This window comes from Stegodyphus dumicola, chromosome 11, assembly GCF_044657685.1.
Source record: "Stegodyphus dumicola isolate Sdum_Otavi_A_Nest chromosome 11, ASM4465768v1".
NCBI classification, from domain to species: domain Eukaryota; kingdom Metazoa; phylum Arthropoda; class Arachnida; order Araneae; family Eresidae; genus Stegodyphus; species Stegodyphus dumicola.
In genome coordinates, this window is record NC_140778.1 from 157653445 (window position 1) to 157797623 (window position 144179).

Sequence of the window (144179 nt, forward strand, 5' to 3'; positions counted from 1 at the left end):
CAAACAACTTAGCGTTTCTTGCATCCGGAAACCCTGGAGCTCTTATAGGAATTTTCTCTCCCTTGTCCATCAACTTGTACAAGTATTTCCACATTTCTTACGGCATTAATAACACGTTCTCTTCTCAATTTTCTATCTCTCGTCTCGTCAGAACATTTGGCGACGTATTCCTCCGTCGCAGAGCTCCTGCTAGAAACAACTTATTCATGCAGTTGTTGGGCATGGACGATCCGATTCCGAGAAAAGCGAAGGGGATGGGGTGATTACACTTTAAGTGCAAAAGGGGGAGGTTTCCCTTTTGCACCTTGCGCCAAGGTCAAAGTTGATAAGCACCGTGGGTTGTTTTAAGAGCAATGGGGGAGGGGGGATGAACTTTTCGGACAAAAAGAAGTTTCTTAAAATGGTTCATGTAAAATATGTACTTTTGGAATTTTTCAACTTTACTTAAATACTTTTGCAATTTTTCAACTTTCGATTCTGTTTATATAAAATTCGCGAAATTTTAGACTCGTGAAATCCCCGATATATTCATTTTCGCGAAAATAAGGGCCTTTACAGTAATTCTCAAATCTTGTGGCTTCTTTCCACAAATGGGCATTTCCTCATGATTGTTAAATTATTTCAAAAGTCGTGTGAAAAGTCTCTTACCGTGAACTACATTTAGCGGATGAAATAGTGCTCGTAGCCGTTTTTTAAAGCACTCTCCGTTATATGGCCATGGAACTTTTGAACATTTTCTCAGCATCGTTGCTTTGGATAAGCAAAATGGAACATCTCGACGTTCTTAGCTGCTGCAGATATGAGAAGGAAAGCGCAAAAGTCCCCTATTCTACCTTACTCGCCGTTTCAAGAGAGGGAAATGCTACCAATATAATCAATACCGATGTAACACATGTAACTAAATTACCCAACAAAGCACTGCTGAGCTGTCACAATGGGCACATGACATGAATAATTCTGGCTTAGGGTCTCCATCGAAATGTCAGTAGTGGAGGGGAAGGGCGAAAATGGTATGAACATTTTCCACAGTCTTCTTCCACTGAAGTATGTGGCATCTATGGACAAGATGCTGTTTATCAGACAAGAAGATCTGAGGTGGTCAAGAGCTCTAGTCAGCCAATCCGGGTGTTTGCAGCATAAGGTAATTCAACGGTGGAGCTTGATCTACAGGAAGCTGGAGTTCTTCATGGCTGCCTGAGTGGTGTAGGTTATGTTATCTCAAATGATGTATTTTTCATATGACATGTGCAGAACTTTGAGATACTTTCTTCGAGTTTTCCATCTTTTCAGAAATACACAAACATTACATGATATACAGCAAAAGCACAACGAAAATATTAACTATAAAAATATATATACAACATATATAAAACATTTGCTTTCCTTGACAAAGTACTTAATCTACCAAAAGCAGTGCAGATAAGGCGATCTGGAATTTCTACATCATAACATTTCTTCGCCTAGTAGATGGCCTACAAAGAGCTGAGGAGTTCGTTTTCCAATATTTCATTTCAAAAAATTAATGAACAGTTCACAACTTTTTCAAAGAAATTTTCTTTGAGAGTTCAAATATGCTCACAAATCTATATCATTTTAAGTTCTTTATGCAATATTTCTGTACTTACAACATAATGAGCATTGGTAAAGATTCCAAGCACTCGATTTTGTAGAACATGATTTGTGTTTAAATTCCTTAGTATAGCAGTTGAGCAAACATAAGTAATAACAGATCAGATAACGGATATATAAATGTGCCTTGTGTATTTTAAACTAAGGCTAGAATTTAGCATTTTAAACTAGAGCCAATAAAGAAAATATTCTTAGTGCTGACCAATATGGTTTCACTGCTCAAAAATGTGCTGAGGATGCACTTCTGCGTCTTAGCAACATTGTACAGAGGGGCAAGATGAGAGGTTTGTACACTATTTTAATTTTTCTTGATATTGAAGGAGCTTTTGATAATGCATGTTGGCCTGCTATTCTTAATTTACTAAAAGAAATAAAGATACCTCAAAATGTGTTTAATGTTGTTTCTGATTTGCTGAAAGACAGGACGTTCGAGCTTTCTTTGGGTGGCACCTCAAGTGTTCGTCGACTTCAAAGAGGATGTCCACAAGGTTCTGTTTCCGGTCCCAAGCTTTGGATTATTATTATGAATGATCTCTTACAGAAACTTTCTGATCTCTTCAGTTGTGAAGTCATTGCCTTTGCAGATGATTTGTTGATTTGTATTCAAGGAAAAGAAATGCAAAAAGCTTTTCGTCTCGCCCAAGATGTTTTAGATTTCATTTATCATTGGTCAATATATTTTAAGTTAAACTTAAAATATATTGACCAATGATAAATGAAAGTCTTGCAAAATCCAAGACCATGTTTCTTGATAGAAAAAATACTACTTATGAAGGATATCAATTGCTTTTAAATGACAATTCCCTTGAGAGGGTGAATGAAATTAAATATCTAGGTGCTTTGTTGAACAGCAAATTTAACTGGAAAAAGCATATTTCCTACATTTCTATTAAATGTGAGAGACTTCAGCGTGGGCTGAATCGAATTGCATGTAATAGTTTTGGTGTTAAATCAAATGTTAGCGCAATTATTTATAAACAAGGCATTGTACCCTTTATTTTATATGGATGTAAAGCTTGGGGATTGTCTCTAAAAAGAAAATTAACTCTAAACGCCTGCTTCGAGTTCAAAGACGAATTTTGTTGCGAGTTATAAGCGGTTACCGAACTATTAGTTACAATGCTGTTTTCTCTCTTGCCGGATTTCCACCACTGGATTTGTTTATTTCTGACCTTTATAGATTACAAGAATAGTCTTGCAAATTATTCCAATTCTCACTTTGATCGTGTATTGTCCTTGTCTGTTCTACCACATCCTTCTGTAAGACAACCAGTACAGATTCTGGATAGTACGGACACTGATGTAAATTCATTCTCATTTGTGTTGTATACGGATGGTAGTAGGATTGATGATAAAGTTGGTTTTGCTTATGTTATTTTTGAAGATGATATTGAAATTGAGTGTCACCAATTTCGCATTATAAATGAATGTACTGTATATATTTCTGAGCTTCCGTGTATTAATTTTGCAATCAAGTGGATAATTAGCCAGAATGGACGTGGTTCCAGCTACTTAATCTGTACGGATTCACTCTCTTCCCTGGAATCTCTTAAAAATACCTCTTTATGTAATGATATTATTGTTAATATACAGCAGTCTCTCGGAGATCTAGAGAAGAGGGGTATTTCAGTGTTTTTTACATTTGTCCGTGGTCATTCGGGTAATTATGGAAATGAGAGAGCTGATTGGCTTGCTAAGAATGCAACTAAAAATGATATTAACGTTGATGTAAATATTCCAAAATCTTATTTAAAAAAAAAAAAAACATTCAAAGCTAAAATGATTGAGCGGTGGAACTGTGATTATATCTCTTCTGATAAGGGATCTGTTACAAAAACATTCTTCCCAACTATTTTTGAAAGACTGAAAAGTAAGGACTTGTTGCTCAATTTTAAAGTTACGCAATTTTTGTCTGGACATGGTAAGTTTAATGTTTATCTTGAACGATTTCAGCTGACATCTTCCAATTTGTGTAATTGCAATCTTAGCGTTCAGCAAAGTGTTTTCCACCTGCTTTTTGATTGCCCACTGCTTGATAAAGCAAGAAATCTTTTGAAATGTAGATTGAAATTCATTGGCCGCCGAAATGTTATGATTTTGTATCCTCGACTTCGGCTTACCGAGCTTTCAATGATTTTGTTGACTTTTATTTTAAACACTGTTAATGATTTCTTTATACAATTTTATACTTTTGTATTTACTTGTGTTTTTTTTCCTTGTTATGATTTCATTGTATTGTTGAAAACTGATGATATTACTTACTATTTTGCCTTTTTTACTTACGATTTGTAAGTCTCTTGTGATACTTTGTGGTGCACGAGGATTTCCTTTTCTTTGAATAATAATAATAATAATAATAAAAAAACTAGAGCCAATAGTGGATATATGCTATGAATCAGATGATTTGCTTTGCTTCACTTGCGAGCAATATGGTCCATCCAAGTGAGTATGTGGTTCAAGATGGTTCTAAATTCTTTACTTTCAGCATGGTTTCATTGAACAATTTTAATTCACAGTTGCTTTGCCATTTTGATTTTGTGTCTCCAAATTGGTAACTGTGATTTGGTTGCATTGATGCAGATTCTTCACCGTCAGCACCATTCAAGCTACAAAACTAATTTGCCCACTAGAACATTTTTAAAATGGAAAGCAGTAATTTTCATCAACTTCAAAACAATTTACTGCAATCACACCACAGGACAAAAATTACTAATAAAATCACTCAGACAAAAATTTATTATGATAATTGATAAAACAGTAATAATTTCAGCATTACTATTTAAAAAGTCTTTTATTACAACCTCATTGAAAAACAGCATTACAACACTATTGCTCTTCTGCCTGGCTTTCCGAGTTCCTTTAGGTTATACTATGATTTTAACTCAGAAGTCATAAAGGCTTGTGATGTAGCCGTTCCTCAATAGACACTAATGCCGGCTAGCTTTAAAAGGATTTATTAACAGAGCACACAGGAACGGTTACAAACAAAAGAAATATACATAAAAATGAAACATATACCAAATGGAACATTAAACATTGAGAATAACATAACATAGTAAGCTATCATCATGGCGGCTGGAGGTCGACTGACGTTTTTTCATATCGCCACGAGATGGCGTTTAAATAAAATAGTTCGGTTACAGTTCATGACATGAATAAAATAGTTCAATTACACTTAAATAGGTCTGTTACATCCTCCCCCTCTGACTTCGTAGACGTCTCGGCAAGAAGTCAGGAACTGACCTTTGTCTACTTTGTGCAGAGGGCGGAGAATCAGATGAATGGGCTCCAGTTTGACAAGCAGGAAATTTAGCGTCACCAGCACCTTGTGCAACAGGTGCAGATTCGGGTGATATTACACGTTTCGGGCGTCCTCTTTTCTTTAAGGGAGCCACTGGAGTTACACGAGCTGTGTTTTGAAACTTATTTCGATCTTGATATGGATTCAAGGCTGAAACATGATACTTGCCGAGAATTTTGTCTGGTTTATGAGGATCGGCAATATCATAAGTGGTTGGAGATCTTGTAGTCACTATCACATAAGGACCATCTCTCTTCGGCATGAATTTAGTAGTTTTCTTCAGTAGACCTTTGCTGATTGGATGGAGGGTGACCCAAACTTTATCTCCAGGAACGAATTTCGGTGTTTCTCTTCGTTTTTTGTCAGCATATCGTTTCTGCTTATCTTGATGCATTTCGACTCTTTCTCGTACCTGTTGTACATTTCTTGCAAAACGTTTCAAATATGGAGTAATTTCGGGAACAAAATTATCGTTCTTAATTACGGCTTTTATATCATGCTTTACATCATCTAAGGTTCGTAACTCTCGTGCAAATTGAAGAAAAGAAGCAGAATGTCCAGTTGAATCACATTTGGCTGTATTCAAAGCAAACATTTGGCTGTATTAATGGCAGCTTATCCTTCCATGACTGATGGTCGTTACCAACAAGTATTGCTAAACGTGGTTTCAGATCTCTATTCTTCATTTCAACTGGGTTAGATTGTGGGTGATAGACAGGAGTAAGACTTTGATCAATGTTCAAGATATAGCATAGTTGTTGCATAACAGCACTAGTAAACTGGGTACCATTATCACTTATTATTTTCCTGGGTAACCCAAATCGAAGGGCGACTTCCTCCAAAAGAATAGTGGCACATTCTCTGGCCGTGGCTTCCTTTAAAGCAAATAGTTCTGTCCACTTCGTAGCACAGTCCTGCACAATAAAAATCCATTTTTCACCAGACGGTGTTTCAGGAAGGGGACCGAAAAGATCAATTGACAAGGTTTCAAAACGTTGAGCATAGACTGGAATTTGAAGTAAGCCAGATGGCTTTTGATTAGTGGTTTCTCAATCCGAAGGGCATTCGGGTAAATTTATATGTACCAAAAGGGCAAACAAAAGCAGTCTTATTTTGATCTTCTTCAGCTACTCTCACCTGATGATAACCGGATCTTAAATCAATAGTTGACATATAAGGTGTCGGTTTTGCTTCACTCAACAAATCATCTATACGTGGCAAAGGATAAGTGTCTGGAACGGTTTGAGCATTTAGGTTACGATAATCAATGCATAACCGTACTTTTCCATTTGCCTTGGGAATCAGAACCACAGGAGAGGCATAGGGGCTTTCACATTCTTTTATGATACCTTGTTTTAGAAGGGAATCAAGTTCCTTTTTCAACAGTTCTTTCTTACTTGGGCTAATCCGATATTGAGGGACTGAAACAGGGGGGCTGTTTCTTGTGTTAATATGGTGTTCAATGAATGGAGTATCTTCTCCCCCTACTTTGAAGACAGTGTGATATTTGTTAAGCAATGCATCAGTTGCAAGCCGTTGGGCTGTAGTTAATTGTTGTCTTTCGTTTTCTCGTAGTTGGCAGTTGTTTACAACAACTGGGGTTTCTTCCAGTACTTGGGATTGATGAGGTTTCACGAAGCTATATTTTCTTCGAGGTTCATCAGAAAAGTTCCACTTATTTTCAGCGAGATTTAAAACAATTTTAGCTTTTTGAAGAAAGTCAGTTCCTAACAGAGTCGAGTTATTTTTGGCATCAGGCAACACAAGGAGCGGAGTTTTGAACGCTCTGCCTTCGAGAAGAATGATTTGTTCGGTGCGAAGTACCTCTTTTTCAGATACCAAACCATCAGCGAAAGACACCTGTAGTGTTGTCTTTTCAAATACTGCATCTTGTTTTTGCAGAATATGATAGAGGGATTCACTTGCAATTGAGTGACTAGCACCAGTGTCGGCGAAAGCTGTACCGGAAACACCACCAATACTAATTGGAAATACAGCAGTCCGAGTGGAAGATAAACAGGATCGGATTTGGATAGTGCCAAAATTTGATGAATTTGAACTCTTTGGGGGGTTACAGTCTGAACATTTAGACTTGATAAAACCAGTTTTTCCGCACCCATAGCATGTTAAAGGAGGTCGCTTTTCCTCTGTTTGTTGCTGACTACGATTTAAAAAGGTTTTATGAGTTCCCTGTATGTCACTTGTTCGATTTTCTACTTTGTGTTTGGATGGATTAGTCGGTTTGTAAGAATAGTTCCGCCTGCCAGGAAGTTCAGTTTTATAGTTCGTATTTTTAACACGTACAGCTTCATAATCATCCAATTTCTGTACTAATTCAGATGAACTCTTTATTTTTCCCCAAGTATCAATAAAATGCTCCTTAACGTCACTACTGACTCTTCTTTTAAGCTGATCCGTCAGGACCAAGTATTTCAGTGATTCAAAGTCTGTAACATCGAGACTATGAAGCCACTCTTCGAGATAATTGTTTAATTCGTAAGTAAAATCTTTCCATAAAGACCCAGGGTGTTTTTGGTGTGTAGTAAGTTTAATTCGAAATGATTCAGCATTTAATTTGAATCTTTGTAGCAGAATCTTCTTGATGTGAGAATAATCTTCTAACTTGTCTTTTGGTTCTCTTAAAATAATTTGCGAAATGTCTATAGGCAGAAGAGGTAGGAGATGAGTGATGTAATCTTTTTGTTTTATATTAACTTTCTCACATTGTCTTTCAAAAATTTGCAGATAGGTTGCAATGTCAGAAGTTCTTGTAAATTTAGGGATTAGGTGTTGAATATTTGTTCCAATAGCTGCATTTGAAGCAAAGGCGGCATAGCCAGGATTTGAGCTAGCAGCTGCCAGGTTTAATTTTAAACGTTCCAATTCTAATAAAAGTTCTTGTTCTTTTCTTTGACGTGTCTCCAGATCGTTGCTTTCACGTTGTTTTTGTTGTCTAGTTTCGATTAAAGTTTCCAGAAGATTCCTGGTAAAAGCCTCATCATAAGTGTCAGAATTGACAATAAGATCTTTAAGATCTATTACTCGCATAGTGTCGTTTACAGTGAAACCCAGTTCTGCAGCGAGAGTTTTTAAATCCTCTTTTCGCGCTTTGGCAAGGTAAGCCATAATTATATGAGAGGTCAGGGGGGAGGGAAAAGATGAAGTTGAATTTGTTGTTATTTCGATTTTATTCACAATACAGTATTTTAGAATTAATAATTCCTTTAAGTAAAATGTATATACCTCTATTAAACAGCATGTATGAATGTAAACAATGTTACTCATACATTTATATACCACTATTAAACAGTATTTATATATGTAAACAATAATACTCACAAAGTTTATTATTTCGGAGTCGTAAAAATATCATAAAATGCCCTCATAAATTCAACTTATATCAAGAAAATAACATATAATAAATTGCTCAAAAATTGTTTACTACTTAGCAACATACATAAATGTCTTACCATAAGCTTTTATATTTAAGCTGAATTCTTCGAAATCTTAATCTTAAAAAAATATTAAGCTGATTAAGCAACACACACTTAGTAACTCTTTTACTTTATTTAAATGGTCATTCGATGTTATTCATAATTATTTTCTTTCGCTTCAAGAAATATTTTCAAGACATGCATTCATTAAAGGAAAACAATCGTATTTTCTTAAAGTATTATACTATAATCATTTTCTCAAAATGTTCGTCGAAAGATAAATCAACAAGTACAATATTTTATTTCATGTAGAATAAAACATTTAATAAGGAACAACAGCACTCAAAGGAAATAAAAATAATAAAAGATTTGACGTAAACACATCATAAATCATCGCTAGTCTAAACATTTCCGCGGGGGGAAAACATCTGCTGCTGTAAATCAGAAGCGAAATTCTAATAAATTCCAATGAACAACGTCCATAAATATATTCAAACTTTAACATCAAAACATGTATTCAGTGAAACAATATTCATAAATTAATTTACTATGCGCATTAACATTTTAAAATAACAAATTACAATTCAAGAAATAACGTTTGGTTAACAGAAAGCCGTTTGCTTTCGTTTAATACTCTTAAGTAGTCTCAATAAATGGGATTTCAGTAAAGAATTTATATTTGCTTTAAGAAGCAGCTTATAATAAATAATCAGTTTAAAAGAACTTTAAACTCAGATTAAACGATAATGTAAACGAAACTTATCTTTTCCGTTGAAATTGTCCAGTTGATGATTCGATGTGCTAGCAGCACGGTATGACAATTTTAATTCCAGAATTGGTTTCCAGAATATTTGACCAGTAGTCCACACCTGAAAAGAAACTGAGCCGATCTCCAGCAACTAAAAGTTAAATTCGGGAGTAAGAGCTTGTTAAAGCCAAACAGAAATTCTAAACATTTTGTTGCGCCATTTTGGATTCAAATTTCGTTGGGCGCCGATGTGATGTAGCCGTTCCTCAATAGACACTAATGCCGGCTAGCTTTAAAAGGATTTATTAACAGAGCACACAGGAACGGTTACAAACAAAAGAAATATACATAAAAATGAAACATATACCAAATGGAACATCAAACATTGAGAATAACATAACATAGTAAGCTATCATCATGGCGGCTGGAGGTCGACTGACGTTTTTTCATATCGCCACGAGATGGCGTTTAAATAAAATAGTTCGGTTAGAGTTCATGACATGAATAAAATAGTTCAATTACACTTAAATAGGTCTGTTACAGGCTGCTATTGTTGTTCGAGCCGGATTTCTACCTACTTTTTTGAATTTAAGATTCTTGGATTATAATATGGTGACTCTTGATATTATTTTTAAAGATACTGAATATTTTCTATTTTCATACTACTTTGAGCCCTCCCGATGTATTGAATTTGATTTGCATAAAATAAGTCGGGTCTTCCAGGCTAAGGATCTTGCAAAGCTTATTTGGGGTATGGATTCCAATAGTAAGTCTGAACTGTGGTTTAGTCCTTACAGTGATGCTCGAGGAAACAAGCTTGGAGATTTTGTCAGCTCCTATAACTTATACGTGATCAATGAGGACTGCGGCCCTACCTTTTGTTCGGAACAGGGATCAAGCTATATAGATGTCACAATTATGGGAACTGATTTGCTAGCAAATGTTACCCGCTGGTGTCTCTCGGACTGTGAATCATTGTCAGATCATGCAATGATTGAATTCGACTTATCTGTTTCTGATGCTTCTTTAACCCCTTGAGGACCAGCGCGCCGGAAATAAAACTCAGTCACGGGACCGAACGCTCTGAAACGGAGCGTCACTACCGGCCCGCGCATTTTAAGCAGTTAAGCCTAAGTTTACAAAAAAATTCGTATAAAATCAGCATTTTAATAAAAAGACTCCAAATTTATAAATTATATATATACTATACTTCTATTTAATATGTATTAAAATAAAAAATATAACGTTAATACAAATGAATGAAATATGCAAAAAACTAAAATTATTACTATGCACATGAAAACAAATACTATACACAATGAAACAAAGCTGCAAATATTACAAACACAAAATAAAAAAAGAGGAAATTAAGAATAATAATATATTCTGAATAAAATCGAAATTTAAAAATTCTGCTGTGTGTGATATAGTTCAAAACAAGGATCCACACAGAGTCCAACATTGCATATTTTGCACTCATAATATGGCTAATATTACTCATCCCGCTAATCCGCTGAATGTACTCCCCATATTCTCCTAATGAAAAAAACAAAGCAATAAACAAGTCACTTGAACTCACACGTGCCCTTTCAAACACCCGTGTTTCCCTGTTTGTTTATATTAACTAGAAGAAATTCTTTCTTCCATTTCACTATTTGATTAATTCATCTATTTCGGAATCTCGCTCTGTCAAACCTCAAAAAACAAACGCAATTCTACTCCAACATTTCAACTAATAAACGTTCCATAAATTTCCACAATCTGTCAAAATATAAACACAGCGAGCAATAAATCCCAGCCCTTTAAAGAGCCGTGATTCTCACTTTGTTTACATCAATAAATATATCAAATACAGAAGCATAGAACAGAAACCAATGCCCGTTCATGAAGGTCAAATACCATATGAGTCGACCGTTGTGAAAACCGTTGCCGTTTAACGCCATCTAGTAGCATTTAAAAATTCAAATAAAACGTTCCGATTTCCGATTACGCATACGCGACGCTGGTCTCTCCATATCAGTCGGAGCTCTTCGCGTGGAAGCGACGCTGGGCTGATAAGAGTGGAATCGCTGCGTCGCGTCCACGCGACCTTGGTCACGAACGGGTTAATTGCTGTCAGTAGATTTTTGTTTAATAAAAAAAAAAAAAAAAAAAAAAAAAAAAAAAAAAAAGCAAATTCGGGATATTTCTTTGATCATTAATGGTTTGAATTCTTGCTCAAGCACTGACTCACTTAATGTGATTGTAGATTTTATAACTTCAGTTATTTTTCGGGCATGTATTAAATCTATGCCTACTAGAAGGACTGGTAAGCGAAAAGTACCTTGGTGGTCATTGGAAATTTCCATTATGAGAAAGAGAGTCAACGCTGCTAGACGGAGGTTCCAGAGGACTACTAGCAATGATACTGGTATTAAGGGACTGAAATTCATTGGCCACCGAAATGTTATGATTTTGTATCTTCGACTTCGGCCTACCGAGCTTTCAATGATTTTGTTGACTTTTATTTTAAACATTGTTAATGATTTCTTTATTCATTTTTATACTTTTGTATTTACTTGTGTTTTTTTTTAATCCTTGTTATGATTTCATTGTATTGTTGAAAACTGATGATATTACTTACTATTTGTCCTTTTTTACTTACGATTTGTAAGTCTCGTGTAATACTTTGTGGTGCACGAGGATTTCTTTTTTTTTTTTAAATAAATAAATAATAATAAAAAATAAAAAAAAAACACTATTGCTTATAACAAGACCAATTTCACTTTGACTTCCTTAAAAAAACCAAAGCATTTCACCACAGGCTTTAAATTTCAGTCCCAGCAGACTGAACTGCTTTTCTCACTTATATGCTCTATCTAAATTAAAAACATTTTGAGGTACATTGCCAATTGCAACAAGAACTACCTTAAAGAAATTTACAATTCTGCTGCAAAGCTTAAACAAATTCTTCACATCACTTCAAACCAAGAAGGTTAGAATACATGGAGATGGCGTCTCTGCTATTGCAGTACAAAGAAAGTGAAGCCAGGGGGAAGGAAATAAGCCACGCCCTGTGAGGGCAAGAAAACGATTACCTTACTTAGGCAAAGTAGGTAAAACGCCAGCTGGTTTCAAGTTCTGAGTGTGTTTTCTGATTTTTTGCGATGTGAAAGGACTAAAAGGCACTGAATTGTTACAGCGAAATAATATCTACATTTCCGACTTCATGTCCATGTAAAAGAATGTTTTAGAACGTGCATAAACAAGTAGAATAATCGAAACGTGTGTTTCAATGACCTTCAAGAAAGAGTTTGAGTATTTTCTTTGTGTAAAGTACACGAAGAAACATATATAGTTCTCAGATTTACCTTTTCATAATAATAATAAAAGTGATATTTGTAATTAAATTATATGTGATAGCAAAACGATAAGTAAACAAGGGGAGGGGGAGTGGCTAGCTCTCCATGGAAAAGAAAACAGTTTACTTTAATGTCTGATCATAATTACATTACAGGTCTTACCTTTTGTGTGTTTAACTACATTTTATTTTGTGCTCAAGTAAATATATAATCACTGGATTTGATTTTTAGTCACATTTGTTGTGTGAGTTTTAAAAATATATAATAACTGGATTTGATTTTTAGTCACATTTGTTGTGCGAGTTTTAAAATAACAACGTAAAGTTTACATATTTCTATCATTGTTTATTCAAATTAAGTTTTTTTCGAAACATAAGTAATATTTATACCATGAAAAATTTGAGAATTATATATACTTAGAATAAGTAAATTATAATCAAATAATAGTTTGAGTACATAGTTACTGTTCTGTGTACACAGTACTTTCAATGCTAGCATTCATTAATTACAGTATGCAATTACATAATGTAGAAATTATTGCAATTACATAATGTAGAAATAAAATGAAATGGCGAGAAAAGTAAAGGAAAGAGGATGTGAAGAATCTGCGATCCTTTATGACTACCGGGAACAAAATTGGGTGTGGTTAGAGCACGTCAATCTTTCTAAGCCACGACTACTTAGGGCATGCTTTCCACCTTTTTTTACTTCACTTGGACTGCGTGGAGGGCATCTCCATGAGTTCTAACCTCCTTGCTTCAAACTCAGTACATAAACAGCACAGGTACAATTGGATTATTAATAACCATGTACCACTTTTATCAGCACTTAGATATCTTGAATTAATATGTTAATTGTTGCAATTTCAAAAATCCTATTACCTCACTTCTATTAATCAAAATTTTCAACAGTCTATAAATATTCCCTAATATGTTCCGGCATTCAGTGATTACAGAAGAAAATTTTACCTCGGAAGGATATTATTTTATAGCTACATTTGATTTAAAATACCATTTTTAAGCAGGTCATAGGAATCCCAATGGGCTGAAATTTGTCTTCTACTTTTTGTAGCCTTTACCTTGTGACTAAAGAATTTGAATTCCAAAAGGAAATTAGACAAGAAAATCATATTATTTTTTTGTATATTTTAGATATCATAAAGACATTTTAGTAATTAACAATTATGAAGAAACTAAAAAAAATTATATCTACCTCTCTTATCTAATAGTTATTAAGACGAACCAACAGCAAGAGAATACTAATTACTTAGGTTTTTGTACATTTTTGACTGTGAAAAAATTAAAATTTATAAAAAAGGAGAGAATTTAATTTCAATATTACTAAACTAATTTATTTACAATCTAATTTTTCGAAAAAGAAATTTAAAATTGTATTCATATTCAGCTGCTCAGGATCAAACATGCTTGCAATGATATTAGCTTTTTTTAAAAGAAATAAAAATTTTAGTAAATCTACTATTAGAAAATGCACTTCTCAAATTAAAATTTATCAAGCACCGAAAAGAGCAGGTATTAACTACAGATTGTAGACTACATGTTAACAGTGATATGATATATTTACTCTAACCGAAAGCGGTGTAAAAGATGACCTTTTAAATGGCATTTTCTGTAAATATGTTGATAATTTGTCTATATTTTATGTAATATAGCTGTAAAATAATCTTACACCTTCCTTTTATTAACAAAGGGCCATCTATTTTCAAGACATATTAAAGATCAAATCCATTTTGTTTTTCCTTGGTTGTCTTCACCCTGTTCTTACAGCATGCTCCTTTTTTCGAAATCCGTTACACAATACAGTTTCAACTGGACCACAGTTTTCAGCCAAAATCTTATGAAACTGTACACTCTACAGAGAAAAGTTCCCAAAGACCTTTTTGTAATGAATTCAAATTCGGTCTCGACCACTTTCCTTTTTCTACAGTATCACAGATTTTTACAGAATTCCACTCACATTTCAGCTTCAGATATTTCCAACTATTTTTTACACTACCCCATGAGTTTGCAAACATAAGCACATTTTGCTCCTTTTCCTTTTTACAATTCTTAATATTTAGTATTCCAATACAAACAGGAATAATAAGTTAAAATATTCCAACAACACGAGGAATAAAAATTTCATTTTAGGTTTCTTTTCCATCACTTCTTGAATTCCTTAAATATCTTTTTAGGGAAAATAATTCCGTTATAGGGAGTTAAGATTTAGGAGTTTCTTTAATTCCCTTTCTTTTTCATAAAATTTTGTTTTTACGATTAAATGTGTGTTTACACAATTTATTAATTATAATAATGTTTTTGAATATTTTGTGTACATTTTTTCTAGGTATTCTCCTCTAGGTTTTATCTTTACATGAATTTCATTTTGTGCATACTTTTTCACTTCAATTAAGTTTATGAATTTACTTTTATTATTTCCTTTTCACTCAAAGAAAGCCAAGGATATGTCAGAGCGGTTTATGTCATTATTAGAAATATTATTTAGCACTTTTTGACAGTTTGTTACTAGCGGTTTGACTCTCATAATGGCAGGAAGAACGAAATGTGTTCGGCACTCATTAATCATCTGGGTTTACTGTTTTAAATACTTACCCCTTGAAAAGTTCTGCTTGAAATATTAAGCAGAGTGTGGTTAATAGTTGTTATTTGTTTCTCCCGTACATATTTTTTTCACGACATTCTCATTTGCCCTTTTTAGAATTTTTTTTTTAACTTTAATAGTTAACAATATACAGTACAAAGTCCGTAATCCGGACTCGTCGGGACTTCGGCGATTCTGGATCAAGGGTTTTTCCTGATTATAGATCATTAAAATCTGGTAAGATGGCATGTAGAAATTATACAATTAAAAATATGAAACCATAATTTATGAAATAAAGAGCAATTATGAAAATTTACATAATTATATTCATAATTGCTCTTTATTAGCTTAATTAAGCATTTTTTTGTAAATTATTAAAATTTACAAAAAAAAAAAAGCTTAATATTTGTTTACGTTTTTAAACATTTCTTTCAATGTAAGTTGTTTAAGTTGCTTCATTTTTTGTGCTGAACGCGCATGCGTAAAGCATACAAAAAAAAGTTTGTGGCTTTGAGGTCCGGATTACAGACTTTGTACTGTAATAATATTCCCTAATTTTCATCACTCTCGATTGCCATGTAGGATTAATACTGCAAACAATATTTCTTAGGATAGGACAATCATTTTAACAAAATTGTTTCATAATTTCTTATAATAATTACTTAAAATTAAAAAAATCATTGTGACCTTTATCTAAATTTGGAACTTAAGCACAGGAATGAATGAATTATTATTTTTTCTATTTTATAATTATTTATTTTTTCTATTTTACTTAACCCTATATAAAAAAGTTATGTTCATGATTATTTAATTCCAGTCCCCATTAAAACATTATTAACATTTTACTTTCAAGTTACTTCAAAACATCTTTCAAAATATAACTTACCAGTATGGATTCACTCTTTTAAAATAATTCTACTTTAATTAAACTTAGGAGATAATATAATCAATTAATCAATATTGTTTAGGAAATAAATTATTATTAATTTACTTTGCAGCAAATGCGCAAGTAGTAGTAACTTGTTTTCGCACTAAATGAATTTAAGATCATACAACATTATATATATATATACCTTGAGAATTCATATACTTGTATGCCACTGGTACAGTGCACTACATAAACATAATTCTAAATTTGAGTACTTACATTAACAATATACTATGTCAACACAATGATTACAACAAAAAATATATTTCAACTTATATGACAATTAAGGGAAATTCCAACAAAATATTTTTGTCATGAAATTAAAATTCTAAAATGCTAGCTTAAAATTTGATAGTACTGCTTCAGAAACTATCAAATTTATAATAAAAGATAATTCCAATAAATAATTTGAAATTAAAAGCTCCATGTCAAATTATTCAAAAATAATTACAAATAAATTATCAAACAAGACAAGAAGAAATGCTTCAAATGAATACAGTTAAAATGCATTTCATTTTCAAAGCAATTTTTTAAAATTTTAATCTTATTTGAATTTTTTACTACAGTCATATCTCAAAATAGTAATAAAAACTCTGAAGAACAAAACTGAGAAAAAACTTTATTTTCCTACATTTTACAGAAGTTATTTATTAACAAAAAATTATGTCACAAAACCTACAACCTCTGCACAAGTGCAAACAACACGGTCAAATTACAAAAATAAACCATTTCCACAAACAGTAAAGAGCTGAATTACTCAGTTATAAGTCAACATCTCCATATTTCGGTGTTCATCACAAAAGGCTTACCAAGCATTAACAGATACTAGACTTTTGCCAGTGAACTGCAGAAAATAAAATATTATATTAGGACACATTTCTTGCAATATTGTTTATGCAATAAATTTTATTTGTATGATGCTCACAGCTACTTTACTTTGTCATGTGATATAATATAGTTACTGTAATTTAGAACTGTTGTATATTCAAATGGCATGCAAACAAATTCACACAGTCAACATTTCTTAAAAACTAAAATAACTGCATGATACAGCACAATGTTTTTATAGATTCTGCAACTAAAAGAATAACAAAAATTGAATGTCGTAGGATTCAATCGAAACTCAAAGGATTTATATGATGCTATGCTTTTGTTAAGGAATATTCTTTGATATCGCCAAGAGATAGCGTTAGGAGTCCATCTATTGGCTTACTTAACCTTTCCCCTTCTGAACACGTGACTTGAAAAAATATTCTTCTTCTTGAAGGTAGAATTTCGATGCACTACGCAAGAGAATTCGATTTAGATTTTAGCTGGAACTATTCAGTTCTTGCCTTTTGAGCCTTAAATATTCGATTCAGGCATTTTAGCCTACATTGTATATATGTAAATATTAAGTTTAATTAAAATTTATGGAAAACCCTCCAGGCCATGCATCTCATTTTTGGATTATGAGTGATTCGACTTTGATCTAGAACTTTCGTTACATAATGGTGCATCGGCTCCAGAAAAGAATCTGATTAATTTGAAAATTTGTGTTTTTCGCCTTTTGGATTAGCTTTGTAAGCGAAGACTTCTCACGGTAAGTCTCCTTTGATAATTTATTAAAATGGAACTGAAGACACTAATTAAGAATCGAGCACATATACGTGCTTCTGTAAGTCAAATTATTAAAAATGTAGATGAGTATTTAAAAGAAGAAAATCAAAAAGAGTTAGAAAATTGTTTGGAATTGTTAAATAGTAAAGAAACAGAACTACATGATTTAAATGAAAAAGTACAAAATTTGATTGAAGATGAATCAAAATAAGATTCAGATATTAACACTTCTATGGAATATAACGATAAAATAATAATAGCGAAGTCTAAAATCAACCGCTATTTAAGGAAATACAATACTCAAAATATCAACACGAATTTAAATAATTCATCTACAGAAGTTGAAACCAAAAGACAGATTGAAGGCAATGTGAAATTGCCCAAACTGTTAATTCACAAATTTTCCGGAGATTATAACGATTGGATGAATTTTTGGAATTCATTCAAGGTCACTATTCATGACAATGACATACATACACTTCGATTCATGACATACACTTTCGAAGATCGAAAAATTGAATTATTTGAGAACTTATTTATGTGGAAACGCAGCATCAGCAATAGAAGGTCTCTCAATCTCAGAGGCTAATTATGACTCTGCTATAGACATTCTTAAAAATAGATTCGGTCAAAGTGACCTTATTATCAATACACACATTTCTAATCTCTTAAATTTAAATCCCGTTCAAAGTTCAAGTGAAGTGGCAAAATTGCGAAAACTTTATGATACAATTAACGTTCAAGTCAGAAGCCTTTTAGCATTCGGTGTGAAACCAGAAACATATTCCAACATGTTTATTCCAATTTTGATGAAAATTGTCCCGAAGGATATAACTTTAGAATTTCATCGTACAAATACTGAAAATCCTTCAACCTATGATTTAAACAAATTTCTAGACTTTCTCCGATTAGAAATAGAATCGCGTGAAAAGATTAATTCGTTATCCTTTTCACGCAAGTCAAAACCGGAAATGAAAGGTATTAACAGATATCCACCGACGCCGAAACATAAACAAACTGTCACCACACATGAATTTATGGCAGCCGCGTCATCAAATGGAAACTGCATTTTTTGTTTTCAAAACCATGACTCAGAGTCCTGTTTATGCCTTACAGTTAATGAGAAGAGAGATATTTTGAAAAAAACAAGCGCGTTGTTTTCTTTGCCTGGCCCCTAAAGACAAAATCTCACAGTGCCGGCAACGCCAAACTAAAGTTTGTAAAATTTGCAAAGGCAAACATTCAGAAGCCATATGTTTTAAATCCAGTTTGATAGTTAAAAATACACCGAGTGATAAAAAGGATAGTATATCAATTTCGAAAAATGATACACAAACTAAGGAACAGAAAGAAGAAATTGTTTCGGCCGTTTCACATAATGCAAATAACACAATTCTTTTACAGACTTGCAAGATAAAAGTTAAAACAGCTAAAGAAAAGGTGTTTGCCAGACTTCTCTTGGATAGTGGAAGTATGAAAAGTTTTTGTGCTCGCGAGTTAGCGGACAGGTTAAACCTCGAAGTCATAAGAAAAGAAAAATTGACTGTCTACACTTTTGGAAATACTTCTCCCATCCAAAAAAATTATGACGTAGTTAAATTAACTTTAGAACATAGAAGTTCTCCCGATTATAGAATAGAAGTTGAATTATTAGTAACTGATCATATATCAGGTACAGATATTCCACCTCCTAAATCAGAAGAAATTAAGCAAAACAGACAATTAAAAAAATTGCTGCTCACAGATTTTCCACACTGTAAAAAACCCATTGCCATTCTAATTGGTGCAGATTATTATTACAATATAGTAATGGGACACGTTAAATACTTAAGCAAAAATCTTGTTGCAGTGGAAACTATTTTCGGCTGGTGCCTACATGGACGAAAAGGTGATGATGATATCTCTTTAGCTTTCAATGTAGTTGTAGGGGAAGATTTGATTTCCAAACAAATAACAAAATTTTGGTACTTTGAAAACTCAGGACTTATTGATAAGAGGGAAAACTTCGATTCAACTGAAAATGAAGTCGTCGAATATTTCGAATCAAATATAATATATGAAAATTCTCGCTATAAAGTTAGATTGCCTTGGAAACATGACACATCAAATCTAAATAATAATAGGGAAATCGCAGAACAAAGATTTCATCGACTTAGAAAACGATTTAAAAAAGATCCTAATCTATTTTCCGAATACAGGAATGTATTAAGAGATCAGTTAAAACAAAATATTATCGAACCAGTTTCAGAAATTTCAAATGAAGAGGATGTCATGTTTTACTTGCCACATAGGGAAGTTATACGCGAGGATCGAGCTACAAGTAAATTACGTATTGTTTATGATGCATCATCGCATGCCCCAGGATCCAGGATCCATTTCTTTAAATGACTGTCTACATGTTGGGCCAAATTTATACCCTGAAATATTCGAAATATTGTTAAGATTTCGGTATAATCTAATAGCCTTCACCGCAGATATAAAACAAGCCTTTTTACAGATTTTCATACATGAAAAAGATCGAGATGCAACCAGGATTCTGTTTTCCAATTTCCCTAATGATGAAACCATTTCTCCTGACTACATAGGTTCACTAGAGTTTTATTCGGAATAAATAGTAGTCCATTTCTTTTAGCCGCTACCATTAAACATCTGAAAAAATATAATAAACTTTATCCTACAACGGTTAACTTTTTGAATGAGAACGTATATGTAGATGATGTGATTGGAAGCCAACCAACGATCAATGAAGCATTAACTATGAGTCTAGAATCGGTTCAACTATTTAAGGAAGCAAGCATGCAGCTTCACAAATGGCATAGTAACTCGAGACAATTACATGAATTGTGGGTAAAACAGGGTATCATTCCAGATAAAAATTCTGAAGATTTTAATAGAGAAAATTTCCCATTTAAAGTCTTAGGTATGGCATGGGATAATTCAAAGGACTTACTGTATTTTGATGTTCGGAACTTATTATCTTTCGCATCTAAACCAATAGAAACAAAACGATTTCTTCTACAAGTGTTGGGTTGGATATTCGATTCGATTGGAATTTTAGGACCTTTCACTGTTAGAATAAAGTGCTTAATACAGAAGATTTGGTTGTCACAAATAGATTGGGATGAAACGTTACCTGAAGATTTGTCCTCTGAATGGAGAAAGTGGTGTGAAGAGCTACCTCAAATGGCTGAATTCTCCATCTCTCGTTACCTTTTCATGCACTCGAATATTAATGTCGAAAATCTCGAACTACATTGCTTTTCAGATGCAAGTGTCAAAGCCTATGGTACAGTCACATATTTACGTTTCACGACAGAAAATAAAGAAATTAAAACGGCCTTCGTCTCTTCTAAAAATAGGGTAGCCCCATTAAAATCCCTTACTTTACCGAGGCTAGAATTAATGGGGGCATTGTTATCAGTTAAGTTAGTCAGCAATATTCTGAAAGCACTGAAATTGAGAATTCCGTGCTATTTTTGGACAGACTCAACAATTACTTATTCTTGGATTCAGAAACAACCTGAAGCCTTCAAACCCTTTGTCAGGAATCGTGTCGAAGAAATACAAAAATTGAGTTCACCTCAAGATTGGCATTATTGCCCAGGTATCGACAACCCTGCTGATCTCGTATCTCGGGGAACGAAGATTTCCAAGTTAATAAATGAAACCATTTGGATGCAAGGTCCCCAATGGCTTCAACTCCCTCACGAACTTTGGCCAAGATTAGATATTAAAGAAACAATAGATGAAAACAATTTAGAATACCGAAAGTATCCGGTGATATACATCAACTTGAATGTAGAATCGAAAAAAGTGCATATGATCTTTTCGACATATCAAAATATAGCAAATTAGAGAAGGTGTTGAGAGTCACTGCTTGCACAACACGTTTCATTAGAAAATTAAGAAAAACTAGCGACATTCAAGGAACTCTCACAGCTGAAGAGTTACAAGAAGCAGAAAATTTCTGGATAAGATCAGAGCAAAAGAAGTTTTTTGCCGAAGAATATAAATCCCTCAAAGAAGGTAATTCAGTTGGAAAAAATTCTCCTCTGTACAATTTTCTTCCTTACACTGATGAAAAGGAAATCATGAGGTTGAGAGGAAGACTGGAATTTTCTGACTTCTCACTAGATAATAAACATCCAATAATCTTACCTAAAAATTCTCGACTAACGATTCTAATTCTAAGCAAAGAACATGAGAAGATAATGCATGGAGGAATTGCTGCAACTTTAGCTAAAGTCAGATCACGCTTCTGGATTCCTAAAGGACGACAGTTAGTCAAAAAAGCATTAAAAGGTTGTATAATTTGCCAAAAATATTTAGCTAAACCAGCAGACCAGATGACAGCACCCTTACCAAAGGATAGAATCCAAGAATCGCCTCCATTTCCAGTCTGTGGAATTGATTTCGCCGGACCAGTTTACGTAAAGAATTCTAAAGACACTCGAAAATCCTATATTTTTTTGTTCGTTTGTGCAGTAACCCGAGCTGTACACTTAGAACTTGTATCAGATATGTCAACAGAATCCTTTTTACTTGCATTTCACAGATTTTTGAGCAGAAGAGGAAACTGTGTAATCATCTACTCTGACAACGCCAAGACCTTTAAGAGGACAAAGAAAGAACTTGAGAATTTTTCAAAAGTTTTTAAAGATAACAAATTCAAGAATTTCATTGCCAAAGAAAGAATCCATTGGAAATTTATAATCGAACGAGCCCCATGGTGGGGAAGGTTTTAGGGTTTTATGAGAGACTTGTTAGATCTGTTACAGAATGTTTAAGAAAAATCGTAGGAAAAGCATTGTTGACTATCGAAGAAATGTCTACACTACTTGTCGAAGTGGAGTCAGTTCTTAATTCACGACCTCTAAGTTACGTTTACAACGACAATGACGAGCCGCAACCATTGACTCCAATGCACTTCTTAAACATTGGACAAACTGATTTGAAGTATCCTTTGACCTTTGCTAGAATCATCGGTAGCGAAACGACAAGAGAAACGCTGTTAAAAAGAAAGCGTTATCAAGAATTGTTGTTAAAACAGTTGTGGTGGAAATGGAAGCAACAATATTTATTAGATCTTAGAACTGCCCATTTCTTGAAGAATCCGCAACTTCATCCAGAACTAAAAGTAGGAGATGTTGTTTTAGTCGAAGGAGATAATAAAAACAAACTCTTATGGAAACTTGGTAGAATCATAAAAATTATTCCTGGACGTGATGGTAAAGTCCGATCATTCGAATTAAAAACTGGTAATGGGACTTTAAAACGTACTGTTCAACATCTATATCCTCTTGAACTTTAGATATTTTGAACTTTAACGATTTAGTTATGCTTTTTTCCTTTTTTGGTCTATTAATGATTAAATTGAATATCGTTAGTTAAGTTTGTTCAGTTAAGTGGAAAATATTTTAAAATTTAGTTCATTTATTAGTTATAACATTTATTATTTGATACATGAAGTGTATAACCTGTATTGGAATTGAAGTGTTTGACTAATTAGTATTTTTTAATATTTTTATAGAACAGTGATTTATGTACTTGATTGTATGTATAACTGAGTTAGATGAACTCTTGTCAGAGTTCAGGTGGGGAGTGTGTTAAGGAATATTCTTTGATATCGCCAAGAGATAGCGTTAGGAGTCCATCTATTGGCTTACTTAACCTTTCCCCTTCTGAACACGTGACTTGAAAAAATATTCTTCCTCTTGAAGGTAGAATTTCGATGCACTACGCAATAGAATTCGATTAAGATTTTAGCTGGAACTATTCAGTTCTTGCCTTTTGAGCCTTAAATATTCGATTCAGGCATTTTAGCCTATATTGTATATATGTAAATATTAAGTTTAATTAAAATTTATGGAAAACCCTCCAGGCCATGCATCTCATTTTTGGATTATGATTCGACTTTGATCTAGAACTTTTGTTACAGCTTTATATGCTATGATTGTATTATGACATCATGCGTAGCCATTGTTGGGACTAAATTAGACTGTTGGCAAATTTTGTTTACTCAGAATGGTAATCCTATACATACTTTAATAACTTTATACGTCTCTCAATTGCTTAATTTGATATAAAAGGAAAAATTCTAAAATTTTAAAATGTTTTGACTAGTTGAGCTTTTCAGTTAGTTGAATATCAAATAGTCAGACTTTTACTGTATTTACTTCAAAAAAAAAAAAAAAAAAAAAAAAAAAAAAGTTTTTCTCTACAAAACAAAGTAAAAATTAATTGAGGCACTATATAACAGAGCCATGTTTGACAGAGATCTAAATAAAAGATAAATTAACTAAGAAATAATTTGATTAAACAAAATCTATCGTAAATAATATAGCATTATAACAATTAAAACAATGCAACTATGATAAAAGAATTACATAGCATTTGCAAAAAAGTTTCTAAAACATCATCTAATATGTTGCAATATGAAATCATGAAGCATGATGTCTCACATTTATAACTGTGTGAGCCATCCTGCTTTACGACTAAAATGAAAAAATAAAAAAAGGGGGAGGAAAGGAGAATTTGGAAGAATGGAATACATTTGTTTTTCCCTCAGTAATAAATTACCAATTATCATATTGAAGTCTCAAAGAAGAAAAACCATGATTATTAGTCACAGTAAATGACTTAAATGAAAGTTTAATATTAGACTGAGCTATATTTTCACATCTACCCTTCTTATTTAAAACTTGCCTCTACTCTGTTTCTAGCTTTTAAAGCAATACTACATTTTCCCTGCACTGTTCCAGAATGCTAGGGCATTGGGAAAATTTTTGTTGAAAAATGCTTTTTTCAAAACCATATCTTGAAAACCGCATTATACCGTATCACATAATATAACCTCCAAAAGTTTATACTACTGAATTTGGACATCCATTATCTGGAATGATTTAAAATCCAGACCTCAAAACCAACACCAACATTTTTCTCCTAGGCTTTACGCATGTGCATTTGATTCTCCCCTCCATACATAATAAAGCATCTGCAGACTCCTGATTCTTAAATTCACTTTGACACTAAATAAAGTACTTTGTTATTAAAGAAAACATTTTAGCATAAATTTGTACTATCAGTAATTTGGCTCCATTACTGCGTATCTGCGTTTTTGCACACATCTCAAACCGAAGCATTCCACATGGATACATCGTTGATTTGATGCCAACCTGGTGAATCATTATTTATTACACTTTCTTTTCATCACCGCATATTTATCAAAACATGACAACTTGAGTAATGACTCATGTAGTGAAGCCTAAAAAATTTTTTTATGTTAGTAATTGAAAAATAAAGGTGTATGATAACCTTTTATGTTGACATTATGTTTGGCAATGATTACAAATTTAAGTTAAATGCGCTAAAAAACGTTCACAAGGAAAACTTTAACGAAATTTTTTTTTCATATGCTAAAAATAGATTTTTTAATGATACTCACAGGCCAAAAGACTACATTTAGTGCTATTTGAATTAAGAATAACTGATTTATTACTCATATAAACACAGAACCAGTGCCAGGGCTTGTATAGCCACACTGTGTGGCAGAATTTAGGACAAAAAGAGACTGCACAAGCCGGTAAGATTTCTAGTGCCTGCCCTCAATAAGCCGTAAGTATATGTGGGAATTTATTTATTCAGGATTCAGATAAGCCTTAAGCATGTGCAAGGAATAGGCGTAAGTATAATAAATAGCTAAACTAATACAATTCAGGCTTAATTGTCTCAGTACGCGATAGGAGGAAGATAAAATTTAGCGGAACAACTTGTCTTTAGTCGGCAATCTTGTGATACATAACCAAATATGTGTAGTGAACAATAGTTGATAGCCGCCAATCTGAAGGTTTTCAGATATCGCAAATCAAAGGTGAATTTTTCTAATTAATGGATTTTGTAAAGAAATATGGAAAAGCAGTAATAAATGAAGATCATATAAAAAGAGTTTTTCATTGTGATGACAATGCTCTCAATCATTAATCAATTAACGCATGGTGAAATCTGTAGTATGGTTCCAGATCCAGAAAACACCGGTACCGATAATGAAGAAAGTAAAAGAGGTTACTGAAAACGAAAAAAATTCGGTTGACAAGTTAGTTGGAATTCTCGATACAGCAATTACAGGACTTCAGCAATGTAACTAAAGAAGAGATTATGTCTGTCTACAGAATTAAAGAGAAAGTATAAGCACAAAAAACAAAGCAACTTACATTGAAAGAAATGTTTAATAAGGAAAACATAAATATTAAGCTTTTTTTTTTTTTTTTGTAAATTTTGATACCCTTTATATCATAATATACGTCATTATTTCATAAATCATGATTTCATATTTTTAATTTTATAATTTCTACATGCCATCTAACTAGATTTAAACTGATGATTTAATATCCGGAAAAATCCGAAATCACCGAAGTCTCGACGAGTCCGGATTTCGGACTTTGAATTGTATAACTTTACTTAAATTACTTACTTTTAACTAATTTTTCAGATTGGACTGGACTAAAACATCAAAATCTTTTACTTTCAAATGCGAAAGAGTATAGTGTAATATACCATGTACTTTACATCATATTATTTAGCAGTATATTTTGCAATATAATAAAACAAAAATGTATAGTATCTAGCAAAACTGTACAATTTATATATTGGTAATGCTTCACAGTGCATAGTTTATCGATTAAACTTGACCATATTTACCACATTATAGGTTGCACTTTACCCTAAATGTTTTACCAAAATTACAGTATTGGTTATAATGATTATAATTTCCTTTAAGAATTGAGTAGGATTTTAGGCACTCAACAATTAACATTAATTACAAATTCATCCTTTTGTCTACAATATGTAATGCTGCTGCTTTTTCTGTGTAACCAGATCTATATTGTCACTCACTGGAGGGATTTTGAAACTTATCTTTTTCCAAGTATATCATTTCAGAAATTCATATCAGTTATAAAGGTGGAAATGTGTATTAATGGCACATTGGAATACTGGTAAATATTTTATGGTGGGAGTATTAACATTACATAATAGCACACTGTAATTTTATTATGAATATAAAAAATTTAAAAGAAATTCATTCAACAGAAAATAAAGTAATCTACCAATAATGTTGCACACCTTTTTTTATTCTATTGTTATACAATAAAGTGTTAGCATGCAGTATTGTTCCTAGAAATCAATTAAAAATGGTTATTTTAAACTGAGCGAATAAAACATATGGGTTGCATTTCTAAATATGGCATAATCAGTTAAGCAATAAAATTGCAATTCATGTTATTAATTATCAATAAGAAAAACAAATTCTTCAAATTATCAACAAAAAATGCAGCATCAAAAATAGTCAGTTCAGAACTAAACAATGAAACATCCTACAAAAATGAAGTTGCTCATACAGCAGATCATGCATGCAGCAGAATGATAAAATTCATGATTTTGCTTTATACGTGTGTGAATGATTTATTTAGTTGTGGATAACAAGATATTACATGACAGGTTGAAAAGCGAAGGCACCAATTCACTTTTTAATAATGGCTGAAAAAATGTTGCATAGATGATGACTGGAGAGAAAAATCACATCAGTTTTATTTTTAAACAGAAATAATTCTGTAGAAAGGCATTTCTTAACTGATACAACACTAAGGGTGCTAAATGCGACCCACAATTTTCTACACACAGTTGCATTTTTAAACAATACAGAAATGCAGCTAAGTGAAGAAATGTCTGCTATTAAGCAAGTTTAGGGAGCAAAAGAGAATATATAATAGTTGCAATAGTAAAATATAAATTTGTAAATTCTGAATAGCGATTGGGCAGGAGTTTTCGCAATGCAGAACACTGCAGATAAGTGGTGCAAAGCAAAGGGGAGGGGAAGGACTTATATTTTAAATTAGAAATTTAAGGATCTATTGTAAAACTTTTGTTAATGATTGTCATCTATTATTTTACATAAATATATGTAAGATAAAAATATATATATATAGATAAATTACAATTTAAATTAACTGTAGCCCTTAATGCATAGACTCCAACCTTCAGCAAACCTTGTCAGTAGTCAACGCGCGAACGAAATTTTTACAACTTTGAAAATGTGCGCGTAGCGTATGTTGTAATTAACCATTCATTAATTTTAAATTAATAATTAATTGTAATCAATTTTATTACATTTAAAATCCATATACATATAAAACTGAATAATTAAAAATATACCTTGTAAATTATATGCACATTTAATTAGAAATTTTCTTTTAACTCCTCAAGCATTCACTAATAAAAAGTACTTCATAGAAATCACTACTAATCATAGAAAAAATCAGAAGCTATAAATCATATCTTTATTCTGGATATGATTTCTACAGGGAAATAAAATTTAAATAACCAAGAATGATACATATAAGTATTAAACAAAATACGCATAATTTATGAATGCAAAGATTTATATGTAGCATGCTTAGCAAGCTTAAGTTCTGATTTTGAGAATGTTTTTTTATAACACAGTTCTTCATTTGCCTGCATATTTATTTTTTCAATCAAAACTGCTTCAAGAGTTTTAAGACCTAAATTTGGTCGAAATTCCGTCTGATTTTTTTTAACAATAGAAAAAATTCTTTCGCAAGCTGCATTTGAATGAGGTATTATTAAGACAGCAAGCATTACAGAAGGCAATACTTTGTATTTAATACACCCATTCATATTTTTTAATTTGGCAATTTCTCCCCATGCTATATCAATACGCAAATCTACAATTTCTTTCAAATCATCTACTTGATACATGGAAAATTCAATTTCTACTTGATTAAGACATTTTTCATCAATAATGGATGGAAAAGTATTCATCAAGTAAAGAACAGATGAAAATGAGACTTCAGTTCTCAAGTTGATGTCAGCAACTTCAGCATGTTTTAGAAATGGATCACTCAGTGGAAATTTATCAATTATATATGAACATTCAGTTACAAAAAAAGCTCGCACAGAATTGAAAAATAATTTCACTTTCATTCAACTTGGCATTTTTTAAATATAGTCTTGTTTCCGCACCAATCACTAAATTTTCATTTTCTTTTTGTTTACTATACTTCTGAAATGGAATAGACGTTAGAGTAACATCTTCATTTTCTTTAGAAATTACTGATGGTTTTACGAATCTAACAAATAAATTCATTAAAAGTTCAAAAAGTTCTCTTCTCAATTTATGTATATAAGGAGCTTGTTGTTGCAAATTAATATTTACTGTTATAAACAAAGGCAAAGTATTTTTCAAAAATAACAAGTACAATTTGGTGGTCGGTGACTGTAAAATTTTTTTAATGTTTTGCAATCTCTTTCCTTCATTCTCACTGTTATCTGGTTTATCTCCAAAAAAATTTATCACAGCATCCCACTGTTCCAAAATCCTTGTTATAGATTCTAAAAGAGACAACCATCTCGTACTGCAATATTTCAAAATTTTATGAAATTTTGCATTCTGTCCCAAAATTTGTTGAGCAACTTTGAAGCTATGCTTCCGTTTCGAACTTTTCTCCAAGTAAAAATATATATCTATTATCAACATTTCAATTTCTGAGCCAATTAATTTTTCAGTAGCTTTTTTTGCAGCTATATGCAAGAGGTGGCACGGACAACCTCGGGTGATTATACTTGGTTGATGCATTTTGATAAATGATGCTACACCTTTAAACTTTCCAATCATATTACTAGCATTATCTGAAGAAAATGATAAGCAATTTTTCCATTCTAAACCTTTGTTTTTAAAGTTTTCATTTATACAATTAAAAATACCTTCTCCTGTATTATTCGTGCATTCTAAAATAGAAATCAATGAAGTAATTATCACTCCCTTTTCTTTACTGTAGTATGTTATAACCAATGGGTACAGTTTGTTATCATTGTTATCATTACTTCCATCAGTACTTAGAGAAAATGATGTACTGCACACTGATTTTATAATATCAGCAACAGTATTTTCTGCAAGCGTTTTCACAATAGCAGCAGTTTTGGTATGACCGCAGCTAAATTTTTTTGCTATGGCAGAATCCGGAAACATTGCTTTGAAAAGCTCTTTGGAATGATCCGAAACAGAAAGTGGTAGATTATGTTCAATTAAAAAACGAACAAAATAGCATTCTGCTTTTTTAGGATCTGTTTCATCATCTTTTATTAAGAAATTTGTTATTTCTTTAGATTTTACGGTGCCAAGTTCTATATGCTTTTGAGAAAACACATGCCGTTTACAGTCATCTTTTCCGCCATGAGCAACTGAGAAGTCTTTGTTGCATACACTGCAGTGTGCGTGATTCACAGAAATTTCGGACGCTTTAATGCATGGAAATTCTGAAGAATATGAATCTTTAAACTTCTGCTTTGATAATTTTGGCTTCTTCGTTCGAGGCAGCATTATGATTAAAAATCTTTCACCTGATTCACAGTTCACAAGACACACGCTAAGCTCTCGCCGTAAACTACACAATGCAGCCGAATGCAGCCTAAACACGCATCAGCGAGGAACCTGGGAGACAGACAATTGGGTGGAACTATTGATAAGTCGTTAACGGTTGGAGTTACTGATCTACGATTGGCTAATTCTTCAAAACTAGGAACGCACTCAACACGTGATATATGATAACACGAGTATTCAGCCAATCATCGGATGAATTTGTTGGTTCCGTTTTGCGTACTGGTTCTCCTGCTCTTGTTTCTGTAAAATCTGTAGTTTTTTCCATACTTTTCGTAGTTCGTAGTTTTTCATGAATTTCCGTAGAAACTATGGAGAATCCGTAGTAGTTGGAGTCTATGTTAATGCTTAGTTTTGGGTATATTCCTATTCCAAAAATCCTATCCTAAAAATTCTAAAAGCCCCTCTCTATTCTAAAAATAGTAATAACTCTTTCTGAACTATGTTTTAAGTCTGCTAAGACTGAGTCTTATAGCAACTATATGACTTCGAAGTTTTCTCGCCATTCTGGATTTACTATGGATGCTAAATATGTGTATAGTATCACAAATCGCTTCAAAATAAGAAAAATAAAGAATACCTTTCATTTGGAAATCCCACTGTAATTGTTTCATCCTAAAAGAATTGTATAAATTAAGTTTTACTTCAGATCTGTCATTTTCATAATACATATATAAAAGGCTAAAAGGATAAACTCTCAGAAATTTTAAAATACATATGTAAATAACAAGCATATTCAATTTTGACTCAAAATATATGTGCAACACAATACATATATAATTAAGATAAAATAACACACCGAACAAGTATTAATTTAGAAATTGAACAACAAAAATCAGCATTATATTTGCAAATTTTCACAGGACTAGTTTTGATGGTTTTATCAAGATGGTTCGGTAAAACCATCGAAACTAATCCTGTGAAAATTTGCAAATTTAATGCTGATTTTTGTTGTTTGACTTCTAAATTAATACAATATACATATATTTAAGAAATGAATAAGAAAAACAAACACTAGATATTTTAAGCTACATACTTAAATACAGTATGATACTAAGCATCCACATTTAAAAGGTTATTTTAAACTTTCATAGAACACATCAGCATTTGCTTAAAATTATGGAAATGCTTAAAAAATGAACCGTGTACCTAATATAGAGCAAAAATATCTCTTACATTCGAAACTATTTGAGAATTTTCTGAAATAAAGGCATGCAAGTTCTGAACCGTAGTAATAATCACTTTATATTATTTTCCCATCATAATCTTATCCAATTCTTAGAGAAATGGTGGCAGAAGGAAAAAAAAAAAAAAAAAGAGAGAAAGAGAGAGAGAATCCCATTCTATTGTCTAGCATAAAGCACAGCATTTTAAACATGTTTAAGTACAGTTATTGTATAAAACAGAGAAGATGTGTATCTTCATGTCTTTCAAACTATCCCTGAACAATTTGACCTAAATCCATGGAAGTATTACCACTGAGGAAGTATATTTGTAGGAAACATAATAGTTGCAGTTATAAGAAACAGTGATTGTGCCACTGCATTGTTTAACCCTTTGAGGTTCGACGCATTAAAAAAAATTGTTTTTGGAAAACATAACTTTACACATAGATAATTAGCCCCTAATACACTGTTATTTCATGGAAAAAAAAAAAAAAAAAAAAAAAAAAAAAAAAAAAAAAAAAAAAACAGGTAAACCTTTAAGGTAATTTATGACGTGGTGGGATACCGCTTGCCCTACCGCACATCTACAGCAGTAAAATGGCATCTTTGCCTGAGCATAAATTCTTCTAAAATGCTCTTCTAAAGTGCTAGTTTTAGCAACCAAATGAAAATGCAAGATATAAAAAACGTTTTTGAATAATTATGTAGAAAATATTCATCAAATTTGCAAAATAGAAAATATTTTTTTCCAAAAAAATTACATAATTTTTAAAAAAATCGCTCTCTGTACAAGTTTTTAGATATTTTTTAATGATATCATAACAGATTTGAAACAGAGAAGATTTTCGCTCTAGTACTTTATTTGCTACATGTTTGAAAGGGAAGATATTTAGAAGGTCATGATGTTTATTTACATTTACCCTCTCTTTCCTCTGCTTAGGATATTTTTCTATGGTGAATCACGCTCACATATCCATTCAGTATTCAATGAGTTCATGTTACAGAGTTATATTTTCATTTCTTTTGGAAAAAATACTAAATATTTGTCAAGTTTTAACATTATTACAATTTATTAAAAAATATAAATTTGCATTATCAACATAAAATGAACATGATACAGTAAGACCCCGCTTAATGCTGTTTAATTTAGCGCTATTTCGGTTTAGCGCTCTTTTATTTCAACCCGGGGATTCTGTTGGAAAATATAGCTTATTTTTAAATTTTTTGTAATGCATCATCTCTCCTCCTTGAAATGTTTATTTAGATTAGTCTTTATTTTTAATATAACATAGTAATTACTTCTACTTCTTTTCTTGCTGCCACTGTTTGCATTGAAAACGGACTGTCTCAACCTAATTGAGATGCAAAAACGAAACAATGTTACGTCATCTGAAAAGCCGATTCGTGCCGATAGCTGATTGGTTGCCGTGAGATGACGTCATTCCTACTTCTGCCATAAGTATCTCGCGTCGCTCTGGCTCAACCCTTCTAGTTCCTGGTTTACCGGCTGGTGTGTGAGCGGTTTCCAGCCCCTTCCAAAGGATGCCTTGATTCCGGTTTACAAGATAATGGTTCCAGATTGAAGTTCTTCAGTTCCGGGGGCTGTCCTGTGAGTGACTACCGTAGGCAGCGTCCATGTTTCTTCAAGGAGGGTGGAATTAAGTGCAAACGGCGTTAGGCCGGTTTTTAAGTGGTTTCACATTAAAATTTTTCAGGTGTTTTCTTGACCATTGATTATGGACTTATGGAATGGGTAGCCTGCTTTATTTTTAGGCGGCATAGTCACTATTTAGAACTTTTTTCATTTTTTTTTTTTTTTTTTTGAAATTTGTTTGTATAGAATGCCAGTGTTTTGGAGTACAGGTAAAAATATTTGATGAATGATGATTATGTTATGTTCTGCCTAATACTCTAATATTGTTGAAATTTATTTTATGTATTTTTATTTTTTTATTATATTGTTAATAAATTGGTTAAGTTCAAAAATCTTTTATTGTCTTCAATGTCTGCACAACATAACTCAGGGAGCTTTCATTGCTACCACTGCTAAATGTTTAATATCTTTAAACTTTAAACTTTGCTTTCGCATCATTTTGGTTATGGGCCCAGTAGCTCCTGAGTTATTTTTAGTGCAGACTTTTGAAGTTTAAAGTTAATTTAGGACTTAAGAGATTGGGGGGGGGCGGTTTTTGTTAAAATTCAAATATGGCTACTGTTAGTGTCATGCATAATATTGCTAAACTTGATGCATGTAATTATTTTACATGGTCCAAAGATATGAAGTTTGTCTTGAATGAAAAAAATGCATGGCTTTTGGTCAAAGGTGTTGAGAAATGTCCTGATTTAGATGATGTTAAGGGTATTGCAAAACAAATTATTGCCGACTTTCAAAATAGAAGTCGATTGGCATTATCGTTAATTTATATGAATGTAAGCCCTGAATATAGAAACTTGATATGTGAAATTGATGACCCAGTAGTGGCATGGAATACGCTTGCCAAATATTTCCAGCCAGATTATAGGTCAAGACATATGTCCCTGTTTTCAGAGTTCTTAAATTGCAAAATCAAGCCAAATGAAAGTATTAGTTTCTTTTCTTCTAGATTAAAACGAGTAACTGAACAGTTAGCTGATATTAATCAGGCTGTAAGAGACTTATATATATGTTTCCAGTTTCTTAGGTTTCTTCCAGATAAATTTGATCAAGTAGTTCAGAATATTTTGAGGTGGCCAGATGAAAAGTTCATTTTTAAAAATGTTGAACTTGAAATTCTAGCAGAGGAAACGCGTCTTAATTTAAGAGAGATGGATAGGGAAAACTCCAATAAGACTATAGAAGTTCAAAGTACTCACTGTGAACCCAAATTTAAGCAGATTAAAGGGCTCAAGTGTTATAAATGTGGCCGTCCAGGTCATATTCAAAAATACTGTAGAATGAGAGGTAATTTTTCCAGATCACCCTCACCTGCTTCTTCTGTTTCCTCAGCTGTATCTAGTAGTAATAAAACATCTTCTAAGTGTAAGAATAAACCCAAGTTGAGTAAAAGTAATAATTCCCATGCACGGTCCCATTTTATAGCTCAAGCCAATGTTAACAATTTGGAAGAAAATGATGATAGTTGGATCTTTGATACGGCTGCATCTCATCATTTTTGTAAAAATCGTGAATTGTTTGATACTTTTTCTCCTGTGAAAAATGAGAATATGCTAGTAGCTATTGATGGGGTAACTTTTCCAATTCATGGGAAGGGTACTGTTAAAATGAAATTTGGGGATACGGTTATTTTGCTTAAAGATGTGTTATATTCACCTGAACTAAGACGAAATTTAATATCTGGACCTAGGGTGGATATCAATGGAGCAAGATTTTATGGTAAAAATGGGCAAATTAAAGTTACTGATGATGAGAATTCAACTTTGTACAAGGCTAAGTTGATAGGAAGTAACTATCATGTGTTCCCGAAAATAATCAAAAAGGGGGCAAATCTGTAAAATTTGAGGCATTCGCAGTTCAGAATAATAACAGTGAATTATGGCATGGTTGGTTTGGTCATATAAATTATGATACTATTGTCAGGACTAGTAAGAGACATTCAGTTCGAGGTCTTCCTGTGTTAAAGCACTCACCTAATTTGTTTTGTGAACATTGCCAAATCAATAAGCAAAGACGAATCTCCTATAGACCTTTAGAAGGTATTCGAGTAAAGAGACCGCTTGAAAGGGTTTTCTCTGATGTATGGGGACCTATTAACATTCCACGTAGGAATGGTGAACGTTATTTCGTTTCCTTTATTGACGAATATTCTCGTTATGTGGTAGTGTACCCCATTGTGGAGAAAAGTCAGGTGTTTGAAGTATTTGAAAGGCATATAGCACGTGCAGAAAGATCTTTGAACCTTAAGTTGAAATACTTTAGGACTGATAATGGGCGAGAATATGATAATGATCAATTCAGGTCATATTGTAATAAAAATGGTGTAAAGCACGAATTTACAGATGTCTATACTCCAGAACAGAATGGAGTTTGTGAGAGATTTAATCAAACAGCTCTAAATAATGTACGTGCAATCTTACACGATAGTGGAATGAGTTCTGAATTTTGGTCAGATGCAGTAATGTATTTTGCATATTCATTTAATAGAATTTGTCATAAGGGCCAAGATAGAACCCCATTCGAATTATACACTAAGCGGAAACCATTAGTACGTCATCTTAAGGCATTTGGAACGATTGCCTATGTGGGAATTCCAAAGGCTAAAAGAAATTCTAAACTCGATCCAAAGGCAACAAAGGGCCGATTGATTGGGTACAGTGTACGAACAAAAGGGTACAAGATTTGGTTGGAAAATGAGCAAAAGGTGGTAGAAACCCTAAATGCTACTTTTAAAGAGTCGATTGGAATGCAGAAAAGTGGCAGTGGAGCTGCACTGGGCACCCTACCTGATTTGGAATCTGAAGAAAGGGTAGAGTTCTAATCTACTGACACTCCAGTTGGCTATTTTCCTGAAATAGAGGAAAGAACCGATACCAATGTACCTTCTTCTACAATTGGCACTGACACTCAATCTACATTGAGACAGGTAACTTGGCTTCGTAAACCTGTTCCAAGGCCAGACAGCACTCGTACGGATGTGTATTATTTTGAGAGGGGGTGTAATCAAAGACTACGATCACCAAATGATGTAGAAAGGTATTGCACTGAACATAATATTCAGTATGATCCTACCTTGTTTGATTTCAAGGGAAGCAATACTTATAGTGGTGAAATCGACCCAACTGGTACTCTTTCAACGTCGTATACCCGAGATAGCTGACTAGATGTTTCAATTCCAAACACTTAAACCAGGCAATGAAATCCACAGAAAAGCTTAAATGGATAGAGGCAATGGAAGAGGAAATGGCCAACATGCAAAAGCATAAGGTATGGCATCTTGTTCCACTTCCTAAAGACAAGACTCCACTAGGTTGCAGGTGGATTTTTAACATTAAACGTGACGAATTTGGAAACATTGTTCGTTTTAAAGCTCGTTTAGTGGCTCAGGGTTATCGGCAAATTAAATACGATACCTATGATGAAACCTACTCTCCTGTAGTCAACTTTTCAGTAATAAGACTCTTCTTCTCCCTTTTAGTTGCACACCTAGGATGGGCAAATATACAATGTGACGTGAAAAGTGCCTATCTCTACGCTCCTTTATCAGAGGAAATTTACATGTCCCAACCGCAGGGTTTTGTAGAGCGAGATAAAGAAACTTTTGTGTGTCGATTAGATAGAGCCTTGTATGGTTTACATCAGAGTGGCCGATTATGGTACTACGAGTTGGATAGAACACTATGTAACCTAGGGTTCATCAAGTTTGAGTGGTGTAATTGTGTCTATCGTTTTAAAGATTTTGTCATTCTGTTGGTTTATGTTGATGATATAGTTGTGTTTGGGAAAAGTGAAGTTCAGGCCGAAAGGATATTAAAAGTCCTGAGTTCACATTTTGATTTGAAAATTTTAGGTAAAACAAGAAAGCTTCTGGGTGTGGAATTTGAATATGGGAAAAATAGTGTTTTAATTCATCAGTAATTATATATAGAAGACATAGTTAATCGATTTAAGTCTTTTAAAATACAAATTACTTCCCTTCCAATAGTTAAAGGTGTGAAATACTCAAAGTCTCAAAGTCCCAGTACACAAGAAGAAACGACTGAAATGATGAATTATCCTTATAGAAATGTTTTGGGATGTCTATCGTTTCTTTGCAATCGTACTCGTCCGGATATAGCTTATGCTGTTAATATATTTTCTCAGTTCCAAAGCAATCCTGGTAAGTTTCACTGGGAAGGATTACTTAAACTCTTAGGGTACGTTTCCAATACCAGACAGCACAAACTCAAGCTGGTATGCAAGGAACTGAAGCTCAATATATATTCAGATTCGGATTTTGCTTCAAGCAGGGATGATATGGTGTCTATTGGTGGACAACTAGCTTTGTTGGGAGAATCACCTGTATCTTGGCGTACGTTTAAAGAAAGGGGAGTGAGTTTATCTACTATGGAGGCTGAATTTATCTCAATGACTGAATCAGCAAAAGAATTAGTCTGGTTTAAAAACATTTTGGATGAATGCATTCAGTTTAAAATTGCAAGTAACTATGTTTTGAGACCAATATTGTTTGCTGATAATATGGCTGCTATATGTTTTACAAAATCACCCATTGAAAACTCGAGGACAAAACATATAGATGTGAAACTATTTTTCATTCGTGATCTATTGAACAGGGAAATTTTTGATTTAAAATATGTCCCAAGTAAAGATAATCTGGCTGATCCCATGACAAAACCGCTGACTAAGCATAATCTGGTTAAATTTTGTGGAACAATTTTCTTATGAAATTTGTTTTTGTGTGTATTTAAATTAAGAGTTTTGTTAATTTGAAAAATATGTTATAAGTCATATATGATGGATATTAGGTAAATGTAAAATTGTACAGTGTAAAATGTTGTATGAGTGACCAGGGCCCTGGGTAAATGTATTGAGCGTATGATCATATATATGACTTTGTATTGTTTTGTAACATGTTGGACTTTCTTGCTACGGTAAAATTTTTGAATAATGGGATAAGATTTTCCCAAAGAAAAATGTTCTTAAAAATTTCTGAATGAAATTGTGATATTTATTTATTTCTTATTGAATTTTTGTAAAGATACTGGCATTCGGTTTTTATTTCAGGTCGGAGATGATGATGTGGGGGGCATTTGTTGGAAAATATAGCTTATTTTTAAATTTTTTGTAATGCATCATCTCTCCTCCTTGAAATGTTTATTTAGTTTAGTCTTTATTTTTAATATAACATAGTAATTACTTCTACTTCTTTTCTTGCTGCCACTGTTTGCATTGAAAACGGACTGTCTCAACCTAATTGAGATGCAAAAACGAAACAATGTTACGTCATCTGAAAAGCCGATTCGTGCCGATAGTTGATTGGTTGCCGTGAGATGACGTCATTCCTACTTCTGCCATAAGTATCTCGCGTCGCTCTGGCTCAACCCTTCTAGTTCCTGGTTTACCGGCTGGTGTGTGAGCGGTTTCCAGCCCCTTCCAAAGGATGCCTTGATTCCGGTTTACAAGATAATGGTTCCAGATTGAAGTTCTTCAGTTCCGGGGGCTGTCCTGTGAGTGACTACCGTAGGCAGCGTCCATGTTTCTTCAAGGAGGGTGGAATTAAGTGCAAACGGCGTTAGGCCGGTTTTTAAGTGGTTTCACATTAAAATTTTTCAGGTGTTTTCTTGACCATTGATTATGGACTTATGGAATGGGTAGCCTGCTTTATTTTTAGGCGGCATAGTCACTATTTAGGACTTTTTTCATTTTTTTTTTAAATTTGTTTGTATAGAATGCCAGTGTTTTGGAGTACAGGTAAAAATATTTGATGAATGATGATTATGTTATGTTTTGCCTAATACTCTAATATTGTTGAAATTTATTTTATGTGCTTTTATTTTTTTATTATATTGTTAATAAATTGGTTAAGTTCAAAAATCTTTTATTGTCTTCAATGTCTGCACAACATAACTCAGGGAGCTTTCATTGCTACCACTGCTAAATGTTTAATAACTTTAAACTTTGCTTTAGCATCAGATTCCACGAAATCGCTCGCAGCATACGGGGATTTTTCGAAATATTATGCAGCGATAGGTTTCAAATACATATCCGAAAGAGTGTACTTGTATTTCTTGTTTGGTGCGGTATTGTACAGACATATTTTGAAGGGGTAAATGTGGAAGATGTCGAAGAAATAATTCAAGAAGCAGCGGCTAGTCTTTCTAATGATGAGCTCAAGGAATTAACTGAACAAGAAGAAAACAAAAATGTTGACAGCAGTGATTCAGAAATAGAGCAAAAAGAACTTTCGATGACGTTTGTAAAAAGGAGTTTGTCTACCATAACTGAAATAATGGATCAATTCATTGAAAATGATCCGAATTTTGACAGGAGCTCAAAAGTAAGGCGTGGTGTTAGAGATGCTCTATCCGTTTATGAAGAACTTTTAAGAGAACAACGCAAAAGAAAATGCTTTTGAAAATGCAAACAACATTAGATGCTTTTGTCACAAAAAGGCAGAACACTGAAAACGCGGAAGGCTAACTAAATATGACTGACTTAGAATTTTATTTGTTTTTTTTAAGAATATTCGTAATGTTATTTATATTTTTTTTTTATTTTTGCAAGAAATAATAATGTGGTATTAATTTGGGCTTTAAGAAATAAATGTTAGGTTTTATTTTTATTTAAAAAACATACTTTTTAAATTTAATACCTAATCAATTTCCTAGCCATCTTCCCCTAACCCCAATATTTACATATAAAGATAGCCTCGTTTAGCGCTGTTTCGCATTACGCTCTACTTTGATGGAACGTACCCCCGCGTTAAGCGGGGTCTTACTGTACTTGAATTTAAAAATATTTGAACGGTGCTGCCATCTAGTAGCAGCAATTTCTACATGCACATGGGACGTATATGTCCTACCCTTTAATTTCAACTATACTTAATTAATATAAATGAATTCAAATAATAATTTTTATTAGAAAAGGAAACTTTCACATAAAAATATTCATTCTAACACCAAAAGTTGTTGTTCAAATAGTTTAATTTGCATTAGAAATTAAGGAAAAAAAACTGCTTCAAAACGAGACCTACAAAGAATATTTATTTTACATTATTTCCATGAATGAATACTAGTGCTGCCATCTGTTATACATTTAGAGAACTAAAAGATGTAATTGTATGTATTTTAAATGGAATTTTGCAGCTTTCATCTGAAAGATAGAACCTGATAAAAAAGGTGGGATGCCTGGTTATGTCATTAACAATACATATTGTTATGTTTTTGTATTTAGTTTGCTATTTTTTTAGTAGAATTGTAATTAAATTGTTTCATTTCCCCATGCAAAGTTGTGCGCGGCTAGTTTTAAGAGAAAGCTACGCCGAAACAGTAAAAATATAGGAGCACATGCATTTAATATATAGATGTCTCGTAATTGTTTTATCCAGAACAATTGAGAAAATGGAAATTACCAGAATGTTCTTGTGCACAATTAAAAAGCTTTAAAAAGGCTTAGGAAAATATTTTAATTCAGTTGTTTACTTAGTACTGTTATTGATTGTAGCAAATTCATGGTGAGATCGGATTAGCTTTCTCTGCTTGGAATTATGTTCTATTTAAGGTTTTAGTAGTTTCAAATATAACTACTGTGAGTTATTGCGATATTGTACGAATATATGAGGAAATTTCAGCATTTTGTTTTATTTCTTGGGATAAGAATAAATTTTATTAACTTTTTATGGACTTGAGAATTCAATCCATTATGAACCCGTACATACGCAACAATATATTCTTTCTTAGAGGATTATAAGTGGACCTGCCACAAACCATGATATACCTCTGTATAGTATACAATGTTTTACCACAAGAAATTAACAGTCTGGATTATAAATTTCTGTAGGTTCAAGGTATATTCGTCACCTGTACAATATAGTGATAAATCACACTCTGGTTGGCTATTCGTAGGCACTGATAATTTGAAGCATGCAGTTGAAACGTAAATTTACATTACCGTCTAACCACACTAGCGAGAGCAGTTTGGCTGAGAGCCAAGATGGATCAGTTTAATTGAAGTGGTGTGGGTTAAGCAGGGGTATTTTTCCCTCTCGGAGGCCGTAGCAGTAGTAACAACTTTAATATTATTATTAATCTCTCGTGCATTTGAAATAGATGAATAATAAATAATGTACAGGTTACTGGCAATATTGAAACACAGGCTCAAGAGCTGCATGCAATATGTCGCGCAAAGCATGTAATTATATTTTTTTAAAATAAGTTTTTATACCTTTTCTTCTCTTGTTCATATGTCACTATTTTTTTTAGTGTCAAATAAAAGTTATTGCTGTGTTCCATCATTGGAGTCTACTTCAAATTGTTTAAGAAGTATCACAGGGTTTGGGCGAAAAGTGCGGGTATTTTTTCCTCTTGGGAGGTCGTGGGTCATTTAGTGCTTTATCTTACAATCATCGAGCATTACTGTTACTGACCTTCTTTTACTTTCAAATCTTCATTTTTACAATGAGTTCTAGTGTTCCAGAAAGCTCTAGAAATAAACCTTTTTGCAGCCATTTTAAGAAATTAGTGTATAATTTGATTAAAGTTTGCGATGAAGAATGACAATTAGGAAGACTGACCATCCCAGTTAAGCAGCCAAAAATGTAAAGGGCAAAAAAAAAGGTATGGCATGTCTAATTAAAACTAAAATAATTTTCTGCAACCTCTTCTCATTAAATTGCTTTATTTTATTTATAGATCATTTGATTATATTAATAAATGTCATTTATTAAAGAATCTTTAACAGATAAAAGTTTCATTCAGTGTTTGAAAATATTAAAAATTAACTAAGATGCATTATTTAAATTATTATTAACTTAATTGATATCTATTAAATTAATATTATCTATTAAAATATTTATAAACTGATGATGAATTGTATTAAGACAAATAGTTTACTATTACAGTTCTTTTAACGGTTTTTCTTTGAAATGTCACGATCTGATGTTTCTATGCATTTTAATTTAATTCTAAAATTTTAAAATTTCATGGTACATCATCTTAAATGTATGAAGCGCATACTAAAATTTTCTGTTGTGCAGCACTTGAAAGATAGAGCATGAAATGGAAGAAACATTTAAATCTAACCGGGCTAGTGCACTCACCCCTACATGACTGATAGATAAGCCTACTTCCGCCCTACACCGGATATTTACATAAATCTCGAATACGTGGTCGGACAGTAACAAAGATTTGAACAAATGACAAATAAAGACGAAAAACATTCATGAAGAAATTAAAGTAATCATAAATAACTGACTATCATCACTGGCAGCAGAATTCCATGAGTACAGTATCAAAAAGCTCCTTCATATGATTAATGTTCAAGCCAATAAGAATATTACGTACAAAACAGATAATTTATATGTCAATTCAGAGCATATACATTTTTTTTTTGCAAAATTTTTCTTGTATTTTTATTGCAAAGCAGAACTTACTAAAACAATAAACTTCATTTAAGTTTCTACAGAGTTTCAAACACAAAATAGCAAGTACTCTCACAAGAAGCACAAAGGAGAATACAGAAATTACCTTGTATTCTTTTGTTAAGATAGGCACTCTTAAAGAGGTAACATATGACTGTCTAAATTAGTAAAGTTAAATACTCAGTCAGACTATTAAATTTGACCTGAAGGCTGTTTAAATCAGTTATTGTCAGGCAATCTTACATTGAACTTACCTTTTTGTACCTGAAGTAAGGAAGATTCTCTGCAGCATAAAAGCTCCGAAATTTTGAAGAGATTGCAGCTCTAAAGAAAAAATAATTAATCAAATTAGTTTAAAAATACTTATTTGTACAAAATAGACAAAATGTGTAATTACTTTGACATATTGGACGGAAGGACAGAAACAAATTCAGAAGCACATGACATGTTACAGACATGCTCTTGGGGCACACAATGCATGCCGCATAGGCCTGTAAATTTAAATCTGATAAAAAATCATTTTTTGTTTAACTCTATTATAATAAATCTGTATTAGCTAGTTTTAAATGATAGCCCAAAACTAAAATATTGACTTTAGAGTCAAAATGAAACAAGCTGCACTCTTTTACTATGTCTTTCTACCCATTCCTCTTTGTAAAAGGATTGTGCATGCCAAAAAGTGTCAGCACTCAGTTTATGAAATATTTACAGAATGCAAAGCAAACGTCTCCCCCTACCTCTCCTTTAATTCCGCAAGGCCCACCAGCAGCCAAGCGGTAAAGTCGTCGAACAGTGGTAGTTCGGTCCAAGGTTTGAATCAAGCGAATGGGCTAGCTGCATGGGAGTTTTCATGGTTTGCCTCATGTGTAACGTGTATACGAGCTAGTTTCCCTTCGAAACTCCTCCACGAAGGCATTCTTTCCTTTAGGCAAATAGCCCATTAAGCTTTACCCTAATCATATAAACCAAATCAAACCAAACGTTTCATTCATTCCCTTAGGCAGATAGTCTTCGAGACTTTTCCCTAATCACATAAACCAAACCTTTCATTCCGGAAAAGAAATCCTCCTCAGGGATTGGATAGATATTGCCCTCTTGTATGCTGTGGTGCCAAAACTAAAAGGACAGACTATTTAGTGTTTACCATTGAATTCAGAGCAATTTTATGCTAATTGTGAAGTTTATGCTGTACTACATATTTAATTTAACGCTCAATTATTGTTTCTTTCATAATGCTCCACATCACAATGTATTGTTACGGATTTTGTATTTATTTAGCTATTTTTAGTAGAATTTCTAATTAAAATTTTATATTCCTGTGCAATGCAGCACGAGATTTATTTGAAGAGAAACTAAGCATTTAACATTTTAATGAATAGATATCTCGTAATTGTACTCGTTTGCTATCCAGAAAAATCGAGAAAATACGAGAATGTTCTCGTGCATGATAAAAAAACTTGTACAAGCTGGAGGAAAACATCTCAACTCAGTTGTTTACTTAGTTCTTGTTGAATGCAGGGAATTCGCGGTGAGATCGGACTAGCTTTCTCAGTGTTTGAGTTCTATTTAATGTTTTAGTTAAAATATAACTACTGTGAGATATTGGGATATTGACTATCTCTGAAGAAATTACACCATTTTGTGATATTTGTTGTGATAAGAATAACTTTTATTCAATTTTGATCAGACTAGTGCATTCAATTTATTATGAACTGGTACGCACGCAACAGTATTATTCTGCAAAATTAAAGAGAATATCTTCTTGATAAATTTGAAGCAAAATACATAATTGTCTGGTTATTAGTTATGCTAAAAATATATTTTATTTGGTTTCTTTTCAGTTGTTTTGTAGTGATAGAATAATTGCTTGGACTAAAGCTGAAATAACATAATTCAACACTTCAAATATGAAATAATTCTACAGATGGCAAGTACTGCATGGGCAGATTTTACTTAAGACAGCAACCCTTTTAAGAAGCCTTGGTATGCTTGCTAACTGGAAAGCATCAGTGTTTTAATATTTCACATAACCTGCATTGCGCGTGCACTTCAACCTCGGTAGTAATGGCAGGAAAAGGGGGTAAAAATACTTTATCAAACAGAAGTCATAAATTTCAACTCATGTATATGTGGCAGCTCCAAAAATGCGCAGAAGACAGCGAGTATCATTTTGTTCGCTTAAATGCGATTTATGTTTGCGTTTTATCTATGACAGTTATACTGTTTTTTGCTTAAAAGTGTATTACCATAATATAGTGAATATTTGATTTACGTCTGGTTAATTTTTTCCTTTTTGGGCTTCTCTGAATTTCCATAAAGCTTTGTTTTAAAGTTTTAGTAGTTAACGTTTCTCCTAAAACATTTCAAAAATGACTGAAAACGGAACAGAGAGTGTGAAACAAGATATGATTAAAAACCCATTTAGCCCTCCCCCTTTCTTTGAAGGGGAAAAAAAAGAGATAATCAAAAACAGCAGGCCTTGTTCTTCTTTAAAAAATTTATGCTGTAAGAATAATGATAAAAAATGCATGAATTTGCAAGACATTTCCAAGCTGTTCAGTACAAGGAAACTAGCTGGTTAGCAGACTATGGTGTTAACGAAAAGTTGTTCTGATGGCTTTTCTGCTGTTTTGGAGTTGATAAAACAAGGATGGATTTAGCAGTTTGAATATATTATCAATATCCATCTCTCCTTTGAAGGTCTATTGGCAAATTTCAATTAAGTTTAATAATATTGTTCAGAATTTGGCATTTAAAAAGCTAATGTTAGTTCAATTATAAATTAAATGGTTTTATTTCTCGCGCAGTGCAGCGCGTGACGAATATTAAAAGAAAGCTAAGCCGGAAAATTGAAAATACAAGAGCGCATGCATTAAATAAATAAATATCTCTTTTTGATTTCGAGAAAGTACTAGAAAATTCTAGCGCGTGATTTTTAAATCTTATAAAAGGAGGAAAACATCTCAGTTCGTAGGAGTTGCTTAGTTTGTTGTTGTTTAGAAAACTGCTCTTGTTGATTGTAGCGAATTCGCGGAAGCTTTCTTTAGCTGTTTTGAATTACGTTCTATTGGACATTTGAGTAGTTAAAAGATAACTATTGTGAGATATTGTAATACTGCATGATAATTTGAGAAAATTTAAGCATTTTTGTTGTGATAATAATAAATTTTTGTTCATTTTTCATCGGACTTGTGCATTTGTTTCATAACGAACCCGTACGCACGCAACAATATTGTTTTATATTTTATATATATGACGTCACTCTGAAATTTCTGAGACACGCACAGACGCTAAGTGGCAGGAAAAAATATTGGTTAGATTCGAAAATATGAACTATTTTAGCCTAGCTCGCGATGTTTTACTGCCCGATTGCAAACAGTTTAGAATAGAATAAATTTTAGGCAGAAGAAAAAATGGAGTGAATGCAAGAATATTATTGCGCTATGATTTTCTAAGATTTTAAAGTGGAATTAAATCTAGAAAAATGCATTCAACATTTATAATTAGTATTTGGGAATGAATTCCCATCTCGTTCTACTGTAGTCAGATGGTTTACGGAATGTCAGAGTGATTGCAATTTCCTATAAAGCTGAAGAACACACAGGAAGGCCATTGTTAGCAGCAATACCAGATAATGTGTTTGCCATATGGAAAATGTTAATTGATGATAATCGCTGCACCTACCAAATAATACAGAAGGAACATTAACATTCGGATCTGCTGCCATGCATGAAATTATTCATGAAGAAATGCATATGAAAAAAATTGTTTACTGTTGGGTTTCCCCATAACTTAATTGAATACCAAAAAGAGAAGCTAGTCAGAATCAATAAAGAAACCTTTATAGATGATGGTACCATATTATTTCTAAAATCACAAAAGTTAAGTTTTTGGAAAATTTGTCTACAGAAGAGCAGTGATGCGGGGAAGATTAATTAACTTGAACACTCCTAGAATTTCATAAGCATAACTTTAAAAACATATGTGCATCTAAAAAATTTCAGAGAGTAACCCTTGTGTGTTTATATATATACACACACACACATCCTTATAATGAGTTGATATAACTTCAATGATTTTAAAATGATGGGTAATAATTTAAATTAATTTTATGCAGATTTCACACAAAAATTCACTGTTTCCTTTGCCTTTATATCCCAATCATTTATAGTAAGCTGCAGTTATAAAAATACCGAAATACAACAATAATACTTTTTTAACCAAACAGAAGGGATATTTTATAATTAAATAAAAATTTAAATTCATTCTTGCTCTTTATTACAAATTTTTCAATGTGGTTAAATTATCTTAGCATCAAGCTTGAAGGTTTAAACAATTTTAGATTTATCTGTTACAAATGGCCCTCACAACTCAGTACATGTCAGTTAGTAAGCAGGATTTAGAAAAATAAAAGTAAGTGTAACATGTTGTATATTTGGTATGGATGATAGAGTTTACCAAATACTGTTAAAAAATAAAAATAATAAATAAATAATAAAAAAAATAAATAAAAAATAAAATTAAAAAAAAAAACATACCTTCTTGTTGGCTTCGCAAATATGAATGCGATTACCATCAGAATTATTAGAATAATGATGACACCCACTGCGATTTCAACTTTATGACCAGATAGTCCCTCATCTTTGAATGGATTTGGCTGCGAACGAGGACTTGTAGGTTTGGAATGAAGATCCTTCCTTTAAATCAAGGGGGGGGAATTAATAAAAAAAATCAAGGGGGGGAATTAATAATACAGGATTTGATTACTTTCACTATCAGGAAAATTTTCGTATTTAAAGATTCTCAAAACCTACAGATCTGATCTTTTACACTCAGCATTTAAAAGATAGTTATAATAATAAACAAATTATTTAATTTTTATAACATTACAGATACTTTCAATATACAGAAGACTCACCCAGCCCTTATGTAATCAAATGAAAGAATGATAACATACACAAATATCAATATATGCACAAAGAGAAATCCAAAAGTTTAAATGCATAAACAAATAAATTCAAATTATAGTTGTATCAGTTTGGATTAATTAAATATAGCAAAACACTACAAAAATATTGGTCTAGGAAGACATGCATCAATGCAGAACTTTCTACTGAAAGTATGAGTCAGTTGCTTCAGTTCTACTGAAAGTATGCCTGTGTTAACATGGGAAAAAACACAAACTGTGCACCACTTGGTGGATAAAACTTGCAATAAAGCTAACAATTAAAGAGCACTTTAATTTTCAGAATAAAATTTCATAAAACACATTTTTATTTTTTAGAACTACAAACTTAGAATTGCAAACACATAGACAAAGTAAGGTGTATGTTACATGCAACTAGGAGCAAATTTAAGTTTTATTAAATTCTATAAAGTGTCATAAATTAACTTTGGTTAACAAAACAAAAATATTCTTTAAAGGCAGAGATTAAAGTTTCAAAATATATTTGACACAAAATAAAAACAATAATTTTAACATACTTGAGAAAATCAGGACACACTACTATTGTTTTCCAATCAAAAATATAATCACAGTCACCCGATTCATAAACAAAAACAGGATTGCCCTAAAATATAGTAACTCAAATATATTTTTTCATGATTATGTATAAAATTTTTATAAGAACAAGGAGAAAACATAAGAAAGCATAAATCCCTTATTCCGACATGTAAGGGATGGCCAGAAGATAACACTGTATTAAAAATTGAAATATTTTTTTACTGCACCTCTTAATGCAGATGGATTTATTAATATAAAGACACTTTAAAAATTAAAAAGGATTTATTTTGTTTTGCAACATCATCATTAATTAGAATCAGGAATAAATTTGAAACACAAACAAATTATCACAATCTAAGATAACAGCATTTCGTGCATGTAAAAATTATTTCCAAATATCCACATGTGCTAAATTATAAATTACAGAAATATACAACAGATTTACAGAGCAGATATATATCTCCTTGAAAATTTACATCTACACAACGTTTTCAGTTAAAATAATGATCAGAAAAGTAAACTTAAAGTTTAACATGTATATACATAGTAATAATGCTTCGTTGAGGCACTACTGCAATAATTGAATCAGAATTAAATAGAGAATAGCATTTTATATAATTTCACACATGGAACAGGCATAATATCCAAATAAATTTTACACCTTTTAAAGCTAATGTGTGTGAACTATTCCCATAAGTAGATACATAATTAAGAAATGGCAAGAAATGCTGGTTGTTTGTTAACAGTTTCAGCAAAAGAGGGATGATGGTATCCATTGCAAAGATGATTCCCAATGTAACCCTGGGCCACTATCCACTCGAAGTGTCAAAACAAATGTATAAATAAGTAAAAAAAACTTAAAAACGTGTTCAACAGATGCAATTTATCTTTTTATCTGGCTGGATAAGCACATATCCAGAACATAACTGTCAAGCATTTAGAATATGCAAAGGAAGCAACATTGACTGTAGCAACTGATCAGCTCATCAACGTTAAACAGAAAGCCAGTTTCCCAATCAAAAATATAAATATAATCTTTAAAAGTATCCCATCCTCGACAACACTGAAACAATTTCATGGCGGTTCTGTTGGATTAAACATGCGGAGAACTAGCTGATAACCCGAAGATTATTATTATTGAAATCCCTAGGGTTTAGTATCCTCTACCTCCGCATCATAAAAATAAAATAAGTGAGCAGAATTAAGAAAGTATATATGACAGACCGTAAGGTAAGTAAATTAAAAGAAATCAAATTAACTTGAGAAAGTTTAAGGAGAAAACGTCAGCTTTTAAAAGAATATATGAAGTTTGAAGAAAGTAACAGTGATTAGAAGAATTTGATCTTGAGATGGTCTCACATCTAACACATTAACCAATGAGCTAGGGAGAGAATGGATATTTTGTAGTTTGCCTTCCTCATATTTCTGAGGGGTTCCTGTTTTAAGTTTCTTTAAAAATAAAAACCATCCAAAAGATAAAAGTGAAAAAAAAAAAGAGTTTAAGATAAGCACTTTACTGCCTTATACAGTACAAAGTCCGAAATCCGGACCTCAAAGAGCATTACCAACTTTTTGTTTTTTATTTCATTACATATTTTTTTCTGAGCTGTACGCATGCGCATTTGATTCCCCCTCCCACGCATAATAAAACATGGAGAGTCCCAATTCTTAATTTCACTTTGGCACTAATAATAATGTAGCTCGTTATTGAAGAAACAATCATTTTACCATAAATTTGTTTGATCAATATTTTGGCTTTGTAGCTGCCAATCATACATCTCAAATTGAAACATTCTACAGATACATCGTTCATTTTACACCTACTAATATTTTATACTCCTGACGCCAACTTGGCGAATCATTATTTATTATATTTTGCTTTCATCACTAGTAATTGAGAAACAGCATGGTAACCTTTTATGGTGAGACTACGCTTAGCAATGATTACAGATTTAAGTTACATGCGCTTAGAAATGTTGACAGGAAATATTTAACAAAAATTTCTTTTCATATGCTAAAAGTAGATTTTGTTAATGGTACTCATACATTTAGTGCTATTTGAATTAAGAATAACTGATTTCTTTATTCACATACACCCAGAACCAGCACCAGAGTTCATATAGCCGCACCGAGCAGCAGAATTTAGGGAAGACAAAGGGAAGTGCTTGGTAGCAGAATTTAGGACCAACAGAGACTGCATCAGGCCCTGGCCCACAATAAGCCTTAAGTATATGTTGAAATTTATTTATTCAGGACTCAGATAATTGTTAAGAATGTGCAAGAAATAGGCTAAGTATAATAAATAACTAATACAAGTCAGGCTTAAATGTCTCAGTGCATGATAAAAGCAAGATGAAATTTAGTGGAACAACTTGTCTTTAGTCGCCAATCTCAGAATACATAGCTGTGTATAGTGAATGATAGCTAAACTTTATGATGATAGCCTAGAATCTGAAGATTTTCAGATATCGCAAACGAAAGGTGAAATTTTTCATCACTAGTAATTGAGAAACAGCATGGTAACCTTTTATGCTGAGATTATGCTTAGCAATGATTACAGATTTAAGTTACATGCGCTTAGAAATGTTGACAGGAAATATTTAACAAAAATTTCTTTCCATATGCTAAAAGTAGATTTTGTTAATGGTACTCATACATTTAGTGCTATTTGAATTAAGAATAACAGATTTCTTTATTCACATACACCCAGAACCAGCACCAGAGTTCATATAGTCGCACCGAGCAGCAGAATTTAGGGAAGACAAAGGGAAGTGCTTGGTAGCAGAATTTAGGACCAACAGAGACTGCATCAGGCCATGGCCCTCAATAAGCCTTAAGTATATGTTGAAATTTATTTATTCAGGACTCAGATAATTGTTAAGCACGTGCAAGAAATAGGCTAAGTATAATAAATAACTAATACAAGTAATAATAATTTAAAGAAATGTTTAATAAAGTAAAAAAAAAAAAAAAGTAAATATTAAGCTTTTTTTTTTAAATTATGAAACTCTTTAGATGCTTAAATGTCTCAGTGCGTGATAAAAGCAAGATGAAATTTAGTGGAACAACTTGTCTTTAGTCGCCAATCTCAGAATACATAGCTGTGTATAGTGAATGATAGCTAAACTTTATGATGATAGCCTAGAATCTGAAGATTTTCAGATATCGCAAACCAAAGGTGAAATTTTCCAATTAGCAGATTTTGTAAAGAAATGTGGAGAAGTGGTAATAAATGAAGAGGCTATAAAAGAAGCTTTTCACTGTGATGACAGTGATTCTCAATCATCAATCAATCACTGGATGGCAAAATCTGTAGTATGATTCTACATCCAGAAAATACCACTACGGACAGAGTGATGAAAAGATTTCGATTGACAAGTTAGTCAGAATTCTAGATACAGCAATTGCAGGACTTCAACAATGGAACTTTGTAACTGAAAAGAAATTATATCTGTCTATAGAATTAAAGAGAAAGTATATGCACAAAAAATGAAGTAACTTAAACAACTTACATTTAAAGAAATGTTTAATAAAGTAAAATAAATAAATAAATAAATAAATAAATATTAAGTTTTTTTTTAAATTATGAAACTCTTTAGATCATAAATGCTTCATTATTTCATAAATCAGAATTTCATATTTTTAATTTTATTATTTCTTCACGTGACTTTACTAGATTTAAACTGATGATCTAATATCCGGAAAAATCCCAAACTGGTACCGCAAAAATCAAGACGAGTCCAGATCTGGGACTTTGTACTGTATCACTTAGTCCTTTAGACAAACAGAGAAATTTTCTTGAAATCGGCATATGCGAAAAGTCTTAAGCTAAAAGCAAGAGTTCCTGGAAAGACAAATCACATAAAAATAAATACATTTTGACACTAGAAGGTACGCCATACATTGAAGGCTGAAAGTATTATAAATACTGTAGAAAACTAAGTACCTGCATGTTAAAAAACTATTTCAAAGTGGAGAAAAAACTAAAAATAATAAAAATTAGATAAAACAATTTCACATGAAGATATCAACAAAAACTGAAGTTGGAGGGGAATTTCTTTTTGGCTGGTGGGGAACTCGCACATTGGCTAATCACACAGTGAGGTCTTTCTGCAGAGCTTGGAATTAATGTGTCATAGGCAGGCAGAGTTTGAAGTGCACAAACAACCTGTTCAATTTTAGGAAATAAAATTTGGTTAAGTCTTTCAGTTAAGACATCAATGGGCTTTATGTTTAGGTTCAAATGAATCACATGATTACGAATATACCATGATTACAAAAGAGTTTGTTAAAGGCCTTTAACGCACTTTGAAAGGCTTGGAGTTCCATAATGCATCTTTGTAAAGCAGACTGAACAAGCACACATAAAAACAGGTGTTATAACTGAAGTAAATAGGAGAGCATTATTTTTAATTGAAATGTTTCCCTTCGACTGAGCACATCGCGGCTCACTAGATAAGACGCTGAATTCGAAAAAAAAAGAAGGTCCTGAGTTCAAAATCCATCAAAGGTAGGTCACCTAAAACGTGTTTTTGTTTAAATTTCCTTCCTCTTAATATATCACCTTTATATTCCATTTATTGGAGAATGCTCTCCATTTTCTAGAACCTTCCACGTTTATACTGTTCCAGCTCGTTTATCAAGCGTATATAAGTAACTGATTTTTCAGTTCGAATAATAAAGTCTGGAGTTGAGACTTGAGTACTTTCCTCTTCATTTGTCTTAATGCGATCATTTTCCCTATACTATAAAAAAAAAATATGCATGTTTGCAGCCGTACCCCACATTGTACAAACATACACAGAAACAGGTCTTAAAATTGAAGTAAAGAGGAGAGATTTATTTTTAATTGACAGTTGGTTCTTTAGAGTTAATAATTGCGTATTAAAAAAGTGTTGACTTTTGTTTAACACATTCTTAATATGAAGATGACATACTTATTTTGAGCCTAAGGTACAACCAAGGTATTTATACCAGGGAATCTATTCATCAAAAACTTTAAAATAACAGTAGGGATCATGAAAAGATCATAGCAGAACATTTAGTGACATTAATTTTTCAGGTAATGAGCTAAAGCTTATGACAAAAGAAATAACTCTGAATCTTAAAGACCAGTCATATAAGTTTTAAGCAAGAATGGTTGTGTCATCTGCATAAAGTGCTAAAGTGACACTAAGTGACTTTGGTATGTCATTAGTGAAGATTGTGAACAAATATAGAAAAATTAATCAACATTGAGCTAGAAAGTATTGGGTGGGAGCTAGAAATGACATTATTAAGTCGTACAGAGAAAGATCTGTTACTGAGATGCAAGTTAATATTATGAATGAAATGGGCCAAAACATCAAGTTGCATGAGCTTGATTATGATTTTTATACACCAGTTTTATTGTGGAAGCCTTCGTAAATATACTCCACAGTCCATAGAAGCTCCCAGATATTGCAGTGTTCTTTTTGGGGGGGAGAAAGGGATATCCAAACTGTTCATCAGTTAGGATAATTTGCTTCTGAAGAAAAACATATTCAGGTATTCAAACAATATAAATTCACATTTCTTTGATAACGAAGATAGAAGGCTGATAAGTCTATCATTTTGAGGATTAGAGTGATTTTAGAACAGACACAGTAAGTGAACAATTCCGGCATTCGAGAAAATAGCAATGAATTAACATAAAATTAATTAACATTACTATACAAAATATAAATTTGGTGGAAAGGTGTTTAATTGTGTGATTAAAGACAGTTTAAGTCCAAGTACTTTTTTCAGCTTGAGATTAGCATTGTAAGTTCTAACCTCACAAATTGGCATACTGTAAATCTCTCTTGAAAGGAGAATTTAGAAAATGTCCTATTTCTTGTAGGAATTGTGAATCTGTATTATTTGCAAAGATATCTTCATTATGGGGTGTAAATTGTGTTTGAAGGTTGCTAGCAATGAGCATAGTGTGCTCCATGTCTGTATGAGCCATCACAGAGTCCACTACTAAGAACGAAATGAGTGCTTTCTGTTTGTGTAGCCTGGCAGATGCATGCCAAAGACATATCACTGGTAATTAGGAAGTGAACATATTTTGTATACTGTGATTCTATGAACTGATCACATGATGCCTTGATCTCTTTCTGGAGACTATGAAGCTGAATTTTAAAATCAGGATTCGCAGTTCTTTGCCAAATTCCTTCCTCTGGTATCTTTTAAGCGAGACCATCTAGGCCAGGGGTTTTTAACCCTGTGCCCGTGAAGCTATTGTATTTTTGTGCATTTGTGACTGTCCGCTATATACTATGTGCAATGCCAAAAATCGCATTAAATGCAACTATTTTGAATTTTTGTTACCTTTTTAATGTAGGGTATTGTTCATGATGCTTATGATTGAAATAAAATAAAGAAATATTAAGAATCTTAATACTTTTTTTTTAGTCCAAAGGGATTTCAGTCCCGAAGGACTATTGCTTTCGTTTTGGCATTTTGCGTCGGACTCATAAACGTCGGTTCACTTTTCAAACTGTTGCCACAAAATGTTAGAGTCCTGCATTATATTTGAAGAATTAAATAATGAAAAATCTGCATAAATGATTGTCTATTTCTCGCATTGTGATAAAACAATGGTACATAGAGCCATCGAATTTTGAATGACGAAATCCTACTGCGAATATGGGCATCTGAAATCCCAAATTTGGAATTTGTTTTATTATAGATTTTATATTTTGTAAAACTTTAACGAATTTTTGATTTACAAACTCAATGCTTTAAAAGCGAGAAATGGCAACGTTATATAGAAAAAAAATACTTTTATCTCCAGCTCGCGAGACTGTGTATATCGGAAATTCTAAAGATATGCTTAATTTAACATTATTTTGCGATATTGCTCTTGAACTGAATTTTATGGTTTAAGTGCAAAGAACATGATATTTAATAAATAAAGGTAACACTCAAAACGTTAAAAAAACGCCCCTTTGGACATAATTTAAAATCTGAAAAATTTCAATTTTTTTTTTTTTTTTTTTTTTTTTTTTTTTTTTTTATTACTGCGCACGCCAGCATTTCCTGTTTGTCAGATGAGCCCAGATGGGGAATAAGGATAAGAACCCCTGATCTAGGGCACGATTTCTTAATCATCATGTGCCATTTTGACTTAAACTCATGCAGCTGGCAGATTCACGCCTTGGCTCAGTCAAAATCATCTCAAGTTTTTGCCAAATTCTTCATTCTTTATTTTTTATGTGAATTTTTGACTTTAATCTCAGGAGGCAATTAAGAAAAATTGGGGTGAAGGTCAGCTTTGGTACTTCCTTGAAAGTATATTTGTTATAGTGCAAGCTAAGTGATCAACTGCTTAGTCAATATCTTTAATAGATTTAATTTTAAAGGGAAGATACTTTTATAATAATGTTTAAATCGAAAATTTTCCCAATTTTTTTAGACATGAGCCATAGAATTTTTATTAAACTGTAAATAATTCTGTGTTTCTTTTCCCTTCCCAATGCTGAAAGCTTAACTTTTATATTTAAGGTTCTCAGAGTCTTTTTTTTTTTTCCCTTGCAACTTCAAGCATCCTAAAATAGTTTTCCGAAATTCTGTGCATTTAGGTTAACATCTTCAGGTAGTACCTGAATCAGAAACCACATAGAAAAATCCCCTTATTACTGACAGTAGTGCAAGAAACTTTTGCATATTCTAGAACATCCTTCTCATCAGCTGAATAAATCACAAGTTCACACAAGAAGCAACATCCCAGTTCTCCAATTTAAGGATCTAAAAATGGAAATCTACACTCCAAAGTGGCATTATGAAAGCATAATTCAAGGAAAATCTGTTAGTAGTCTCTGGTGCTATCTGCTACAATATAATTTCAGTCCCCTGTAATTAAACTCTCTCTTCTATGTTAGTGAAGGCAAAGTTTTATGTCTGGAGCACATACCAAAGTTTTACATATTTTTAGCAAATATGTATAAAAAACAATCAGAATGTTTTTCTTCCGAGTTTTTCCGCACATCTTTGAAACAGTCTTTTAAATTTGATATAATTAATTAATACTTCAACAATCTATTAGTACTTCACTGCCCACTTGAAATAGGCTCAAAAGAATTTTTATACACAATTTTAAAAATAGTTACATCGTTATAAAATTTTTCATGCAAAAATACAGAATAAAATGCATCTGTTTTAACTTCTTACCCAGTTTTAATTTTTTCCTGTGTGACAGTTAAAAAAATCTTATAACAAAAGTGAAAAGAAAAGTAAAAAATTTACGAAATATTTTTAGTATTTTCTGAAAGAATTTAGCCAGTAAAACTTACAATTCCAGCTTTGGGAACACAATGTAGATTGATAACTGTGGTAATATTTTTCATTCTGTTATTTCCACAAGGCTGTGTTTGAGATACAAATTTTAAATGCAGTTCTGAACCTTAAAAAGAAATATATATATATATATATAAAATACACATGTGCACGTTATGTATATACAAAACCAATTTAAAATCAAATTAAAATTTAATCACAGTCAGAACAGTGGGTAGTGGTGTGAGGTGTACTTTACACATCTGTAAAAATACTACTAAAAAAAAAATTGTTTGCCTTTACGTTAATTACAGAGATGGAAACTAAGTAAAAATCAAAAATGCACAAAACTAATTTTATTTAGTGATCACTAATGATAAATTTAATCACTAATGGTCCAAACATTATGAAAGAATTTAGATATATTTATAGAAGAGAACCTAAATGATAGAACCTTATTTACATGCTGATAAAGTGCATCTGTTTCAAAAAAGTCCAGTTTGAATAAATGAAAGTAGCTAAATTTTAGACATTAACAAAACAAACATTAACATTAAAAAAGAATAACAACATGTTAGAAAACCCTACATTTAATAGCCATAAATAATAATACCTCTCATAACAAAAGCCCTAGATTCAACGCTTCCAATATCTCGTACAAAATTTGTATAAGGTTTAGTCTGACAAACAGCAGCCTTGAAACATGCATTTTGAGAACCAGAGGAATTCCAAGACACCCCATTCAAATTTATTCTGTATGCATATTGATCAGAAACTGAAGTTTCATTCACTATAAATGTTCTAAAGGAAAAAATCACGAATTATGTACAGATCAAAATAATAAGCAACATACCTTTAATTGCGGACAAGTAATCATAATACATCATCACAGTACACTAGAGCAATAAGTGTGAAATAAAATTTTATTAATAAAAATAGAAATAGTGATTTTATATAAAAATCAGAAAAGCTAGACATATACAGAGAGGCACATAAATGATAACACATTTTGTGGAGGTGAAGAACACAAAGGAATAAAAAGAAAAAAAAAAGTCATACAAATTATTCAAAATGCAATCTTATTGTATTAATGCAATAGGTGGCTCAATCAGATTAGACAAAGAAAAATTTATAAAGGTACAGTTTGAAAATTCTAAGAGCAGACATCACAATACTTGAATATTCAGATTGCTTCAATATTCAGAAAAACTTTTCTTTGTGAGGCAATCTGGGAAACAAAATAATTACAAACAGATAAGTCTGGAAAAGTAGGAAAGATGACAAGTACTCATATACACATTTATCTCGAAGCCAGAAACTGTTGTGCTGATTGACATGCAGACATATCATTTAGATTGTGCTTTTCAACTGAAATGGTATAAAATACAGCCCCTGAATCACCTAATTAAATTTCAGCATTAAAAATCATCTGTTATGCTAAGTGATAATTCACTTTTCTAAACGTTGAAGAATTTTGACCTATAAATAAAAAGTGATTTTTAAAAATAGAGTCTAGTTACTACTCTGTATTACAAACTATCAGTAGATTCACCAGAAGAGTTTCTTTCCCGCACTATAATTTTAAAAAGCATCAAATAAGAAATGAAAGAATAAGAAAATAATTAAAAACATTCAACTGAGATACCAAGGAAAACATTGGAATATAGACTGATATTCAACACAACGAACAGCAGAGATTCATTAAATTACAAGGTTTGAGCCATTGGAATAATTTACACTTAATTCATAAGATGAAACCCTTCTTTCTTGTTTAAAACATAATTTAAATTTTTCTATAAAAGAATTTTCAAAGTAAAAAATAAAAACTAATAAATATCCTTAGTTCTCCGTGGGAAAAAAAAAAAAAAAACCATTTAGCACCCCTCTTCTAAAACTAGGAGACTCCCAAATTTTTATCACATCTCCTGGTCTCCCAGCAAATCTCTAAATTTCAAATTAATATAAATTTAAATCTTTTGTTTCAAATATGACATTAAATGAATTGTCAATAGCAGATGTTCAAAACATTTGAAAATGTTTAACAAAATTCACTAATTGTTGAAAGAAATTAAGACATCAACAGTTTTATGTAAAATAACCTCAAATTATACAATTTTTTTTTAACCCAAGTGATTTTCAGCCTAATTTTTCTGATTAATTTTTTAGAACAATTTACTTCAATTCATAACAGAGATTTACACTGTATTTTATGAAGACTTCCAACCAAATAAATATTTGTATATGATTTTGCTTAAAATATATAAATATTAGATTATAAAGTTATTTAGGTCATCTCTTTAATGAAATTAGGCATTTAATTTCATTGTATTTCAAAAGCCCTTTATAAATCTAAGTTTTTTTTCTCCCTACCAGTTTTTCATCAATATAAAATTACAATAGACGAAATTTATTATTTTAAATACCAAATTAAATATTAAATTAATACATTTTATCTCAAAATCATGTTATACAGTAAAAAGTTCGTAATCCGGACGTCCATTATTTGGAATTATCTATAATCTGGACATCAAAGCCACAAACCTTTTTTTTTTTGTATGCTTTGTGCATGCGCGTTATGTGCGTTTAATGTACAACGGACGGTATAAGCTAAGCTAAAATTATCTTTACTGATTCTAAGGAATTTCAGTTAATGTTGCAGATTGCACTGTTCCTTAATCTTCTAATTGGATTTGGCTTATTATTTTTTAGAGACTGTTAGAGCAATTTTATAAAAATTAAGCTTAAACTTTTGATTACGTCAAAAAGAGTTTCCAGTTCTGGAGTAGCCAAAGGATCTACAAAGCAAAAGCATGTTTCAATGTATTGCTTCCGATAGTGAAGAAAGTGACAGAGAGGTTATTGAAAATGAAAAAATTTCGATTGACAACCTACTCGGTATTCTCGACACAGCAATTACAGGTCTTGAACAGTGGAAATTTGTAACTGAACAAGAAATTATGTCTATACGACATATAGACATGATTTATATGAATTAAAGAGAATGTTTATAGAATTAAAGAGAAAGTATTAGCACAAAAAAAACGAGGTAACTTAAACAACTTACATTGAAAGAAATGTTTAATAAAGTAAACAAATAAATATGAAGCTTTTTTTTTTGTAAATTTTGATACCCTTTAGATTTAGATTATAATTACTCTTTATTTCATAAATTACGGTTTCATATTTTTAATTGTATAATTTCTGCATGCCATCTTACAAGATTTAAACTGATGATCTACAATCCGGAAAAAACCCTAATCGGGACTCACCAAAGTCCCGCCGAGTCAGGATTACGGACTTTGTAGTGTAGTTAATTTAATGATTTGAATTATAATGTAGTAAAATAGTGACTATCTGGCATTCAATTAACCAGAAAGTTGAAGTAACAGGAACATTTCAGAATGTTAGAAATTACTCTCGCACAGAAAATTAGGTGAATGATATTAATTAAGCCATTCCTAAAGCCTGTATGGCACACTGTACTCAAACAGCATGATTTAAGGAGAGTAATGGATAGGAATGATGTCACAACACAATCATAAGATCTGTACCTTGCATTTATATAAATTCAACTAATTCTTGACAAGCTGGTTTAATTTCATGTGAAGAAACATAAAAGTTAACTGATATTTATGCCGTGTACAATAACACGGCAAACAATTAGAAGTCAAACAATCAGCGTTTATATTGTCAAATTTTCATAGGACTAGTTTTGATGGTTCAGTTAAACCATCGAAACTAATCCTTTGAAAATTTTAAAATATAATGCTGATTTTTGTTGTTTGACTTCTAAATTGATATTTATGTGTTTACACTCACAGTAAAAATGCTTTTATGTAAACTCAACTAATTCTTGATAAGCTGGTTTAATTTCAAAGTTAACTGCTATTTATCAGTTTACCCTCACATTAAAAAAAAATTAAGACCATTCTTTTATTGACTAAAGTTATGGCATCCTACTATCAAGAAAATTGTGCATTTAGGCACAAAAAACAGATAAAGAATAGGGATGCAGCGTGAAAACTATGAGAAGCAATTTATGTTTTTTATGCTATATAGCTTGTGTCCCCTGATCAATTAAATGAAGAGTGATTAGTACATTCAAACTTCTGCCATGGTTGACAATATTTCATAATAAGGTAAGATGATTTACTTTCATATATTCTTCTGAAATACTTCATATATTTTTGTTACTTAATGTTTTTATGTCTGAAATGCATTCTCCAGCCCTACAACTTACACAGTTTTAAATGCAGGCTTTTGATAACAAATAAGCTTACTGTTTTTATAATTTTAGACTTGAAAGTTCTTCTTTTCATTTGCCAGTGGTTTCGAAGTAATTTTATGCAGTCTGCCAATACATTTCAGTTATGTATTTGTTTTAGTACAGTGCTTATAGGCTTTAATATAGCATAAATTTATTCAGTGGATTGTAGTAGCATAAAATTAAAATAAAATGGTAGCATAAATTTATTATGCAGTGGATTTATTGCAAAAACAGAAAAGTACTAGCAAGCATTTCAGTAGCCATTACATTCCACCCGAGTTCAAGCTTGCATTGGCATACAGCCGAAAGCATATATGTAACGCATATAACAGCATTTTGACAAAAATGATAAAGAAGTTAAGGAAACAAAGAACATTAATTATCATATATCAGGAAATTTCAATTTAAAATATAAACAACATTACAGACATATGGATTGTGATTATATCCATCATTACTAGTGAATGAAAAAGAAATAAAATGAATACATTTACATTGTCAGTTAAATGAAAAAAATATAGACTTTTTATGCTTGCATATAAGACTTCCTGGGCTAAAATGAAACATTGGTATAATCAATAAATTCATTCACCAGCCAAGAACTGATAGATATTTTGGCATATAAATAGTTGATTCTGGTGTGTCTTTTTTTTCCCTAATGAGTTAGTACTATTACTTTCTCTGAGACAGTCATTACTTTGTAAGCTGGGTGTACATCTACGCAATTCACAATGTTAAACAGATGGAGACAAACTTAGCATGGCCTGCAAAACCTGTTTATTTTTGTTTGGAGATTATTTTGTGGCACTTCCAACAACTTCCGTGATTAATGGCATTTTACAATTGGATGAGATACTTTAATTTCTTATATTGAAGGCTAACGAAATACATCGTATTTTATGAGGATGAAATATATTTATTTTGAAATCTAACATAATTTTAAATGTAGGCTTCTCGTACTGAAGCTAATAACAGAATACATTACCAGTTCTATAACTTAACACTAAAAATTTCTTTCTCCACTCACATGGCTTTTCTACTGTAAATTTCCTTTCATAAGTGCTCAACTATCTGGAAATTTAATGACCCAGAATTCAGCATTTTCCGAGCATTCCAATAGTCAAGCTTATGCTGTAGTTGAGGAATTACTGGAAATAATTCCTATGAAAGGAAAATTTGGTATTTAACATACAGAATATGTTTTTTGAAATAAAAAAATTGTAATAGATAATTAAGCCAAGATAAAATGGCGAGCTTAAGCAAAAAGAGAAAGAGTGTCGCAGTACTTTAAAGGAAGAAGGGAGGGAGTCAAAAAAGGTTTTGGTTTACAAATTACTTTGATTGGGCAAGAGATATGTGCATAAAGTGTTATGTAACATCACATGATTAATTTGAATGATGCAGTTTAGATTTATAGCGCTATTTTTAGACAGAGAGAGGAAGACCCCAACTGAAATGAAACTAAAATAGATTATAGCCAATTAAAATTAGAAGCTTGCTGTCATATTTTTTATCTTACACTTTACCCCTTTCAAAAAAAAAAAAAAAAAAAAAAAAAAAAAAAAAAACAGAGCAATAGAGAAGCCTTTTTGAGAGGAGAGGAAAAGCTTTAGAGCAGCTAAATATGAGAAATATAATTTTGAAACATACAAAACATAATATTAGCTTTTAAACAACAAAATTATAATATGTAAAATTTTGAGTTAAAAATAATTTTAAGCACTATATTATTTTAAAACAATTGCACTTTTTAAAAGTCCTATTAAGATTTGAGTCCAATCTAGAAAATGCTCTTGTTTCTGGATCATTCACATCACAATTTTGATATTTCAGAGAAGGATTTCCAAAACATTTTGCATATCACAGTTATAAAAAGTTTATATACCTTTTAAATATTACAAATAATCATAAATCTTAAAATTTTACACCATACTAATTTTCACATTTATATGTAATGCTTCATCATTTTTAATCGCATGATTAAAATTACGGTTTTTACTTTTTTACATTTTACAATTTCTGCATCTTACACAAACCAGAAGACCCCAGAGCTTTCTCCCAGTATACACATCCAGCTATTTGGGCAACTACACTTTAAACTGATTCATGTATTAAATTTTCATGAATGGTTATGTAATTGCACTACAACATTGTATTTATATACTAAAAAAATCACTCTCCATCATAATATAATAAAAGCAAGAAAAAGATTGGAATAGTGTTGAATTGCGTACTTGATCCATACTGAAGAGGAAGTTTTCTGGTTGCGTAGTATGCTATTATGTTGACTTGGTAATATTTAAAAATCTTGGCAGTCGAGGTAGTTTTAATTCCATTTTTATTTGCAACTGACATTTACGGCCACAATCACTTGGCACTCTAGTCGTGCCTCTTCAAGAGCATTTACATTTTTAATATTATTGCGATAGGAAGCATGCCAGAAAAATTGCATCCAAGCAGGGTAGAGAGTGAAGCTGAAATGTGTAGCTATGCAATATGGAAGCATGGGAAGAGAAAAGTTTTGCTTCCCAATTATTACATCATCAAAGCTGCACAGGCCATAGAATGATCTAGAAATGACGCAATCCACAGACGTTATTACGATTTTTAAAACAGAGAGGGAAAAATTAAAGTGTTACTGTTAGTTTAAATTATAATTTTAATTTACATATTTTTTATCTCACATATATAAATGAACCCATAAAATAAACTGAAAACTAAAGAATAAATATAAGATTTTAACAACATAGTCTAATAAGTAAAATAACTACCGATCCAAAATATCTCTAATATCCACAGGAATAATCAAATTTTGGGATTCTTTTATTATACCATCCTTTTCCAGCATAACTTCCACGCTGTCCAAATTATATTTATTTTGTAATTATTTAATATTTTCTATGCTTGATATAATGAAGAACATTGAATTTATATATGATACAGTAAATTACAGATTATATTTTATATAAAGATACATGCCAGAAAATTCATGTTCATTAGTATTCCATTAATCCACGCATGTTGGGACCAAGTAATGAGCAGGCTATTAATTTTTATGCACTATAGGTCATGTTTTTCTAAGTTTTCTTTATATTTTTCTCTTTCAAATTTTTTATATTATATCTGAATTAGATGCACAAAAATAATTAAAATAAGTACCTGCATTAAGCATTCTTTGATGTAAAACCATTATATTTTAAGTACATTATTGTATACATGTATGTTAATGTCATGATTACTTTTACATTTTCTTGTCTTTTAAAAGTTCCAGTAAATCTGAATCTCTGTTTTTGGTAAATAAAAGCAGTTCTCTTGTTTTTGCTGAGATAAACTCTGAGAGTCTTTATAAAACATTCAGCTTCAATAAACTGTCTCAGTAAACACAAAGTAGTGATTGCTTTATAAGTAATCATAGAGGCATTTTAAAGAAATTTATTAATAAAATAATTTAATATTAATAGGCAAGAAATAAAAAATGGGGAAGAAGCAGGTATTCACCTAATAATGCACCCAGAGGCGTAGCTAAGGTTTTTAGCGCCCGAGGAGACCTTAAGATTTTGCACCCCTTTCTGTGTTCCAAGAATGCAAAACATTTCATTCTAAAATGTGTATCATTAATTTCGCACCCCCTGGATGTTGCGCCCGGGGACGTATGTCCCCCCTTGCCCCACCCTAACTACGCCACTGAATGTACCAGGTATGCAATTCAAACCCAAAAGAAGAATTGCAGGAAAAAGGACAAGAAAAATTAGCGAAGTTTTTCTTGTCCTTTATGCTTCATCAGATAGCCTGGCTCAGTAAAAGTAGGCGGCCAGTGCAACTCTGATTAAAAATCCAGATATAACCACGTGCAGTGCTGATAAGGACCACATGTTTCTGAGACTCCTTCTCCTTTATTTTCTTCTTTCTAGGTATTTCTTTCTCCTGATGAGGAGGGACCTTTAGCTGCCCTCGAAATCGACTGAGTGTTTCATTATACTTACGCTAAATACAAGGTTGTTTTTATGATTTTGATTGTCACATTAGCGTATTTCTCTTCTAGTCTATGAACCTTATAGTTTTAGAGAAAATGATATTCAGCTTGAGCTTATGTGCAGAACAATTATTGAAGGAAAAGAGAAAATGAATAAGTTGGAGTACTCATCACATGTTATATAGTACCTACAGTATATGATTATGTGTCAAACAATGTGGCTGGAGTAAGATGGGAGAACTTCCTACATTGTTCCAAGCAATAAAGTTAGTTCACCAGCTGACAGTTGTTGGCACATTAGTGTTCTGTTTCCATATTTTTCTATTGAATTCACACTCCTTATATATACTTTCTTTGGGTCAGTCACTAGTAGGTTAGCTGGATATATAGCTGCACAGTTTGTACTGCTATATAAATAGAGGGGAACTAATATCTTATAAAGCCAGTTTATTTGTGCTTGTTATAAGGCCTACATTATAAAAATACATATTGCTTAGAACAGTGCTTAATTTCAGAGAAATACTTTTACATGCATATTCATCTTTTTGAATTAAACTTATAAATAAAAATACAATAATCATTTTAATTAAAGGATTAAACTGTAAGCCATTTTTAGAAAGATGTAAAAGAATAAAAGGATGAGAAAAAACTTGCTTTTTAAAATAAATTGAATATTATGGACTTTTATGATGATGTGCGCAATGAAATTTTATACCTTATTTATAAGAAGGAAATATTAGTTCCAACAAAACATAATTTATATCAACCCAGTTAAATAAAGAACCCGATTGACTGAGGAGCATGATGAAAATAATTTCCAGTAATTTTTCTCAAAGACTACAAACTTTATCAGGATCAAGGTGCTACTAACTTATAGAAAGAAATAAATAAGTTTATTTACTTGCATTAATGTATGTATTACTTGCACTATATGGTCAGATGAATATGCCTGATAAAACAAAAATAGATTGGGGCATTTATCTGCAGGATGTTAGCACTCAAAATGATTTAAACATGGCTTTCAATAAAATCAAAGGGCCTTACAAAAAAAAAAAAGGTTAATGAAAACTTTTTATTAAGTGGGTTGAATACTAGTTGTTTATTAACACTCCAAGTACCACAGTTTTGGCCGCTTAATTCAAAACTTCCCCAAATGACTTTCAGTAAATGGTATTTTCTTAATTATATGTCCAAAATGACTTTCCTTCTTTGTGTCATTTCTTCTAATGGCTCCTTTTTCTCCAATATATAAGGGAAAAATTTAATAAATGAAAGAAATGAAATTTGTTGTTATTTATCCTCAGGTTTTGTCCACTTGGTAAATTTTCATAATTTTTTTAGGTCCCATCGATGGCCAAGCAGTTAAAAATCACTGAATACTTCAAGATCAAGCAGGGTTTGATCGCAAGCAAACAGGTTGTGTAAGGTTGGTTTTCCTCTTGTTTAACATGAATAGTCAGTTTCCATCAGGAGTCCATTAATTTATTCCTCGCCTTAAGCAGATAGCCCTTGTGTTATTTGCCATATTTGATAAATATTTAGCAAATAAAATTTTTATATTCTATATTTATATATATTATTTTTAATTTCATATTTTGATAAATATTTAGCAAATTAAATTTTTATATTTACTGTTGTTTGATTAAAAAAATTTTATTTTGTGAAAAAAAATCATGGCAATATTTTGCAAAATGATCATACATTCAAGAATATTAACATAGAATAAAAAAAGAAGGTCTTACGCTAAATTGGAGCAGGCTAGGCTGGATTCCCAAACAAAATCATAAAAACACTTAGCATCAGGTCCTGAAAGTATTCTTGGGTGACCCAATTTTGATCCACATCTCATAAAAAGCCTTGTTACAGGCTTGAGATTTTTATCAGAGCTGACAGTAGAACATGCTCTGCTGTCCCCTGATTCAAATGTTAGCAACAAGTCAGTTGAATCTGAAAATTTTAAGGACATTTAAATTCATTACCATTTATTCGCAGACAATATACATTATTAAAATTAACAGCATTTTTGCTCTAAGATATGCTTTTGAATAACACACACTTTTTTTTTCATCATGCCAAACACTCACTCAAATAAAAAACTCATAACAAATAAACTATGCAACTGATATCAAATTTTATAATATTGATATAAAAATGTTCATTAATTTTTTTAAATATAAATTATAAATACTCACAGTGCCAACCTTTGTAGATGCAACAAGCATCTATTTGTTTACTGTGAGACTTCAACATATTGGAAAAATGACTGATGTCACAAATGAATGAAGATGCTGATGAATATGACAAATATATGGTTCACTGCCAGATCACAAAAAATTCAAATTTTGTGTCAAAATACCTACATTAGAACAAAGCTATATATAAATCTAATACACATCGTAACTCGTGCTTTCGAGACATGAAAAACACAAGTTGAATTTCGTCAATTAGCCCAGTAGAATGGGAGATATCGAACTGTCCCTCTTAGTGTACCTAGTAGTGCAACCATACTGGTGCAGTTTGGCAATATAGTTACAAGGAAAACATTATCACTTATAATTGCAAATAATTATTTATTACATGTGTACAAATTTTTACATAGACATCTATCTAAAAAATTAATCCATAACTCTCTTTAAACCAGATTTTTGTTTCTCTTAATCTTGTGAAAAGTTGAAGGATAAAAATAGAGAATAGATTCAAATAAGTACTGCAGTTGCTTTCACTGCACCTAATTCTCACAAGTGCATGTTTTAAAATTCAGTTTAAGACAAAAAATATGGCATGTCTATAAAAACTGTTGAACATGGAACACCACAAAAAGAATATAAAGAAAAATGACAAAGTTGCTTGTTAAAACTAGAGAACTGTTATACAGATTGTTACCTGAAGTTGGTACACACACTGAAAATTTGGCGACTTTTACTAAGGTGGTTGCATTAACAGGTAAGTACTTACATTTTTATCAGATGGTAACACTAAATATTTTTATTTTTAAAAAGAAACAAAATATTGTTTAATCTGATATAGTAGAATACTACAATTCAACACCTGATTACTTGACATTCCATACAACTAGACAATCACTTGTTTTAATCGCTAAATCATTTCTGCTAGTCAAGAAAGATATTATCTTTGAAATAATATGGGTAGATTCTAATTGTTTCACACATCATCTAAAAGATGAAAAATGGTACACAGACATTTTAATTACTGTATTATTGTAATTATAATTCATTCACAAGTCTTTAATCGGGACTTGGGTGATTCCGGATTATCGGTTTTTCCGGATTACAGATCATCCAGTTTAAATCTGGTAAAATGTCATGCAGAAATTATAAAATTAAAAATATGAAACCATAATTTATGAAATAAAGAGCAATTATGATCTAAACAGTATCAAAATTTACAAAAAAAAAAAAAAAAAAGAAAAAAAAAGAAACTTAATATTTATTTGTTTACTTAATTAAACATTTCTTTCAATGTAAATTGTTTAAGTTGCTTCGTTTTATGTGTTAATACTTTCTCTTTAATTCTATAAACAGACATAATTTCTTTTTCAGTTACAAAGTTCCGCTGTTCAAGTCCTGTAATTTCTGTGCCAAGAATACTGACTAACTTGTCAATCGAAATTTTTTCGTTTTCACTAAACTCTCTGTCACTTTCTTCATGCCTTTATCCATTTTTTGCAGCAATTCCACTCTTTGTTTGATGGACATCGGAACATGCTTTTGCTTTGTAGATCCTTTGGCAGCTCCAGAATTGGGAACTCTTTTGACATAATCGAAAGTTTAAGCTTACTTTTTATAAAATTGCTCTAACAGTCTGCAAAAATAATAAGCCAGATCCAATTAGAAGATTAAGGAATAACGCAATCTGCAACATTAACTGAAATAGATAATTTTAGCTTAGCTTATACCATCCGTTAAAACATTAAACGAGTATGCATGAATGTATCATGCCCATGCGTTAAACACATAATGCATTTACGCATGCGCAGAAAGTTTGTAGCTTTGAGGTCCGGATTATAGATCATCCCGAATTATGGACGTCTCTATTAAAGACTTTGTACTGTATATCTATTTTCTAAAGTTGATTAAAAATCATTTCTTATTTAAAAGATTTCAATAGATGCATTTTGCATTTACAAGAATATACCTGAAAAGAAATTTTTCCTTTTAAGAAAAATGCTGAAAGACAAAGTATATCTTTATTGTACAATACAGAAAATATACCAGTAGATGAAGTGTCAAACATACCATACATGACAGCTTTCAGATGAAGCAGAGCAGATGACAAATCTCATATCTGATACCTGGATAGGGAGATATGAGAATTGCTTCCTTCTAATGGATCCCACACAATAAGTAATATGAAGAATACAAAAACTAAACAGACAGGAAGAGCTGATAATTACCTTTGCCTTCATCTTAATGCCTGGATTTCTTACTACCAAATCTCTGACAATGCAATTTAATGCATTATCACTACTTGTTGGTATCCATCTTCTAGTAGGTTCCTTGTTTTTATAATTAAATAATGGGAAGGAAACACTACACTGAACACATAATAATTTATCTAAATTACATAAACTCTTTATAACATCAGATTTTTAATAGACTAGTAATATGGCATTTTATTTATTTAGTTAGCTAGCTTTATTTTATCAAAGACCATTTAAAAGCTTTCCTCACATAAATTAATTGCAATTCCTTTGTAACTTCCTGGATTTCAGCTTACAAGAAATTTCTAAGGAACAATTAACTTTAAATAGAGTGAGAGAAGCCTTTAGTTAGTCATGTAATTTGAGAAATCAATGCAAGAAAACTTACTAAATGATATCAATTTCATAATTTCTACCATGCCTAATGATAAGCCCTTGGAATCTACCATACAGACAGCTGTTGTGGGCGAACAACCAAATGTATTAACAGTTTGTTGTATTCCATGACAGAGGTTAATATAGTAAGTCCTAAAAGAAAGAATTTTGAAATAATTGCAACTGAGTATTAAATCAATCATTATTAAATTAAATCAGTTATCAGCCATCAACACAATTATACTTTATTCAATATAGTGACATTAGGAATCAAATATTTAAAAGGCAAATTATAACAATTGTGAAAATAAATTTTACAATATAATTTTAAATAATGGGGGACAGTCAGTAATCAGTAATATAATATACCAATTCTCTGTTATATAAACTGATAAATTAGTAAACTTACTTTAAAAATAGTATTCTTTTAATTTACTATTTTTTAAGTGTCTCAAATTTCCTATTACTGTCAAATTGTAAATTAACTTACTTATTAATTACTTTTTGCTTGCACATTAAGTACTAGCACTAAAATTTCTTTATAGACTCTGAAACACGAAATAATAGCAATCAGCAACGTTAAATATGCAGTTTCATTTATTTTATCAGCTTAACGAAACAAATTAAATAAAAATGCAATTTTAGGGTGGATGATAGCAGTCACACTAAAGCTAAAATAAAACTTCAGACTCTACTAAATTTATAAGCCAAAATATTACTTATCCTACTGTAGGTTCTACTATTAAAAAGGAACTCAACAGTAATATGTACAAGTACAATTTTTTCATGTCATAGTTATTGGTAATTAATAATTTCATGTAAGAATATTATATGAATATTCTTATATGAAATTATTAATATTATATCTATTTGAATTAATATTATATCTATCTGAATATAATATATATTATTATATACAGTGGATAGACAAAAATATGGAAACACCTTGTGAAATGCATGTTTGAAAAGAAAGATTGATTTTAATGAAATATGTAGGTGGCGCTGGCGTTTTTTGACTACTGACGCCACCTATATAACTTCGTAAATTTGCTAAACAGTTCAGTTGTTGTCGGAGTACTGTTATGTGAGGTTGTCATTGCATTATGTCAGAGTTAACATACTTCGAACGTGGGCAAATTGTTGGAGCACGTATGGTAGGTGCTTCCGTAAGCAAGGTAGCCGAGGTGTTTAGTGTTTCAAGAGGTACTGTATCGAAGATTTATTCCGCATATTTGAAAAGCGGAAAAACATCATCTGCTAAATCACAGTGCGGACGAAAGTGTGTCCTGAGTTATCATGACAGACGGTCATTAAGGACAATTGTGACGAAAAATAAGAAGACCACAGCTGCAAAAGTCACTGCTGAAATGAATGTTGTGTTACCGAACCCTGTAAGTACCAAAACAATTAGAAGGGAGCTTCATAAACAGGGAATTGCTGGCCGTGCTGCAATTGAGAAGCTACTCATCAGTGATGCTAATGCCCGTAACAGGAAAAGGTGGTGTTTAAGTCATAAAGCCTGAACTATAGAGCAGTGGAAGCAAGTAATATGGTCTGACGAGTCTTCTTTCACATTGTTTCCCACTTCTAGCCGACTTTACGTCTGAAGAACGCCATCTCAAGCCTATAATACAGACTGCTTGTTGCCAAGAGTGAAACATGGCGGGGGTTTTGTTATGGTTTGGGCAGCCATATCGTGGTTCTCTGCTAGCCCCATGATAACTGTGTAAGGGCACATGACTGCCAAGACTTATGTGAAAATTTTGGCCGATCAAGTTCATCCCATGGTACAAACTTTGTTCCCCGATGGTGATGGTGTCTTCCAAGACGACAAAGCCCCTGTTCACACAGCTCACAGTGTGACAGTCACAGTGTGTGACTGTTCACACAGTCCAGGACTGGTTTTCTGAGCACGAGGATGAGTTGTCCCATCTTCCCTGGCCACCACAGTCACCAGACCTAAATATTATCGAACCTTTGTGGTCTACATTGGAACGGAAAGTGCGTTCTCGTTATCCACCGCCAACATCGTTATCTGAACTTGCCACCGTTTTGCAGGAAGAATGGTATAATATTCCCTTGGCAAACATACAGGAACTGTATTTATCCATTCCGAGAAGACTGCAAGCTGTTTTGGATGCCAACGGGTTTCTTACACCATATTAAGAAAAGAAACATGTTTTTTTAAAGGTGTTTCCATATTTTTGTCCAACCCCTGTATTATATTCAAATAGAATATAATATGATCTCATATATAGTATATCATATTATATTCTATTAACTATAGGATTTTATCTTTGTATCATGAAACTTTAATTAGACATATTTCCACATATATCCAATTAAAGCTTCATAATAAAAAGATGAAACTTAGAACTTAACTGTAAATCTTAATTATTAAATAATTATATTTAATCTATTATCCATAAAATTACATTAAGATAAAAAAAATCAAAAACATTTCTTCATAAATAACCATAAAATGCCAAAATAATTTTTCGTTGCTGACTGTCTCAGCCAAGTTTCGTCACTTTCTGGTCATTCCTTCTTGAGCTGCATTTTCAGTGTCGGGTAGTGTATATTATCATAACTAAATATAATGGCTATTTAATAATAATCTTAAACAGAAGACAAATTATAATAATATAATTATTATAATAAATTATAATCAGACTATTGGTAAATAACTATTAATAGAAAAACGAATATTTCTGCCAAAGAAGTATAGAAGTATAGTATACGATTCATAGAGGTCTTACTTTTAAAAGTGAGCAATGAAATACGTACATTTTTGATACAACATTCATTTAAATTCTGAAAATTTTTTTCAACATTTTTGGTTCCAAGGCTGTGACTGAATACGAACTTATCATTTATTTCTGCAAAAATGTATATCAGTGAAAAGGCACAAAAAGCATCGAGAGCAGAATAACCAGAGATATTTTCCCTGCCTTAGTGGTAAATTCTCTTTCCTAAGCAAATAGCTTTCATGTGACCTGTCATCCATACCCCTTGCCGATGATTATGAATTTTGGTAAAATGCCAAGCACAGTTGTATGTATTAGCAATGGTCAAACTATACAAACACACACAAAAAATGAATTATTTTAAATATTTAATTTAAATGCTTATAAAATTAAAATCCCACATTCAAAATCCAGTGAATCCTCTCTAAAATGATCAAAATTTGTCTTTCGGTGGAGATGATTATGTCAGAGAATATGCCCACCAGTGATTGGTATTATCGAAACACATGATGGATTTACTCTGTTCAAACCAGAGTATATTAAAGAAAAGCTGAATTAAAGTATGTTAGTTTATTTATGATTTTGTATGAATAAAACTTCTTACTCTGTGGTCAACATGGAATTTCACAAATTTACTGATTTTCACTTTGATTCTTACATTTTAAGGTTTTTGAGATTACATACAAATTATTAATGCACATTTCTTTTACAATATAGAGATTATTTCACTGCCATTTTATGGAAATATATACATATATTTCTATAAATTTAACATTTTTTAATCATAATTTACATTTGCATTCTGATTCTATCTGTTGTCCCTAGATTTGAATGTAACTTTTAGAATACAGTATCTTCTTTGAGATTTAATTTCCTGTGTTTTGTATCACAGTTCATTAATATCCTTACATAACACAGGTGTGTGGCACTGATGCAATATGGCTTGATTAGGATGACACTCCTATCAAGATTTATTATGCAAAAATCTGATAATAAAGATATTCATAATTTTTTTACTAATAAGGAAAAAGTAAAATTATCAAAAAATTTCCGTAATATCGTTAATTTTACAAAAAGAAAAATGTGCTGTGACAGGTTTCAAATGTTTTCATGTTGATCCTGCCCCTAAATCCACATAGGAAACAACTGCAATACGATACTAGAAACTTTAATAGTTATGAAAAAACAGAAAACATTTCGCTATTTTTCAAAAATCTGAGTGAGTCATGTGCAAACAGAAGTGCTCTTTATTTCATTTTACATAGCTGAGTGATAGGCAACTTTATGGGGTACAGAGATAAAAAAAGTGTTTTTTCAGAAAACCCTAGTGTCTAACCTGTGGCCCAAAGCAAGTATCAATGCTGCTCAAGAAGTGAGTGCAAAAGTAATATCAAGACTGCATATTGATAATATATTTTAATATTGCAATTAGGGATCAAGGCTGGCATTCAACAAGGATGGATGAGTTGTTTGATGCTCTTAGCTGCAGCAAAATTAAATGCATTTTAAATGCAGTAGAGGTTCCAAATCTTACTTTGACATGAAATCTTCATTCTGATATATTGTGTTTAAACACAGATGAGGATATCGAGATTAGCGTTTCCAGCATTTCTTATCTTCAAGCATACCAATCATTATATTTTGAGTGCTTCAAAGGTGTGACAAAAATGGTGTGACATTCTCAAATCCTATTTCAAGCTGTGCGTGGAATTATTTCTTACATTTTGTTATATTGTTTGTGAAATTATAACATATTAAGTTAATATGTAGCCAAAAAATCTGTTTGGTGCTTAAATACTGAGTTTTAATGGATGCCATAGTGAATAATAGTATTTTAATTGTGATTTTAACTTTTTGAAATCTTTACTTTCTTTCGGCACATTTCTCTCTAGAAGTGAAATTTAAAAATTTCTTTCAGTGGTCAAATCTGAAGAAACCAGTTGTATTTATTTATTTATGGAAATCAAGAGCTACCACTGGTGTTAAAATAACATATATGGCCCAAATTATCTCATCTTCTTCTAATGTGGTCCAGGAAAGCTAAAAGATAACAGCCTCTGATTTATTACATAGATATATATACACACAAGGCCCCATTAGTGGACGAATGGTTTAAGAATTAGTGAATACAGTTCATTCGGGTTTTAAATTAGGCAGATGGACAGATTGTACATCTGAAATGATGTTCGTGCTTTTTTCCACATGTAATTTCAATTTGAGCCAGTTTCCCTTAGTAAGTCCTCCACCAACAGGTCCAAGGCAACCTTCCTCTTATACAGTTAACCTTTGTGTGCTTCATTATCTTCAAATAATCTAAATTAATGTATATTGTTGCACACATATTTCTACATTTCGTTCAGGTATAAACCTTGAGCAAAAAACTTGCTTACGTCTTTTCCTCTATTTTATATATTCTGTTGGAAATTTGTGGCTCTTGCTTTAAGAAAGATTTAAAATAATCTGTGAAGTATGCTCCTTCAAAATTGCTCCACATTTTAAATAAATACATTTAATTACATTATATTACATAGTACAGTTACATAGCAAATACGTGTTACACAGCTCTTCACACTACATTCTCAAAATCCACGCGAACTCCCTCTCAAATCGAAACTTTTCTCACACAGTTGAGGGGTGCTACATAGCCCTCTATGGGAGATTTCAACATACTCCCCACAGATGACCGTTCAGGACATCAAACTACCTCTTACATGAAATTATTACTTAGCATTATACTTAGTAAACATATAATTTCTAGATTAAATAGTTCTTGCTTGTAAATGAGTAATACTAAGCCTAAACAACATATAAATGTAAACAATGAATTACACAAAATTAATAACATAAATATGTACAATAACATTAAAACTTAAAGAATTCAAATGAATATAGATGAATATCAAGTTAAAGTTCAAAATTTTTCATGATACTTAACTGTCCATTGGTAACACAAACAGTTTGTGAATAAGTCTCTTGAATTCACCATCAGCAGTTTTTACTTTTACAACATGCACTCTGGAAATATTACCTGGGTAAATTTCGGTGATACGTCCAAGTTTCCATTTTAAGGAAGGTGTATTATCTTCCTTAATGATTACTAAGTCATTTACTTTAATATTTGCTGAAACACGATGCCATTTTGTGCGAACGTGCAGTTGAGCGAAATAGTCCTTAGACCATTTCCTCCAGAAGGACTGCGACATTTGCTGAACTAGTTTCCAACGATTGCGAAGTGTTAGAGTCTCGTCGCACACATTTGGTTCCGGAATAGCCTTTAATGATGTTCCTATTAAAAAATGACCCGGTGTAATCATGGAAAAATCAGCTGGATCACTTGAAATCGCTACTAATGATCTTGAGTTCAGACATGCCTCGACTTCTGCTAGATAAGTAGCAAATTCTTCAAAAGTTAGAACTTGAGAACCAATTGCTCTTCTCATATGATATTTCATAGCCTTTACTGCGGCTTCCCACAGTCCACCAAAGTGTGGCGCAGAAGGCGGGTTGAAATTCCACTTAATTTCTTCCTCTGTTAAGTATCTAGCTACCCTTTGATTCGAACGATATGATTTCAGTTGTCTGTTGGCACCTATAAAATTAGTGCCACAATCACTATACATTTCCTCCAGTCTTCCACGTCTGGCAATGAAACGTTTTAGAGCTGCTATGAAGGAATCTGTCATCATGTCTCCAACTTGTTCTAAATGCACTGCCTTAGTACTAAAACATACGAAAACACAAACATAGATCTTCACTGTCCGAACACCGCACCCTTTCTTCGGTTTAACTTGGAAAGGACCCGAAAAATCCCCACCACATTTCGAAAAGGCTCTTGCAGGATTCACTCTGGATGCTGGAAGATCGCCCATTGCTTGATATGACAGCTCACTTCTGTGTCGACAGCATGTTACACATTTACGAATGATCTTGAGAATGGTTGCTCGCCCATTAATAATCCAGTATCTTTGCTTGATTTCTGAATGGAGCATTTGTGCTCCTTCGTGAAGATATTTATAGTGATAATATCGTATTATCAGTTTTGTAATATAGTGTGATTTAGGCAGAACGACTGGATATTTTACATTCTGTGCGATGCTAGCATTTCTTAGTCTTCCTCCCACTCTTAGAATACCCTCATCATCTAAGAATGGATTCAACATATTGAGTTTACTGCGGGGACTCACTAGTTTTCTCTTTTTCAAATGATCGATTTCTTCACTAAATTCTTGCGTTTGCACAGACTTGATTACCCAAGAATGTGCTATGGCTAGCTCTCCAGTCTGGAGAAAATTTAATTTTGTCCTTGTTATTGATGACCGTTTCACATTGGCAATAAATCTGAGACACCAAGCTATAACTCGTAAAAATTTTGTCCAAGAAGAATATTTAAGAAGAAGTTCATCAATCACAAAATTCTTAATCACAGTAGTATGCACAACGCATCCCTTTCTCTCAGTTTCTACTACTTCCAGTGGGATATCCTTCAGTGGATGCTTAGGGAAAAAATTATCTTTTCTTTTTAGCCAATATGGACCACACCACCAACGATCACCTTCCAACAAACATTGAGCTGGCACACCCCTACTAACTAAATCAGCAGGATTTTCCCTTCTACTGCAATGATTCCAAAACCTGGGATCTGATTTTTTCTGCACTTCAACCACTCTATTACCGACAAATTGTTTCCATTGTTTCGCAGAACCCTTTACCCAAAACAAGACAATTAAGGAATCAGTCCAATACACAAATTTATCAATAAGATCCTTAAAAACCTCTCCCAGATACTTTCCTATTCTAGCTCCTATGACTGCTGCCATTAGTTCCAATCGTGGCAACGTCAATTTCTTCAAAGGAGCTACTCTGCTTTTCGACATGACAACTGACACAGAAATGTCACCCTTATCATTTAAGTAACGACAATACGCTACAGCACCATAAGCTATAAGAGACGCATCGCAAAATACGTGTATTTCCATTTTTGAATTTAAGTTATCACAACACACAGATAAATTTCTCGGAACTGAAATATCCTTCAGATATTTAACCTCAGAACACCAGCTAGTCCACTTGATTTTAAGGTCATCTGGCAATTTCTCATTCCAACCAATACCACATTCCCAAATTTCCTGTAGCAAACACTTAATCCTAACTACAAATGGAGCTGCAAAACCAATTGGATCAAAAATCATTGCTGCAACGTGCAAGACATAATACTTTGTGCTCTTCAAACTCTTTAAACTATCCATTAATCTTGCTATGGTTCCAGTTCAAGCCTAAGACCTTCAACTGACAATCAGAAGTACAAGTATCATCACTAAGTCCATTCTGCATCCACAATGACCTCAGTTTCTCAGAATTAGTTTTTAATTTTCGCAAAATCATACTTGCATCCTTTAAAATCGACACAGCTTCAGAAGACAGCTTAAATACCTCTTCAACACTATTTCCTCCAAAATATAAATCATCTACATACAGTGAAGAGTTCAACATTTCAACACATTCGGGTTTAATATTCCTGTACTGCTTTAAGGGCTTTTTTATTGTTGCACTTAAAATAAATGGAGATGACTTACAACCAAACGGCAAACGTGTCATACGCATTATTTTGTAGTCTTCATTTGCATTTTCTGATAACCACAAGAATTTTAAAAATTTCCTATCCTCCTGTGAAATTCCAATAATCAAAAATGCTTTCTCTATATCCGCACAAAATGAATTTTGAATTTCCTAAAATTTAAAATAACATCCAGTCCATTGGGATTCAAATTCAGCCCAGTCTCTAAATAATCATTCAAAGAGAGATTTAGTTTCGCCTTCGAACTACAATTGAAAACTACGCGAACTTTAGTAGTATCCTTATTGGTTCTCACAACTGCTCTATGTGGCATGAAATATTCCTTCACATCCCTAGAACATTCTTCAATTATTCCTTTACTCTGTTGATCTTTAATTATGTCCTTGTATTCATTCGCCAACCACTCATTATTTTCGAAATTGTTTTTTTAAGTCCTCAAGTCTTTTTTTAGCAAGGCAAAAGTTATTTTTTAAATCCGTTGGCTTCATTCCCCATAACAAACAAGTTTCGTATTTTCCATCTACAAACCTGAAATTATCCTCAAATTGTTTTATCAAATTCTCATCTGCAATTGATAACTTATTAGAATCTAATTCCTAACGATTCTAAATTCCATAGCATCTGCATATCAGTGTCAACGCAAAAATTTGTCGATACTATGTTTCCCCAAATTTCATCCTCAGAATTATTTTGTATGTCCTGGAGTGTAAGGCCAAAAATAGTTTGTATGCAATTTAGTGTTTTGGTTATTTTTTCTACTTTCGACTCTTTAATGACATCCCAAAAATAATCTGCTCCTATTAAAATGTGAATACCTTCATCTGAATCCGTGCATGCCTCAGCTAAATTTAAACCCTTTTGCTCAAAAATATTTTGAATATTTATACTGGGAAATGCAATTGGTGCGGAAGTAATAATTTCAATAACTAATGCTTCTATCTCAATATATTTCTTAGGATCGTTCCTATTCCTCAATGTTAATTTTACTACTCTGTAAGTTCTACTTATGGCTTTCGTAGACCCAAAAGCATAAACTGACAATTTTTCCTTTCGAATGGTTTTAAGGCTAAGGGCATCTGCCAAAGATTTTGTTATCCAAGATCTTTCACTCCCGTTATCCATTAACACCTGACATAGTTTAAAGTTTCCTTTCGAACAAGCCAAGACAGTACAAGTTTGCAGTAAAGCATTGCCATTTGACCCCTGCTGAGAGGAGCTGCACTGAGTCACCGCGTTTGAATTCTCCTTTCCCCCTTCGACTTCAGCTAATTTATTACCTTTTTCGCATAGCAAGGAGTGGTGACCTAAGCTGTTACAGTTCTTGCATGGGTCGAGTTTATTTTTACAGAATCGCGCTAAATGGAATTTTGAAAAACAGCGAAAACATCGATTACCTCTTCGTAATCTATTTTTCCTTTCCGCGACACTTTCAAATTCGCAAAATTCGTGTTCTTTGCTATTACAAAAAATGCAGTTTCTTTTAACATTTGTAGTATAACTAGCAATTGATATATTCCTATTAGTATTAAGCTTTTTATTTTCAAATTTACTAGAATTACTTTTATATTCATTACCAAAATTATGATAATTTTCAGCTTTTCTACTAAATAAATATGTTCTTTCCCTAGACCTTATTTCTTTGTCTAAAAAGGTAAATAAATCCTTAAAATTCCAATCACTATCTGGATACGCTCTATTGAATTCTAAAACAAGTTCTTTTGGAATTCTTTCTAACAAAATGGGAATCAATAAAGTGCTGAAAGATTTTGTTTCAACTCCTAACGACTCTAAACTTCTAATTTGAGTATCAGCTTTGTCAAACAACCTTAATCTATCAATTACATTAGTTATCTTTTGTTTCCAGAAAATAATTTTTTCTGAATATTCCTCTGACACAGTAATTTCCTCTTCTATATCATCACAATTACAAAGATTTTTCACTTCATCGTTTAATCGTTTTAAATTAGTTTCCTTATCTATTATTTGGGATCGAAATTCCTTTAAAGTATCTACCTTATTCATAACATTTTTCTCGGTAGAATCTTCCTTAACAAAAGCTTCAACTTTGTTAATTAACTCAGTTAACGTAGACCTAACTGTGCTACGCTCCTTTCTCAACTTAGGTAATTCCGACATTTTACAACAATTCAAATTTCAAACAAAACATCAAAACAAAGCCTACCTTCACTTCCTGCAAAATTCCACAAATTCCCAAACAAAGCTTGCAACTAAACCACTAGAATCCACAGCTTCCAAGACCGACTCTGTCTCCTCACTGGTGGCTCCAAAAAATGTGAAGTATGCTCCTTCAAAATTGCTCCACATTTTAAATAAATACATTTAATGGGTTTTCATCCGCAGAAAACCCGTTAGTGCCGTTGCATTTTTACTCGCCAAGCTCGTGTTTCATCGGCGATGAGCCGAGCCGTAAACGTGATTTTTAGTGCATGTAAATTCAAAGTTAACAGACAAAACAATATATTTAGCATATGGTAGTAAAAATTCACAGATAATAAGCATGTATATGTAAAACTAACTGGTTAAATGTGATATACTAAATAAATTTGTATTAAATTCAAGTTAGCACAGAAAAGAATATATTAAGTACAAGACAATATAAAAGCATTTATAACGGAAATAAAAATTCATTTGAAAAATATAAATTAGTATTAATGTACCGAAATTAACCAGTTAAACGCGATTACGAAAAAAATTTGTCTTAAATTCCAGTTAATACAGAAAACAATGTATTCCTTACACCAGCAATGGTTTGCTAATTTTGATGACCATGGTGATGCATCAAACTATTCTGTCATCTTAGATAATCAATAATATTTTTTATTTCAATTTAATCATCTATTTATGTCACCCCAGCCATCCTCTGAAAGGTTATTATTAGAAAAGCATTAACAATATATTGTTAAAATTTAAGCCAGAAAATTGATTTATTCTCATTTTAGATGACAATAACCAATAATAAAAATAAAAGCATTACTTAGTTATTTAAATTGCTGGTTCTTAGAGCTGTTAATAATTAAGAACACAACGTGAACTGCTGTGTTACAAATTAGCATTCACCCCTTCCGCCGTACTTTCTTCCTTTCATCCTGAACCGAGAACCGGCATCTATCTACGAAAATATTTCTATCCATTCGTTGTTAACAAATTCAGAAAAAATACTAATAAATAAGAGAAGAATAATATAAAGCTGCAAATGCGAACAACGACAGTGATAATTCAACAAAATGAACCCAAGAGGAATGGTTGCAAACTTCGAACAAGCGAATAGGATAAATCCGCTGGGTTACCAGGTTTGAACTATTATTGCCAAAGTTGGCGATGTTTACATTTACCGGGTTCTCTGCGGAAGTGCTTCCCATTTAATTACATTATATTACATAGTACAGTTACATAGCAAATATGCATTACACAGCTCTTCACACTACATTCTCAAAACCCACGCCAACTCTCTCTCAAATCGAAACTTCTCTCACACAGTTGAGGGGTGCTACAACGCCCTCTATGGGAGATCTCAACATAATCGTTTCATTATATGTGTAAACATTTTACTGCAATTTCTTCCAGTACAGTCAAAACCAAAAGTGTATATTTCAAAATGTTTTGTGCAACAGCTCTTGTACTTGACTCGGGTCTATCAGCCACATTGTTCAAGATGCTTTCTAAAGTCTTGGATTCTGTATAGTTGACCAGCATCCTGTCTTTACAAAGTTGCCGATGTAACCGCTGGAACATTCTGTGATCCAGCATTTGTCTCTCAGGAAACAGCAAAACGGCTGTACATGTAATGCATGTCTGCTTTTTTGGCATTCGTAAGCTCTCTCATCACTGATGATAGAAAGACACGACTACTGCCCTCTAATGGCAACAATATTTTCTATGGAAATTACTAATATGCAAATATGTTTCATGACATAGTTTGAAGTAAGATATTTTTAAATGAGTGATAAAAGATTCTGTGGATGCTGTTCTTCGTCTGAAGAAGTTCATATCAGATTTTATAAGAATTAAATCTCAGGAAGCATCAGGAACTCCCAAAATTGATGCCATTCTTAGGAAGCGGGCAGGAAAAGGAGCAATTATTGATCAAGCAATGTGATAAGGAAGTATGTATTTGATGAAAGAGAAGTTGTTATAATTAAGAAGTTTTTTAGAAGATGCATATAACCCTATTGTTTGACTAGCAAAAAGACTGTGGAATGATCTTGCAGAATTTGAAACTCTTCTTTCTACACCGTATATAGCCACAAAAAAGGTGCAATCTGAAGAATTGACAGGAGGCGAGCATGGAAGAACGTGATAATTGTTCTCTCTGAAATGGAGGGTTTATTGCAGAAGGAATCATTTCTTCAATGAAGAAAAGAGAAACTAGTTTTCTAGACAATGAGATCTTGCTGAGTTCAATATATGTAGATCTGTAACACCGAATTTTCTTGGATGACGAAAAAATTAAAAGGGCAAAGAAAACCATTTTTGAACTTTCAGTAAGAATGAAATTATTCTCAGAACAATTGGATAATTCGAATCAGGGCAGTCAAACTGCACACATTGCAACAGAGTCTCCATCATCCTCTTCCAATGATAAATTAGGTTTTGAGAAATAGTTTTGGATAATATTGAAAAGGCTTAAGGCAAAGCGAATGAAAATAAAGAACCAAGAGCCTTTGCATATAAAAGTGAAAAAATACAAACAAGATTTCTACACGATCTTTGAAGAAATAGAGAAATATGTCTGCACTTGCAAGACACCTCTTTTAGAATTTACAAAAATCTATCCTGAAAAGTTAAAAGAAGTAGCCCTAACAGTAACAGTTCTTCTTCCTACTCAAGTTAGTGTGGAAAGACTCTTCTCAACTCCAAACTTTATTAAATTGGATCTATGGCCCTCCAACAAAGGAGATCTTGCCGAAGCAATACTGTTTCTTAGAAATAACTAATGCCAATTTTTCCATTTCATAATAAATGCTAATTAGTATAAATAATTTGCTATTCCATAATTTTTTTCTGTAGCATCTATTACTTCTTTTATATTAAAAAAATAAGCTGTAATCCATGTGTATATGTTTAGAGTCGAGTCAGAGTCTTTAAAATTCCAGGAGCTGGTCATTGTCTCTACTGACACAAAGCCCTGGAATATTATTCGTATCTTCGTTCTGTACCTACCCTCCAAGTTCGTACCATGAATTTGGTATCACCCTCTCTATGAAATACTTAGTTGATTATGTATGAAATTAACAAAGCAGTCTCAAATAAAAGCGTTTAATAGACTTTGTTGGGCAAGAAAAGCAGTCTTAGAAAAAATATGATTATCGACACCTTTATTTCGTATGTACCCAGCTATAGTGGTCACCTTGACAGTTCACCTTCAATGGGAGCTAGTGGCTCTAAGGAGCTCAATGTATTTACAGATTTTGGATAATTACCATTGCATCAAACATTTAAGACATTTCATATAACAGTTTTACATATTTTTAGAAAAACCAATAGAACTACTTACTTGTTTTTACTGTCTGATGTATTAAAATTATGCAATGAACTTGAAAGAAGATTAAAATTATAATGGATCCCATCAATATCAAAAGCACACGGTTTTTGCAGCTTTTGACATGCTAATGATGTTTCCCACAAGAATACAGTCTTGCATGCATATTTCTGAAATTAAAGACATAGCTTTAAAAACAGATAAGTACTAATCTATAATTTCATGCCTCTTTGAAATACATAACTATATGATATTTTTTATTTAATTTATTTTAAATGGACATTTTATTATAGAAATATTTTTACCTCCTATTATGCTTTTTATAACCATAAATGTAATAACTTTTTAAAGAAAACCTTTACTAGAAAGTGATATATTTACCAAACAAAGAGCAACAATACTTGTATAACTGATTTGATGAAAACCTCTAGGTACATCAAGGGAAATTAATTCATAATACAAATCCTAATGTTTACTGAGGTTTCAACACTTCACCTATCCATGAGCATTACAATAATTGGTAACCTTAAAAGATATCGAATTAACTTTTTGCTTACTTAAATCCAAGTATCTATAAAGATCAAATCATCAAGTACCTCAAGTGCCATTTTAAATATAATGGCACTTGCACTACTCTAAAATAAAATGTTGTAACATCGCCAAACTGCCAGGATGGAAGACATTGTGGCAAATTGTCTTTTCAGATTTATTTTCAAACTTAACAGGTGATGTTCTAGGTTACAATAAGGTCTGAATTAGTATACAGAAACAACATAACCACATTATTTTGCAGAAGGGTAAAACAAAGCTTCCCAGAGGCAAGACAAGCCTTACTTCAACAGCATCTTTCAGGCAACCCCCACACTTCTTTTGTTTCAAAACATGAAATGGATACAATGCAGGGCAGCAGTACAGAAATTGCCTTCAGTTTGCTTCACTTAGTTAAGTCTACATTTATTCGCATGAGAAAAGTAAACTCATTAATTGCGAACACATGTTATTTGACCCAAATCCTTTCCTTTCAGGTGGAGGGGCAGTTATTGGAATTATTTACATTATAATTACTATTTCTATAGTCACAAAATATCAGCTAAAAAGATGAAGAGAAAACATAGATATTTACAGTTTGGTCAAGTACCATGAATTAAAAATGAAACTTTATATTGAGAGCAATGCTAAAAAATACTATCGACTAAATTTAAATGCAGTCCAACAATATATAATCTCACAGTTTTTCTTCACATAAGGGGTATAATGCATGTATCCTTAAAACATTACATTGATTTATACATTTATCCAGTCTCAAAAGGAAAGATTTGCAGTTTCTGGAAGCCTCTTGGCAGAGATCGAAAAATTATTTCTGAATTCCAGCACTTAATGACATCAAAATAATCATAAATATTTGAATTGGCATCAACATAAAAAATAATTTCATTATCAATTTATCATCAGTTATGAAACAAACATGATTATTTCCTTTAGACATCTCCTTATATGACTTTAACATAATGAGATGACTAATCTTCCTTTCTTCACTGGTAAATTTATAACACAATTTGTTTCAGACAAACCACTTTTGAATTTCCCAATCTCTGTTTAACAGACAAAATTTTCATTGGTTTGTAGAAGACAGAATTTCATGCCAACTCAGCAGATGCATTTATTTGATCTATGTACACTATGTTACATGGGCATGGTTACAGGGTTTTCTAGTATATGTACACAGATTACCTGCCATGCAATTTGAACTAGGTAAAATATATTACATAGGCTCGGTTACAAGGCCCTTGAAGAAGTATATATTCACAGCATACATTACTTAGAGAGATTATTTTTACTGTTTACCTTGCAACAGTACCCAGCATTGTAGTTATATTTCGAAACTGAGACTGTCTCTAGGTGGTTACTTAAGCCACTGTAGATACTGTGCTGTAGAATTGCCGTTTGAGTAATTAGTTACTACTATTGGCATTATCTCAACTGTTTCCATTCTTTATGATGTACACTGCTTTAAAAAAAAAAAAAAAAAAAAAAAAAAAGACAGTTCTATATCTCTTGTTCTACTGGGTCGATTCACGAAATTCAAATTGTGTTCTTTATGTCTCGAAAGCGTGACTTAGGATATATACTAGATTTATATATAACACTATTTTAACATACGTATTTTGACACAAAATCGGACCTTTTCCTGAAATGACATACAATTTTTCTTACATATTTCTCAGACTCAGATTATACCCAGATACTAAATTTTGTAAAATTTGTTGCAGAATTTACGGAGAAATTCAACAGTTTATGTTGACAATTTTTTTTTTTTTTTTTAGTTGCGCCAAGAATTGTTCGTTTGGAGAACTTCTTAATATATGGCAACCTATTTCTTTTCCCTTTCTACCTCGTGCGTGAGGGGGGGGGAAAGTCACAATCATTCCTTTTTTCAGAAAATGGTCTTTATATTATATTTTAAATTATAATTGTTATTATTTTAAGTATTTTTTCTTTTTTGAATTTCACTTTAATTGTTTAAGTTGCATGATATCTTTCGAATAACTATTTTAAAAATTTCCATTTACTCACTCAAACTGCGTAGTTTAAATCAATGGTGCATCGTTTATTTATTTATATATTTTTTTAAATAGTTTTCTTTATACAGTCAAAAGTCTTTAACCCGGACTCGTCAGGACTTCGGTGATTCCGGATTATCAGTTTTTCCGGATTATAGATCATCAATTTAAATCTGATAAGATGGCATGCAGAAATTATAAAATTAAAAATATGAAACCGTAATTTATGAAGTAAAGAGCAATTATGATCTAAAGGGTATCAAAATTTACAAAAAAAAGCTTAATATTTATTTGTTTACTTTATTAAACATTTCTTTCTATGGTAAGTTGTTTCGTTTTATGTGCTTATTATTTCTCTTTAATTCTACAAACAGACATAATTTCTTGTTCAGTTCCACTGTTCAAGTCCGGTAATTGCTGTGTCGAGAATACCGACTAACATGTCAATCCAAATTTTTTCATTTTCAATAACCTCTCTGTCACTTTCTTCATTATTGGAAGCGGTACATCAAAACATGCTTTCGCTTTGTAGATCTTTTGGCAGCTCCTGAATCGGAAATTCTTTTTGACTTAATCGAAAGTTCAAGCTTACTTTTATGAAAATGCTCTAACAGTTTGCAAAAAATAATAAGCCGGATCCAATTAGAAGATTAAGAAACAACGCAATCTGCAACATTACCTGAAATAGATAATTAGATAACTTTAGTTTAGCTTATGCCGTCCGTTATATACCTGCATGCGTAAACGTATTATGCGCATGCGTAAATGTATTATGCGCATGCATAAACGCATTATGCATTTATGCATGTGCAGAAAGTTTGTAGCTTTGAGGTCCAGATTATGGACGTCCGGATTAAAGACACTGTATAATACTCAATGAAAGCAAGCAGATGTGCATAAATGTAATTTTTCTCCCGATCGAGATGTTTTCATATCACTTTCAAATACTTGCTGGCTAGGAAGATTGCAGTAGCCAATAACAGTAAATTAACCAATTTCATATTGATGTTGGCCAGAATTACTCGAGTGGTTTACATATTTTAGTGTTTTGCTGCTTAGTGCAGCCTTTGTGGGTCCTAGATTCTGCTGCCTGGTGATTCTATGTGTTTTGGCAGAATGGCAGCCAAGGTTGCGTTCGAGATGGTCTAGAATCGAGAATCGTCTTACTTTCAATCTAATAAGTATTTACAGTCAAAAGTCGTTAATTCGGACACCCATAATCCGGAATGATCTATAATCCGGACCCTAAAGCTAAAAACTTTCTGCGCATGCGCCGCGTCGGCACATGCGCACAGGCGTTTTACGCGTGCGCGTAAGACCTTGACTACTGCGCATATGCGTGTGCGCAAGTGCAGAATACTTTTTTGCCTGTGGTATAACGGACGGTGTAAGCTAAAATTATCTAATTATCTATTTTAGTTAATGTTAATGATTGCGTTGTTCCTTAATCTTCGAATTGGATCCCACTTATTATTTTTTGCAGACTGTAAGAGCAATTTTATAAAAGTAAACTTGAACTTTCGATTATGTCAAATAGAATTTCCGATGCTGGAACTTCCAAAGGATCTACAAAACAAAAGTATGTTTTGATGTCCAACAAACAAAAAGTGGAATTGCTGCAAAAAATGGATAAAGACATGAAGAATGTGACAGAGAGGTTAGTGAAAACGAAAAAATTTTGATTGACAAGTTAGTCGGTATTCTCGGCACAGCAATTAATGGGACTTGAACAGCAGAACTTTGTAACTGAACAAGAAATTATGTCTTTTTATAGAATTAAAGAGAAAGTATTATCACATAAAATGAAGCAACTTAAAACAACTTACATTGAGAGAAATGTTTAATAAAGTAAACAAATAAATATTAAGCTTTTTTTTTTTTTTTTTTTTGTAAATTTTGATACCCTTTAGATCATAATTGTTCTTTATTTCATAAATTACGGTTTCATATTTTTAATTTTAGAATTTCTGCATGCCATCTTACGAGATTTAAACCGATGATCTATAATCCGGAAAAATCGATAATCCGGAATCGCCGAAGTCCCGACGAGTCCGGATTAACGACTTTTGACTGTATTAGATTTAAACTAATCACCTGAAATCATTGAAAGTAAGACATTTCTAGATCTCTGTCTTTCCACTGTATTACACATGGCATCCACTATTCCATCCTTGATATCAACAAATCTGAATTTGTGGTTTCATTAAAAAGTTACCATTCTGAGAATATCCCAAGTAACGGATCATGGATAATGAATGCTGGAGATTATGTCGAAGTTATGTATAAGTTAATTTGCATTCCCACTGCACATTTGTCACCAGAATTAAATTTCTAACTCCAGCACTTTTTGTGAATCTCAGAGCTTTTTTTTTATATTGATGATCGCCAGATTACTTGAGTGGTTGTGAAAGGGGTATGTATTTTGGCATTTTGCTGCTCAGTGCAATCTCTGTGGGTCCTAAATTCTATCGCCTGGCATCTCCCTAAGTTATAAAAATTTTGCCGCCCTTAAATTCTGCAGACCAGTGCCTTTAATAAATTCTGGAAATTCTACCATCCCTAATTTTTTTGCTTGTTGCTTCTGTAAATTCTAGGAATTTTGCCTTCCAGTGCAGCCACACCAGCTCTAGTCTAGCCTTCCTGAAGGAGGAGTTTGCATTCTTCTAGTTGACCTAACCCATAAGCAAAGCCTCAATGCTAACATTTCTACATTTCAGCTTATTAGACTTAAACTGACGATCTGAAATCCAGATATTGCCAAAGTCAAGATGATGATGGATCTCAGTTTTTGTACTGAATTACGCATACCGTCCACTATTCCATAATTGACATCGACAAATCTGAAGCTAATGATGTCATTATAAAGTTACCAGTCTGAGAATGCTGGAGATTTTGTCCAACATTATTCTTGACCTGTATAAGTTTAGTCCTATATAAATTAATCTGGGTTCATCTGCTCCTGTGTGATCAGTATTAAATTTCTAACTTTAGCATTTTTTGTGAAATGAAAATACTTTTAAGCTATCAAACTATGTACAATTAAATATGTTAAGCAGCTAAATAGAACTGCCAACCTACATTATAATGTAATAAATCAGTGAAAAGCATAATCCAATATTTAAAATTTTAAGTAATATTGTAGACACTTACTTCTGTAGAACCATCAACCTGAACCCGACAAATTGCAGCCCCTGGAGGAAATAAAAGTTCTGGTAGTTTTTGTAATGAGTTACAAATACTTATGTAATATGAAGCATTATCATTTAAAACACTAGATTCTGCTAGATGAGATGTAGCTGCTATGCTTGTCAAATCATAATACTGGCTTCCATTTTTTATAGCACTATGTAACAACGTTTGACAAGCAAATTTAGTTTTCCAAATAAAATAATATGTGCAATTGTGGGTTTCCTGCAAAAGTTCAGGTTCACCTATTCCATGCCCACAATGAAATTTTATTAATGTTTTTCGTGTAAAACGACTATTATGGCATAAGTCAGCATTACTGTAATTTAAAAATATAATTCCATTGCTGTATATCAAGTGGATGTTAGACTTTCCACCACTCCAGTGCTGGGTTGTGCCAGTTAATATTTCCTGACACATGCCAGAATCAACATCACATGGACTAGTATCATCACTACAACACACACTGAGGTAATATTGGTGATTATCTTTTTCATACCTGAATAATCCATGGTTTTTTAATGATGAGAGATTAAACAAATACCCAGTAAAAGGCTCTTCGACAGTGCAATTACCACCAATCTTTGGTGATTCACTTTCACAAGCATATATGGTATGCCAATCAAAATAGTAAGTACACCCATTGCTTCCTAGAAATTCTGGTTTGCTATCTATACTGTTGTGATCACAAATAAATTCAATAACTGTCTGCATGAATCTTTCAGTTTCTGTTCCTTCTGCATAACAAGGATCTCCAGAAGTATAGTTTATTTTTAGCTTACCATTATCTATATATGGTCCTTGACTAACTCTACCAAGATTTACTGGTTCATCAACAGGATGGTTTGAAATATCAACTAAACACGAACCAGAAGTATAAGGACAAACAAAATCTAGTGCAGGCACTAAACTACGGCATACATTAATCACAAAATGTTTTTCATACAAAGGATGTTTAACATAATAATTTTTATTAGGTAGAGATAATCTGCTTAAATCATAATAAGCACCATTGTCACCTATAACAGAACATTCTACGACATTAAATGGTGGGCATGCATGTACAGTAGGCCATTCAAATAAGAATGTACAATCTTCAGTTTCTGACACAAAGTATGGTCCAACTTCAAGAGCTTGGTGACAAGTAAATATAATTTTAATAGAGCTACTGTATTTCCCATGACAATAGTTTGCATCTGATGTATATTCGAGAGTAAGTACCCCATTTCGATAAACAAGATGATCATTTGGCAGACCGAAGCTTATTGAAAATGAAGGTTCTTTAGGTTTTGTTTGACAAGCACTTGAATTCATACATGCATTCTTGAAGCCGTTTAATTTGTCACAAACATTAAAATAAAAGTTATATTCACCTACAGTTAAATTGTAATTATTTTTATTCTTTAGAGGATTTAAATCAAAAATGTATCCAAAGAACGGTTCTTTAATTGTGCAAACACCACCAACACTGTTTTGAATAGGGCACACAACAGGAGTTCCTAATGAGAAAATATATTCACATTCTGGAGTTTCTCTGATAAATTTTAAGTCTTCATGTTCTCCAGAACAGAAAAAATTTACTGTTGTACTACGCTTAAATTGACCATTATTACAATAGGAACCATGGGTATAACGAAGAACTATGATACCTTTATCATTCACCAGAGGTTCATTCATTTGTGATCCAAGATCATGACCTATACTTCCATTTTGCAAAACATTAGTTTGACAGGCTCCTGAAAAGCCAGTAGGACATTTATAACCATTAACTTTGTTCAAGGGTCGACAAATATTTATATGATACCTTAAATGTGAATGGTTTGGCCTACTGTCTGCAACCTCCCAATTACCTTCTCTATACTTTGTAAGAGGACTTAAATCATATTCATTTCCATACTGATCAAACACATTGCAATCAAAGTGTGAACAGATACAGGTCAAAGGTGTCTTCATCTCAAAAATATATTGTCTATTCTTATCATCATACATTATGAATTTCAGATGTGGATCTGCTGTTGTGTTATGACATGGAAACTTTATTATCACACCTTCTTGGAAACTTTCATCAAAATACTTGTAGGTAATTGACAAATCTCTCCCAGTAGAATAGCTAAGAAAATATGAATCTGATACAGCTAAATTTCTCACAGAACCTTCTGAATCAATTTCACAGGCACTTACATTTTCTGATAACTGTTTTCCATTAGAGGACAAACACCCTGACTCAACTTTACCACATACATTAAGCTGGAATGTAGTATTAAAGTATGTCTTTATTGTATATGGCTCATCGACTTTCCAAAGAGGAGTCAAATCAAAAGTAAAACCAGAATCAGGATCAGTTAACTCACAACTTTCAAAAGATTGTGAAACACCAGTCGGACAAGCAGCTTTAGTTCTCCACAAGAAGGTATATTCACAAGCACTAACTTTACTTAAAAACTGTAAATCATTTTTACTCATTTTATCCTTTGCACATAGAAAATGTATTACTGTTGAATAAGTAGCATTTTCACTATATTCAGTACAAGGATTTCCATTAGTATACTTGAGAATAAGATGACCAGGACTCTCTAAAACTGGAAGGCTGACTGGCTGCCCCAAATTAGATATAACAACCTTCTCTTCTCCCCCAACCTTTTCAACCATACATGCAGCAGCACTTGAATCACAAATTAAAGGCTGAGTGAGAGGTCGACAAATACTCAAATAGACCTTGCTTTCCTTATTATCTTCATTTACAACATGTACCCAATTGTTTTCATATATAGATAATCCTGAGAGATCATAAATTAAATGAGAAAATGGATCTTGAACCATGCACACAGTCGAAGAGTTAGTGTAAAGTAAACTAGTATACCAATGAAAAATGTAAGAAAATCCATCATGCCTAACAAAATGGGGACTTCCATTTCCAGCATTAAAATCACAAATGTAAAATATTTTAGCGCCACCTTGCAATGGGTAACTAAAGCGATGAAATGAATTAATAGTCCCACGATTATAATATAAACCAGAAAAGGAAATAATCCATGATGAAGAATTTATTTTGTCCTCATGAAAAATACCATGCTGTGGCTCACAAATACGAATAAAGAATTTGTGAGATTCAGTATCAACTTTGTATACTTTATGTTTAAGAGGTGAGAGATCATAATTAATACCTCTATTATCATCATGTATTTTACAGTTAGCACCCTCAACAAAGCCTTCTGGGCAAGCTCTAGCAGTGTGCCATTCAAATTTATACTGGCATTCTGACTCATCTATATGTACCAATACTGGTCTAGAATCAAGATCCCCAAATCGGCAAAAAAAGTTTATAGTTGATATCCACTGTTTTCCATCTTTGCAAGGGCTTCCACCAGTATAAGTCAATCGGACAGAATCTGAAATAATATCATAAATTGGTGGTGAAGTAAAGTTTCCTAAATTCAAATATTTACCATTGCTATCCAAAACACAAGCAGAAGAACCTTGACCACAACTACTTAAGTGACTTATATATGCCACCTGGCCACAAACATTCAAGTAATACTTCGCATTATCTTTATGATTTATATTTCTTCCATCAATGGCTTCCCACATTTTACCATCCCATTTTTCTAAAAATAATTTTTTAAGATCGATAGTTTTGTTTTTAAAATGGACAGAACAGTGCTTTGTCCATTTTAAAAGTATAGCATCTAATGAAGGTTTTACGCATGCATGTTTTGTTTTCCATTCAAATGTATGAAAGCAGGGATCTGATGATATATGATATGGCACCCCATTGCCATTATTACTAGCATCAAAATCACAAAGAAACTTTACTCTAGATGACTCATCTGTATCATTATCACATGATTCTCGTCCAGGATAAGTTAAGATCACTATATTATCTGCATATATAAGATGTGATCCTTCTGTGGTACCAATTATGACAGATGAATTTGTTGTTCCATTGGCGCAAACAGATGTTGAGTTCCAATTTTTACCACTGCAAGTAAAATTTTGAAGTCCAACACAGACACTTAAAGCGAATGTAGAATTTCCAGAAATACTGGGAATATTAAAAGCAGGCCATTTTATCAAAGGGCTCAAATCTATTTCAACTCCATTAGATTCAGCTGTAAACTGACAAGTTTCCACACTTCCTTTTAATACATTTTCAGGGCAAGCATATTCAGTGGACCAAATAATCTCATACTGACAGTTTGATGTGGGACGACGCAGCACAGGAAATAAACTTTCATTTCTCTGACGGCATTTAAATATGATAGTTGTCTTTGGTTTGAGACTACATCCTTTAGGTGGCTTTGAATATATTTCATCTGTTAAATAAGACAATATTAGTCCTTCCTGGGTATACTGAAGACGCCCATGTGGTTTCCCAAATGATAAACGTTCATTCCAATTAACTCTGCATGCTGAGGAGTTTGAACCACAACCCTCATCACCAAATATCTCAGAACATATATTAATCATAAAATGAAAAGCCTCTGAGAAAAAATTAGTTACAGAATAACCTCCTTTCCTTAAAATCAGCTGAGACAAATCTTGCTTATTGCCTTCATTATCAATAACATAACAAGGAACTTGATGAGTTCTAGGTTTGTTGATGCAAGCAGCTGAAGTTCTCCAGAAGAACTTCACTTGACAATCACTCCATAATATAAGTTCTGGTGCTCCAAGATTCGGCCCACATGCAAAATTTATGGTAGCTTAATATACTCCACTTGAACCACACAATTCACTAGTACGAACATAAAGGGAAAAGCCAGTATCACCATTGTCAGAAATTCTATAATCAGACGGACTTTCAATGGCCTTTCCAAAGCTAAGAGCTTTTTCACCTGAAATTTGACAAATGGAACTTTTTGGACACCCTTGGCTAAGAGAAAATTGAGTATAGTTGAGAGGATGGCATATACTTATTTCATAGTATGTAGAAGTTCTATTTATCTTTGGCCCAGATACAGGCCATCCACCTGGCCTAAAAAAGAAAATAAAAAATAATTAATAATTATTTGAAACCACACACAAAAAAGTAAAGCTTTGAAACCATTTACTTACATATTTTTTATCGAAAGAGAATTACAAACTAGCAGGATTTTGGGGAGTCCTGCATTTACAGACTGCTACACTAAAAATGTACCGAGGTTTCATTTTATTGCTGCTTTTTAAATCAAAGCAAAATATCTTTATTTAGGTATAATTTCTTTTAATAGTCCCTGTTTATAATTTACTATAATGACAAATCTAAATTTCTAATGCATCATTGTGTAACAAATACATTATTTTTACTGTCCACATCATAAAAAAATGCTGTTGACATTTTATAACTAAACGATCTTTAAAATACGAACTGTAACACTGAACAAAATAAATAAATCAATTTTGATAGAAATTACAGCCAATGATAGGCAGATTAATTAGAGTGTAATTTTGTCCATGCTTCAGAATATTCTCTGATCAAAAACAAATGTTCATTTAAAAAATAAAAATTAAAAAAAAACTTCAAAATTTCTTTCAATCATACAAATAAAAATTCGTCTTAACAATCCAAAACAACTTAATCATTTAAACTTAAACACAAACAGAAATTGTTTTTCAGCCAGGTCATCGGAACTGTATACTACTAGTCAAACTACGCATAACAATTTCAACCCTACAATTGATTCATTTTACATGAAATTATAAAATATACTGTGCTCCTAACATAAAAGTAAAACTTTACAATTTTCAAAACATTTCATAATGATTTTAATAATAAACATCTTATTAAACTATTTATATGTAATGCATGCTTATAACTATATTACAAGATATAAAAACAAAAAATTTAGAAGTTTAAAAATTAATTTTATATGACCTTTAAAAATGATTTTAAAGTGAAAAATGTAATTAAATGTCTGCAGAGCCTCTCTTATCACACATTATGAAATGATGCCACTAAAATATTAGTGGATAAAATCTTGACATAAGCCCCGTTCACAAGAGCAAATTCGACCGGTAGAGAAAACCGATTCTTCCAACGTGTCCCATTCACAAGGCGAACAGCATTAACTGCTTCTCCAAATTCGAGGTAGAATTTGGTAGAACATTCCTACCTCTCGGGAGCAGGGCAAATGGGGGTAATTTCCCATACTGCATTGCGCGATTGCACTGTTCACTTAATTTTAACAAACAACATGGCTGACGTGCAACTGACTGCTCAGTGGATTGTCAGCAAAACAATCACGTTGGTAGATATCTGGGGATGTGATATTCCAAAAAAAAAAAAAAAAAAAAATTACATAGAACCGTACGAAATACAGAAATTTGAAAACAAGTATAGACATAGTTATCTGATGCTGGGTATTCCAGATATACTGTTCAAATTAAAACTAAAGACATGCATATCAGCTTCAATGTGACAAGGAGACTCGGTACCTTTTGAATTATGTTTTTATTTAAGAACTTGCATCTGCTTTTTATGAATATTATTAAATGGTTTTGTGATTTTAAGCTGAAAAAAAAAATTGCCAATAATTTTTTTTTATTTAAATTTTTGGAAGAAAAGTTTAACAATTAAATTATCTTTCTTCTCTTACAATTTTCAATGTCCCCCCCACACAAATTTTCTGATTGTATTTATTAGAGTGTTCTTAATAACTTAAAGGATAGATTTTGAAATTAAGGAATTACTAATTTCTGAGTAAAAAATAAAAACACATTCTTATGTAAAAACTTTGAAACAAATATGATCTGAATTACATTTTCACTTCAAATCATTTTTGTTTTCAGTATTTTGTAAAACCCATCCCTGTTTCTATAAAGTATATAATTTTAAATAAGGAGTAAAAATATTTAATTTATTCCATATCTATATAATTTTAAGGACTTTAAGTAAAATGATTTATCACAGAAATGTAAACTGAGAAAATGCAGTTTAAAGAATGTAAACTATCTAAATAGTCATTAAATCATTTCAAATTTCTTAAAAATTTTATCACTGAATTTCAATACATGTATATATAATAAAACCTAGTGCTATACAATTGGTTAATATAAACATAAATTACAAGTTTTTATTTAAAGTCTTTGTAAAACACTTTCAAAACAATTTTAATATGTGAATTAATTACAATATATTTTCTAAAACATTTATAATCAATATTAAAATATTTATGATTAATATTAATAATATTAATTTGTCATTTTATTCATTTTTTCAAAAAGGAAAGTTCGCAATTTTAACAGCCACAAAGTATTGTATTTAAAACCGTTCAGCAGCATATGTGATTTCTTTTCTTCTTTTAACCATTTGGTCTCATATATAAATTGCATTTAAAATTAATTTAAATGTATTTTGTTTAATTTAAGAGTTGAACTCCAATGACGTTCTATTATAGCAATAGTAAACAATGTGAAAGAAGATGTAAGCAAACATTAGAAATCCGACAAACCGATTCGCGTTTGTGACATCATTGCTTATGGTTTAAGGGATGGAAGACGATGTGCATCTGAACCGGTCCTGAAAATGAAACTGCTTCATATCCCCGTTTCTCTCTAACACAAACGGTGGCGGTGCGAAAGAGTGTTGCATGTGAATGGGGCTATAAAGTACCCACTGCTTATTAAAATCACTTCCATTTTAAGCTTGTTTGAGTTTATTAAGTGGCTGAGTTTAAAAGACAATGATTTGTGCACTGCAAATTGTGAAACCAGTTTTAAACTTACCTTGTAAAATATTTAAAGAGAAATGCCAACAGTACTCGGTATTTAAAATAGGGATTTACACAATCTCTTGGAAGCTTATTGGTTTTATTACCTATATATTTTATTTGACAAAATTATTTTCAAATGAAGCCATGAAGCCTCCTAAGCTAGAAATTCATTTGAATAAAATGCATGCATTTTAAAGAGAGAGACAAAACATTTATCCTACTTTCAAGGACTCAGTAGGAAATATTTAAACAGTTAACTATATCGAAATTTTCTGGCACTAATCTTCTAAGCAAGAAGACAATGGATTGTGAGCTTCATATAATATTTCAGTGTTAAATGCAAAAGCAAGAAAACCATACACAATATACCAGGAATTCTGTTCTTCATTCTAAAACGCAATCAGATTTCATGAGATAAATTCCTCTAAGTAATAATTCAGTGAAAAGAATAGATAAAATTGGCTAAAGGTGTTGAATATCATTATGTGAAAGATGAGTGGATAAAAATTCATTACGTTAGTACCCATTCAACTATCAAATAACAAAGCACTATTCTTATTATGCATTCTATTCATAAAAGAAAAAAAAAAAACTTGTCAAGAGTAATTATTTACTAAAAATTTGGAAATCAATAATTAACACCATGAACAAGTTTTTCCAAGAAAAAGTAATTTCTTTTGATAACATTTTGTTAGCTGCTACTGATGGTGCTGCAGCATGACAAAGCATTGTTTCACAAAACATTTCAAATAAGCAGTAATAGTTGCACTTAATGTACATTAAGTTATTCATTGTCAGCATTTGAGAGAAAAAAGTCTGAATGAATACCTGCATATGTCACTTCATTACTGTAGTCTCTAGTTCATTTTGTTTATTCCTTTTTTGTCCAAGAAGGAAGGAGGCACTTGGAAACTTTTCCCCAAATATTAAATTTACTTTCCACACAATAGATATATAAAATTATCATTTGCAAACACATTTAAAGTTAATATTAATACACCTAATTTTAGAGGTTCACTTCAGCTGTACAGTGCACCTATGGCACACAGTTGCATGCCTGCTGCTATCATGCAATTACTTCTCGACTGTCCAAGGCCTAATTGAATCAATCTCTGTGGCTCGCCAGAAGGCAATTTTCCTTCATTTTGATTTCATTTTCCCCTTGAACATGATAGGGAAGGGAGTACCAGACATTACAACATTATTTACAGCATAAAAGTGTGTGTGTGTGGGGGGGGAACAACGTATTTTGTATGAATCTTTTTTTCAATTTATTTGAGTCAGTACTGATTTCCTCAAAAGCAGAGATGAAGCAGTGCCCGAAATAAATAATTACATCCAAAAATTGCATCGTTTATTTGATAAACTGGTTTAAAATATTTTATGAAGTCAATTTATAATTGCAAAAGGATAAGTTGAATATAATTAAAACTAAAAACATTACAGCTGCTTTTGTAGAAAAACTTCTTCAAAAGAGATCCAATAGGTGAACACAGCAGCTTTTCCATATAATTAGCAGTCCCTGCAAAACATTTACTTACTTACTGTCAACATTTAGACGTTTCTCATGCTAATTTTATATAGCGATTCTAGGATAATTTAAATATGAATATATTGAGTTGAGTAGTGGCAAGCGCGTCTTGGGGACTAAATACTGGGGTTCCTGCGACAAGCTGACCACTCGCCCAGAGCATGTGCTGATACACTCCGGGGCCCAAAAGGTCAAGAAAGCAGAAACAGGGAACTGCAGGCTGTGGGACACTAGGGCTGTTGTGCCACCGAGTTGGGTTTATACTCAGTTGGGTTTTTAGATGCTTTCTTTCACAAATTCAGATATAGCAGAGTAATGAAATTTAAAAGAGGAACTCGTAGAATTTATAGCTAACAAAGGACCAAAAGTAGTAAATTCAAAACAAATACAGAGTGTTTTGGCCTCCTCGGTGATTGCGGAGATTTGTGCCCAGAGGGCGCACCACACAAAAAGTTAGTTGCGTAACAGAACGTAAGGGAAGCGGACACACCAAAATGTCCGCCGTATTACCGCTAATTGAGGTAATTGCATCGTATCTGTCAGGTGGCAGAAAACTAGTATGATGTATCAATTCACATGCCAGGTGGCAGAATATGTCTATCATGTACATGCCAGGAGGCATAACGCTTGTAAATATGCCAGGTGGCATACGACTTGTAAATAAATTGTAAATAAATGTACAGTAAAATAGCTTGGTGCAATAGATCAAGGAACAAGCATCAACAACCTTCTGATCATTTGGATACGTACACTTTTTTTTGGTGACCCGAACGTGATTTGTGGAGATGAAGAATAAACGAAGAAAATTAGTGAGTTCATGACTGAAAAGCCAGGATTTAACGCGAAGAAATTCGAGGTAGGCCCTTTTTCATTTTTCAAGTTTTGAATAGAATTGTTGAATAAAAATCTTGGCGATTATTATAGTTGATAGAATCTAATGATAAAATGGAGGCTATGAATAAGGCAAAGAAGTTGCGTACGGTGACGCGTAGCGTAACTACTAAGTTGATGAGTAAAATAGATTCTGCATTGTTAGAAGAGGGTGAAACCGTGGATGAGAAATTAAAAGAATTACTCGAAATGTTACTTGAAAAATCGCAGTTGTTGAAACAATACGATTCTGAGATTGAAAAACTTATAATTACGGAACAGGAGTTGGAAACAGAAGTAATTTCCGCGCAGGAATATCAGGAAAGAATTATAAGTTTTAAATGTAAAATTCAGGAAAAATTAAGAAAAAACGCGTGTAAAGTTGAATCTAGAAATTCTAGTGAGGAAACTATATCTCCGTAGTTGAAAACTTGTGAAGTTAATACTTTAAAATTGCCAAAATTAACGATTACAAAATATTACGGTGATCCTTGTTCTTGGCTTGAATTCTGGAATCAGTTTAGTAATTCCATTCACCAAAACGAAAGTCTCAGTTCAGTTGACAAGTTTTGTTATTTAAAATCGCTTTTGGGAGGTTTAGCTTTAAATGCTATTAGTGGATTAACATTTACTAGTGAAAACTATACGGTGGCTGTTGATATACTAAAAAACCGTTTTGGCAGAGATGACCTGCTAATTAATGCGCATATGAATAAATTGTTGAGTTTAGAACCTGTAAAATATTCCGGAAATACGGCTTCTTTGAGGAAGCTTTATGACGATATAGAAATACAAATAAGGAATTTAAATTCTTTAAATGTTACTACAGTCAAAAGTCTTTAATCCGGACTCATCGGGACTTCGGCGATTCCGGATTATCGATTTTTCCGGATTATAGATCATTACTTTAAATCTGGTAAGATGGCATGCAGAAATTATAAAATTAAAAATATGAAACCGTAATTTATAAAATAATGTGCAATTATGATCTAAAGGGTATCAAAATTTACAAAAAAAGAAGCTTAATATTTATTTGTTTACTTTATTAAACATTTCTTTCAGCGCGCACATGCGTAAAGCATACCTTACGCATAGCCGAAATTAGAAAATTGCAACCAGAAAACTATTTGATTTGTATTCGTGATATTTATAATGACGAGGAATTTGATTTAAATCATATCAAAGACTGAGTACATCGAGATTAAATACTACATTTAGTAAGGAATTATAAGCTGAATAAAATAAAAACATCTGCCTTAAAGATAACGATAGTGCTGACAAATCAACTTCCAGTTCATTGCGTGCAGCGACGTAACCCCCCCCCCAGCGCAGAGCAGCATGAAATTGATAAACAGATTTCGGAACCGTTAGATAAACAAAGGATATGCCTTTATCCATTTTTTATAGCAATTCGTTTTTTGTTTGATGGACATCGAAGCATACTTTCATTTTCTAGATCCTTTGGGAGCTCCAGAATCGGAAATTCTATTTGACATAATCGAAAGTTCAAGCTTATTTTTATAAAATTGCTCTTACAGTCTGCAAAAAATAATAAGCCAGATCCAATTCGAAGATTAAGGAACAACACAATCATCAGCATTAACTGAAATAGATCATTTTAGCTTATACCGTCCGTTTTACATTAAACGCGCACACGAAAACGTATTCTGCGCTTGCGCGGACACATATGTGCAGTCGTAAATGTCTTGCACGCACACGTAAAACGCCTATGCGCATGCGCAGAAAGATTTTAGCTTTGAGGTCCGGATTATGGGTGTCCGAATTAACGACTTTTGACTGTAGTGGTTCTTATGGACATTTATTATCCCCTATTTTGTTAAAGTTAATACCCGAGAATTTAACTCTAGAATTCACTAGGAAAAGAAGTGATAAACAAAATTTCGATGTTAATGAACTACTAACATTCTTGAAAACTGAAGTGGAATGTAGGCAAACATCAATGATGTTAGCACGTTCTAAGAATCTTGATGTAAATGAAACATCAATACGAAACAAAAGTTCCCATCAAGGTTATCAAAATAAATCTTACATGCATTCTAAAAGAAATATTTACAGTACGAATAAGCAAGGTGCTTTGGTATTAACTAGTCAAAGCGAAACTCCCTCTAAATACTTTCAAAAATCACATTTTAATCCAAATCGAAAGTTCTCTAAGTAAGTAAGTACTAAAGTACCGCCTAAGAAAGAGAATCAAAATGTCTGCATATTTTGTTTATCTGCTTGTCATATGAATCATGATTGCGCACTTGATTTAAAGGCTCGCCGAAAGGCATTAATGGATCGAGGTTTGTTTTATTTGCTTTTCGAAAGGGCATCCAAGGCGTTTCTGTGCTCATAAAGATGAAAAATGCAGACTGTGCAATGTCCAAGGTTTACATAATTCGTTAATATGTGACGCCAGAGACGGATACTTCCAATCAGACAAAACAAACTCCAATCCTTGAACCTTCTCTTTCGCTCTTATGTAATGAAAATAATAACAAAATTAAACCACCGACTTCCGTTCTTTTACAGACGTTTTCGGCAACAGTTAGGTGTAAAGGGGGAAACGAAAAGGAATTACGTTGTATGCTAGATTCAGGGTCAACAAAGTCATTCATCTTACGAGAAGTGGTCGATTCACTAGGGTTGAAAATTATTAATAAAGAAGCGCTTATTATTTTCACATTTGGATGCAAAGATGCAAAAGAGCGCTTGTATGATATCGTAGAAATCATATTGCAAAATGTAAGCCATCCCAGTAAAAAGATAAAAATTAACGCAATAGTCATTGATTCTATAACACTAGGGCAAGTAAAAGTTCCTTCTCGGTGGATACAAAAGATGGCGTTTGAGAAGGGAATAGAATTAGCAGATGCTGGTACGAGTGACGAAATTCAAGTATTAATAGGTTCGGATTATATTTGGGAAATTTTAGGAGAACGAAACGTGAAGATTTGTAAAAAATTAGTCGCAACAGAAAGCACTTTCGGTTTTGTGATTCAAGGCAAGGACGAAGGATCAAAGTGTAAGGACGCAAGAGTTAATCATATAACCGTTGTAAATGAGGACTTAGATTATGAAAGAGTTAAAAAATTATGGGAATTAGAAGCAATTGGGATAAGTTCGGATAAAGAAATATCTCTATCAGATAAAGAAATTTTAGAGTCATTTGAACGAAATACAACTTACAAGAATAAAAGGTATGAAACTCGATTATTGTGGAAAGAGGGTGTTGAAGGTTTAAATAACAATTATGAAATCGCGAAACAGCGTTTATAATTTTTAAATAATAAGTTTCAGAAAAATAGCGAGCTATATTTAAAATATAATGAGATAATTAATGAACACTTGAGAGATGGTATAGTGGAATGAGTAGATATGTATTTATATAGTAGTTTGAAAACGGGGTATTACATGCCTCATCACGCGGTAGTGCACGAGCAGAAGGATTCTACAAAGGTTCGAATAGTTTTTGACGCTTCTTCTAAAAGTAAGGGAAATTTATCACTTAATGATTGTTTGGAAAGCAGACCTAATTTAAATCCTGATTTGCTAAAGATTATCATTAAATTCAGGGTACATTCAATTGCGTTTTGTGCCGACATTCAGCGTGCATTTTTAGAGGTAGGCTTAGCTAAAGAAGATAGGGATTTTTTAAAGTTTTTGTGGATAAATGAGGAAGGGTCAAATCTCGATCACAGTAATCCCAACTTACAAGTTCTCCAACACAATCGAGTTCCTTTCGGGGTCAAGTGCTCACCTTATTTATTAACAGCTACAATAAGACTGCATTTAAAAAAGTATGAAGATGCCTACGAAGAGACATGCAGTATGTTAAAAGAGCTTTACGTAGATGATTTAATTTCTGGGACAGTTAATGTAGCAAAGGCCTTACATTTAAGCAAGGACATGATTTTCATTCTTAGCGAGGCCAGTATGAATTTACGTAGATGGGTTTCAAACTCACCTGAGCTGAATGAACTATGGAAACTTAATGGAATTGACTCTCGTGAAACATCTGAAGACTCTTTGGTACCGTTGGTACCGTTGAAAGTTTTAGGTCTTATCTGGGACAATGTCAATGATAATTTGAAAATAGATGTATCTCAGTTTGAGAAGTTACAAAATCTCAAAGTAACTAAACGCCTCATTTTAGCAGCATGTGGTATGCTCTTTGATCCCTTAGGAATTATGAATCCATTTACTGTTCGAATTAAAATCTTAATGCAAACTATGTGGGGCGAAAATGTTCCCCTTGATACAGAATTCATATTTCAGGAATGGTTAAAGGAAGTTGAAAAAATAAAGTTTTTCGAAATTCCCAGACAGTACTTCAGTGATATGTGTTGGAAGTTTATATATTTTCTGATGCCAGTTCCAAGTGTTATGGTGCTGTAGCATATTTTAGATTTAAGAAGAAAAATAAATGTAAAACAAGTTTCATAATGTCGAAATCCCGTTTGGCTCCATTAAAAAGGGTAACACTCCCTAGGCTTGAACTTTTGGGAACATTAATTTCTGCAAGATTAGTTTCGTATTTGCAATCGATATTTCCGCAGTTGGATGAGGGAAATATATTTTACTGGACTGATTCCCAAATTTGCATTCACTGGATCAAGAGATCTGCCAACGAGTGGAAACAATTTGTTAGAAATCGTGTGGTAGAAATCAAGGAGAAAACAATTTTAAACAACTGGTACTTTTGCAGTGGGAAGACAAACCCTGCTTATAAACTTACGAGGGGGATGGATGCTGAAGCTCTAATTAATGATAGTGATTGGTTTTCTGGGCCACCCTGGCTTTCAGAAGTAGATATTCGACATCACATAAACGAAATGAATACCGAAGCTGACTTGCAAAACGTTAGTGAAGAACGTAAATGTGTTACTTTGAAAACACTTGTGGAATCTACAGAACCGTTACTAAATCTTGAACTGTACGGAAATTTAACCAAAGTACTGGGAATAATGGCTTATGTTCTGCGCTTCGTGAACAACTGTAAATCCGCTCCTGAAAAGCAATCTGGTGTGCTAACCGCCTATGAGTTACGGAAGGCTTCAGAATTTATTATAAGAAATTTTCAACTTAATGAATTTTCAGAAGAAATTAAGGCTTTAAAGACAGAGCAACCGATTTAAACTAAAAGCAAAATCATTTCACTTAATCCATTTCTAGATGAAAACGAAATTTTAAGAGTAGGAGGTAGATTAAGAAACGCAGAAATTACCAGAGAAAGTAAACATCCCATTATATTGCCAAATAATAATCACTTCACAAAATTAATGATACAGCATTATCACGAAAAACATTTACACGGAGGGTTGCATTTAATGTTATCCGCAATAAGACAGAAACACTGGATAATAAGTGCAAAGAATGAAATTAAAAAATGCATTTGCAAATGCATAAAATGTTGCAGAGTACGAGCAGTAACATCTATTCAATTTATGGGAGAACTACCTGCAAGTAGAGTGATTCCAAGTAGAACCTTTTCAAAGGTTGGCGTTGATTATGCCGGCCCATTTTCTGTGAAAATGAAAAGGGGAAGAGGTATAAGACCAATTAAATGTTATATCTGTATTTTCGTTTGTTTAGCTACAAAGGCTATCCATTTAGAGATTGCTAGCGACTTATCAGGTGAAGCATTCCTAGCTGCTCTAAAACGATTTGCTTTGAGGAGAGAAAAACCTCAAGAAATAAGAAGTGATTGTGGAACTAATTTTATAGGTTCAAATAAAATCCTCAAGGAAGCAGTTTCAGCTGTCCAGTCAACCTCAGAATTTCAAAAGTGGTTAGCAAATGAAAACATAAGGTGGATATTCAACCCGCCAGCTGCTCCACATCATGGTGGTATATGGGAGGCAGCTGTTAGATCTATGAAGCTGCATCTAAAGAAATGTGTGGGAACTCAAATTTTGACTTATGAAGAGTTTCTAACTCTTAATTGCACAAATTGAAGCATGCTTAAATTCGAGGCCAATAACACCGGTCTCCAGTGATCCCAATGATTTGACAGCTTTGACTCCTGGACACTTCATTATAGGGACTTCTTTAACAGCTGTTCCGGAACAATATTTAACCGAAGTACGAGTGTCTCCATTGCAAAGATGGCAATGAACACTGCAGATGTTCCAAGGGTTTTGGAAGCGATGGTCTAAAGAGTACCTGTGCCAACTACAGCAGCGTAGCAAATGGATACAACCTAGCAGAAATATTCATCTAAATGACTTGGTTCTCATTAAAGAAGATAATAGGCCTTCATTACGTTGGAAACTCGGGCGAGTAATAGAAGTGTTTCCTGGAAGAGACAATAATGTCCGAGTGGTTAGACTAAAAACTGTGCACGGGGACATTAAACGTCCTATTACCAAACTGTGTCTTTTACCAGTTGAAGAACATTGACTTAAGTGTTTGGTTTATATTGAATATGTTTTATTATTATTTTCATTTCTTATTGTACTAATAATTTTATTTGTTTGTTCTAGTTTAACCCTCATAGTTTACATTTCAATATAGTAAGATATAAGATGTTTTGCTAGAAGATTGGTAAGTGTAACATGTAATTTTATACTTTTTGAAGGTTTTTGTATGTTTTCAGTTTCTATATTTTTCATTTACTTGTTTGCGTATATTGAAGATTGTAATTCAGCGGGGGGGGATGTTGTGGCCTCCTCGGTGATCGCGGTTATTTGTGCCCAGAGGGCGCACCGCACAAAAAGTTAGTTGCGTAACAGAACGTAAGGGAAGTGGACACGCCAAAATGTCGGGCATATTACCGCTAATTGAGGTAATTGCATCGTATCTGTCAGGTGGCAGAAAACTAGTATGATGTATCAATTCACATGCCAGGTGGCAGAATATGTCTATCATGTACATGCCAGGAGGCATAACACTTGTAAATATGCCAGGTGGCATACGACTTGTAAATAAATTGTAAATAAATGTACAGTAAAATAGCTTGGTGCAATAGATCAAGGAACAAGCATCAACAACCTTCTGATCATTTGGATACGTACACAGAGAGTTCAGCCTTTAAAAAATCATTACTAGCTCTCTATCCTGAATTACTGGCAAGAATACAGAAAAGTTTTATTGCTTTTACTTCATACTTTTCTAAGCATGGATTCAGTAAATTAGACATTAGATAGCAATTTGTGACTGAATTTAACACAATTGAAACCCAAAATTAACAAATTGTTAAACTCTACCAGCTTCAACCATCTCATCAACTCTTTTACTTCTTATTGATTTTGTGCTCATTAAACATATTTCAATAAACAACTTTTACTACATTTGATGGTGATTTGAATTCACTTCTGCTTTGCAATTCTTAATAGATAGATAAAATAGGCATAGATAATATGCAACAGTATTTTAATATTTGGTAAAATTAACTATTATAAAAAAGGGGCTTTTTTTTTTTTTTTTTTTTTTTTTTTTTTTTTTGTAAAGGGGGTGTCTAGAAAAGGTTGGGAAACTCTGATCAAAGTCATTCATAAAATACCTAAGGTTCTTAAAAGGGAAAAAAAAAAAAAAAATTATTTTAAACACAACTAACAACAGTAGAAGTCATATTTTTCGTTTTGAATTTCAAAATATAATTGAGGAGCTCAGAATATTATGAGATTGAAAAAGTGTTTAATTAACATATTTATAATTTACCACCTACTTCTTAATTGAATTATTTATATGAGATAAGCAATTAAAAATGTAAAGAGAGGAGAAAATAAATACAACTCTATTTTAAGTATGTATTATTTACTGAATGAACTTATGATTATTTGACAGAACTCATTTGCACTTATTGGATAACATGGCACCAGCACTAAATGTTGAAATGAAACAGAGCCAAAGCCAATGATTAAAAGTTACGTACTGTCTATTGTTCAAAACCATGATAGGAATGGCAACTCTTCTGATATATAAAGTTTCATGAAAAAAATGGTGCCTTTATTAAATACTAAATCAAAAAATCTGATGTGTACACCACATGACTTGCTTGCACGGAATATTAAATCATACGCATTTTTTCCTTGCATTTAATTTAAACTTATTGGATTGAATTAAATATACATTGTTGATATCGCATAAACCACAACAGAATAAATGCACTCTTTAAAATTTACTACATTTGTTTACCATAGTGACATTCTGGCACTAGGTTCACTTAACAGCATTACATTTCTTTCATATTATAACTCAGAATGCATATAAATTTATATCATATGAAGAATTATCTAATCGTTGCCACATGTTCTATTCAAATACTTTAATAAATATAAAACCATGTATAAAATAAATTCAGCAAACAACAAAAACAAAACAAAACAAAAAAAAAAAAAGAAAGAAAAGAAAAGAAAAAAAAAAAAAAAAAGAAAAAAGAAAAAGCAGTTTTCACAGACGATTCAGTATTTCTCATTCAGTTAATTCAGTTCTTACTTCCCAACAAGGCAAAAATACATAAAAACTCAAAATATCTATATTAAAAATTACGAAGTAAATCTTAAAACACCTATTTGACTTCTGAATTAACTTTTAAATTGTTGATAACTCCACAAATATTGCATGCAGCTTTACCAAACGCATAAAAACCTTAACCGGAAGACAAGAACTACATAATTCAATCATTTTTAAAGCGAAAAATGCAATTTACAAATACATAAGAATAAAGAAACTGAGATTACTGAGCTGAGTGGAGCATAGTGGATATATACATACATATATTTATAAACTTTTCGTGCAGCCGATTGCAACCAAAATACAAGGTGCACATCTACATGTTATAGCAATCTTATATACAAAATTTAAATGTTTTGAGGCTACTCATTTTTCAGTTAGTCAAAATACATATGCACAGACGAATCGAAAAATTCTCTTCAGAATTCATTTAAAATCAGTTTTATAAATTTTTTTGGGGGGAAAAGAGTCTTTTATTCTGTCCTTACATACAGATGTCACACAAAAACATCGTTAAATTGCATTCGATAGCGGTTAAAATGAATATTTTCATTGAAATATGATGCCTGAAAATGTTTCGCGATTACAACTTCCTTTTTACATCGTACAAGGAAGTAAAAACACAACAGATGACAGAATCCTACAAACATGAATTCTTGACATCAGAAATAAATAAAGTACCTGGCTATCAGGAAAAAAACACACAGGTATTTGAACAAGCATCTACTTTAAGCCTTTCTTTTCCTACAATGATCATTTGTCCAGTACCATTTTACAGTTCTGGTAGTACAGGAATATAATTTAATTGTATGGTTTCCAGAATAAAGTCTTTTTTGTTATCATCATTGTCCCTTCTAATTTTAAGTCAGATTAGGCCTATTAATTTTATCTTGGTGAAAAGGAAAAGAGTTGGGCTTGCCATTAAATAAGTCATCAAGCACCTTGCAGGTGAATGTGAGAATTTGTTCACTCTGTCCAAATTTTGTTAAAGGACACTATGGGGGATGGATTCCAGTATCTCTTACTCCTCTTCCATGTCACTTCACTGGTTTAGCCTGGGTTTAAATCCCACAGAAGACATGGACGTTGCATATCGTGCCTGCAAGGCAAAGGGGCACTCAAAATACAAAAATATCAGTTAATACAGCAGATTGTGCTGTTCCTTAACTTTTTGATTTGATTCAGAATATTATTTTTCACAAGTTGTTATTATTACAGCGTGTGTGTGTGTGTGATTATGGCAAAGCCTCGAGGGCTATCTGCCTAAGAGGAGGGATGCCTTCGTGGAGGACTTTCTAAGGAAAACTGGCTCGTATACACGTTACACATGGGGAAAACCACGAAAACACCCATGCAGCCAGCCCGTTCGCGGGATTCGAACCTCGGACCGAACTACCAGTGTTCAGCGACTTTACCGCTCGGCCGCTGGTGGGCCTGTTATTATTACAGCAATTTTATGAAAATTAAAGTTTGAACTTTTGATTATGTCAAAAAAAGTTTCTCATTCTGAAGCTGCAACAGGATCCACAAAGCGAGAGCATGTTTCAATATCCATTAAACAGAAAGTGCAATTGCTGAAAAAAATGGATAAAAGTGTATATCCGTCTCAGAATTATGCGAGGAATATGGTATTGGAAGGTCAAAATGTATATGACATAAGAAAACAGAAAAAATAACTTTTTGAATTTTTTATGGATTCCGACATCCCACTCACAATGAATAACATAAAAGTTATTCGTTATGCTAAAAGTGACAATCATGACAAAGTGATGACTGAATGGGTCAGACAGCATCTAAGCGAGGGTGTGCCATTGATGGGTCAAATGCTACTGACACAAGCCGAAATATTTCTTGATGAAATGAACTTGAAAACTGAGTGCACATATTCGACAGGTTGGTTAATCAAATTTTAAAATCACCATGATATAAGGCAACTAAAAATTTCAGGCGAAAAAGCTTCAGCTCATACTGAAGCTGCTGAACTATTTGCAGATGAATTCATTGAACTCATTTAGAGTGTAAAGTTATCCCCAGAACAAATTTACAACCCTGATGAAACTGGTCTTTTCTGAAAATATGTACCGCAAAATACCTAGGCAACGTCTCCAGAAAAGGCTCTAACTGGTGTCAAAGTTTCTAAAGTGAGTCTAATAATTTTAGCATGCACAAATGCTGCAGGAATGCACAAGTGTAAACCTTTTGTAATCGGAAAAAATACACGACCTCCAGCATCTAAAGGAGTAAAGATTTTCCCTGTTTTATATCATGCAAATAAAACAGCATGGATTAAACAAGTGTTAATGAATTCAGTTGTTTGAAAATCATTTCATACCCGAGGTTCGACAACATTTGAATTCGGTTGATTTACCTGATGACGCAAAAATCGTCCTGTTCAGCTCATAGAGAGTTTTAGTGAAATATAATGTATCCGTATTATTCTTTCCTCCAAATTGTGCATCCATCATTCAGCCTATGGTATTGGAACAGTGCATGTGCTGAAATGCAGATATAAAGAGGCATTTTTAAAATCCATGTTAAATTTCTTCTTGAATAATGCCAAAACTATTCAAGAATTTAAAAAAAAAAAAAAAAAAATTAGCATAAAATCTGCTGTGCGGAGGGAGCATCGCAAGATGGTGGGAGGATGTGTTTCCACATACTGAAGCTGCTGCACTTGCCTACAAGACACTGGCCATTACTAAGGCCAGAAGTAGTGGCCATTTTATTGTGGAGGCATCTAATAGGCAGCCACCCATGAAGTTACTTCCCATGAAGGGACAGACAATTTTACATCCACTCCTTCTCCAGGAATCGAAGCAGGGCCCTTCGGTATCGCAGTCAGGCTCCCCTAACCACTGTGCTGTCTGGGCAGCTTCAAATCAATGTGGAAAAGGTAGACCTAGTTTTACCAAATATGCAAAGCCATTCAAAATGAAAAAATATTATCAATTAAAGATCCCTAATGTCTTGGTAAAATATTTTAGGTTTTTAAAACTAAAATTCATAAAAGATTTTTAAAAACTAAGATATTACCAAATAATACCAGTGTGGATCTTTTGTGTCCTACCTTTCAGTGTGACTTTTGATAATTTAACTGATGAATGGGAAACTTTTGCAGTTTTGAACTAAAGTTCATTCTAAAGCTGAGGTTAATATCCTTGTAGATAGGTATTACTGCCTTCTTTTCATCAGTAACATGCAACTGATGATTTGAAGTACCTTTACTTAAGAAAAATTATTAAATGCTCCACGTGTCTTTCTAATGAAAATGAAGAATGCAGAGCATTTCCTTTTTTGGGAAAGGTTCATACTAAAGATTGTTTTGAAACATAAGAGGAACATACACTGAATGATTAATTGACTGTAAAAGGTTTGGTTTATGTGATTACAGCAAAGCCTCCAGGGCTATCTGTCTAAGGGAATGGATGCCTTCATGGAGGACTTTCTAAGGAAGCCTGGCACATATACATGTCACATATGGGGGAAAACCATGAAAATGCACATATGCCCAGCCCTTTCATAAGATTCAAACCTCGGACAGAACTACAAGTGTTCTGCGACTTTACCGCTCGGCTTGATTGTAAAAGAAGCTCTCAGTTTGTATCATAATAAATTTGAGCGATAAGAGTAGACTTTAAGGTACCTCTTGTATTATGGCGAAGTTGTTGTTTCATTTATGGTAGTCTGAGTAGTTGAATGTTATGGAAACCCTATTGTGATGTAATCGGGTGCATGATTCTGGGAAATTTTGAATAATGGGATGTTTTGTAAGCACTTTTGTGGTATGTGTTGGTTTTATTGTTTAGATGGTAGAATGGCTGAATGTAGTAAGATTAATTTGAAGTTTCTGTACGATTTGGAACGAAAGGGGAAAAGAGCGTTAATTGACTGCGTTGATTGGTGTGTAAATGAAGGTTTACTTAGTAGTCATTATATGTGGCCTGTATGTAGGAAGGAAATGTGCTTAGTTGAACATAAAAGCTGTTTAGATGGATATGAATGGGTTTGTAGGAACAAAGGTTCCGACAATTTTAAGAAGCTTTTGGATGCTGTTAAGAAATTTTATGTGCCACAGACTAAAGACGAAGGAACTTCTAAATAGGGTAAGTGGTTTTTGTAGTGCTTAAATGTATAACATGTTTTTTCTTTTTTATGTTATTTTATTGTTTGGTTTAAAATGTAGTTTATTGAGAGTATGTATATTTTGTTTGCCTGTGTTGTAAAAATGGGTGCCCCTTTGACTTTTCAAATGTATTGATGTGTACATGGACAAAGTGAAAGGAGTGCCCAATGCAAGTTTGTGCAATTCTTGGATTTTTTTTAAAGTGAAAACAGGTTGATGTGCACATGGATAAAGTTAAGTGAGTGCACAATGCCATTTTTGTGCAATTTGGGGATTTTTTTTTAAGTGAAAATAGGTCGATGTGTAAGATACCGAGTTTGTGCAATTCTTTGACTTACTTGACAAATAATATTAGACAAGAGGATCTCATCACTCATAACTTCAATTTTTTAAAGAAACCAACATTATAATTTTCAATATTGTGGTATTCATATTAAATAACATTCTGTAAATCATTCCCCATCCAGGAGCAAGCTTCACAGCTACACTTTCATCTATTTAGTTTATATTGGACATTAGGTCTTACATGTGTATTTAATAGCAATTATAATTATTTAATAGCAATTATAATTTTTAATTTAAAAATCATGCTTCAGGTATGTACAATTAAATAACTAAACACTGAAGTTTGATCATATCTGAATTGCTGGTGGGGGATTTCACATAAATAAACTAAAAATGTACCTTATTTAGAGAAACTATCTTACAAACTAAAGAAATTTTAAAAGGATTAGAACTCTCTACACCATACATTCACTTCTATTATTAGTCAATTTCCTCATATTTTTTAAACCATTGTTACAGCTAGAGCACAGCATAAAGAGGTAAAAAAAAAAAAAAAAAATACATGTGATTGTTTCATACTTTGGAAAAGAAACTGATACAAAATAGCCTAGTAAGCAAACAAATATATAATTTAGCAGACAGACATGTTCACAGATATTACAAAAACATTTCCTCAAATACTTCATGCATGTTCATTACTTACCTGCATAGGTTGCTTTAAGAATGCTTTGCATTAACGATAAAAATTTTGTAGTTTAAATAATGCTTTGCATTAATGTTAAATTTTCACTAACGTCATGTCGTAACTAACACCAAACGCTGTTATTAACTTAGTTTTGCAAAAATATTACACACTTAAACAATAGCTTTCCAAAACATATAATTATATTTACAAAATATACTTATAATTTGATAAAATATTAAAGGTAAGTCAAGACGTAAATTTCATTTCATCTGAATTCTTTATGCTTTTCAACTAACGCGCGAAAATGAATCATTGGAATTTTCACCTTAGGAAGAAATTTTCCTGCACTCTGAAGGGAAATGTTTGCCTCTGTAATAGTTCGCAGGACTATGTAGGGAGGGACTTTTAAATTTAACACAATGATCGCAAAGCCTTCGTATCTGGAAAGAGTAAACAAACCAATCTCAAAATTTTCCCCTCCGCTGAATTCGCGAGTTATCTAATTTGGCGGGAAAATATTGCAAAGAGCCGGCTATATGAAACAGGCCCCAAAATAAAAAAAATAAAAGAAAGCTACACTGATTTCACTTACCAATCCAATAACGACAGATTATATTTACTATCCTGGAAAACGCAACTAGAGAGCACTTTATGAAAGAGGTAAATAACAATAATAGAGTTTGCAGTGAAAAACATATTACCCTACCCGAGGGCATATAAGACGCCACTGGTATCAAAGAATCTTAGAGATTCTTTGACTGGTATATATAGTTGGAGCAAACCGCATGTGTTCGTTACTGAGTAAGGGGTACATCGGTTGACTCGAAGTATCGATTCGGTACTCACAAATTCATTTCGTTACTCGCACCCGTCGTACGATGCGGTTTGTTCGAGTACGAATGATGCGGTTGCTATACGAATACGAATGATGCGGTTTCTAATGCAGTTGCTGTTCGAATACGAATGATACAGTTGCGTCACAATGCGCTCATATTTTTCATAGATAATTTTGAATTTTTTTGGGCATCTGGCAAACTCTTGTTTACATTATGTGTTTTAGTTGAAATACTATTTAGTTGTTGATATTTAAGAAAATGAGCAATTTTGATAGCGTGAAGCGTTATTTTGTATTTGCTTTTTGCTATTGCTATTTATGTTTGTAATTTGCAAATTTAGATGATTCTTTTTTTTTTTTTTTTTTTCCCTTGAGAGTGCCATAGTCAGATTTTATTGATTTGAAATGTTTATATACTGCACTTAGGTATTGTTCATATAAGAATATGTAGGTTAATATAGGTTCTTTACTTCCTTGTATCAAATAAAATGGTAGTAATTATTGTAATCGAGAAAACGTTTGGGTATCATATTTTAACGGAAATATCCGTTTTCGACGATTACGGAATCCATGTGAATTATTTTTTGGGCTGATGCCTGTACGTACGAACACAATGAAGGAATCTCTCTCTCTCTCTCTCTCTTTTTTTTTTTTTCAAAAAAAACTTATTGTTAAATGTAATCCCATTTACTCTAAGCTGATACTTATAACTAATGATTATGACTCTAAGTTGATACTTGAAAGGGATGTTTTTCGTGATGTGTAAGTACGTATGTATGCATTTTGCATAACTCTAAAACGGTTAGTTACAGAACGTTGAAATTTTGTATATGGGTCCCTTATAACATCTAGATGTGCACCTCTCATTTTATTGCAATCGGTAATACTACCAAACGTAAATATGTATATATATATCAAATAAACTGTAATTAAATGTAAAGTACATATATATATATATGTCCTTATAATTAAATGTAAAGTACACACACACACACACACACACACACACACATATATATATATATATATATATATAATAAAAGCCAAGTAAGGTGAAAATAAAAGCTTTGGCTTTTATTTTATTTAATTATCACTAAATAAGTTACTTGACTTTTATTTTCGCAATCATCGGTTGTAGTCAGGACTTAATTTTTAAAATTAGAAGTTCTGGAGCTCTATGGAAGGCCATCAGGAAAGATGAATAAATAAATAAATAAATAAAAATAAATAAAATAACTATTACAATAATAAAATAATTAGCAACTAGAATATTAAATGATTATTATTATAATTCAATAAAAATTTAAAGACAAATGAAAATTTAATTAATTCTTAAATTAATGATAAATAACTAAGTAATGAAATAAAATACCAGACATCGTCTTGTTTGGGGGCTGTGGCTAAAATTGCAATTTAAGAACAAAGCCGAGCATTAGCTAAATTTAGGCTTTTGATGAGCAAATAATGTACTGTTTACCAGAGTATAGATAGAAATTTGGTTATGTAGCCCATTCTTCTAAAACGACGTTTCGTAGCTGCCTTCCACCACCAATTCCCCCCCTTTTTTTTCAGTTTCGGTTTATTCGGTTACAGCAAAGCACACTAGGGCTATTGCCTACGGGGAGGGAGGCCTTCGTGTAGGATTTTTTAAAGGGAACTGACTCATATGCAAGTTACACACGGAAATAACAATGAAAACGCCCGTGCAGCTAGCCGTTAGCCGGGAATTGAACCCCGGACCGAACTATTAGTGCTTAGCGACTTTACCGCTCGAGCTGTGGTGGGCTCTTTTTTTCTTTTCATTCGCTGTTTGAAAAACGGGTGTTCACTTTACGATAAAGTAAGCACCTGTTTACTTCAATTAAAATGGGTTAGACGATATGACTCTTCCTACTTTAATCTCACTTAGCTTTTGATTTCTAATATTGATTAAATGTTTTCTGTAGACAAAGTATTCTGATTAGAATAATAGATTTCAAACATGTTCAAAAGGTGTGTATCTGAATATAATTAGGTTTTTATAAAATAGGGCACATTTTATTAGTTTCACATAGTTCTAAAGCAATTGAACCAAAGCATCGCTGTTTTGAAAGAAAGTAAAAATGTGAGAAATGTATAATGAACTTTAATATACAGGCTTTATTAAAAGTAGTCAGCCTTTTAAAACGTGACCGTCTATGCTTTTAGAGGATTTTTGGAGCTCTGTGCATTTGCTCTGGCATCTTAAAAAAGTGATGTTCAATATCAACGGATGTTTATGTTCTCAAAAATACAGGTTTCTTTCAGAAAGCGACCTCTTAGAAGTCGTCAATAAATGATTCAGTATAGTTATTTTCTAATAGACCATAGAATAAATTTATTTTAACGACAATTTAAAATGGCTGCTTGTGCTAAGAGTTAAGAGCAATAAGACTCTAATTTTTCTTTCGCAATTAGCTATCATGCCAGCTGAATTGTTTTCTGCATTACCTTTATTGTGTATAATTGAAATATTTAGCTATGCATTCAACAAATATACAACAAATGTAAGACAAATCATTAAAAAAAATTAAAATTTGGAACATTAATGATAATTTTTTTATTATACATAAAATATTATTAATGAATGATGAATTTATATCATATTATATATAAATCAAAATTTAAACTCCTATTTCTTTATAATAAATTGAAGAAAAGCTATAAAGTGAATTAATTTTTAAAAACAAAACGAAAATTAAAAAAAAATTTTTTTTTCATATACCTATTAGAATCTAAAAATGACGAATACTGAATTTTACGATTCATGTATGTATGGGTGTATTTAATTATGGCAAGGCACTCTATGTCTATCTGCCTAAGGGGGGATGCCTTCGTGGAGGACTTTCTAAGGGAAACTGGCTCGTATACACGTTACACATGGATAAAACCATGAAAACACCCATGTAGCCGGACCGTTCGCGGGATTCGAACCTCGGACCGAACTACCAGCGTTCAGCGACTTTACCGCTCGGCCGCTAGTGGGCCGTTTCACGACTCATATAATAATAAATGCAATTCATATTGTAACAGAAATTTTGTTAGAAGTCTAGCATATGTATAGTTATTTGTGATCTTTTAAAACTGTCGTAACATGATGCATATTTATCATTATCGTGAACCCAAACAGTATGCTTTACATCCTTACAAATATACGTGATAGATTTTAATATTTATTTCTGCATATACTTACGTTTCCTAAAGACACGAAAGCAAGTCAAGCAGAATTTTGTTGTATTAAGCAGATTTAAGTTCTCTGATAGCTAGTGTAACATAATTTCGGATTCTATGAGCCTTCCAGAATTATTAGCAAAATAGTGGAAACGTCTTAACAAAGTGTTTTTATAAGCAAACAGCAGATGTACACTGAGCACTGATCAACTGATATATTTCTTAAATGATTTGGTTTAGTTGATTATGACAAAACACACTGGGGCTATGTGCCTAAAAGGAAAAATGCCTTCGTAGAGCCCTTCGTATGGTACGTGGTAAGCTGGCTTGTAAGCTGGTACGGGAAAAAAACCACGAAACGCTTATGAAGCCAACCCGTTTGCCTGAGATCGAACTCAGGTCGGAACTACCAGTGTTCAGCGATTTTACCGCTCGACTGCTGGTGGGCCATTTCTTAAATGAATAAAGGTATACTCATAGCCTTATGAAATAACACTGATTGAAATATTTAGTGCTTCACTATTATCTCTAATAAAGTAACATAAAACTTTCCTTACCTTTTATAGATTTCTAAATTTCTTTTAAGTTCTTATTCGTACTTAACCTATACATTTGCGAATGTTTTTATCGATTTTATTGTTAAGTGTAAAAAGCAAGTTGACATTTATAATATAGCATTCCTTGTCTCAACAAATAACAGTCTCAACAAGGAGTTTTTGGAGAGGGGATGAATCGGGGAAATTTCACCCTTTCGGTCATTAGCGGTTCTTATGAAGGGAATGGGGGAAGCAGCAGACGAAATAACGAATAACGGACAAATAACGAAAGCTAATCTTTAATGCGGTCTCCCAGTTTCTGTATTTGTATTTGGGAAAGTTTTATGGTCATTATGAAAAAGTGAAAATTTGATATGAATTCCGCATGACTTCCTTCTACGACTATTTAAATTATGCTTATTTTTTCTGCACTTCATTTAAACTTATTTCCTCTTATTATTGTAACTCAATTAAGCGATACCCGAAGGCAAGTTACAAATGGCACCAAACATTGCAAATTTTGAAACTAAATTTCCCCGTCAATCTTTGTCCTACGGGACTCAAACTTCTTGTATTTTTATTTTTTCATAACAAGTATAAAACTTTGCCAGATATAAATATAGAAACCAGAAGACGACATTAAAAGTTAGATTTCATAAATTGTCCAAAATTAATTCTTTTTTAAATTTGACATTGACAAAATATGAATATTTTCGTCATTTAAAATACTTCTGTATTTTTGTTGCATCGTATTTAAACTTGCTTCCTCGAGTTATTGACATTAAATTACATTAATTCCATTATCTATTGGAAAATAATTATAGCAAATCATCTATTTACGACATCTCTAAGAGTTCACCTTTTAAGAGATCTCTATTTTTGGGAACATAAACAAACATTGGTAGTGAACATCATCTTTTTAAGACCACCACATGTAAAATCCTCTAAAAGCATGAATGGTTGCATTTAATGAGGACCCATTACTTTTAATAAGGAATGTAACATTAATCTTAATTATATACATGTTTTTGATGTGTGTGCCAAAATAGTGATAACGTACTTCTGTTGCTTTAGAAATGTGTGAAATTAAAAAAATGGATACTATACAACAAAAATGTTATTATATTCAGATACACACCTTTTGAACACGTCTGAAATTCATTATTCTGCTTAACATAATTTGTCTGCATAAAATATTAAGTAATATTAAAAAATCAAAAGCTAAGTCGAAGTAGAAACAGTCATCTCTTCTAAAGCATTTTAATTGAAGTAAACAGACGTTCGCCTTATCATAAAGTAAACACCTATTTTTCAAACAGCGGATGAAACGGGAAAGAGGGAATTGGTGGGGGAAGGCAGCGAACGAAATAACACTTTTTCGAGCTGGGGATGAAATGAGAAAGGACGAAACGATACTAAGCCAATAAGACAAGATCTGGTATTTTACTTTATTACTTAATTAGTCATCATAAATTTAAAAATTATTTTAATTTTTATTTGTTTTTACGTTTTTATTATATTGTACTTATAAGTATTTTACATTTCAGTTGCTAATTATTATGTTACTTTAATTATTCATTATTTTAACCACTATTTTTTATTATTTTAATTATTAAGTTTTTTAATAAGTAATTTGTTTGTTATTTTAATTACTAATTAATGTTATTATTGTAATATTTATTTCCTTTCTTTCTTTACTTTTTATTTTATTTTTTCCTATTTTCCTGACGGCCTTCCGTAGGCCCTTCTGACTTTAGAAACTAAGCCCTGACAGCAATAGAAAAATTAATAATGAATCCAGTGCACCAAAAAATAATAGCCAAAATAAAGTGAATTATTTCTACCCAAAAATGCGACGCAAAACTCCCTATCGTAGCACTACCCAATTCCCGCGGGGTAGAATAGCTCACGTGATTCAATGCAATGCGACGTTTCGACGACCGATAAAATAAGCTCAGGATACGGATACCGATCGATTTTACCGAAAGTAACGAGTAACGATACGATAGTAACGAGTGCTGGTTCACCGAGTAACGAATACATACGGGTACACAATTTCTCGTTACTTCTACAGCACTACTGGTATATAAGACCATGGACCTTATAAGAGATCAAAGAATTTGTAAAGGAGAAGAACGAAAGGTCCCATAGACATAATGTAAACCGGTTCGATCGTTGCATTCATCTCGTCTAGCCTAGTCTGAGCGAAGCAGTGAAGCAATGGCGCAGGGTGCAAGTGAAATTCGCTCACGAATAATTCGTCTTAATAAAATTCTCTGCTTCGAATTAATTTTCGATTTATACGCTTCTTAAATCTCCTAAGCTGTAGCATAATTTAAAGATACGTTTTATAATTTTCGAACTTTATATTTCATAAAATAAATATCTGAAATTATGCTTTGATTTTAAGTAATTACCACTACAATAGATCTGGATAACTTTGGATACTGACTTGGAAAGCTACTTAAAAATTCTTACTAAAGTTTTTTCTAATAATTCATAGTTTTAATTTTCTTTTCCTTGGATATATCTAAATACCTTTTCTAATAATAAATTATTGATTTATTACTTAGCAGCTTTAGCGCAAATTTTACATTTTAAATTACTCATTATTATTTTTACTTAGAAATTTTTCAAAATATACTTTTAATACAATAGTATTAAACAGGAAATGAAAGCTATCGTGAAAAACTTATCAGAAGGAAAATTTTATTTTTTGACAGGAGAAAATTTAAAATACTGATCAGCAATTAAATTCATCTCTTATAAAAATTAGCTAAATATTAAACATATGTAGAAGATTTTTTAGAGTAAAAAGTGGAGACAACACAATTAAAATAATGAAAAAAAAATTATTTATATGCAAACAATTTCATATTAAATACACATAATTTTTATATCATGACAAAAGAAATTACCACATGATTATTCCTTTTTCATATAAGACTTGAAAAAATCATTAAAATATTGTATTTTTAGATTTTAAATTCAACAAATTTTATAGTTAATGATTTTTTTAAATTAAACTATAACAAAAATGATTTGACGAAACATTCCCTTTAGATTTTATTTTAACTAATATTAGATTACAGCTTATGGAATATATCATATTACTACTCTGAAATAAAGAATCTTTTTCAAAAATTTATATTTTTGTCATATTTATATATACAGTTATAAATGTATCATTTCAGTTTTTTAACAACTACATTTAGTGAAAATATTCTTGAACTATTAAAAATAATTAAGTTTCCTTTATTCTAAAATGATTACACATCAAAAGAATGCTAACTAAAATAACATTTTTAACATTAAATGAATAAAAATTAAATTTTTTCCAGAAATATTTCTAAATTAGATTGCTTATTATGCATCAAAAATTACTTTACATATAAAACTAAAATAGTTAAAAGACAAATGGCTTGGGAAGCTGAAAAATTATACACAGTACTGAAATTAACATTTTTATGACATATTTTTAGCACAAAATTTATCAGAGATTTCTTTGATCATAGCAAGAGAATTACATGTTTTTAAAAACGAAAATTACACAATAAGCTTTGCTAATTTGAAAATAATAATACTTAACAGTCTTAAACAATAATAATTTAATTAGTTTAATTTTGTTTCAGTACCACTATTATTTGTTTTCTTTATTCCTTTCTTTGAATTTATATTTTGTATACAATTTGATTTTTCAGTTTAGTGAATTAATCTCTTTAATAGTATTTTTCAGAAAAGAATTTTTTTGCCTGTTGTTTAAAGAATGTAAGTTTGCAGAATATTAAGTAAGTTAAAAATATTCAAGATATTAGTTACGCCTAGGTGAAATTGTTGATTTTGGTAAGATTTAAATTACTCATCTTATATTAGTATTTCAATTTTCATTTCACAATTGTTTTGATTTTTTCATACTTTGTCAAAAATCAAAAGGTGGGAGAAATGTTACAACTCGAACGCGAAATGAGCGAAAGTTTCTCTTCATTCAGTGGCAACGGGGAGTCGAAAAACGAACGTGGAAGAGAGCAGTCGCTCACTCAGTTTCCCTGGGTAGAATTTGATACGAAGAGCGGATAATCCCCATCTTTTGATTTGAAATTAATCTCGAATTATGTATATATTGTAATATAAAAGATGTGTGTAAATAAAAGTCGTTAAGACTTAATTGAAGAAGTGATTTGAATCGAATATAGGAATCGAAGGCTCTCCCAAATAGAACCATGGATTTTAGAAATGACAAAAACTATGGCGTTTGTATCACATAACTCTTTTTAATTATTAAATGTTATACGTTGTATAGTGATGAGATTATAAAAGACCACAGTTTTTTCCAAATAGGATTTAATATATCTCATTAGAGCACTTTTTACTGCCTTTCGCGCACTTTTTTCACTCGCAATTTGTGTACAAACATCTTTACTTTGGTAAAACGATAAAAACTTTAAGCACAAAATTTATGAACTTAATTTTGCATACAAATAACGTAAAATTAAATAAGATTGATAATATGTTATGCTTTGAAATAAATAAGGTAAAATCAAACAAGATCTGATATATATATTTTTTAATTTAATGACCATTTTCAGGCAGTGATTTTCAAAACTATAATAACATTACAAGACGATCATTTATTTGATCATATGATTATTAATTATTAACATCATATGATGATTATTTATTTTAATAATTCATAAAATTCGGAGCATAAACTTTTCTCAGTGTAATGAAAATAAATAAATAAATAAAATCTGGAAGCACTCAGATTTTATGTTACGCTCAAAGGGACGTTTTTCAACGCTTTGTGTGTTACCTCTATTTATTGAATATCATGTTCTTCGCACGTAAACAACACAAAATTCAATTCAACAGTAGTATCAAAAATAACTGAAAACAGCATATTTTTAGAATTTCCGCGCTGGAGATAAAAATGTTATTTTCCGCCCAGTGTTGCCATTGCTCGCTTTGAACTCGTTGAGTTTCTTAATCAACAATTCATTAAAGTTTTACAAAATATGAAATGGATTAAAACAAATTCGGCTGTTCGGATGGAGGATTACGTTGTTAAAAATTTGATGGCTCTAAATATCGTCGTTTTTTCACAATACGAGAAACACACATGTATACATGCAGATTATTTGACTGACTGACTGATAACTTATAGCCAGAATACCACTGAGATCAGTAGTTTATCTGGCTCAATCAAATTTATCCCGGATGGGCACAATAACATAGAACTATCTTCACATAATGTCCGCAGTAAGGAGGAGAAAGACGGATAAAGAATAGGAAGACCAGCAACGCAAGAGCTCACTAGCAAGTAACCGGCCCGGTAAAGGCGTGACTAAGTGGGAGTCATCAAATGAGTGTAGAATGTGAAGTACAATAAATGAGTAAGATACAAAATTAAGAATGCTAATAAACACATTGGGTACATTATTTACAGGTGGGCACTAGGTGGGAAAGTTCGGGTCCCTGATAAGGTGGGCCGCAAGTGGGCGCAGTTTGGCGTCCTCATTCAATATTTCGTAGGTAAAGATATCAAAATTTCTCATATGGTCACAGTTCAGAGCTTTCGTGAAGAATTTCCTGTTGATCTTATTCAGGTGCTCTTCTAGAGTGTCCAGTTTTAAGTCACAGTGCAGTGTAGCATTGCTCACAAAAAAGTGAGCATGGGTGATAAGCCTTAAGACTTTGTTTTGCATGATTTGAAGTCTTTTTATATCCTCCTTGGTAGCCGTGCACCAGGCCGGCGACGCATAAGTCATCAATGGCCTAATTGCCGTGATATAAACTAGCCTCCTCTTCCTGAGTTCTAAGCTAGAATAATTACCCAATATAGGGATGAGACTATTTACATCAGTGAAAATTTTTCTTCTGACCTCTGTTATATGATCTCCCCATTTTAATCTTTCATTTAGCATTACTTCTAAATATTTCACCTTACTAACTCTAGGAATCTCTTCGGAGAATAAGAAGAGCTTGCTATTAATAGTCAACTGTGTATTTTTCCTCCTTATCAATAATAATTGCGACTTGCTGGCATTAATAGCAATTCTCCAAGTCGTACACCACTTTTCTACCACTGGTAGAAGCTCCTGTAATTTCTTGATTGCATGGTGTGCGTTTGCGTACTTTACGGCTAATGCCGTATCGTCCGCATAGCATAGATTATTTATTATTAAATTTCTTTAAATATAATACAAGGCGATAATATTTGGTGGCAACAATTTGCAAAGTGAAACGACGTTTATAATGAAACAGAGCAAAATGCCGTTTCGAAACTAAAAGCCTTTCTCAACTACCACCCCTTTGGGCTAATAAATTAAATTCACAGTAAATAAAAAAAATCTTATGCAGAAGTAGATTTAAATTTAAAAAAATAGTCACTATAAAATTTTAGCACAATCAATTATTACAGTTTACAATTTGGACATTAGAATAAATGTATAAAAATTATTAAGGTGTTAAAAGTGTTTATGACTATGATGTATTGTGAAGCACAATCAATTATTATAGTTTACAATTTTGACATTAGAATAAATGTATAAAAATTATTAAGGTGTTAAAAGTGTTTATCACTATGATGTATTTTGAAATATAATTTAAATAAAACTCCTTGATATAAAATATGCTAGAATATTCGCCTGTAATCTTAAAAAAGCAGCACAACTTAAAATTTTAAGCAAAAATTTAAAAAAATTCATCTTTAGGTATTTTAGTATTTTTTTACTTATTTGCACCAATAAAAAGCATAAAAATTATAAGAGAAAATTCTTTGTTTGAAATTTTCTATTAGCTCAGATTTAAAATATTATTTTCTAAAAGAAGTAGTTACAAATTTCCTTACAGCATAGGAAAAGCTAAAAAAATAACTAGGCCTGAAAGCATGCAACAGCTTTATAATTATTTGGAACGTTAATTATGCTTGATAAATATGCTAATTTTTTAAAAATCTATCTTAATTTCAAAAATAAAAATATCTAAAAATTCTAATTTGTGAAATGAGGCGCTACAACCAACTTTTTCTTGACAATTATACTAACTGCTATGGCCAACCATTGTAAGTTTCTGCAAGTCGTCCCTACTCCTCCAAATGTGATCAAGGTGACAGCCGGGAATGCGTCAGAAGAGGGAGAAAAGCCATTTGAGTTAGTCTATTTCTTATAAGGTCCATGTATAAGACGCACCCGTATTTAGAAGGCCACACACAAGGGGGAAAAGTTTCAATAGTCCGCGGGTGAAATCTGGTTTCTTTGAATTTTCTATTGAAGACTCAGGTGTTAGAAACACTTGTATGCAGGCACCCGGCTAATAAAAACCCATCCTGTGTCGAATTCGTGCGAAAATGTCATATCTTTTCCTACCCTAACGTTAAATCGTTCATAGTTGAGATGAATAAATCTCGTGAGGCTACAAGTTATGAGTCTTCAGACACGTCCGTTGAGCTAGTTCGAATGTTCGGTGGTGTAAATGCAAAATGCTGCGTGCTAGCGTCTTAGTGGCGAGATCTCATATGAGTTGAAGGTGTTTACTCTGCAGGTCACCCTCCCAAGTACTGACCGCGTCTGATGCTGCTTGACTTCGGCCCAAGGCCCAAGGCGATAGTTTCCGGAGTACCTTTGCAAATTAATGCAATTACCTCCACAACTTCGTTAAGAGAACTGAGGTAATTAAGAATAAGCAATGGCTAAAGAGTATCAACAAAACCGTTAGGGGTTTAACGAAGAAGAGTTGAATAAGGAGTCCACACTAGGGACGAAAAAATTCTTTCAGCTTTCAACTTGTTTTGTAAGATTGAAAGTGAGAGAAGAGATAATGAGGCGAATTCCTGAACGCATTGCGTTAATGGAATCGGAAAGGTTGGAAGACAATCAGCCGGGAAACATATTTTTCCAGGGCTTGGAAAAGGTATATTAGGTATTACGGACAACCGCAGTGATTGCTAATGCCTTAAGGATGGGCGGGGGGGGGGAAAGAGTCTTGCGACTAAAACTAGAATCCAGGGATGGAAAAGCGAAAGGTGCATGGAGGTAGGAAGTGGCGCTAGCTACCCAAAGGCTATTGTCAGAAGTCTTTAAAGGACTTAATATAATTTGCGTATTTATCGTCTGCGTATTTCTTAATATCAGACTTGATCTCATTCTGGATTCTTCGCAGTTGTACTCGAAAGTCTTCCAATCGTGTATTTTGCCAATCTCTGCGAAGACGGTTTTTAATTTTGTTTTTCTCTTTAATGAAATCAGGTAATTTATAATAATTTGACCTGAATTTGGGGCTTGGAAGCAGCCGTAAACGCACTTCCCAGGGTTTGGTTGAGCCTGTCAATGGCTAAATCAACCTCCTGATTATCGTTAATTTTGATAAGGGGGAGAATACCATTTTTCAAGACATACCGAAAGTTGTCCCAATTTGTAGAGACTCGCGCCGGTAAATTTTGGTTGCTTTTGGACGTTTTAAGGGTGAGGTGAACCGGGTAATGGTCAGAGGACAATTCTGGGATCACTTCGATCGAATAATCTATTGGAATATTTTTAAATAATGCCAAATCAATAATGGAAGGAGCCCCTAACCCCCCAGGAAACTGGAAATGGGTAGGTGTGTTCGGCGCTATAATTTGGATACGGGCGTCCTGAGCCCAAATTTTGAGTTTATCGCCATAGTTGTTGGCAGTGACACAATCCCAACTTCTATGACGGGCATTTAAATCTCCTGCGATAATCAGGTTATTTGCTACACCACTTAGTTTTCTGAGATCAGAGATAAATGCTGGTCTCGGAGGCATATAGCAGGACGCTACTGCTATTGGGGGGCAATTAATAATAGTCGCTTCTAAGGCCTCCAGTGGTGGCGTGGGAATTCTAGAATGTTTTAAAGAGCGTTTTACATAAATGCTAGTACCGCTACTAGCACGAACAGTGTCACTGATGCATATCTCTCTATCATTTCGGTAGCAGAAATAATTCGCGATGTTCGCACTAAGTCCCTCAACCAGATGTGTCTCCTGAACGAGGAAGAGGTCCATGTGGTGCTCATTAATAAAATCCCGGACTTCGTGAATCTTCTTCTTGATCCCGTTGGCATTCCAGAAGGAGATCAGGAGGCTGTCATCACTGGGTGCACGATTGAACTTGAGACCGTTAATTTAAGAGGCCACAGTATGCCTCATAAATATAAAACGCTTTCTCAAGCCCCGTGGAGACATTTCGGAGCTTTGGGAGAGCATTTCGGAAGGCCTGCAGGAGTGTCTGATGTTCAATTCCAAACTCAGATGCAATTTGGAATACACTCCTGAGGGTGTCTGTACAGCTGCCATCATCTACGGTTGGGGCTAGAGCCTGGGCCAGTGGTGCTGGCTGGAAAGGAGGACTCTGCTTCTGCGCTTGCTTCACTGCAGGGACTGGAATCTGGTCCTTCGTAGATGATGGGAGTCCGGGATTTTTCCTTCCGGAAACGACTTCGCTAAAAGAGGGGTCCGTGCTGCTATGAGGAGCTTTAGCCGGAGCCGGTGCAAATTTTGTTTTCCCGCTATCCGGTCGAATGGGGGGAATTTTTATTTTTGTTCATCGGGTTTCGAGGGCAGTGAAACCAGTTGGCTGCGTGCCGCCCAAGGCAGTTCGCGCAGGTGTTGGCTTCTTCTGGGTTTTTAGTGCACTGGTACGCGTAATGCGGGCCAGCACACCTCAGACACCGGATTGGCAGTGTGCACACTGCGGAACTATGAAAGAAGCCCTGGCAGCGCCATCACTGGCTCGGCCCCTTCTTCCCGATGTGTTTTTCAATTTTAATTTCTATACCAAACATTGAGGTTTCTTCGAATATGTCGTAGACATTTAGTGATGGATTTAGTTGAATCAAAAATAATGGCATAGGATAGCGGGATTTGTGCCTACGAAGTTGCGTGACATTAATAACAGAGTATCCCAGCATCTGCAGTTCGCTTGACTTCGGTGGTCAGACGTACTCAAGGTCCGTAGGTACTCAGGTTAGCTCACTTGGAGTAAACAAACGAAAAGCCAGCGACTCGTTCGGTTGTGACGTCACTGAAGTTCGCTGTAGCATCTCCTAAGAGTAGTGTCGTATTTCCTTTTGAAACATTTTCTGTTTTTCATCTGAAAAGTAAAAATTCTAATATTTGGAGTTGAAACTTAACTACCTAAAATATTATTTACTGTATAGAATAAGTTTTAATTACGAAAAGTTCCCTCAGTAATTTATTGTTTCAGCAAAAATCTTCCAAACTTTCTTACAGAATTTGCTATTCAAGATTCAGCTGTTTATACCGTTACTCATTTTAGCTTCAACAGACTGAAAACCCACATTTTACAAGAACTGGAAAATATGTAGTGTAGTCAGAGCTTAAATTGTGCCGGCTCCGGTACTTTTCAGTTCATGGGATAAATGATAATTCTAGCCGGAGCGCATCGGAGCCCTACATAAGAAGGCTCCGGCACTTCTTTTATGTAATTAACGGAACTACAATTTCAGTAGAAATTTAATCTCAAAAAATTTATTTTTAGCAGCAATAAAATTATATTAAAAATCGCTTATTAAATGTTAATTTACCTCTTTACATTTTATTGAATTATTTTAATAAATAATAATCAATTATTAATTAATGGTTAGATAGTAATTAATAAATATTAATTGCTACTATTAATTAAATAATTATTTATTAATTTGATACTAATTAACTACTTAATTTTTAAATGATAAATGATTTTAATAGTCATTTTATTTATTTGTTTACTCTTGTTCCTCTTTACTAACGGTCTTCCATAGGGTTCCGGTAATTCTAATTTTAGAAATTAAGTCCTGAGTGTAGCGATATAGAAGAAATTCAAATTAAGAATATTTATTCTCTAAAGCTGTACAAACTTGTCCCTAATGTTTGGAATCTAATTTGGCTGAAATTTAAATTAATTTTATTTTGCTAAAGCCTACTTTCGGTCCAATTGTTTCTGCAGTACTTGTTTCATTTAGAAATCTTAGTTTACTTTTTTTTTTTTTTTTTTTCAGATGAACTCGCATGAGCTTTTCCTGTAATATATGATTAATTTTAATAGATTAAAAAAAAGAAATTGCATAAAATTATAAGTCGCTAGATTCTAAAATTTGTTTGTAATTTCTTGATGTAAAGCAGCAACAAGAAACATAAACAAATAAACTATTCAAGCTATAAACTGAAAGGAAGTGTAATACTTAATCAGCAGACTCTTTAAAATCGGCAGCTGCATTATGTAATTATATATAAAAAATGAGACTTAATTTTAATTTAAATCTTAATTCTTTGAATTCTTTGAATTTTACTTTTTAGCAAAATTAAAAAATAAAAATTTCCAAAAGTATTCAGATAGAAGATGTTAACTTTTTATATAAAAAATGAGTAAAAGATATTAAAAGAATAGTTGCATATCTTCTATTATATTCTATCTTTGTTATTAATATTGTATATTTAGAATTTTATCTTTTAGATTTCTATATATTTATATATTGTTTAATTTATAAAAATAATAACGAAATGAAACACGTAGTCATTTTCTGGATTGTCATCCTCATTTTTTACTGCAGAGAAGTAAATCCTAGATATTAACAGGTGGTGTGGTGTGTGTGACTGTGGCAAAGCCTCGAGGGCTATGCGCCTGAAGGGAGGTATGCCTTCATTGAGAACTTTCTAAGGGAAAATGGCTCGTATACACGTTACACATGGGGAAAACCACGAAAACGCCCATGCAGCCAGTCTGTTCACAGGATTCGAACCTCGGACCGAACTGCCAGTGTTCAGCGACTTTACCGCTCGGCTGCTGGTGGGCAGATATTAATAGGACTGAATGCTGTATGTGTTTGTTTTGGTATCAAAAAAATATGTTTATATAATAACTTAAATATTACATTTCATTTAGCATATTCAGTTTAACCATTCTATGAATAAAAAAAAAATAGAGTTATCAGTTTAGTTGTGGAAAAATATTATTCATACACAGACAAATACACTCATAAAAACATTATGCAGTTTATCTTAACGTCATTTGACTGTCACCGTACTTTCTGTGAACACATGGATGGTGTGGTGGTGTGGTGTATTTAATTATGGCAAAGCACACTAGGGCTATCTGCTTAAGGGGAGGGATGCCTTTCGTGGAGGACTTTCTAAGAGAAACTGGCTCGTATACACGTTACACATGGGGAAAACCACGAAAACGCCCATGCAGCCAGCCCGTTCGCGGGATTCGAACCTCGGACCAAACTACCAGTGTCCAGCGACTTTACCGCTCGGACGCTGGTGGGCGTGTACACATGGAAAAAGGGTGAATGTTTATTAAATATGGTGACCTGTGTACAATATCCCCACAGACATAATGATTACATTCGTAGATACTAGCAAAATATAATTTTGCAGGTAAATTTATATAATTAAATACAAAAGTCAAAATTGGTACTAAATTTTAAACACTACATTCAACAAAATCTTAGTAAATATGGATCTTAATTTTATAAATGAAATTTTGTATGAAATATATCATGGTGCACTATATAGTAATGGAATGCAAATTTTAAAACTATAATAAATAAAATATTTGCTCAAGTTATATTTTTCATTCATAATACAAATCATAAATTATAAGTACAAATAGAAAATGAAATTTTATATTTTACAAGAATTTTAGCATATTTGTTTTTTAAACGTTTCTATATTCTTAAATCATACATTTCCTAAATTTTGATTGCATTTAAATGCATGCTGTGTATTACTCTGTTTTCAAATAATATGAAAGAAAAAAGCCTTAATAATTAGAAAATTAATATTGCTGAAGGAACTGCTTTACTATCTTTGCAAAATTACTGCAACTAAATTATCCAGAACTGATAGTCTTAAGTATAATAACACAACTTAATTTGCTCGCCAAATGAATTGTGGACTTCTAATATGTTGCTTTCTTTACTCTGCGGTGTTGTTAATTCTTCTTATTACTTACCTGTACCCCGTGTATTAATGATATTGTATTTCTGGCATGCACCATATTAACAGTACAATAGGCTCAAATTCTAAGTAATTGACGAGGCCCATCAGCTGAACACTGGTGGTTTGACTTCAATTCCTGGAGAAAAGGCTGGTTGCATGGCCATTTTCCATGTGTAACACGAGTTAGTTAATGCAGTGAGCTACATACACATAATTTAAAACTATTTAAGCATATTTATATGCATCTGTCACAATTCACAACAATATTCAAAACCGTTGGCATTTAAATACACCTAATAAAATGCATAGAAGTTTTTATATATATTAATGAATAAATTAATTTAAGAAACCCGAAAATTCAAAATAACTTGCATCAAATCAAAAAAACACTAAGTTTCCATACCTATGAAATAATACATTTTGCTGATTATTTTTTATTTTGCCTGCATTATTGGTGCATAATGCAACCATTATACTACATAAATTTAATTATATTTGAGAGGGGAGGAAAAAAAAAAAAAAAAAAAGAATGAGTTTCCACAGTTGCGCACAAGCTTATATTCAGTTTAAATCAATGCAAAAATCTATGTTGATCTGAGGAGAGAAAACTCATGGACCTTATAAGAGATAGACTAACCCAGTGGGCGGGGCGCGCATCACCGACATGTCGGCAAGAAAGAGTAGGGACGATCTGGTTTACTTTAACACTGAAGCCTATAGCATTTGCATCACATAACTGTTTTTAATTATTAAATATGATACGTTCTATAGTGATGCGATTATGAAAGTTTCAGTTTTTTCCAAATAGGATTTAATATATCTCATTAAAGCACTTTTTACTGCCTTTCGCGTATTTTTTTCACTCGTAATTTGTGTACAAACATCTTTACTTTGGTAAAACGATAAAAACTTTAAGCACAAAATTTATGAACTTAATTTTGCATACAAATAACGTAAAATTAAATAAGATTGATAATATGTTATGCTTTAAAATAAATAAGGTAAAATCAAACAAGATCTGATATATATATTTTTTAATTTAATGACCATTTTCAGGCAGTGATTTTCAAAACTTTTAATAACATTACGAGACGATCATTTATTTGATCATATGATTATTAATTATTAACATCATATGATGATTATTTATTTTAATAATTCATAAAATTCGGAGCATAAACTTTTCTCAGTGTAATGAAAATAAATAAATAAATAAAATCTGGAAGCACTCAGATTTTATGTTACGCTCAAAGGGACTTTTTCAACGCTTTGTGTGTTACCTCTATTTATTGAACATCATGTTCTTCGCACGTAAACAACACAAAATTCAATTCAACAGTAGTATCAAAAATAATTGAAAACAGCATATTTTTAGAATTTCCGCGCTGGAGATAAAAATGTTATTTTCCGCACAGTGTTGCCATTGCTCGCTTTGAACTCGTTGAGTTTCTTAATCAACAATTCATTAAAGTTTTACAAAATATGAAATGGATTAAAACAAATTCGGCTGTTCGGATGGAGGATTACGTTGTTAAAAATTTGATGGCTCTAAATATCGTCGTTTTTTCACAATACGAGAAACATACATGTATACATGCAGATTATTTATTATTAAATTTCTTTAAATATAATACAAGGCGATAATATTTGGTGGCAACAATTTGAAAAGTGAAACGAAGTTTATAATAAAAGAGAGCAAAATGCCGTTTCGAAACTAATAGCGTTTCTCGACTACCACCTCTTTGGGCTAATAAATTAAATTCATAGTAAATAAAAAAATCTTATGCAGAATTAGAATTAAATTAAAAAAAATATCACTATAAAATGTTAGCACAATCAATTATTACAGTTTACAATTTGGACATTAGAATAAATGTGTAAAGGTTATTAAGGTGTTAAAAGTGTTTATCACTATGATGTACTGTGAAATATAATTGAAAAAAATTCCTTTATAAAAATTATGCTATAATATTCACCTATAATCTTAAATAGCAGCAGAACTTAGAATTTTAAGCAAAAACTTTAAAAAATTCATTTTTAGGTATTTTAGTGTTTTTTATTATTTACACCAATAAAAAGCATAAAAATTATAAGAGAAAATTCTTTGTTTAAAATTTTCTATTAGTTCAGATTTTTTATATATTTTCTAAAAGAAGTAGTTACAAATTTCCTTACAACATAGGAAAAGCTAAACAAATAGCCAGGCCTGAAAGTATGCAACAGCTTTATAATTATTTGGAACGTTAGTTATGCTTGATAAATATGTTAAATTTTTAAAAATCAATCTCAGTTTCAAAAACAAAAATATCTAAAAATTCTAATTTGTGAAATGAGGTGCTACAACGAACTTTTTCTTGACAATTATACCAACTGCAACAGCCAACCATTGTAAGTTTCTGCAAGTCGTCCCTACTCCTCCGGATGCGATCAAGGTGACAGCCGGGAATGCGTCAGAAGAGGGAGAAAAGACATTTGGGTTAGTCCATGAGAAAACTTCTGTGATGTCACAGCCAATAGACAGCGAGAACGCATTTTCGTTTGTTTACCCCATGGACCTTATAAGAAATAGACTAACCCAATTGCGTTTTCTCCATTGTCTGGCGCGTTCCCGGCTGTCACCTTGATCACATCCGGAGGAATAGGGACGACTTCCAGAAATTAGCAATGGTTGGCTGTTGCAGTGCGTACAATTGTCACGAAAAAGCTGGTGGTAGTGCCTCATTTCACAAGTAAGAATTTTTAAATATTTTTATTTTTGACACTGAGATTGCTTTTTAAATACTTAGCATGTTTTTCAAGCATAATTAACGTTCTAAATAATTCTAAAGCTGTTGCATGCTTTCAGGCTCGTATATATTTTTAGCTTTTGCTATGATGTAAGCGAATTTGTAACTTCTTCTTTTAGAAAATTAGAAAATAATATTTTAAATCTTAAATAACTGAAAAATTCAACCAAGTAATTTTCTTTTACAATTACTAAAACTATAACTAATACTAAACTATAGCTAAATACTAAAATGCCTAACAATGAATTTTTGAAAATTTTTCTTTAAAATTTATAATTTTTTGCTGCTTTTTTACATTATAGGTAAATTTTAATTCCTAGCATTATAACTAATCAAAAATAAGAATATTTAAGAACGAAAAATATACATCTTATATATCTGGTTTTGTTGTTAAAAGCTTAGCTTATAAAGTAAAATGTAATATCTGTTTCTCAGCTTTAGTTTCAACAGAACCATATGATGGTTTGCTAGGTTTCAAATATTATAAATCTGGATGTAAAGGTTTGACTTCTCCTTCCAGTGACGTCCGAATGATCTGCAAAAATGCAGAAATAATTTTTAGGCAGACTGAAAAGGAGTTTAAATTGAATAAAAAAAATATTATAAATTTCATGACTCTAAAAGTCTTAAAAAGCGTAGGAACACATATATTTCCTTCTTTTCAAGACCATATTTATAATGATGAGCCAGATAAAAAACCACCTGATTAATTTAATTAAAGCAGTGATATTTCAATATTTAAAAATCAGAATGCAGTTGCATGTTACAATGAATCTAAACAGAGAGAAAATATTCGAAGCAGATTTACTAAATTAATTTTATTTAAGCATCAATATACTATATTATCTGTTTCTCTTCCTCTCTCTCTCTAAATATATATATATAGGTGTGTGCATTTACATTAATAGATAAATAGATATAATCTTGTTTTCACAAATATTTGAAATAAAAAGTGAAGTAAGCGAATTTTTCAATGCAACAAATATCCTAAATTGTTTACTTTCATACATATGTATTTATGGATGTATAGTCATTCTGCTTAAAGTATTTACAGGTATATAAAATTACAAGGTTACTTTAGGCGCATTAATAAAAATTTAAGATTGGACATATAATATCTTGTATTTTATAGTAATTATTTTTAATTTATTTCTAGTTCCTCATAAGATTTTTTTTTATTTACTGCGAATTTTTTTAAAAATTTTTCATTACACTCAGAAAAGTTTATGCTCCCAATTTTATGAGTTATTAATATTGTCATAAATGATCATCTTTTAATACCATAATAATTGTGAAAACAGAAAAAATAAATAAAACGATCCTTGGTTTCTATAAACATTTGAAATAATAAATATTTGCTACTACTGTCTGAAAATGTTCATAAAATTTAAAAAAAATTACCAAATCTTGTTTAATTTTACCTTATTTGTTTCATAGCATCATGTACTATCAATCTTACTTAATTTTACTTTATTTGTAGGCAAAAGTAAATTCATAAATTTTTTGTTTAGAGTTTTTACCGTTTTATCAAAGTAATGATGTTTAGACAAGAATTACGCTTATGCTCAAAATGCAGTAAAAAAATACTCAAAATGCACTAAAAAGTGGTTTCATGAGATATATAAAATCTTATTAGCAAAAACTGGGATTTTTATTATCTCATCATTTATACAACGTATCACATTTAATAATTAAAAAGAGTTATGTGATACAAACGCCATATGTTTCAATGTTACGATTAACTAAATCGTCTCTACTCTCTCTTCTCGACATGTGTGTGACGCACGCCCCGCCCACTGGGTTAGTCTATTTCTTATAAGGTCCACGGTATCTCCTTGCAAGACAGGCATTGGCCGGGGGGAGGAGTTTAAAGTAGACCCAAAATGTACATTATTATTAAGTGATGTGAATTATTTTGAAGTAAAGCAAAAGGATCATGGAATGTAATAATAGTTATTTCTTATGGGATTAAGATGATATAGAGGTACTATTCGGTTTCGAGGGCCGTAAAAAATCGTCAAACTATTGTTGATGCCAATGCTGCCAAAAATAATTGCGACAAGAAAGGAAGTATAATAGTAAATAACTGAGATTGATGTTTTAACTTAGATGAAAGGTTATTTTCATATAATACTTTTTTATTATTATAATTTATATGAAAAAGGCTAAACATGACTGAATGGAAGCATAAGAGTAAATAACTATTTCAGATCATTATTTATTATAATTTATATAAAAATTGCTAAACATAACTCAATGGATGCCTGTATCGCTATTTCGCTACCGACTTATCGCTAAAGCATAATTTCATCTCGTTGGTTGTTCAAACGTAATTTTCTATAATGAATGATGCCTTTCTTAGAAAATATTCAGAATCGGAATTCAGAAGTGCAGAATCGCTCACTTATTTGTTTGCCGCTTTTTACAAGGGTAACAACAATTAGATTTTTAATTTTCTTTTACTCTTTAAGTGAAAATAGGTCGATGTGTACATAGATAAAGTCAAGAGTGTGCGCAGTGCCATTTTTATGCAATTCTGTTTTTTTTTTTTTTTTTTTTTTTTTTTTTTTTTTTTTTTTAAAGTAAAAATAGGTCGATGTGCACACGGATACCGAGTAGGTGCAATTCTTGAAAACGCGTCAAGAAGTGGGTGATTCTGCACTTTAACCCAAATAATTCTGTTGCCGACTTTTCATCATGGGCAATTCCCAAATTATTAAATCCATAGGATATCAAAAAAGGATTTAAAATCAAAAAAAGGACTTACAATAAAAAAAGGATTGGTACTTTTCCGTTTTGCCGGCGCAAATCTCGCCAAGCAGACTTTATTGGCGACAACATACAGTATACACATAAAAAATATTTAAAAAATGTTAATTTTAAGAATTTTTTATTTTGAAGGCATAAACATTTTAATATCGCTTAAAATTTTATAAAAAGCCAATAAATTTGTAAAAAGATATTAATTTAAGAAATTGCTATGCTTTTATTTTTCAACATCCTGATTCGCCGGTTCGTATCACGTGACCCCAAGCGATCTCATCTCATGTAAACTACTCTACAAAAATCTAATGCTCTCAGTAATTATCTACATTAATTTCAAGTTAAATCTTAATTTGGAACACAAGTTTAAATGCAAGAAATATTTCAATTCGTACGAATAGCTTACTCAGAAATTATGTAAAACTGTAGTGCTTTACTTCGCTAATGTATTCTCATTAGAATTGATGAATTTAACCCTTGACTTTATATTTTCTATATTTTGGGCTTCGGGTAAGCGCTGTGATTGCGTCCTAATTGATTTAATTACCGAAAATGGCCTTAGACATACAACTAAACTATCTGATAAAAATTCTATGTAATTATATGCCAGTATTGAAAGAAACAATCAATCTGATAAGAAAAGGCTGCGCCTTGTTTTGAAAATGAGGCGTAAAAGGTTACCAGCGAGGATAATCCGTTTGGCATCGGTTGTACCATTATTGGCGACTTTATCGCTTGCGCCGGCAAAACGGAAAAGTACCAAAGGATTTAAAAATTAAACTAGTATTTCAATGGCGTCTTAAGAAATATAGAACTATATAAACTTACGCAATCTGAAATTAGCGCGTACGCTAGATTTGGCGCGCTGTTAAATGGGCGCGTTTGCTAGATTTGGCGCTTTTGCGCACACATTTTCGCTGCAATTTTTTTACGGCCCTTAAAACGGAACAGTACCGATATTATGTTGGTTATGTTACAGCATAAATTAATTAAAAACCTTATGTAGCTGAGTATCCAAACAGATGGCAATTTGTATTTTCCTAAGTTTGGTCGTAGTACTAGAATTACTTCCTAGATGGCGACACTTATGTAGTGTAATAAAAACAGAGTATAATTATTTATAGATAGGTCATACTTCAGTATTTAAATTAGATTTGAAGATACATTATAAAGGGGAAAAGAAAAATAATTATAGTTTATGTGTTGAGATGAATTAGGACCGCTTTCGGTCTTTTTCTGTTGCCTCTATCCTGATAGTTATAGTCGAGCTGCGGGATGGAGCTGTTATTTACTTTATGGATGTCTCTGAATAATTTTCTTGCGATTTTAGCAAAGCAGACGTTGATTTTGTCAATATTTAGTTCCCGATGAATTGCATCGCTCCTGATGTACCAGTGACAATTTGCCATCTGCCTCAAAGTTACAAAGTTTTGTACTTGTTGGATTCTTTTCATTGTTATGTCACATAAGAAACCCTAGACAGGACAGGCATAGGTGATGATGGGACGCAAAATGGATTGAAATACAAGAACTTTATTTTCAATAGACAATCCCGAGTTTCGGGCAATTAGGGGGTTGAGTAATGCTCTTACACCCCGAAACTTGTATAAAGTATATGTAACGTGTGGGGCTCATGTAAGTCTTTGGTCTAAAATGACACCAAGGTATTTAACTTGCTTGGCCCAGGGAATGCTGATACCATACATTTGGAGGGTGGGTGTCCGCCGATAACATCGCGGCAAAAACATCGCGGACGAAAACGTCGCGGAGAAAACAACGCAAGGCGAAAACGTCGTGCTACAAAACATCGTGGGAGAAAACATCGCAAAGAGAAAACATCGCAGTTCTAAAACATCGTGCTACAAAACATCGTCGTCGAAAATAAAGCGGTTCAAAAACTTCGCAGTTTAAAAACATCGTCGTCGAAAATATCGTGGTAAAAAATAAAGTATCTACAAATCATCGCATGACGATAACTTCGCAGACATGCTTTTTTCAGGTTTTAATTATTGTAAATGGATATTCCCATAATGATTTGTGAGCGCAGTATGTAAAGAAGGATAATTTTTATTTTCACATATTTTATTAACTAATAAATGTTTGCTGAAAACGTAAGAAGGAAACTTAAGCATAAAAAATTAAATGCAAATTATAGATTATACTTTTCATGAAAAAATTACCAGTAAAAACTTTATAAAAATGATTTATTAATGGCCTTTGTTAGTTAACTATGTCGGTTTAAAATTCTATTAAGTGCTATAAGTTGCATTAATTTTCTATGCTTAAGTTTCATTCTTATTTTCTCAGCAAAAATTTATTAGTTAATAAAAAGTATTAAAGTAAAAATTATCCTTCTTTCCATCTTGCGATCACAAATCAACATAGGAATATCCATTTACAGTTATTAAAGCCTGAAAGAAGCATGTCTGCGATGTTATCGTCATGCGATGATTTGTAGATACTTTATTTTTTACCACGATATTTTCGACAACGATGTTTTTAAACTGCGAAGTTTTTGATCCGCTTTATTTTCGACGACGATGTTTTGTACCACGATGTTTTAGAACTGCGATGTTTTCTCGTTGCGATGTTTTCTCCCACGATGTTTTGTAGCACGACGTTTTTGCCTTGCGTTGTTTTCTCCGCGACGTTTTCGTCCGCGATGTTTTTGCCGCGATGTTTTCGGCTGTAACCGGAGGGTGATATCCAGGTCCAGGTAGGATTTGTAGGTGAAGTAGAGAGCTTCTGATTTATGCACATTGATCTTGATTTTCCATTTTGTCATCCAGGACTCTAGTGCGTGGATGTGTTCCTGTAATGTTTATGCAACTGCGGCCATAGATGCGTTTTGATGTAGGATCGCTGTATCGTCTGCGTACAGTGCAAGTGTCGTGAGGGGGTTGTGTGGGATGTCATTCGTATAAATTGAAAATAATGTGAGGGAGAGCAAGCTTCCCTGTGGCAAACCCGCCAGGGTTGCTTTACGTGTAGAGTGGGTACTGTTATAACGAACGACAAAGTATCTATCGTAAAGATAGGAAATAATGATGTTTATGATGTAGTCTGGGAAACCCAGGGTGATTAATTTGTAAGTAAGGCCCTGTAACCATACACAATCAAAAGCTTTCGATATATCGAGGAAGAGAGCTCCAGTGATTAATTTTTTCTTGAATCCGTCCGCAATCAGCTCCGTCACTCTGTAAAGTTGATGCGTGGTGGAATGTTTCCGTCTGAATCCATATTGCTCTTGAATCAAGATGTTATTTTCCTGCAGAAAATCTTGGATTCTTGCCAGGATAACAGCTTCCGCGATCTTGCTTAGGGTTGATAATAGACTTATAGGTCTGTAGGAGGCTGCGTAGGTTGGATCTTTATCCGGCTTCAAAATCGGTGCTATAATTGCTGTCTTCCAATTGGTCGGGAAGTGCTGAATTTTAAGCATGATGTTGATGATTTTCGTAAATTTACAGAGCATCTTGGGTCCCATTTCTTTAATCATTTTGTTGCTAATTTTGTCCAGTCCTGGACTTTTACGATTTTTCCTCTTCTCGATATAACTACTAACTTCGGAAGGCATGATTAAGGGTGTGTTGTGTGTGTTCTTGCTTGGAATTGTGTATTGAGGGAGGAGACTAAGTGTTCTGTTTGTGGGTGAGAGATGTTGAGTCATAATAATCATAATACAGGGAAGACCCAATCCTCCTAGTCCCACTGGACCATATGACCATAAAGGGTCGTCCCCCTCAAGACCACAAAAGGAAAGAAGAGAGAAAAAGAAGCTAATTATCTAAAAATAATTGGAGGTTAATTAAAGAACTAAAAATAAGGAAGAGACATACAAACAACGAAGCACAGCACGAAACATTCAAAATCCAAAAACAATTAAAAACCCCACGGGCAAACAGAGTGGCGGAAACTCTCAAGAAACATTCATTCACATGAATTTTCGGAACAGGCACAGGCGGTCCAAAGCCATCGAGGAATTCCCAATTTAAATAACCTGTAGAAGGTCAAACCGAATTCCCTACAAGGGTGTGTTGTTTGTGTGTGTGTTCTTGCTTGGAATTGTGTATTGAGGGAGGAGACTAAGTGTTCTGTTTGTGGGTGAGAGATGTTGAGTCATAATAGTCATAATACAGGGAAGACTTAATCCTCCTAGTCCCACTGGACCATATGACCATAAAGGGTCGTCCCCCTCAAGACCACAAAAGGAAAGAAGAGAGAAAAAGAAGCTAATTATCTAAAAATAATTGGAGGATAATTAAAGAACTAAAAATAAGGAAGAGACATACAAACAACGAAGCACAGCACGAAACATTCAAAATCCAAAAACAATTAAAAACCCCACGGGCAAACAGAGTGGCGGAAACTCTCAAGAAACATTCATTCACATGAATTTCGGAACAGGCACAGGCGGTCCAAAGCCATCGAGGATTTCCCAATTTAAATAACCTGTAGAAGGTCAAACCGAATTCCCTACAATATTACTTTAATAGCATATTATTTGTATAATCATAATTCTATTTAAACTATTAATTTATTTCAAAAATTTACTTTAATAGTCCTACCACTATCTGAATTCAAATGTATTAATTATATTTAATAAGCATAGAAAAGAAGCTCCAAGACTGCCAATAACCAAAAACCAAAAACCAAACCAAAACCAAAACTGGAAAAACTTAAGATTGCCATGTATCATATTAAAACTTTAGCAATTACTCCATTAAGAACAGAATATAAGAAAAATTTTAAAACTTTAAAATTTCAGAACATTTTAAAATCAAAAACTACAATTTAAAATTTAAGAAAAAATATAAAAATTCCATAAAATTTAAAATTTAAAAATCAAAATCCTGAAACTGAAAACCACCATTAATTTAGATAATTTAAATCTGGTAATCCATCAGGATTCTCAACATCTGCAAGGCCACATCCATGCAACAACCAACCGCATCTTCCCGAAATACCACATGCACAAAACATCCACAACGCATCAAACAAAACAATACACAGAAAAATTCCAAAATCCCCGCAGTAAACCCACAAATACTCATAACCGAGAATATAATACATATAATCAAAAGATAAATATACACAATACTAAACAAATATTCCAAATTCAACTCTATTAGAATTAATCAATTTCATTGCACATTTAGAATATGTTTTTAAGATTTCCAAGTTCCATGACTTATCTCCCAAACATTTCTTTCTCAAATTTTCCAATAAGGAACAATGATTCAAGAAGTGATCTGCGTTACCAACTTGATGGCAATGACCACACAAGTCTGAATTTTGTAAATTAAATCTCGAGAGGTACGCGGGAAATCTTCCATGCCCAGTTAAAAACTGGTTTAAATCAATATTACTAATTGGTCGCATACCATTTTGAATTTTAATAGACTTCAAAAGACCCACGCACCTCTCTGATTCATTCCATCTAGTATTCCAAATATCATCATAAAAATTTTTCATGTTTCTAATTGCATAACTTCTCGAACCAGAAATTTCTATATATTCACAATGATCATTAGTGGTCGCCTCTTTAGCCAGCACGTCGGCCCTTTCATTTCCAACAAAGCCAACATGGGCTTTTATCCAGTGTAAATGAATGCACATATTCTGCATCAAAAATTTCAATAGACATTTAATATCAAATATTAATAAATTAGTAGGACGGGCCGAGGTCAAGGATTGAAGCAAAGACATACAATCAGTATACATATGAATAGAATTAACACAAGTCAAATTTTTTTTAACCCATTGAAGGGCTTTAAGTAAAGCACAGCATTCCGATTGAAATACATAATTATAATTATTAAGCTTATATTTTTTATTTTCAATTTCAGTTCCATAATGATAAATCACAAATGCTGCACCCAATTTATCATCTTGCCTGGACCCGTCAGTATAAATATCCAATTCTCCAATTATTGGGAGTTTACAATCAAATTCAGAAACACATAAATCAGAAGGATGTACCAAAATATTATTAATTCTTTCAAAAATATGCCTTGTAATCAAAATATCTTTATACAATTTAAAATCAAGTCTACCAGTTCTGAACAAAAATTTTTCAAAATATAATTTATATAAAATTGAAAGAGGCGGCGTGCCGGCTAGAACGCAGAGCACCTCAGTTGAGACAGTACGGAAACATCTTGTAATCATTAAGCACCAGCTCCTCTGTATCGCATCGAGTTTGTTCCTCAACCTGACCAAATCCCCGGCTCTGGATCCCCAGGCACCAATTCCATAGAAAACTCTAGGGATAATTACATTATTCAAAATATCTTTAAGAATGCATGATTTGTTACAAAGTGTCTCACTAGAAAAAGATCTCCTGCAAAACATTAACATATCATCTGAGAGCCGATGAATTGTTTTAGAATGATCTGCGAAGGTCAACTTGCAATCAATTTTGACTCCCAAATATTTAATAACATCAACGAACTTTATTCTTTTTCCTTGATATCTAAATCGTGGAGCTCTCACTTTGATCCCAGCCCGCGGGAAAATGATTGCAAAAGTTTTCTCTAAGTTCAATTCAAGACCCTCGCCGATTCTCCAGTTTTCCAGTTTTAACATAACATTCTCGAATGATTTCTCGAGTTTTTCCAATGATGCACCATACATCAGAACAGCAAGATCATCTGCATATGCAATAAAGTTAACATCACTGGGGAATTCCAAAATAAGAAATTTGTTTAATATGATATTCCAGAGCAGGGGAGCACTGCAGGAGCCCTGCGGACAAGCAATGAAAATCTCTAGTTCTATCTCTGCAGTTTCATCCTTAAAAGCATTAAACAAGATTTTGCGATTGTTAAAATAACTCCTATAACATTGAATCAAACTCCTTGGCAATTTAAGGTTAATCATGGTTTGTAAAATAGAGTTCCAGCACACTGAATCGAATGCAGACGAAACATCCAAGGACAGCAGCACTACGTGATGCGAACTCTTATAGCTTCTAATAAAGTCAATAGTATCATATAATGCATCATCTGTAGAACAGCCAGCTGTGAAACCATACTGTCGCCGACTGAGTATCATTCTACTATTCAGGTAAAACTTCAATCTCTCAACCAAGATTCTTTCATACACTTTTCCCAAAACACTCAAAAGTACAATTGGTCTATATCTGTCATTCTGCTTTGGAATTAAAACAACTCGACCGATTTTCCAATTTCTTGGAAACACATAAAATTTAAAACAGTAATTAAAAAGCAATATAAAAATATCCAGATATGTAAAAATTAAAATCTGAACAAATATAGGATTAAAATAGTCCGGGCCCGGAGAGCTTCGACCCCTCATTTGTTCAACTGCACTTCTGATCTCTGCCTCTGTAATTACAGCGTCATCCAATGGACAATCAGAAAGTCTATCCTCATCTAATGAAATATCCCCAGGTGCTCCCAATTTGAGTGGTTGCAAAAGCTTCTGTCTATTGAGTTCAATCAAACTGTCAACGTGCTGAGGATTATACAGAGCAACAGCACGTCTCACTTTTTTTTGAGGCAATTTGATAAAAACCATCATATTAATAAAGATTATTAAGAAAAAATTTCTTCTTAGTTTCAAATTTTGTCTTCCGAATTAGACGTTTATAAGTTGCCAATTCTTTTTTATATGCAATTTTCCTTTCATTACGTATATTGTCCGCTAAATTCAAAATTTGCGAACTTTTCCTCAAAGCACGTATCCGACGTCGCATACAAGTAAGTTGTGGAGTCCACCACGAAATCTGCCTACTTCCCTTTTGTTTTGTTTGTAACTTCTTTTTAACATCGATAGACAGATCCTCAAAAAATTTTTCAATACAATTTTCAATTGTATCAGAGTCCTCACACTTCAATAAATCTAATTTAAATTTCTGCATTATCGGAGCAATTTTATAACAATATCTTGTAATCCGGTGGATATCTCTTGTTAAAACAATCTTAGGAGCACAATGAATATTTTCATCATAATTCAACTGCAAATAACGATGATCACTAAGACTCTCATCCATCAGAACTTGCAGAGCTCCAGAATTGATAGACAAACCTGGTGAGGTCATAACAAGATCAGTCCATCCCTCACCGATGATAGATTTGAAAGTTGCAGGAAAACTCAAATCATTTAGTAAAATTATATTAATAGAGACGATAAAGTCAAATACCAATCGCCCTCTTGCATCAATATCTCCTGCGCCCCAGCTTGGATGTTTAGAGTTAAAATCACCGGTGACAATGAATTTATTATAATTTTTCATCACAGATTCCAGTTGAGAGAGATATTCCTCTATGTGTTCTGCCGCAGAGAAGTAAACTGTAATGATGCCCAGTCTGCCCGAAGACAAATAAATAGAAATAGCTGTAATAATATCCCCCATAACACAAGACATCCTCAGGATATCCTATTTAAGTCGCAATGTCCCGGGAAGCAGTTAGGATATCCTAAGGATGTTGATTCTCAGATATCCTGAGGATTTCTTAAGTCAACATCCTGAGGATATCCTATTCAAGTCTCAATGTCCCGGGATATATGAAGATCTCCTCAGGATGTTGATTTTCAGATATCCTGAGGAGTTTGTAAATCAACATCTTAAGGATGTCCTGTTCGAGTCGTAATGTCCCGGGATATATGAAGATCTCCTGAGAATGTTGTTTCTCAGATATCTTCGGTACTTACTTTTTATGGAAGCTCATATCTGAAAATATTAAAGTAACCTTGTACCACACGCAAGTCATGTTATAAGAATCGAAATCTTACTCTATGGATTACCTATTCTGCATATGAAA

The 144179-nt window shown here is 32.5% G+C and overlaps 1 protein-coding gene across 9 annotated transcripts; it reads right to left on the bottom strand.

Annotated features, from left to right (window-relative positions):
- Positions 1–16582: 16582 nt before the first annotated feature.
- On the bottom strand, positions 16583–113228 carry LOC118203623 (cation-independent mannose-6-phosphate receptor-like). 9 transcript variants are annotated; one of them, XM_085826150.1, is made up of 13 exons: positions 112913–113225; positions 88640–93650; positions 82944–83098; positions 69120–69259; positions 66033–66237; positions 63089–63175; positions 56664–56851; positions 56068–56177; positions 47752–47837; positions 46806–46964; positions 42522–42591; positions 30610–30644; positions 16583–16823 (listed from the first exon to the last, which is right to left on the bottom strand). In XM_085826150.1, the coding sequence occupies exons 2-13, from the start codon at positions 93140–93142 to the stop codon at positions 16805–16807; spliced, it is 5757 nt and encodes a 1918-aa protein (XP_085682276.1). In that variant the 5' UTR covers positions 93143–93650; positions 112913–113225; the 3' UTR covers positions 16583–16804. The 9 variants fall into 9 exon arrangements, 5 of the variants coding, with proteins under 5 accessions (XP_085682276.1, XP_085682278.1, XP_085682281.1 ...); XR_015043759.1 differs by lacking the exons at positions 16583–16823; positions 30610–30644; positions 47752–47837 and having other exon boundaries at positions 112913–113228; XR_015043760.1 differs by lacking the exons at positions 16583–16823; positions 30610–30644; positions 42522–42591; ... (1 more) ...; positions 47752–47837; positions 56068–56177 and adding an exon at positions 61345–61478 and having other exon boundaries at positions 56712–56851; positions 112913–113228.
- Between the last annotated feature and the right edge of the window lie 30951 nt (positions 113229–144179).

Excerpts from the sequence above, each read along its gene's own strand:
- LOC118203623 (XM_085826150.1), bottom strand. The coding sequence starts at position 93,142 with ATGATTAATATATGTTCTGAGATATTTGGTGATGAGGGTTGTGGTTCA. Across the intron at positions 69,260-82,943 it reads ACATCAGACAGTAAAAACAA|GACTTACTATATTAACCTCT; the intron begins GTAAGTAGTTCT and ends TCTTTCTTTTAG. Across the intron at positions 56,178-56,663 it reads TAGGGCTTTTGTTATGAGAG|GTTCAGAACTGCATTTAAAA; the intron begins GTATTATTATTT and ends TTTCTTTTTAAG.